Source organism: Chelonia mydas, chromosome 1 (assembly GCF_015237465.2).
Source record: "Chelonia mydas isolate rCheMyd1 chromosome 1, rCheMyd1.pri.v2, whole genome shotgun sequence".
In the NCBI taxonomy this organism is placed as follows: domain Eukaryota; kingdom Metazoa; phylum Chordata; order Testudines; family Cheloniidae; genus Chelonia; species Chelonia mydas.
Window position 1 is genome coordinate 235,404,903 of NC_057849.1, and position 119,081 is coordinate 235,523,983.

At 41.3% G+C, this 119,081-nt stretch overlaps 1 protein-coding gene and 1 long non-coding RNA gene across 13 annotated transcripts; one reads left to right on the plus strand and one right to left on the minus strand.

Annotated features, from left to right (window-relative positions):
• Nucleotides 1-44,933: 44,933 nt before the first annotated feature.
• Nucleotides 44,934-51,043, minus strand: LOC122464413. Of its 2 annotated transcripts, none has more exons than XR_006288409.1 (3): nucleotides 50,915-51,043; nucleotides 46,528-46,621; nucleotides 44,934-45,871 (listed from the first exon to the last, which is right to left on the minus strand). It is a non-coding gene; the product is annotated as an uncharacterized LOC122464413 (long non-coding RNA). The 2 variants fall into 2 exon arrangements; XR_006288403.1 differs by having other exon boundaries at nucleotides 50,929-51,024.
• Nucleotides 50,204-113,812, plus strand: SLC15A5 (solute carrier family 15 member 5). Of its 11 annotated transcripts, none has more exons than XM_043539229.1 (10): nucleotides 50,204-50,355; nucleotides 52,952-53,314; nucleotides 56,220-56,442; nucleotides 68,498-68,667; nucleotides 73,784-74,004; nucleotides 76,910-77,096; nucleotides 91,281-91,469; nucleotides 96,915-97,046; nucleotides 108,674-108,782; nucleotides 113,321-113,812. In XM_043539229.1, exons 2-10 carry the CDS (start codon nucleotides 53,098-53,100, stop codon nucleotides 113,466-113,468), a joined length of 1,596 nt encoding a protein of 531 aa, XP_043395164.1. In that variant the 5' UTR covers nucleotides 50,204-50,355; nucleotides 52,952-53,097; the 3' UTR covers nucleotides 113,469-113,812. The 11 variants fall into 11 exon arrangements, with proteins under 11 accessions (XP_043395164.1, XP_027678786.3, XP_043395140.1 ...); XM_027822985.3 differs by lacking the exon at nucleotides 50,204-50,355 and adding an exon at nucleotides 51,141-51,301; XM_043539205.1 differs by lacking the exon at nucleotides 50,204-50,355 and adding an exon at nucleotides 51,156-51,277.
• Nucleotides 113,813-119,081: the final 5,269 nt, after the last annotated feature.

Here is a 119,081-nt window from a genome sequence, read left to right on the forward strand (position 1 = left end):
CTGTTCTATTGTAGAACATAATTTATAATTATAGGGCCTGCTTGATCAGAACCATACAGCCCTTTGGCACTGGTGACTATAGCCAGCAGGGAATACCCTGGCATAGGGAAATTTCCCAGGAAACATAGAGCTTGCAGAAAGCCACCTCTGCCCCAAACCCTTTGTGCTGAGCAGAACTTGGGTGCAGCAATGAATTAGGACTTGGAACTATTACGTCTTGTCCTCAATGGCCCAACAAACCATGATTAGCATGGTCTGTGTTTTAAAGGAGCTCCTCTAATACCGTGAGTGTGGACCTATGAAGACAGAAAAAAAGGAAGAAGAAACATTGCAGACATACATAATTGGCTGAAGTTGTCCCTGGAGTAACTCTCTTGACTTTACAATCAGTGGATGTTGCTTAGGTAACAAAGAGAGAAACAGTTTAACGTCTGAGCTCTCACCTTCCTTCCTGTAATTCAGAACCTTCTGCTGGCTTGAAGCAGCTCTCTGCTAAAGGGGATGATACTCTCGAGCAGGGGTTCTCAACCTTTTTCTTTCTGAGGCCCCCCAAACATGCTATAAAAACTCCATAGCCCACCTGTGCCACAATAACTGGTTTTCTGCATATAAAAGCCAGAGCTGGCGTTAAGAGGTGGTAAGCAGGGCAATTGCCCAGGGCCCCATGCCACTGGGGGCACTGTGTAGCTAAGTTTCTCAGGGCCGCAGACTTCAGCCTCATGCAGTGGGACTGCCCTGGGCCCCAGCAAGTCTAACGCTGGTCCTGCTTGGCCAACCCCCTGAAAACTGCTCATGGTGTTATACTAATAAAATAAAAACCAGCAGGATCTTATTAAAGGGAAAAAGGCAAAATGCCACATTTATAGTGAATACAGAAAGAATCATAGTAAGCAGTTAGTTATAGCTATAACATTTCATTCGATCTCATATTTATTCACACATTCATTCATACAAACACATACACACAGGTTCTGCAAGGTTGTTATCATAGTTACCAGCCTTAGAGTTGCTCGTGCCAAGCCACTGGCCAGGTGGCCTGGACATGAGGAGGGAGCAGGGCCTTGTCAGATGCTCATCTGATGCTCCTGGAAGTTGGTTTGCAGAATCAGACCCCAAAGTTCTCACTTTTTAGAGCCTATTTATATAGGAATTTCTTCCTATGCCAGTCTATGGGAATTGCTTCATCATGCTGTTGCTGAATCAATCAGCAGATAGCATATTCCTGACGGCTCCGTGCTGCTAGATGTTATCTTGTTCTTTGGTTCTCCCATTCTTGAGGCTGTTGGGTGGATTCCAGTCTGCCCTCTGGGGGTCCTCTGGTTATTTCCACTTGACGCCTTCTTCAGCCGATGGACACTGGATTCTTAGGCTGACACCTCCCTGATCATTCAGTTGTTATCCACACCAAGCATCCATCCACATACATCCTCTATCTCTATTTTAACCACAATTGTTAATACAACAAAAGGGCGGGGAGTCTCTGGGTGCTGTTTCTGTTGTTAGAGTATTGCTTTGAGTCTCTCTCTCTGTGAATTGCTTTGAGAACAGACTCTGTCTTAGAAGGTACTAACACAATTAGCAGCTTGCAAGTTTCACACATAGAGGGAGAGAAACAGTACCAAAAACCAAGAGACCTCTTAATTAGTAATACCCTGGAATTTAAACTATGGGGAATCAAACTCATTTGTGATTTTAATACAGACTTCTTCAATATGATCCAACAATGGACCCCCCACCCCCGCCCAGGGGGCCCTAGACCCCTGGTTGAGAACCACTGCTCTGCAGGATCAGCTCGTGGGGAAGGATTTTCTGCTGTGGTGTAGGATTACTCCTAGTGGTTTTATGGTGCAAGCCTAGACTTTAATAGTCACCTGGGACAATTTTTCAGATACAGCATTGTGTCGTCAAATCGCTTCCAAACAGCTGCAGAAATACTTACCAAAGATGCATTCCCAAATGCTCTCAGATGGAGAATACAGCAAACAAACCAAGACAGCAGGAGCAGCAGCAAGAAAGGGGACTGCAGCTCATGCTATCTTTCTTTTTAGAGGGAGAAGAGACTAGAGCCGTGCAGATTATTTAAGACATATTCTTGGGGCAGGGAATATTTTCTTGGGACCACAGGACCCCAATTCTGACTGAGCAACTGGTACTACTGTAATACAAATAGTTTTCTCCCAAGTCCATACCTAGTTGGAGGATGAGAATACAGAGCAGAGGAAGAAGTCCTCCAGCTGAATGGTTCTTGCTTCTAGGGGTCTGTGTGTATTCTTCCTTATAGATTCCCAAGATCTATGGGGTAGTAGGCCTAACCCCCATCCCCTCTCTCCATCTCTACGCATCTTAATAGGACAACCTGCACCACACAGAATGTGTGCCCTGGGGAACTGATGGTCCTCTCACTGGATTGTCTGCAGGAAAAGACAATCTGGATTGAAATTTTACATTAAACCCAGTGCATGCCAGGACAGTAATTTAGTGACTTGTTACTGATCTCACTCTGTGATGGGGTATCCACCCAACAGGCCAAGGCCTGAAGGGATAAATTTGGCCAATTAACCTATAGGCTACACCTGGAGGAAAGCCAGGAAATGCTAAGGCCTAATTTGCTGATGAAATCCAGCTGGGGGAGTAGCTGGGCTGGGTTTATCAAGACAGGAAGCTGGCAACAGAAAGGAGCTGCAGAGTAGTAGTCTTTAGCCACTCTCTAGGAGCAGGGAGGCGTGTTTAAGGCCACCAAGTTCAGTAGTCAGCATTTACTCCCTGGGACAATGGAGTTTGAGCTGGTACACCCAGAGTGGGGGAAGCAGTCCAGGGAAGGAGCAACAGGGTCTGAGAGAACCAGACCACAGTTGCTAGGTATAGGATCCCTGTACAGGAATTCAGAGTAGTGGGTGTGCTTACCAACCACTGGGAAAGTGGCACCATCAGGACAATGATGAGAAGACTGCCTCAGAGCGTTGGTGTTGAAGGACTTTGATACTCTGGAAGGGGAAGACTATACTAAGAGTGAGAACATGTAGCAGAAGGGGTTGTCAGACCTGAGTGGAGCTAATCCCCTGACATGGACACAAGAAGGCACCCCCTAGTGGTGAGAAGAATGCCCTGCGACATATCCATTTTCTACTGGTATACATTCCAGTAACTTCACTGAAGTTATTATTGATTCATTACAGTGTAAGACAAGCTGGAGCTTTGACATTATGCATCAAAAGTCCCCCATATAAGAGGCTATGTTAGCGTTGGGCAAACCTCAAGAGGCTTAATTAACAAAATATTACTTGGTACCTTATATAGAGAGCTTTTCATTCTGAGTCTCAATCCAAGGGGAGTAGGATTGGGTGTAGTATCCCTTATTGACCTAAGCAGTTAGCCAAAATTCAGGTTGTTCAGTGTTAGTTAGACATCTCAAAAAGCCTGGACTGCACAGTAGCAGGATAACAATCCTCAGGAGAGAACAGCATTTTGAGAAGGTTACAAAGACGCTGACTTTGTTGGAATTGCCAAATTGTTTCAAAACTTTTATTTCACTAGCCAGCTGATGACATAGTTTTTGCAATAGTGCAGCTGTTAAGTCATTTCTGCTATAACTTTTCTTTTCCTATTTAGGGCAGGATTGTCCTGTGGCCTGTGCACTTGAGCAGGATGGTAAGAGGAGCACAGTGACCCCTTCTACTGGTGGGGAGGGAGGGCTATGCACCCAACAGACTCCTCCACAGTGAGAAGAGCATTCTTCACAGGGCTGTAAATTCCTCTGTAATGCAGATGAGCAATGTGCAAGGCCTTGGCTCTGCCCCCAACACACTGGCTAGTGCAGCTGAACCAATGTAGAACTGGGAGCAATCGGCTATTGGAATAGATCATGTACCAGTAGCAGATTAATTTTTGCCCTACAGCAAAGTCACGATTCCCTCCCTGGTCCACTCCTGGTGCAGTATGGCTCCCTGCTGTCCTTCACTCAGGGCAGACTGCAAAGTGACAGAACTCTCCCCTTTTCAGCAGCAGGTTATTGAGCTCTCTGTCAGTCTCCTTAATGGCTAATATATTTTACTGTAAACTCTTGCATGGGGTATATTTGGGGCTGAGAGGCACAATGACCTTTCAGAATCATCCATACACAGATTAGCAAACATGCAGAGTGACTGGAGGAATAGACCCGCTTCTAAGGGTTATAGACAACAATGGCTAGTAGATAGAATAGGTGAGTCAATGAAATGTTCTTAGCTGACTAAAATTCACAGTGCTGCCCACTTGCTCTGGGAGAGGATGTGTCTTTGTCCCTTTTTGTGGAGCACTTTATTTCCCCTGTGCACTCGGCCAGCTGCTCTGACTGGCAAGCAAAGGGGCTAGGGCCAGGGCCAGGGCTCCTTCTACTCCTTGTCCATCTCCAACCCCTCCCATACCAATTGCTTGCAGAGGGGAGTATCAGGTCAGTAGCCTCTACTGGAGTCCCCACAGCTGGAGTTGCACTCTATTGCTTGTCCATGCCCAGATTAAGGGATGGGGTTTTACTGCATAGTGAGCAAAGGCTGTGAATGACTGGCTCATACATAGCTGAACAGGGGGCAAAACTGCTTCTGAATACTGATCTGGCTGTATCTTAAATAGAGCAGCCAGAGAGAGAATTTGAAACACATTCCATCCCATTGCAAGGTGTATTGTATGGGGGGGGGGGAGGGGGAAGCGTCCTGTACCAGCAGCATAATGAGCTGTATCCTCAGCCGCTGGAAATCAGTGTAGCTCCATGGAAGTCAATGGGGTTGCATCCACTTACACCAGCTGAGGATCTGTCCCAAAGTGTTTTAGGAAAAACTGAGCTGAATATACATTGTACTGAGGAGTGTCTGTACACAAAATATTCTACCTTCCAAATATTATTACCAAGAATATATCTTTTGGGGCTCTGGGACTGAAAGAAGGAGAAAAAATAAAAATAAATGTTGCCTATTGACTTCAATGGGATAACACTAATGCCACTGAACAATATTTGGACCAATATATATTGTAATGCACAAACACAACACAATGGAGATGAGGATATCTATGCAGTCTGAACTCAGAATTAAATCCCTGGGTTTTGTGAGGTTTTTTTTAATCCCACCCTTAATATTCCCTCTACAGGGGTTATTTATTTGGGGTGCATTTAATTTTCCATTTTCTGGCCAGGTAAGACAATCTTTGTGTGTGTGCCCTTAACATTGGTGGAAGTGTAATTAAAAACACACAGTGCTTTCAGCAACAAAAAGCAGTTAGGCATATGTGTGCAACTGCATGTGCTAATGCTTTGTCAAAGAATCTCATTTGTTTATTTTGCATCAGATCAGTTTACTGAGAACAATTATCAAACACTTCTTTGGTGTCACTTATGTTAATTCCTTTTACACATTTTCTCCCTGAATCTTTATAGCCTGCTCTGGGCTCAGAGAAGTCGCCTGGCAAATAGATCTTTCTTGACAGAACTTTTCCAAAAGTCTCCTTTATCTGTTTTGATTTTGCATTTGTAGCACTGTGCATTGTTTTGTTTTGTACAGTACTGTTCAGACCTAGTAAGAGACTATGCACAATAATTATTTTGCTCAATTATGCCCAGCACAAAACCCCCATATGTACACTTATAGCGAGAACATGAGCTCATGAGAATCAAATGAAGAAATATTTGATTCGGGAAGAATTATAGTAGGCCAGATTCTCAGCTCATGTAAATAACCTTGCTCCATTGTTCAGTGACACTGATTTACATCAGCTGAGGCGCTAATCCATGGTCTTTTGCCATAAATTCTGCTCAAGGGATGGTGTTGGGGGAGAGGGCACTCTCTCTAAAAATGCAGAGGTTATTTAAATTATTTCCCCTTCTTTTTACACAGAACAAGTATAGGATGGGCAGTAGTACATGTTTTCCCCACCTCACAAATGAGTCTCAGTCCCGATTTGGAGGAACCACTCCAAAGGATGGATTGGTCAGTCTCCCAGCACTGTTCAGTTCTTGGCCTCTCCTCTGATGTGTAACAAACATGTATCAATTTGTGCCAGTTGTGATGGAATGTTTTGGGATAGACTCTTCTCTACTAGGAACTAGACTGAGACCATCCACTCACTTCACAAAAACCAACGAACAGTCACCAGATAATGACTTTTGGTCACTAACAGTGTAGATCAGGTTTGACCTTGTGATGTAGAAGTGAAAGATTTATTTCCAATCCCACAAACCACCTAGTCCTGCTATACAGAATAATCCATATTCTTTAAGATTCTGATCCCAAAGCCCACTGAGTCAATAGAAAGATTGGTTAAGTTAGCACTTGTATAGTAACGAAGCTTAAGCATCTATTTGCCTCTTCCCCAAAAGCTCAGCATCTCAATAGACCAACTAAATTTGAAATCCATTATTCATCCAGTTTCTTCCCATCAACACACAATGTGTAGTCTGGTGTTCAGTGACTTACAAATCAGGTTAAAACTCCCAACTGTTTCAGTTGTGCTACTCTTTTGAAACATATTATATTATTTCACACTAGACCTTGCAGAGATCTATATGTTCAAAGACATTAGAGATGGAAAATCCTATTAGATCATCAAGCCCATTCCACTGCAAGTGCAGTCCCTTGCAGAGGACATAGATAATGATCCTACACTTGATTTGAGCCAAAAGGCATTGGGACAAATCCCACAGCCCTCAATCAGACACTACTTTAACTGAAGCCAATGACTGTTTTGCCTGAGAAAGGACTTCAGGATTTGCCCCTCACTTGTCTGACTAACAAAAGAAGTAAGTTACTTTATCCCTTTGTCGGTGGGGAGTAAACCTGCTCCCCACAAACCTAGCCCTGGTCTGCAGGGGGGGAGGTGTCAATCTAAGTTACGCAACTTCAGCTACGTGAATAACGTAGCTGAAGTCAACATACTTAGATCTACTCACCGTGGTGTCTTCACTGTGGTGAGTTGACTGCTGCCGCTCCCCCGTCGACTCTGCCTGCGCCTCTCGTGGTGCTGGAGTACAGAAGTTGACGGGAGAGCGGTCGGGGATCGATTTATCGCATCTACACTAGATGCGATAAATCGATCCCCGCTGGATCAATCGCTGCCTGCTGATCCGGTGGGTAGTGAAGACATAACCCGAGTGTCTCCTTAAATTATTCTGGTAGGGATCTAGAAGGGATGGACCCATTTACTTCTGGGGGAATTCTGTGCCAAAAATTATACATTCTGGGCACAATATTTTAAAATTCTGCAAATTTTATTTGTCAAAATAACACTAACATAATTAATCCAGTTACAATTATTTTGGTAATTTATTTCAAAACACCTTTCAGCAAGTATGTGTGTAATAATACACACACACACAAATTCCCCCAGGAGTACAGAGTTAAAGAAACCCCTATGACAACACAGTTCCTGTTTCTCTGAGAGAGCATGCAGGGGGCCATACACTCACAACCCCTGCCCCCCAGAGCCCAGCCATGGCCCACCCCCCACTAATACATGTGAACCCCCCCAGAGCCAAGCCAAGGGGCTGCCCCTTGCCTAGATACCCGCACCTCGTCCCCACCCCAGAGCCAACCCACAGCCCGGACACCCCCCTCCCACTCCAGAGTCCAGCCATGCCCCCCCCCCCAGCCCAGACTCCTGCCCCCCTACCCTTCAGACCCCAGGGACCCAGAGCCTGATGCTCAATCCCAGGTTTGCATGGAGTTTCCCGCATGCTGCCATCTCCTTCTCACAGGGCATGCGAGAAACTGAATCTGCTGGGAACCCTCTAGCTCTCTTCCCCCTCCCCTGGGCAGTATCTTCTATTTGGGAGCTGGGCTCTGCCAGGTCTAGTGCTCCCTAGTGGTGGCCAGCAGCTCTGCAGCCCATTTCTGTGGGGGAAAGGAAATTCTGTGCACGCAAAATTAATTTCTGCAAAATTCTGCATTGTGCAGTGGTGCAGAATTCCCTCAGGAGTAACCCATTTTCTTCCCCTTGTTTACCCCCATTCTCTGCCCACTTGCTCATGAGGTGGGAGTATGATGTACTTGGTCACTGCTCTCCCTCCTGCACTTGGAACAACTGTCTGGTCAAGGCGAATGTGACAACTCATTAGGGCACCCATAGACCCCTGCAAATCCCTTCAAAGCAAGGGCACAATCTAGCCCTGTATATTTATATATTCACCATTACTTTGCCTGTTTATTTTTAAAAATCTTTCATGAAGTTACCTCAGTCATTTAATACTGAATTTTCAGTTGCACTGTGTTTGATTTATACTATACCCCCATTGGTTTTCAGGACAGTTCAGAGATGATATCATGCCTGTGTCCCATTCTGTATTCCCTCTATTTCTGCAATGGCACTGCAGATAAATTGGGATTAATGCTACATAAGGGAGGTCAAGGGCACATTACGCTTGCCTGATTTGCCTGTATACAATCCCTGTGCTACTGATCTGCGATGAAATGTCTTATAAAGCACTCTGGACGTTCCATTTGACCATAAACACCAATGAAAGTTTTATTTACTTAGAAATCTTCAGAAGCCTGTAGGAAACTAGAAATTCAGAAATATTTAAGATAGCTAATGCTAAATAGGCAAAGCTTTTTTATATTAATCTGGCAGGGTAAAGGGGCCTTTTAATGACTGTTAGTGTAACTTCAGCTACAAATTAAACCCACCTCAGGGCCCCATCACATTGCCAGAGCAGTGTGAATGGCCCTTAGGATAAATGAGAATTAGGCCCTAAGCCTTTAGCTAAGTAAAATTGAATGCATCAAAGTTCATTAAACTAACCAGAAACCAGGCACTCTTGTCCCCTAATAAGAGTGTCCATGGATGGAGTTAATCAGGAACAACTCCACATGTAGACAAATCCTTTAAGGATGGGCAAACTAAACCTTTCCAACTCACACAAACGCTGAAGTCATTTGTACATTTAAAAGATAAGATCCAAATGTGTCTGAAAAACTAGTTGTCTCCTAAGATCTCCTTGCCTTTCTTTTCAATTTTAAATGAATTCGGAGTTTGTTAAAGGTCCTGGAAGGAGAGTGAATGCCTCTGTTTAGCTACAGAACAGTTACAACGACTACAGCAGCAGTTCAGTTTCATCCACATGGGCCCAAAAAGGTGCCTCGGTCCTGATGCCTCAGTCCACAAAGGATGGGAGGTCAGTTCAATCTGTGTCCATTCAAGCCTTTTGACTAAGACTGATACAATTTGTACTTGTTGTCAATGGTGGAAATGTGTCTAACAGGATCTGAATTCAGGCCATCATGTCACTTCACAAAGACCACGGAACAGCTATCAGATGGTAGCTAGTTTCAGGGCTTGTCTACGTGGAAAAGTTATAGCTGTGTACATAAGGTGTGAATTTAAACTGTTACAGTTCTAGTGATGTAACTCACAATGTTGACATTCTTATTCCAGTAGAGTGCTTTCTTCAGTTTAGCTCATCACTTAGGGAGGGGGCTAAACTAAACTGAGGGGAAAAAAACACTTAGGGCCTGTCTGCATGGGAAACTCATACCAAGTATACCCGTACAGTTACACTGTTAAAATGATATCAGTGTAACTCCCCATATGAACACACTCATTCTAGAGTAAGAGTGGATCTTCTCAGTTTAGCTTAAACCCTTTCTCAAGCAACATGAACTGGCCTTTTTTGGTTTAGTCTATACCAGAATAAGCATGCACATATGGAGGATTATACCAGTATAACTATGTTGCATTGAATTCACACTTTAGCTTATACTGGTATTATTTTACCAGTAGCTAAGCCCATGTATTGAAATAAGAATGTCCATATGCGGAGTTTTACCAGTATAATTACATTGATTTTACTATACAGGTATAATTATACTGGCAAAACTTTCCTGTGTAGACAAAACCTCAGTCAGTAGTGACTAGGATTTTTGAAGCCTGAGCTTTATTATGCTAAGCTATACACTATACACTATTCTTGCAGCATAAAGCAGTCTTCACATGAGAATAAATTACATTTACACCCACTTTAAAGCCTTTTTGCACTGCTAGAGTGGTGTAAAGTGGCCTTTGTTTAAATGAGAATCAGCCTCTTAATCTAAGGATATATCTACACCAGAAACACGACGGTGGCACCACCGTAGTAGACACTTTCTACAGCAATGGAAGGGGATCTTCCATTGCTATAGAAAATCCACCATCTTATTAGCTAGTAGCTAGGTCAACGTTGACCTAGTGGGTCTTCGGGTGGCCTAATTACATCACATAGGGTGTGAAATTTTTCACAGCTCTGAGCAATGTAGTTAAGATGACCTAACTTTGTAGTGTAGACCAGCCCTAGACATAAAACATTTCAATGGACTCTATTTTTTTCTAACATTGTATTTAGTGGGAAAATTCGAAATCCTTTGTTTTCCTTCTGACTCAAAACAAAAAACAAATTTCAATATCATGTAATAGCCTGTGAAATGGAAATTCTGGTTCCTGTACAGGTCTACACCAAAGAGCCTAAGTCACTTTTGAAAATGGGAATTAGGCTCCTCAAGTCACTTGGTTGCTTTTGAAATGTTTACCCCAGGTCCTGAGGTACTTTTGAAAACCCCAGTATAGAAGCATCAACCTCAGTTTGTTATGCTTTTCGGAATTATTCATTTTATTTGTGAGTTTTCATGCAACTGCTTGGAAATCATGAAAATATTCACAGATCCTGGATGTTTCTCAAATCTGAGCACAAATTATTCTGTTCAGAAATTATACCTGAAGTAAGGTAATCTATCAATGAACAACTCACAGGCTGGATATTATTTATCTATTATTCATAAGCCATAGGGTTTAGCTAGGATTTAATAAGCATTGAGCAAGCCCTCTGCAGGGATGAATTTAACTTCATGTAAGTACTTACCAGTAATAAATCATCATCATCATGTTCCTATTATGCCTCTGGCGTTTAGGGCAGTGACGAAGCTCCTCCACTCCTGTCTGTTTCTGGCAAGCCTTTCAGTGGTTCCCCATCTGTACCCCAGGTTTTTCAGCTCTTCGCCATGTTGTTTTCGGGCGGCCTCGTTTTCTCTTGCCTTCAGGTGTCCATCTTATTGCTACTCTGGTGATAGAATCAGTTTCCATCCAAAGCACGTGACCGATCCATCTCCAACGCTTCCTGGCAATGATGGTGCTTAGATCTCTTGGCTGCAATGTGTCAACAGATCTCGGTTTGAGATTGTTCTGGGCCAAAAGATACGGAGGATTTTTCTGAGGCAAGTTGTATGGAATGAAGACCATTAAATCATATAATAAAGATAAATACTTTGATGAAATTAATGATCACTCTGATGTGTGTGAACAAATTGCTATCCAATTTTGGGGCTAAATTCATAATGAAAGTTTTTCATAATGAAGACGTACTGTATATACACACACCTGTGAACACCACCTGGCTTTTTTAATCTTTTATTTATTTATCATGTTGGTTTATATTTTAAATCATATTTATATGCAGTAATTATCTAAAGGTGGCTTATATAACTTATGGATTTAAACCTTTCTACTTTGATAGCATGTAGGTAACCTGGTAATAGATGCTATATCTAATTGTAAGGGGACTGTTGCCCCCTTACTTACATTCAGTGGGGGTGTTTTAGTTGCTAGCTCCCAGTACTAAAATGGGGGAAGGGTCAGTGGGGAATCAGGACTCTGAGACTGCCAGCCCCCAGGAACAATGGGGAGAGATCAATGCTCCAGGTCAGCCTGAATGACAGGGTGGGCAGGCTAATCAGGGAGTCAGGGGGCTAGGGAGGTCCCGTCCTCCGTGTGAGCTGGATTTGCCTGGGTCAGACAGCATGGGGCCGAGCTAAGGAAAAAGTTGGGGCCCAAGCTAAGCTGGGGAGCAGAGCTGTGCCAGATCCAGAGAGAGCAGCCCTGTCCTGGGAGCAGAGCTGCAGCCCCAAAGCCAGAGGCACAGCCCAGAGAGAGCAGACTTGCCCTGGGAGCAGAGCTGCAGCCCCAAAGCCAGAGGCACAGCCCAGAGAGAGCAGACTTGCCCTGGGAGCAGAGCTGCAGCAACCAGAGCCAGAGGGGCCAGAAAAGCAGCTCACGAAGCAGGTCAGTGCTGGGAGCAGAGTCACAGAAGCAGCCTGCAGAGCAGACCTGTCCTGGGAGCAGAGCTGCAGCAACCAGAGCCAGAGGGGCCAAAGAAGCAGCCCAGGGAGCTGGAGGCAGAGCAGCAGCAGCAGCGCTGAGACCGAGTGGTGGAGCTGGGGCTGGAGCAGACCGGAGCTGGGTGCGGTGAGCAGCTGGGGAGAGCGAGGGGGACCCTGGGCAGCAGGCCCAGCACAGGGAGACGCCTCAGCCAAGAGGCTCTGCAGGCCAGGCTTGGATCATAACCCCGGCAGGGCGGGGGCGACACTGGGAAGAAGGGTCCTACCACTTAGAGCCTGAGAGCATGTGGCCACCACCAGAGCAAGTGTCCAACCCACAGCATCCCTGCAGCAAGAAGGCAGCCTGGGACTTACAAGGAACAGACTGTGAACTGCCCTGACATTCCAGAGACACTGCTTGTGATGTTCTCTGCCACAGAGCGGGGTGATGTGTTTCCCTTAACCGTTCCCATTTTTCCTTATTCTTTTTAAAATTAATTGTTGATTAAATAACTTGCATTTGCTTTAACTTGTATGTAATGGGCAGTGGGTCAGAGAAGTGCCCAGTGCAGAGAGAGTACCCCAGAGTGGGGACACCCTAGCCCTGTCCTAGGTGACCACAGCAGGGTTGCGGGTTGAGCCCCCCAGGAATCCTGGGCCCAGCCTTGTTGGGGTTACAAGGACTCTGCCAGACAGGAGAATGGAAGGGGAGTCCTCAAGGGCAGGGAGGCCACTGGGTAAAGGAAGTGGGAGCGAGGACTCAGATCCTTTCAATAGCCCACTTCACCGGGGTAGTGCAGAAGCCAGGAAAGTTCCCCACAATAGCGGGACTATTCCCCCACTTACATAATGACAAAATATCCAATCTAATCAAACATTGCTTAAAATGGGGTGATCAGAGATGGGCTTGAACTACATAACCCCAAAGGTTTTGCAGTCTGAATTCAGGTTCAGATGTGAATTTGATACTGGGATGAAATTGTGACCCCAGTGAAATCAAGGGCAAAACTTCCATTCACTCTCATGAAATCAGGATTTCCCCTCTGCTGTCTAAACTCTATGAGCTTGTTTACACAGGGAGGTTAATGAAAAATAAGTTAGGGTGTGAATTTAAAGACCAATAGCTATTTCACACTGACTCCCCATGAAAGAGTTTTTGGGGCTTGTCTACAGAGATGTTAGGGCACAGAAAGCCAGGGTGTGAATCTAGAGGGCTTGCTGTGCAGGAAAGTCCCATGCGGACACTCCTACAGTGCCCTAAAAATTGCACTGTGTATTTTGACGTCTCATTTCTGTGCTGCACTTTGACCTACTACTGTTTGAACTTTTACTAGGCAGTAACAGGGCCCATATACCGACTTAGTGTGTGGCAAGCTACTGTGCTGTAGATTCACACCTTGGCTTGCCACACCCTAACTCACTGTGTACACAAGTCCTGGGTGTGAAACAAGAGTGTCCAGATGGGGAGCTAGTGTGGAAGAGCTATTCTACAATAGCTATTCTGGGCTACTTCCCTGTGTAGACAACTCTTGAACAGTTTGAACTGAAAACATAGATCTGAACACCTGGGAATGTTCAGATCTGGACATGAATTCTACAGTTTGGGTTCACTTCTCCCTGTTTTGGCAATTCAACACTTCAATTTTCAAATCTGAACTGATGCTCATAATAACGAAAATAAATAAGTTGACAGAACTTTTCTAAACCTTAAAAAAAAAGGTTTGTTTTGAGTTTCAGGAGTCTTATTTTACCTAAGTTACCAGTCTCCTACATTCTTAAGCACTAACAAAACCTCCCCCTTCTATAAAAGGTGTAAAAGTATTAAAGAACCTTGTGCACTAAGTTTAGCATGAGTAATGCTTTCTGAATGGTGATTGTAGCAGCCTATTAATGACAGTAGCTTGAGAATGTTAGCAAAAAATATTTTGACTGGCAAAGTGGAATAATTTAAACCGAAGCAAATTTCCCCAGGGAATCCATTTTTTTCCCAGCACTTCAAATCATGAAAAAAAGATGAAATGCAGCCTGTATTTTATTGTTCTTAATTCTTTGACAACAAGTTATCCCGGTGTATAATAAGACAATGTAGTCATATATTCCAACATAGGAGAACTTTTTTGGTAGAAAATATTCAGAAAATATTTTGCTGTAGCTACATTAGTAAAATTCTATATATAGGTTCAATCAGAAATGTTACCATTTTATTATTAATTATTATTTGTATTGTAGTAGCACTTAGGAGCTCCCATCATGAACCAGGACTCCATTGTGTTCGGTGTTGAACAAAAACCAAAACACAGTCCCCATCCAAAGAACTCCCTTCTCAGCAGCGTTTAGCGATATGCTCAACCAAAAACCCTAGACATAGCCAAATCTACCACCCCACCCCCCTTTCAACCAATCCTCTGGAACTTTATGGACATTTGGAATCCAAGTCCAGTTTTGTGTCTGAATTTTGCGTCTGACTTCTTTTTCTACAAAGCGCCAGACCAAACCCTGGATCCTAATTGTTAGGATATAGATATTCAGGCCTGTCTGTAAAGGCCCATACTCTAAGAATTTAGGTGTATTCTTATCACTTAGATAGTTATAGAGGTATAAAAGAAAGAATCAAAATCACTGTCTGCCAGTGTAAGGTCCTTCTCTTACTGTGACAGTCTGAGACCCTGTTCTTAGGCTAAGGCCTTTGGCTAAGCAACAGAGGCAGCCATAAGCTGGGAAGCGAATGGTCACATCCTCACATTCCAAACTAGTCACATTGAAAGAAGGTGCTATTGGGCTGTTAGGAATACAGTCCTGTCCTGATAATGCCTATCACCTCCAGAGAAAGGGACGTGCCTAGAAGAAGTAAAAAGGAAACTTAGTTTGATAGCATCCTGTCTGGCAAGAACTCACTTATCAATACTGGGATGTGAAATCCTCACTTCTGTATTGTTTTGTCATTATAGTTCCCACTTTGCTACTGTTTGTCTGTATAATCTCTGTCTTGTTCTGTGATTGTTTCTGTCTGCTGTATAATTAATTTTGCTGGGTGTAAACTAATTAAGGTGGTGGGATATAATTGGTTACATAATCATGTTACAATATGTTAGGATTGGTTAGTTAAATTTCAGGAAAATGGCTGGTTAAGGTATAGCTAAGCTGAACTCAAGTTTTACTATATAGTCTGCAGTCAATCAGGAAGTGAGTGTGGGTGTGGGGAGGGGAAATGAGAACAGGGAATGGGGGTGGAGAAATTGGAATCACGTTTAGCTAAAGGGGGAAATGGGAACAGGGACACAGGTAAGCCTCTGTGGTGTCAGAGCTGGGAAAGGGGACATTAAGGAAGGAAACTGGAATCATGCTTGCTGGAAGTTCACCCCAATAAACATCGAACTGTTTGCACCTTTGGACTTTGGGTATTGTTGCTCTCTGTTCATGCGAGAAGGACCAGGGAAGGAAGTGGCTGAAGGAATAAGCCCCCTAACACTAATGTTGTCAAATGTTAGGGTGGCGGGATTCTAACTCCAGGTCCAAATCTGAATTTTGTGATTTGAGCCCTTTAGAAATTTTGCTGGTGCAGCAGCAGCAAGACTCCTGTCGTCCATTCCAGAGGAGGCTGCATTACAGCGAAGGGTTAGTGAACCCTGAACGTTTGATAAAACATGTTGCATCAGCTGGAGAGAAAGGTGCTGTATTATTGCTATTGTTATCATGGGTATCTTGGGAGAAAGGGGTGGGGTAAAATATTCTCCCATGCATCAGCACCATGCCTGGTTTTCAACTTCCATAGCTATTTTGTTTTTAAAGTGTTGGGCAGCTACCAGAAATAGTCTTATCTTACCTCTACAGTCTCCAGCCTCGTGCCAATGGTATCAGCCTCACTTCCCTACCACACTGCATGTAGCACATTCTGTCAGGAGAACCTTTCAAGAGGAAGTGCAGAACAATGCATAGCTTCCCAGAGGTATAGTTGAAGCTATACACTGTCCGTGATCCATGTCAGCAGCTTCCCTTGATGACAATGGGCATCTCAGACACACATTGGGCCCGATTCTCCCCCACTACAATGGGCCGAATCCAAAGCCCATTGAAGTCAATGGGAGTTTTCCACTGACTTCAGTGGGCTTTGGATCATCCCCAATGTAAGTCCCATTGATTTCAATGGAAGTTACACACATGCTCTAGAGGGCTGACCACAGCCAATGAGTGGCCTTTAGCTCTGAACCTTCCCCAGGTTCAAGAGAGTTCACACATGGGATTGCAGCTCAGGTGCATTACAGGCCTTTCTGTAGTATTACATAACCGCAGAGCAATGACAACAGTTACCTACATTAGCTCAGGTAACTTTACCCTACAACAGTCAGAGATACGTTATCAGAATAAACACTAGAGGGACAAAGTTCTAGTTAGTCCACTCATACCAGTCAAAGATCGAGTTCACCGCAGCCTTTCGGTCAAAACAGCAAACTTATGTTCAGCTTTTGCACCTTTGTGTAAGAGCCACTGCTGTAGGTAAGAAAGACTGGTCAGCTGTATGCGTGAATGCCCTGGGCAACTAAAGTTCATTATAACACTGAGGATAAAAAAAAAAAAAAAAGACACTGGATAGCAACCTATTATTTTACAGGAGAACGAATAGCATGAAAGGTATAAAATGTATTAAAAACAAACAAGCTTATTAGAGTCCTTCCAACTAATGTCTCCTAATATTTTTCCCTCTTACCTATCTGATTAAGCATTAGGAACATGAGTAACGGCTATTCTTGTGTAAGATACTGCAAGATCAAGCCTGGATTTTTCAGTGAAAGGTGCTTCATTTCTGGAGCTTTGGTGCTGTATCAATGCTGTAAAAATAGCAAGCTGAAATAGGAACCACATGGATATTATTGTTTGCTATTTTAATTGGCATAACACCCAGAGGCTCCAGTTAAGGATTGTGCTGGGTTCTATACAAACAGAATAAAAGACAATCACTTGCCCCAAACAGCTTGAAATCTAAGACCCTGATCCTCCTAAGATTTACACACTTGCTTACTGTTACACATCGTTTATGTCAATGGGCCTGCTCGCTGTGCATGAAATTAAGCACATGCATAAGTCGTTGCAGGATTTGGGCCTAAGTTAACTGCAAGAGGCAATGAGTGGGTTTAACAAAAAAAGATGAGTGGAGAGGAGGGAACGGGGACAAGGGTCATGGGGACAAGACCGTGCTGATGCATAGGATATACAATGCACAGCCCGCTTTCAGATTGCATTAAAAGGATGGGGGGTTATATGTACATATAGACTTTTTAAAACAGATTTTATTTGTTAGAGACACTTCCAAGGTATCAGACCCTTGGATACAAGACGTTTGACAGACATCTAGCTTTTCAAGGCAGGGGCCGTAGGTAAAATTTTCCAAAGCACCCAAGTGACTTAGGAGCTAAAGTTCACTGGCTTTCAATTTGAAAATGGAATTTAGGCTCCTATGTCACTTAGGGCCTTTTGAAGATGTCACTCCACACCTTCACATATGTTTGTACAGCACCTAGTATAAAGCAATCGCAATCCTGACTGGGACCTCTGAGAATTATTGCAATAAATAATAACGCTAGGCTGATACTTTACCTGTAGTAGAGATGGGCCTGAGCTGAACAGTTAAGATCAGAAGTTCTTGCAAACTCTGGGGGTATTTGGTTATCAGGATTCAGTCAAGACTCATCTTTAATCTATTTTTATCCAATTACAGGGCTACAGGGGCTGAGAGGATTTGCCAGAGGCCCGCTCAGGGGCTCACCCTAACCTGCACCCCTACTCCTACAGCCACTACTGACTGATCTGGCACCCAATGGTGCTGGGGCTGGAGCATAGCAACTCCCCATCTCCACCCTGCCCTTCCTTGGCTCAGTTTAGGGAGCGAAACTGGCTGTGTACCTGCCAGACAAGCAGGGAGAATTCCTTGAAGAGGTCTTATGGCAACAGTGCAGGGGGAATTTTTTCCATAGTATGTAGCTTGAATAATTTATAGAAGGTAAAGAAACATTAAGAGTTGCCAGTTCTTGCAATTGTCATGAATCTCATGATATTTGGTGTTACTGTTAAAGCCCCACCCTGAAAGTCAGGTGATTACGTAAATCTCCTCTTCCATTAAAAATAAAATTTCTAGCCCTTGAGGTTGTGGAGAAAAGCTAGAAGGCACAGGAAGAATCCCAATTTATTTTTTGCTTAAAAATAATCATGATTTATAAGCAATCTCAGGATCCTGGGGCCTGGTCCATGATTTTTTAAAATAATCATTCTTTTCTGAAACAAAATCACTTTGCTTTGGGGGTGGGTAACAGGTTTGTCAAATGTCTGGACTGGTTTTTATTTTATTTGAACTAAATGGACCATCCCTAAGTTCTAGGTTAGTGATTTAAAAGAGTATTAAAAAAACAGCCAGGCCTATGGAGCCAGATCCTGAAAAGTGCTGAATGTCTCCAGGCAGGGCTGACTGCCTTCAATGCACGTTAGCAGTAACATTGGAAGATGAGGATGATAAGCGCCTCAGGGTCAGGCCTGTGGTCCTTGGAGCAATTCATAGCTTTCAACAAGATAAGAGTTCTGTGGCATTTTATTATGTGTTAAATGATGGACAGTCTTCTGGTGAAGGCATTGGACTGGGACTCATGAGCAGAGTTTGAATCTCAGTTCTGCCACACTTTTCCTATGTGACCTTGGGCAAATCACTTAATCTCTCTGTACCTCACAGTAAAATGTGCCCATCTGTAAAATGGAGATAATGATATTTCCTTTCTCCCAGGGTTTTTGTCTCTTGTCTACTTAGACTCTTTGGGGCAGGGCCTTGTAACTGTGTGACTGTACACCACTTAGCACCCTGGGGCCCTGATCTCAGCTGTAGCCTTTCCATGCAGTTGTAATACAAATAATTAACAGGAATAGCCAACAGTCAGTGGTGTTACACCAGGGATGGATTTGGCCCAAGGCCCATATAATTTTAAATATGATCAATTTTTAATTGATTATTTGGAAAGAGACCTTTACCCAGGTTCGCTAACTCAGACTCACACACCAGTTAGCTATATTTAGGGAGGAGGAGGAGGAGGCAGAGTAATTCTTAAAGTGCTGTGTGTGTCTAACAACTGAGTTGACTGACAGTCCTTAAGTGCTGCCTCTTTCAAAACAAAGATGACTCAGAGCCCTCAGGCAGAGAATATGCAAGTAGGAAACGTTCCTGAACTCTCCATATTTGAGAAACAATGAAATTCAATATAATATCAACTAATAAAGTTTCATTTCTTTTATTAAATTCAGGCTAATACAATGGGAGAAGTGTAGTTATAGCTGCAAGAAGTCTACAGTAGTGAAATGCAAAAAGACTATGTGAAACTAGCGTTAAGAGTTTAGCGTAAACTGGAGAAGCAAAGCAGTATTTTCACCTGATTCCATTGTGCTCAAAACACTGCAATGTACTATCAGGGTCCCAGTGATATGGTGTGTTCTGTGTAATCTATGGTTCTCTTTGTAAGAGTGATGGTTGTAGTCCGGTTGTTGTAGCTCAAGTCTAAGACCCCAAGTGTGTCTGGCTTTGCACACGGTATCACTGGGCTTTTTCAACCCGAGTGGCTAGTAAAAATTTGGGATCTGGACTGTTGCAATTGGGGTAGAAATTGATGATGGCGTCTAGCATTTTCTTTGATGCAGTCTTATTCACAAAGAATGTACAAGACCTTGCTTCTCCAAATGCCGGAGGAACCAGAAACAATAGTTTCTTAGATTGCAGCCCCAAGCCTCTTCAGCCAACCCCAGACCCAAAAAAACTCACTCTCTAGTTTTTGCCACAGGCATACATCATGCTCACAGGCTGTTGCTTGGGTTTCTCTCTTGTTTCTGTGTCTGTACCCGAGCTTGTCCTTTTTTATTTTTGCCCCCCCCCGGCATGCACGTGGTCAGAAGACTACAGTGGAACCCTCCGCCACATGGTGCTAGTTTCTGGGTAGGCTTTATTAGGCCTTGTTTTAGGTGTGGACCCTTGACCGTCTCACAGCCTTCTGAAGTGAAGGGTCAGTTTTAATGAGGTTTAACTTTTAACTCATAACAAGGTTTAACCCTACTCATAACAATTTGTTGCTATTTTACCTAGAAGAGAAATGGGCAAGAGCTTGTCTCCTTTTCTTGCCTTGTACACTTTCTGTCCCAAACAACAGTTTAAGACAGGAAGTGACAAATATATTTTCCAAATGACACTGCAGGCAGAAATTAAGTAGGCAGAATCAATCCATTACAAAGTGTACAAGAGAGAGTGGGAATACACCCCAACCCTCTGACTTCTGAGCAAATGTTAGCACAAACACAGCCCAATGGGGCACAGAGGAGCTGGCATCCCAGTTGGAGGGGGGACACTACATTCTGTCCAAGGGTGATGCTGATGCTCTGCTTTACTTGTGCTCCTGGAGACACTGGGCCAGGTTCATTGTCATTCTGTGCCTTGCACAGTCATTTACCTCAGCGCAAAGAGGATATACAATGCTACCACTGTGATAGGAAGATTTTGCATGGAGATATATGGACTACACACATTACAGGGCAACCGTGAATTGGTCCCATTGTGACTGTCTCATACACTGTGTCCAGAAGCTGCCACTGAAGCAAAATCAATGTCATAAGAGCACAGTTCAGCCCAATCCATGGTAACTACCTTAGGCCCTATCCTGAGGTTTTGTTTCAATTAATATTTCTTTAGCTCTTATTTAGGCAGATTCCCACTGAAGTCAAAGGGGCTCTGCCTAAGTGAAGACCGTGGCCAATTCTGCCTACTTACATTCTTACTTCAGTTTCACTGGAAATTATATTAATCACTTCCAGTCCTAGGCTGTTGATTGCTGTTTAGCTTCATTTCAGAGGTGGCTGCATTTAGTGGAGCCTGGAGTATATACGGTAGTTTAACAATTAGTGCAACACTTTGGAATAAAAGGAACTACGTAAATGCAAGGTCATGATCTTTAACTATCTCATGGTTGTCAGAACAGTGGTGATTTCACACCATGGGTGAAATCCTGGCCTCACTGATGTCAATTGCAAAAATCCCACTGACTTCAATGGGGCCAGAATTTCACCCTATGCGTATTACAACACCTAGGAACAATGGGCTCTCCTGAAGACACAGTAGCAGCTTTAGCTCTGAATTTCTTTGGTTTTGTCACTTTACAGCAAACTCAATACTGATTTTGTATTTACCTGGTAGTCTGTTTTTAACATTTAACCCAGTGAGAGGGCTATTGTGGTAGCTGGGAATAGCACCTGCATGCTGCTAAGCATACACCCATCTCTCCTACTGGTAATAACTAACCTTCCTCATGTCCTTTAGCAAAGGAAAAGTATTGGTAGACACTCTTCAGTGTCTTTTTTTCTCTTGGGTCTCACCAGCCTAGGAATCATTGTCTTAAAATTTATCTCTTGCATATTTCCATGTGGATTTAGGGTTCCTGAGAGGTGGCCTGGTGGACCCAAGGATTGGAGATCTCTGTTATCCATGGAACAGGGAATGGCAGCAAAAGCTTCCCAGCCAACCCTCCAGTTTGCTGCTGTTTCTTCAACCTGATCTGAGTGGGCCTCCTCTTGAGGAAGCAGGGCACTTCAATCTACAGGCTCATTGAATCCTCAGCCTCCCAGTAAATGGGTGCATAGGAATTGCCATGCTTGATGAGACTCTAGGTCAGTCTAGTCCAGTACCTGGCAGTGGCCAATACATGTTGCTTCAGAGGAAGTTATAAGATCCCCACTACACAGTAAGCAGAAATGGGACAATTTGCCCCCACAACCTAGATCACATCTAATCTCTAACAGAGATTGGCCTAAGGCCTAAAGCATGAGGTTTACATCCCTTGCAAACATTTTTGTTAGCAATCACTCTGATAACTCTGGATATTCTTGTTAGCCATATAAAAATCCAATCCCTTTTTGAATCTTGCTAAGTTGTTGGCCTCAATGCCTTCTTGTCGCAATGAGCTACACAGTCTAATTCTGTGTTGTTTGAAAAAGTATTTCCTTTCATTGGTTTTGAATTTGCTACCTCTTAAGTTCATTGAATGTCCCTTTTGTTTGGTTAGGAATCAGGGAGAAGAAAATTCTACATTCCACACTATTCAAGACTATCCCTTTTATTTAAGACAGTCTTATTATCCTTATCCAAGACCATTTCTACACCAGATGAAGTGGTTACTAGATCAACTGCCCCCCAATTTTGTTTTGATGTCACCTATTTTTCTCCCTCTTACTAGCTGTAAGATATTACTACATGAGTGCCATCTATGACCTCTGCCTGGCCTCACTCCATCTCTATTGAGACCTCACCCCAAAGTCCAGGAGGTCAATGGAAAGACTCCCGTTGACTCCACTGAGCTTTGAATGAGGCCCTGATGGTCATGTACCATTAAGGGGTCAGGAATAAGCCATGTACCCCATAACAGCTTCCACTCTAGGGAGACTTAGGACGTGCGACTTTTAATTGTCAGTACATACCTGATGTTTGCAGTGTTGTAGCTGTATTGGTCCCAGGTGGACTCTGTGGCAGCTGCCAGCACTCAGCACCTGGTGAAAAAAAAGCCATGCTCAAGTAGCATCCCAGTTTGGGCACACACAAAAATGGAAGCACTAAAGTCAAGTGCAGCTTTTGAAATGTTGGCTTTTACCCACCCCTCTGCGTCTTATTTCCCTGTGTCTAAAATGAAGATAATCCCTACCTCACAGAGACATTGTGAGATTCAATTGATAGATGCTTGTGGAAGGGGTATGTGAGGCTAGGTAATTAGTGGTTGTGCTTGGGACAGAGGATTTGACTGAGGCACTCCCTCCTTTTATACTGTCAAAGTCAGATTCAAGACTCACTGAATCTGTCAGACCACTCTGTTTATTAGCAAAGCGCTTTGCCAATGCACCCAGATATATGTGAGCCTCCTGCAAAAGCTCAAGCTAACTTATTTATACAGATAAGCCAAAGCCAATTTAACATAGGAGACAAAAGGAAGCAGAAACTGACAAATATACATACCTATCTTATTTGCATACTAATGTTTACCAATCTCCTAGCTCAGTAGGAGCTCTAAGTTAATTAGTTTGAGGACCCATTGTCTCACACTCCTTAATGTTTCTCTTCCTGACAACTATATTTCAACAAACTCTTCAAGCAGCGTTTCTTTAATGAATTATAATTTCAATATAATTCATTCTACTTTCACAATACCCAGCATCTTGTGAATAAGTACAATTTTAATATGTTGCTTATATTCAATGTTGTGAACTGACAACTGCTTGTGAAGCATTATCTGCATCTAAATAAAACACCTTTCATCATTTTGTCTCAAAACTGGATCTTTTGTCACAATTAAGCAAAGTAGAGCCCATCACAGGTCACCCATTGATACTGTAAATGACTCCTTCATCATGACACAGTATCTCTGGAAGACCACAGAATTTACTACAGTGTCGATGGAACCACTACAGTCCATGCCCTTGTAAATATGAGGCACTTCCACTGACATGCAATGAGATTCACAAGTCTGGATCCAGCACACGCACCATGGAAGTCAACAGGAAAGCCAAAGTGCATTTTTAACATACTCTCTATATTGATCTTGATGAAGATACAATTATTATGGAACTTAGCTACTGAGTGTGACTTAAGTAAATATTTCAAATAAATTCACTAAAAAAACATAGACTAAGTGTACTCACACACTATAGCCACAGCACCAACTCTTTGATTTATTACTGTTTGTATTATTGTCCTTAACTGGGGCCTCCACATCCTAGTCACTAAACAAATTCTCTTCATCAACAGAATAAGTACAGCAGTGACTGCCCTTCTCTAAGGGGGAGAAGATGGAGTAACTTACCCTCATGGCTCATTGAGGCTTTGCCACTGCCAAAAAGGTGCTAAATTAGGGCTTGATCTGGCACAGCTGAAGTCAATGGGAGACAAGCCATTAACTTCAGTGGGAGTAGAATGAAGCCCTCATTACTCATGGCTGAATTGATGTAGTGGATGTGGACACTTGACCTCCAGAGACCCCCGAGACTCTACAAATTCCTTTCTCCTTTTTTAAGGCACTTAAGGGGGGGAATGAATAACTCTGGTGGGCTGTCAACTGTTGTGCCAACTTTCCTCTTGATGTGATTCATAAAACAGCTAAGATAACCTCGGGGGGGAGAAAGATGCTTTGTAATGGAAATAGCAAGTAATTCTTATTCTAATGAATGCAATGCTGTCATAAGTTTAAAGTTCAAGTCTGAGGTAGAGAGGCTGAAAAAAGCAGACCCCTTAAAATAGGAATATTACAGTGTGTGTGTTCATTGTCTGCACTCTATATAAAACAAGAGAAAGAGACAAAAACTGAATTTTCCCAAGGAGGTTTACAATATTTCTTATTTCTCAGCGAGTAGATATTTCACAAAATGAGAGTTTGCTTCTGCATTCCTTGTGCAACCCTGCGTGGGGTTGGTAGGCATTTTTCCCAGCCCACTTTTTGTGCCCTGAGGTCCTTCAGCATTATAAAACACACTATCACAATTGGTGCTAATTGACCCCTGATTGGCAGTTTCAGCCAAGAGGCCAAAGACTGAAAGGGGTATGGAGATTAAACTACCCTTTACCTCTTTGGACAGTAATACTCAGACTGAAACAAGTGGCCCTTTAATGTATCTCCTGCAGCTCTTTGCAGCACAAAATTAAAACACTATGTGATTTAATTATTAGCCAGTTAGGATGCTTTTACTATGTTATTAACCAATTGTAGCTGATAAAATAATAACACTTGGTCAATCATTTTTCTGGGAGAATTATATCAAAATTTTAAATGAAACAACGACTTCACACTACGGTGGCTCTTTTGGGTAATGTTGATTGCTAATTTCATTCCTGAACGACTGAGGTCTGAGGGCTAGTCTACACTACTGCGCTACATCGACGCAGCTGCATTGGTGCAGCTGCACCGCTGTAGCGCATCTGGTGAAGACACGTAATGCTGCCGGGAGAGCGCTCTCCTGTTGGCATAATTACTCCACCTCAACATGAGGCAGAAGCTTTGTCGGCGGGAGAGCGTCTCCTGCCGACTTAGTGCTGGTGTGGGTAGTGCTTAGGTCGATGTAACTTGCATGGCTCAGGGGGGTGGCTTTTTCACACCCCAAGTGATGTAAGTTACATGGACTTAAGCAGTAGTGTAGAAAAGCCCTGAGTATCACTATCTTAGAGTATGTCTATGCTGTAATTAGACTGTGGCTGGCCTGTGCCAGCTGACTCAAGCTCTCGAGACTCAGACTAAGCAGCTGTTTAATTGTGGTGTAAAGGTTTCGGCTTGGGCTGGGGTCCGAGCTCTGGGAATCTCCCACCTCACAGCATCCCAAGCCCGAACGTCTACACTGCAATTAAACACCAGCCACAAGTTTTAAATTGCAGTGTAGACATACCCCTAGAGAGGAGTCTCTCCTACCTAGAGTTGAGGTGCACTAGCCAGGGCTGCAAGAGAGAGCTTGTATTGTTGCTTCTTGTTCAGTTTAAAAACAAAGGGCTTTTTTGCTAGCCATCCAGCTGCTTTCACTAGCACTTAACTCATTTCAGAAATGCTTTTAATTAATAATAAATAATAATAATAATTTAAAAAAATCTTTTCCAGGAAAAGTTTCAGGCAGGAAGTAGGTTACTAGTAAAGTTTATAAATCAATGGCAGGTTAACCTGCCCCTGAACTTAGATGACACATTTCTCCTGATCATAGCTATGCCAAACTGCATGAATGCAATTTAGGTATTCAGTGAACCATGATATCTGCAGGTTTGCTGAGGCTGATAGCTTTTTACTGTTGGTCTGACTTTTTTTCTGTCCCAAGGCTAAGGGTTGCACTAAATCTTCACCATCAGCTGTCTTAGAAACTATCTAGTGTGTGGAAAATAAACTTAACAGTTTTAAAATAGTTTGTACTAAATACTATACAGTTATTAGTCTGATTTTCTAAGGATGCACCTGATGTCAAAGCACTAGGCTAGTAAAAATGTGAGTATTTTATTGGCCTCCTCTGGATGCCTGGAAGAATCTATGAAATGTTCCAGTGGTCTTTCATGAAATTCATTTATTCAGTGCTGGTCCCCTCCTCCAAAATAAGTCTTAGGAGGGCTGGAGACAGAGTTTTAAAAAGGGAGATTCTAATGATCAGGCCAAATTCTGTTCTGTTATACCAGTGAAGCACCACTGAAGTTTGCCCTGGTGTTGCCAAGAGTAGAGTTTGGTCCACTGTATTCTTTTAAAAACATCCTGGACCAAACTCTACTTTCAGTTATTCTGGTACAAATCCCAAGTAGCTCCATATAATTCAATAAAGTTACTCAAGGTCCCCCCCATCCCCACCCTCCAATTCAACAAGATACCGAAGTATGTGTATTTTAAGCATATGAATCACTGAAGTCAATAGGATTAATCAGGTGATTAAAGTTAAGCACATGTTTAAGTATCATGTTGAATGGTGGCCTTAATACATGTTAAGTCACTAGAGTTTCTGCTTTACTGTTATTAGGTTGTTCAACTTGTGTTTGGGAGTAAAACAGACATTTTTATGGGAGGTCTTTCAGAGCTAGATTTTGTGTCACAGCACTCTGCTTTAGATTAGAGATCTTTACTGGTATTTCACTCAAACCAGTATAAAGATTTTTATATTTATTTCTATAGCATTTTTTGCATATATTGAGAAGGAGGGAACCAACTCTAACCGTTCTAAAAGTTTTTTTTAAAATGAGCATGAATGAATATGAAAAGATGTTGGATAGTATATGTTGATGATCAATACAGAAAATAGATTATAAAATCTTTAGGGCAGGGCCCATCTTTTTGTACAGATTCTATCCCAATGGGGTCCAAGTCTGATTTAGGTTTTTAGAAATAATCACAACACAAATACAATGAAATAATAATGTTCTCTAACACAACCATAATCCCCTCAGCGGAAAAGGCTAAAGAGAAACAGGCATTACCAGCCTCACAAGAGAATGATCACATAATGCAATCCCCATATTTAATCTAAACCTGTGATGGACAAAATTTGGCTCTTAGATGCACATGATGTCTATCATTGACTCAAGTGGGAGTCACATGTGCATATTGCAGGGCAAAATTTAGTCCTGTCTCTATTTCCTTAAGCCTAAATACTAACTGATCTGATGGATAACCAAAATATCCAGATAATGGCCAGATTCCACAAAGAGGTTGGATTTTCAGAAGGCTCCTACATGATCCTGTGAACATAGGAGTATGACCAAAGCCTACTATACTTCACCAATTCCCAATAGATGGTCCCTTGGCAGAGGCTCCTCTAACCAACTCTGGAACCAGACTGGACATAGAACCTGACTCTAGATCAGGGAGAAGCCACCAGCTTCTTTGTGGCCCCCTCCCCTGCTGCACCCAGTGAATGGGTGCAGAGAATACAGCCCAGTGTCCCTTTCAAGAATAGTTTCTTATGAACCATGCTCACTAAAAATTTGGTTTGAAGTCTGCCAGTGTCAAGACTTGTATAGTAGAGCAGGTTGGAAAATGGGGAGGAAGACAACAATTCTGGCAAAGTTTTTTGTTTCCTTTTTGAAGCAGACTTTTGTTTTGCCTAAATAAATAAATAAATAAATAAAATAAATCCACCCATCGCTACACTAAATACTGAACTCTAAACTTGTATGCAGTGTTGTTGTAGCCAATATTAGAGAGACAAGGTAATATCTTTTATTGGACCAACTTCTGTTGGGGTGAGAGACACAAGCTTTCAAGCTACACAGAGCTCTTCTTCAGGTCTGGGAAAGATACTCTGATGGTTACAGTTAAATACTAGATGGAATTTTTGCACAGGTAGTTAGCATACATTCTACGAGACCATTCAGGGAGTGGCCCATTAACACTGCTGCGGTCATAGGGCAAAAAAAGAGGGGTGGAAGGGGATTGGGTTACAGATCGTAATAAGCTATATATCCAGTGTCTCTATTCAGTCCATGATTTTTAGTGGCTAGCAGAGTTATGAATTTAAGCTCCCAGGCTTGTGTTTTGAAAGTGTTGTGCAGGTTTCCTTTGAGGATGAGGACTGAGAGGTCAGATATAGAGTGATCACTTTGTGAAAAGTGCTCACCCACAGGAGATAGGGTGTTTGTCTTTTATCATTTTCCTGTCTGAGTTCTTCTGAGAGCATAGTGATTGTCTGGCTTCGCCCCCATAACAAGGTCTTGGGGCATTTAGTGCACTGGACAAGGTACAGCACATGTTGTGATAGGTGTGTGTAGGAGCTATGGATCTTGAAAGGTGTGTTGTGTTGATCTTTGTAGCAGTAGAGATATGTCTGGAGGTTTTGCATCTGTTGTCCTGACAGGGTCTGGTGCTGTTTTGAGTTGGTGTGCCCTTGTCTGTGGGGCAGCTTGCTTCTGATGATGAGCTTGGAGAGCTTGGGTGGTTCTTTGTAGGCCAGAAGTGGGAGTTCAGGAAAAAATTCTTTCAGGATGGGGGTCTCCATCGAGTTGGGTTTTAGTTGTTTGATGATCCCCTGTATGAGTCCCAGTATGGGGTGGTAGGTGACAACTGGGGTATGCAGTCAGAGGGGTTTTTATTTCTGTATTGAAGCAGGTTGTCTCTAAATTAGATTATAAATTCACTCTAAACTTGGTATAGAAGCACTTAGAACAATGTAGAAAAGCAGCTGCTTTGTGCACTTACCTCACTGTCAGCCCTGTGAAGCTTTGTTGGATCCCTATAGATATAGGGGCTGGCAGAATGAGGTGGTGAGCATGCAGTGCTTTGGCATCAGGTAATGGTTCATTTGTTTGTGGGGTATAACCCTTCAATGGCAGCTGCGCGGAGTGGTAAATAAGGCCTTGACTACACATAGAATTTGTATTGCTTTAAGTAAGTGGTCCAGCCCTCTAGTGTGGATGCAGTTTTATTGGTATAAGAGTTTTTTTACTATTATAGTTATCCATGGATGGGAAGAAGACTAAAACATACTGATATAAGCCACCTTTATCCACTGTGTCCACACTAAGACTTTTACTGGCATTCCTATATCATTTAAAAAAAAATTACACTCTTAACCAAAATGCTTATACCAGTAGAACTTTTATGTGTAGACCTAAATCAAAGATTGTGAGCTTCTTAGGGCAGAAACCATAGCTAGTGTCTAGCACATTATAGGTTCTACTGTAAAATAAATACATAAATCATGAATGATATAGTAAGGCAAAATAGATTCAGGCAGGGAGAACAGATTTTTATGGTAATAGCAGCAGCAGCTGAAAGAAATGAACCATAGCAGAGAAGCATTTCCCCGAGATCTAAGTGCTATTCATCCAGATTAACAGAATTAGGGAGACTTTTCCAATAATGGCATCTGATAACTTCCAATAATGTTCTAGAGCAGCTCCTGGGAATTCAGTGGGAATTGGTGTGATCAGCACCTTTTGAAAGGCATTAAGTACTTTGCAGGCTGGTGCACAGTATTTCCCCCTCTCTCCTGTCCCAGTCTTAAATCACTATTGAAAAAAACTTCTAATCAGAGGTTTGGGATCAGGGCTCTTTATTTATATTTTTGGCTCTATAACTTAGACTATGTGACCTTAGGTCATTTCCATAACTTCCCTGCACCATAGTTTACCCATCTATAAAATGGGGAAATACTACTACTTACTTACTTACTTACCGGTCAGGAATTTTCTAGCCTTAATTAGCAGAGGACTAAAGTTTCAAAAATGACTATAGTGATTTTGGATGTTCAACTTGAGAGATCCTCTGAAAATCAGGCCCCTTTAAGGTATCTCAAGGTGGGCACCCCAAATACAGAGGCACCCAAAATCACTTTGAACTTTAAAAAATTTAGGCGTATATGGTCATAAAGTATTTTTGAGACCCTCCGGTAAGAGTTTCTATATGTAAGGACAAAGCTATAATATTTGAGTAGGGGGAAGTTACCCATCATTTTATATTATTTATCATCACTTTGGTATAAAGAAGTTCTGAAATGGAAATCTCCCTCCCTTCATCCCTCTCACCCAATTCAACATCTAAGATTTACAACCCTAATTAGTTTTGGTTGTTTTATTCCATCTTCTTCATTTTTGGTTGGGAGAGGGAGATGGGGAAAATCTGCCAAACCCACCCAGAGCAACCTGCAAGATCCATAGAAGAAACAAGCCACAGATTGTGAGAAGAGATCAGTTTAGGGAAACTCAATTTGATCACAGTTCCCCTCAGGATATGGCAACCTCGTGAAAGTATGGTACGTGACTGCCAAAGGCAAGTGGTTTTAATTGCAAAATACCATACATCATCGTGTCATCACAAAACTGCCAGAACTTACTTGCACAGCGCACATGAATGATACAGGGCTTAGCTTTCATTATGGATCTCTTGCTTGCTGACCCAGTTTTGACTGGCATCAACTCAGCGCTGCAGTGTAAATTCTTTTTGAATGACTGGACAAAATTCCACTGAAGTGTGTGAATAAACACAAGTTTGTTGGAGGCTGAGTTAAAATCTAACATCTCCCCAGTGGAGCTACATAAACTACTAATTTTTTTTCCTATCAGTTGTCTGCATATTAATAGATCTTGTAACTGAATTAAAAACATCTCTCTTTGGCTTCTTGCCATCTAGTAGCTTATTTCATCCTTTCCTTGGAAGGAGCCAAATAACATCATGGAATATATTAATTATTATTAAAATACAATGTAACATGCAAGCATTAATACATGTTCATTTTGAAATCATGAGCACAAAAGTGAAGAGATTGTAAAAGCTACAGTGGCTTCTACCATGTTTGCTTGGCTGTATCACACCTCCTATATTATGTTATGGAAATACATTCATAACAAACCATAATATCTTAAGGATTAGATTTAGAAAACAGAAAAAATATTACTTGGGGCAATGTGGCTGTGTAACAATACGGGGCAACCTTATTTTGAAATGTCACAACTTTTTAGTGTTTGACCTTCAACCTTGCATTCACATTTTTCTGTTTTTGTTTTGTCTTTTGGCCAGGGGTGAGGTGGTTGAGAAGGGAATTGCATTTTACTCTCCCCCTTTTTTTTAAATGGAAAAGTAGTTAAAATGAAATAGAGAAATAAGAATTTCTTTGGCTTCGAGAGCATACAAGTGAACAGAGCCAGGCAATGGATCTAGTCAATAAAGTCTTTAAAAAGTGCCTCTGAAATTTCTCCCTTTCTGCAGAAATTAGTATTTTAGTGTCCTGAATTCTAAGGGCCCTGGTTGTACTCAATAGTTGACCAAGTTTTCTTCCAAATTAAAAATCAGACAAATGTATGTATGCAATCTTAAAGAAAATAACATGACTTGGGGAGAAGAAATTTCAGGTGTTCAGATGGGCCTGATAAGTTACATCTGTCTCAAATCATGTTTATTATCATTATTTAATATTTATATACCGGTAGTTCTGACAGTCACAAAACAAGATCAGGATCCCATTCTCCAAGGAACTTGAAATGTAAATATGCTTGAAAGTGAACCCCTGTTCACAATACCAACAACAGTTACAGTAGGCAGCAGAAGCTTTCTGATCTACTTCTAAGAAAGTCAATCGTAAAGGTGTGAAAAGGTCTAGAAAAATCTTACATGTTGCTTGGTCAACAAACTGCAGCTGTTACTCCTTTTTTACCTGATTGGGTGCGTCCTTACAAGCACCACCAAAACCGTATTGTTACTGGGTTCACTGGGTCAAATCACAGTAGGCTTTTACATAGGAGCTCAGGGAGCAAGGATGCTTCCGTACAGTCATAAGCGTGATGGTTACCTGCAGTCAAACTCCCTTTACTGTCAAGCAGGGTGCACCATGCAGACAACCCAATGGTGACCTAACAGCTATGAAATGTGAGGAGTAAGTCCTCAAAACGTTTCCTTCTCTCTGTGCTATAACACAGAGTCACTCTCAGTTCAAGATATCTCTGATCCGCCACATTTGTAGAGAATGGGTAGTTTAAAATGTGCTAAAAGAAAACATTCTCTGCTGCTGTCCATGCTGAACCACAGAAGAACAGAACTATCCCACTAGATAGGATGCTCAGGGTGGATTTGTCACATAAGACTTGGGTTTAGAATTTTAATCACAGAAATGGAGGGCTTGAAGTGACCTTGAAGTCATCAGGTCCAGCCGCCTGTGCAGAGGCAGGACCCAATAAACAGACCATTCATGACAGGTGTTTGTCCAACCTGTTCTTAAAAACCTTCAAGTATTCCACAGCTGCCTTTGGAAGCCTGCTCCAGGACTTAACTGCCCTTATAGTTAGAAAGTTTCCTAATATTTAACATAAATCACCTTTGCTGCTGATTAAGCCCATTACTTCTTGTCTTACCCTCAGTGGACATGAACAATTGACCACTATCCTCTTCAGAACAGCCCTTAACATATTTGAAGACTGTTACTAAGTGTCCCCTCAGTCTTCTTTTCTCCAGGTTAAACATACCAAGTTTTTTTTAACCTTTCCTCAAACATCAGGTTTTCTAAACCTTTTATCAGTGCAGCTCTCCTCTGGACTCTCCAATTTATCCATATCTTTGCTAAAGTATGGCACCCAGAACTGGACACCGGATTCCAGTTGAGGTCTCACCAGTGCCAAGTAGAGCAGGACAGTTATCTCCCATGTCTTGCATAGGTCACTCCTGTTAATGCACCCAAGAACTATATTAGCCTTCTCAGGGTTATTTTTGTGAGGGTAGGGAGGTTAAAATGTCTTCTCTCTAGTAGAGCTGGTCCAGTTTGTGATTCCTATGTTTAAGATTGCCTGGCTCTTTCCAAGCACTGTGTCTCTGGGCACTGCAATGAAGAGCATGGAGACTGTCCATCCTGGGCTCTTGTTCCTCCACACAAGCAGCACAGAGAGTAGAGCTGGGAGGACAAAGGTAATTCCATTTTGCAGGGGATTTTGATATTTCAGAATTTTGTTTCATCACAATTTGAAATGAAAACCAAAAATTTTCTATGTACCGGAATGGAGCCCCTGCTCTGAGTCATCGTGGCAGGCTGCCTCAGGGATGTGGACCCTAGAAGCCCCGGGATCCCTGATCCAAAGGTAGCCCTACGGAGGGTTGTCGAGGGTTGTCGAGGAACCAAGCAGGTTTCTGATGCAAACCTGCCTGAGATCCGTCAGATCTTTGTTGAAATCAAACTGTCTCTGTGAAATGGTTCAAAGTTCAACAAACTGACAAAATCTGACCAAAGAATTATTGGAATTTTTTCAACTAGCTGTACTGGAGAAGACGAAAAAATCCTGACAAACATAAAAAGGATGAGGACAATAGGGAAAAGAGGAAGAGATGCTGTGGTGCTGGCTGACCAGGTGCCAACTCATGCAAAGGCCCCTATGTCTCACTCAGCATTGAAAAATTCATAGCTGGAAACCAGTCTGACTCACCTGTGTGTTAGCATTGGTATTATAGATGTTCAGTTATAAGAATGTGTTTAGTGGTTAGGCTTTATGAAATGCTGGTTAGTTGCCGCATGCATTAATCTCACTAATAATATCTGTACTCTGTGTTATAAGGTAATATCTGTTTGTTTTCTAACTCTAAAAATGTTTGCTAAGACTGTAAACCTCCCCGCTCAGGGAAGAAGCATTAGCAAGTGTGAAATACTAGTTTACCACAAGAGATGTCATCTTCTCCCCAAGAAAAAAAGGCCAAATAGACATCAGACTAGCTATTTTGGAATATCAATGGACAAAACAACAACAACATTGTAGATTGCTCTCCTCACACCCATGAAGTGGAGATGTGGACAAACCCTCATCTGATCAAAAAACATAAGAACGGCCATACTGGGTCAGACCAAGGGTCCATCTCACCCAGTATCCTGTCTTCTGACAATCTCCAATGCCAGGTGCCGTAGAGGATATGAACAGAACAGGTAATCATCAAGTGATCCATCCCCTGGCACCCATTCCCAGCTTCTGGCAAACAGAGGCTAGGGACACCATCCCTGTCCATCCTGGCTAATAGCCGCTGATGGACCTATCCTCCATGAACTTTTCTAGTTATTTTTTGAACCCTGTTATAATCTTGGCCTTCACAACATCCTCTGGCAAGGAGTTCCACAGTGCATTTTGTGAGGAAATACTTCCTTTTGTTTAAACCTGCTGCTTATTAATTTCATTTGGTGAACCCTAGTTCTTGTGTTATGAGAAGGAGTAAAAAACTCCCTTCTTTGCTTTCTCCATATCAGTCATGATTTTACAGACCTCTATCATATCCCCCTTTAGTCGTCTCTTTTCCAAGCTGAAAAGTCCCAATCATATTAATCTCTCCTCATATGACAGCCGTTCCATACCCCTAATCGTTTTTGTTGCCCTTTTCTGAACCTTTTCCAATTCTAATATCTTTTTTGAGATGGGGCGATCACATCTGCATGCAGTATTCAAGATGTGGGCATACCATGGATTTATATAGAAAATATCATATTGCTTCTGTCTTATTATCTATCCCTTTCTTAATGATTCCTAACATTCTGTTCGCTTTTTTGACTGCTGCTGCACATTGAGTGGATGTTTTCAGAGAACTATCCACAATGACTCCAAGAGCTTTTTCTTGAGTGGTAACAGCTAATTTAGACCCCATCATTTTATATGTATATTTGGGATTATGTTTTCCAATGTGCATTACTTTACATTTATCAACATTGAATTTCATCTGCCCTTTTGTTGCCCAGTCACCCTGTTTTGTGAGATCCTTTTGGAGCTCTTTGCAGTCTGCCTGGGACTTAACTATCTTTAGTAGTTTTATATCATCTGCAAATTTTGCCACCTCACTGTTTACCCCTTTTTCCAGATCATTTATGAATATGGTGAATAGGACTGGGCCCAGTACAGACTCCTAGCGGACACCACTATTTACCTCTCTCCATTCTGAAAACTGACCATTTATTCCTACCCTTTGTTTCCCGTCTTTTAACAAGTTATCATTCCATGAGAGGACCTTCCCTCTTATCCCATGACAGCTTACTTTGCTTAAGAGCCTTTGGTGAGGGACCTTGTCAAAGGTTTTCTGAAAATCTAAGAACTCTGTATCCACTGGATCCCCCTTGTCCACATACTTGTTGACCCCCTCAAAGAATTCTAGTAGATTGGTGAGGCATGATTTCCCTTTACAAAAACCATGTTGACTCTTCCCCCAACAAATTATGTTCATCAATGTGTCTGACAATTTTGTTTTTTATTATAGTTTCAACCAGTTTGCCCGGCACTGAAGTCAGGCGTACCAGCCTGTAATTTCCAGGATCACCTCTGGAGCCCTTTTTAAAAATTGGCATCACATTACCTATCTTCCAGTCATTTGGTACAGAAGCTGATTTAAATGATAGGTTATAGACCGAGGTTAGTAGTTCTGCAATTTTACATTTGAGTTTCTTCAGAACTCTTGGGTGAATACCGTCTGGTCCTGGTGACTTATTACTGTCTAGTTTATCAATTTGTTCCAAAACCTCATCAATTTGTTCCAAAACCTCAATCTGGGACAGTTCATCAGATTTGTCACCTAAAAAGAATGGCTCAGGTTTGGGAATCTCCCTCAAATCCTCAGCCATGAAGACCGATGCCAAGAATTCATTTAGTTTGGGGGATCTCAAACTGGGGGTCAGGACCCTCAGGGGGTCAGGAGGTTATTACATGGGGGGTCGCAAGCTGTCAGCCTCCACCCAAACCCCGCTTTGCCTCCAGCATTTATAATGATGTTAAATACATAAAAAAGTGTTTTTAATTTGCGGGGGGAGGGGTCATATTCAGAGGCTTGCTGTGTGAAAGGGGTCACCAGTACAAAAGTTTGAGAACCACAGATTTAGTTTCTCTGCAATGGCCTTATTATCCTTGCACGCTCCTTCAGCATCTCAATCATCCAGCAGCCCCACTGGTTGTTTAGCAGGCTTCCTACTTCTGATGTATTTAAAAAAAAATTTCTATTACTTTTTGAGTCTTTGGCTAGCTGTTCTTCAAATTATTTTTGACCTTCCTAATTATATTTTTACACTTCATTAGCCAGAGTTTATGCTCCTTTCTATTTTCCTCACTAGGATTTAACTTCCACTTTTCAAAGGATGCCTTTTTGCCTCTCATTGCTTCTTTTACTTTGTTGTTTAGCCACAGTGGCACTTTTCTGGTTCTCTTACTATGTTTTTTAATTTGGGGTATACATTTAAGTTGAGCCTCTAATATGGTGTCTTTAAAAAGTTTCCATGCCACTCGCATGTACTTTTTGTGCTGTACCTTTTAATTTCTGTTTAACTAGCTTCCTCATTTTTGTATAGTCTCCCTTTCTGAAATTAAATGCTACAGTGTTGGGCTGCTGTGGTGTTTTCCCCGCCACAGGGATGATAAATTTAATTATATTATGGTCACTATTTACCAAGTGGTCCAGCTATATTCACCTCTTGGACCAGATCCTGTGCTCCACTTAGGACTAAATCAAGAATTGTTCTCCTCTTGTGGGTTCCAGGACTACCTGTTCCAAGAAGAAGCCATTTAAGAAACTTTATCTCTGCATCCCGTCCTGAGGTGACATGTACCCAGTCAATATGGGGGTAGTTTAAATCCCCCATTATTATTGAGTTTTTTATTTTAATAACCTTTCTAATCTCCCTGAGCATTTCACAGTCACTATCACCATCCTGGTCACAGGGTCGGTAATATATCCCTACTGCTAAATTCTTTTTATTAGCACATGGACTTACTATCCAAAGAGATTCTATGATACAGTTTGGTTCATTTAAAATTTTTGCTTCATTTGAGTCTACGCTTTCTTTCACATATAGTGCCACTCCCTCACCAGCATGATCTGTTCTCTCCTTCCGATATATTTTGTATCCTTGTATTACTGTGTCCCATTGATTATCCTCCTTCCACCAAGTTTCTGTGATGCCTATTATATCAATATCGTCATTTAATATGAGGCACTCTAGTTCACCCATCTTATTATTTAGACTTCTAGCATTGGTATATAAGCACTTTAAAAACTTGTCACTTTTTAGCTGTCTGCATTACATGATGTAATTGAATGGGACTTTGTTTCATTTGACTGTTCTCATCAGAACCTACCTGTATTTTATCCTCTTCCATCCTTTCCTCCTTACTAGGACATAGAGAATCTCCATTAATAGGTCCTCCCCTAAGGGATGTCTCTGTCTGAACCACATGCTTCTCTACACCTACCGGCTTTCCCCCATCTCTTAGTTTAAAAACTGCTCTATGACCTTTTTAAGGTTAAGTGCCAGCAATCTGGTTCCATTTTGGTTTAGGTGGAGCCCATCCTTCCTGTTTAGGCTCCCCCTTTCCCAAAAGTTTCCCCAGTTCCTAATAAATCTAAACCCCTCCTTCTATAGCATCATCTCATCCATGCATTGAGACCCTGCAGTTCTGTCTGTCTAACTGGCCCTGTGTGTGAAACTGGTAGCATTTCTGAGAATGCTACCGTGGCGGTCCTGGACTTCAATCTCTTACCTAGCAGCCTAAATTTGGCCTCCAAGACCTCTCTCCTATCCTTCCCTATGTCACTGGTACCTACATGTACCACGACCACCAGCTCCTCCCCAGCACTACACACAAATCTATCTAGATGTCTCAAGAGATCTGCAACCTTCACACCAGACAGGCAAGTCACCATGCAGTTCTCCCAGTTGTCGCAAACCCAGCTATCTATGTTTCTAATGATTGACACATCCATTACTAATACCTGCCTCTTCCTAATAACTGGAGTTCCCTCCCCCGGAGAGGTATCCTCAGTGCAAGAGGATACCACAACAGCGTGAGCTCTGGGGGTAGGGGATAAAAAACCCTGTCAAGAAAAAAATGCTATCCCTGTGCTGCTTGGAATTCAGGGAGGGCAATATTTCTAAGCATAAACAAGAGATCCCCCAAGCTGCTTCGATTAGGTTAGCCCTAAAGGACAGGTAGCGCTTGCATATTATAGCAGCTACTGTTACGTTTTGGAACGTAAGACTGTGTCTTATTTGTGTATGTTTACATGCTTTAAGCTGGTAAATAACTCATTCTTCTTAGTTAATAACTCTGTAGTTAGTATTATAAGATTGGCTACAAGTGTTGTCTTCAGTTTGAGATCTGAGGTACAATTGAGTGGGGGTAAGTTACTGGTGCTTTGGGACTGGCTGTAACCTGAATATTGTTGTGATGTTTGATCTAAGGGACCATCTATCACCAAGGCAGGCTTGCCTGCATGGCATGATAGACCCAAGTGCCCGAGGGGACTGTCTGTGACTCCATGGTAAGGCTGCAATAGTGCTTTAGGAGTTCACACTTGTTACTGGGTTGGTGAAATCTAAGTATAGAACATAGAATTTGGGGGTTGTGCCCTGCTTCTTGACAATCAGCCCTGAGGTTGGCACTCAAGGTCATGAGCCACACCAGACAGCCTGACAGATGCAAAGGGGCTGGGAGTGGGGGGGAAGTGATAAGAACCTGGGATGGGGTAGGTGTTAGGTGCAGGAGCTCGGAGGGAGAACAAGAGCAGAAGCAGAGGTGGTAGAAGATGGGGGAAATAGGAACAAAGGGGTGGAGGAAAACATGGGATGGGGGAACATCAGAGCAGAATGGGGAGAGGTAAAAAAAGAGGCAGAAATTGGGGACAGGGTCAGGATCCAAGGAGGGGTAGGATAGGGTCAAGGGTGGCGCTAGAAGGAAGAGAGCAGTAAGGAGCAGGGGCAGCAGTAATTGGCCAGTGAGGGTACAGGCAGGAACTGGCAAAGAGGTAGCAACAGGGAAGGGGACACGGGCAAGAGCTGCAGGGGGACAGGCAACAGGAACAGAAGGGGATGGAGGTGACATACTCGGAGTTGGAACTGATGTCCTAGGAATCTACCCCAAGTGTGAGCCACAGACTTCAAGGTTAGAAGGGACCATTTGGTCTGACCTCCTGTATGACACAGGCCACAGAACTTCCTCAAACTAATTCCTCAAACACATCTTTTAGAAAAACATCCAGTCTGGATTTTAAAATCACCAGCAATGAAGAATCCACCATGACCCTTGGTAAATTGTTCCAATGGTTAAGTCATGGGGGCCTAGGGACAGGGAGAGAGGACTCTATAGCCTGGTAATTAGGGTACTTAACTGAGATGTGGGAGACCCCAGTTCATGTCCTTTACCAATGATTAATTAGTTATACAAAGTGGAGCATCTTCACCTGGAGAGATTGGGCTTTGGGGTATACTGGGGTGGAGCTTTCCCAAGGACTAGGGTAGTTAAGTTCAAGTCCTTTCTACCCATCAGGCGGAAGGGATTGATTCAGGGTCTCCCACATCCCAGGTGAGGGCCCTAACTACTGCGCTAAAAGTTATAAAGGGGACACAACTAACAACATTAGTCCAAACATTTGAGAATAGCTTTGGGTTGACCAAAACTGCATTTTTTGGTAAATATACTACTCACGAAAAAATTTAATTTGTGTCTCCTACACAAACACACACAAACAAACCCATGTTCTTAACACAATGAACATTTCTGTACCCTAGTGTTTCTCTGGCTTCCTCTTCCTTTTTCTCCCATGTTGCCTGCTAAATCACTTCTTTATAGGTTTTAGTTTCTTTCCTCCTTCTTTAACTTCCCCATTGTGTGACTGCACCAAATCACTGTGCTCCCACTCCATTCAGCTGCTCCTGAGTCTCTTCTAGAAAGGCACACCAGGTGTCATCTCTCACCCAGGTAGTGTGCTTACCTCAGTACTGACTTCACTGTTCTGGGGTTTGCACTGACTTTGATAGGATGACATCACAGTGTACAGCTGAAATGCTCTCCTTGCGGTCTTTTCTTTCTCCCAGCGTTAGGCCATACTTTACTCCCCTGCTTTGTAAGGTACTTCCATAATCCCTGCTGTCTTGAACAGGGCAGCAGAAAATGTCCCTGAGTTTTCCCATTTGTCCTCTGTCACCTTCGTTGCACACACAATCATCCCTGAGATTCCACTAGGTTTGTAGTCTCTCCTTTTCTTCTTTCAGATAGTGATCACTCATTCTATAATTGTAGGGCTCAGCTTCATTCCCTGTGCAGGGAATCTCCTAACACGAAGGGGCTTGTAGCGATGTTGCTCCTGTTGATCTTCGTTTATTGTCCTCTAATTCAGCAGCCATCCCTGTATTTGTCATGTCCTGGCTCAGCATCAGTCCCATCACCACCAGGTGCCTGGCACTCACCAGTCTTCTTTGAATCGTAGAATCATAGAATATCAGGGTTGGAAGGGACCTCAGGAGGTCAGCTAGTCCAACCCTCTGCTTAAAGCAGGGCCAATCCCCAACTAAATCATTCCACCATCTCCCTAGGTAACGCATTCCAGTATTTCACCAACATTGTGATAAAAATCCACATTTTGCCAACATTGTGATAAAAATCCACGTTTTGTTTTAAAAAAAATGTTCCTACTGTAATCTGCCAGACACATTTTGATCTCAGAACTGGAACATCACAGGGTTAATTCATGATATTTGCTTCAGATGCTCTTGCTATGGGTAGACAAGTTGGATCTGATTCTTCTTGCATTTACACTGGTGTAAATAATTAAGCAACTCCGTGGGACTACAGGAGATTACACTGGTAACGTTTATGGAAGGAAGAATCAGGTTCATAATGTTTATATTGTTCTGGGTTGGTTAAACCTCTTTGAAACTGAGGGGTGTGTTGGCTTTCATTTAAGATAGTTGTAAGATACCATTAAGCTCCTTTACGGAACCAGATAGCTGAAACAAGAGTAGCCTCCACCCAAAATAAAAGGCACATGCAAGCAGAAGGGTTCTGCTGGCTCTTGTTTTGTGAAGGTTCGTGTGCCTGTGAAAGAGGAAGAGAAATGGCAGAGAAGCTTCCTTGCTGCCTTCTCTCTCAGCACCAAACACAGCCTGAACAAGCACTGGGTCCGTGCTCTGAGAAAAGCCTAGAGAGAGCCTTTTTGGCCGAGTGCTGGCTAAAAGGAGTTTGGAGCTGTGAGCAAAGAAACTCTCTCCTATTTGATTCCTCCTGTGTTATGGTAAACAGGACTTTATGTACATTCTTTGTCAATAAATATAATTGCATCAAAGAAATACCAACCGCATCATCAATTTCTCCTTCTAATGAGGCCAAGCCACAAGACCCCAAACTTTGGGTATCCACTCACTTCAGAACAGGTAACAATATTAAAGACCTAGCATTTTATAGAAGCTGGATTACTACCAAAAAAATCAAACATATGTAGTATTACACAAAAAACTACATGAAAAGAACACCATGTTTGCAAAATCAAACACTCCAAAATTAGGAAATGTTAGAATAAAGGTTTCCTGTGCAACTTTAATTTGTCCCTGTTGTCTGTATGTATTATGATAGTCTATAATTACATGTTCACACGCTATATTTTCCCACAGGACCCCTCCCTCATTCGGTGCACAGGGTGGACAATGCTCACTTAATGAGCACCTATTCAATATTGTTTTCACCTTGTTGTTCAAATGTGGCCCCAGGACTTATTTACTGCACACCTTTCAAACCTTGCTCTGAAAATGGAACTATTAATTTCCTCCTGGGCTTTTCTATGGCACATGCTTGTGTTTCCCGCATACCGCTGAAATGATACTCAAAGCCTGCCATCTATTTTCCATGCTAGGAATGGCTCTCAGTTGGCCAGTTCAGATTTGGGATCTTGGCCAGGTCCATTCCCGAGACAGCAATGAACAGCAAAGCTCAGAGTGTGAATCCAGATGCAGACCTGCTCAGATCCAGGCTTTGGGTCCACCTCTGCTGTGAAAGTGACAAAGGTTTTGCGACTGCACAAACATTTGTATAATTAATTATACAGTGTAAGCATCTTGTACCAGCAGATTTTTATCCTTTACTCTTTCCAGTTGTCTTCTCCTCTCCATTTATTCATACCAGTCCTGCTTCTTATGCCATTATCAATTATGTTTTGACACCGTACTGTATCCTACCTAATCTCTCTGCTATCAGGAGTCCTTTGTCCTCTCTGTTTCAATACTAACTCTTCCTCTGCTAACCAGTCAAAAGAATTTTTTGTTCTTTTACCTGTTGTGGCAGTCTGTAAACAGAAATGTACATTCTTAGAACCAACAGAGAATTGCTAAGTGTATAACCATTTGTAATGCATTTGCATTAAAAGCTTTGAATTGCTATCATATATTATCTATGATTAAGCCATTTAGTTTGATTATATGATTTTGGAACTACATATTCAAGTTTGTGTATGTTTTTGAGAAGTAAATCTGTTTCAAAATGTAGTATTTCTTGAAATGTCTTGATTTTTTCCCAAATACAGTACTGTATAATTTTGAATAAGCAATGGTATTTCTGACATCAATCCCAGCTCCCAGCAATTAAGAGTGGGATTTAAAGTTCACTGATTTTATCCTTCATTTAAGGATATTGCAGATATGGGGAAGATAAATAATCTTGAAATTGTATGCACCTTCTCCAGAAAGATCCAAAAAGGCTTTATAGATTGTATATGTAGGGATTGCTCACCCACATTTCTTGAATAGAACACAACATGTATTTTGCACCAACAATAGTTGGCAATTTGAAAATGGAGAGTGAAGAATATCTTCTTCCAAGTGAATACAGGGGGAAATTTTAGCTCGGTAAAAATGTAATCACCCCGATTGGAATTTGGTCAGGGTAGCAAAGTAATACTACCTAACCTTTCAGAAATTCTGTGGGATCTTTAAATAACCATGAATGGTCAGGGACCTGAAGCATTAGATCAATATCTATCTCAGCACCTTAGTTATTGATGTAACACCAACTGATCTGCTAGCTGTTGAATCTCCATCATCACTTCCTGCAGCACCCTGACTTTTCTTTGGCCATTGTGCATCCAGATACTTGGCCAGACCTTGCTTAGCTTATGAGAGTTAGACCGAGACTGTGTAGCTACAGTGTTTTAAAAAATATGAGCTGAAAAAAACCTTTGAGAAATTCACACACACAAAGGTAATCTATAAACTAACTGGTGGGTGGGGGGAAGGGAGGGAATCCATTGTGTTTTGGTATACAAACTTTGCTCAGTTTTTCCACCTACATTGTTAAGTGGAAATACATTTAGGGTAGTTAGATATAGAACACAGCTATCCACATCATTCCAGTTTAAATTGAATAGGATTAATTTTTTTAAACTCTCAAGAGTAATTATAGAGTGCTGTGCATATCTTGAGCTGTAAACAGAGCACTCCCAACTTTTGTCAGTGTCAATGGATGTTGAGATCACCTGGCATCTAACCTGGAGTACTTAGCACCTGACATGATCAGGGTCTAAAAGGGTCTTTTAAATCATTCTTCAGGGGCCAGATTTTAAAAAGGTGTTTTAGGCGCCTAACATTCTACTTTCACTCTCTTAACTGCTAACTTGACATCTGACCCTTTTTTAGTGATTTCAAATAAGGAGATGATCATTATTCTTATTTTTTTAAGAAGAAGCTGATAGCAATGATGGAACAATGATTAAACTGGCCTAAGCATTTGGAACATGTGACAGGCACTGATCTAACTGGCCTCTGGAATTAAAACAACAACTTGTATTGTGACTTATCATGCTGAGAGACATCCCAAGGTGCTTTATAAAAAGCTTTGCAATGGTTTAATGATGCATTCTTCAGTGCCACACTAACAAGTCAAAGCCAGAAAGAAAACAAGTGTGTCTCGGGTTTTGTTCAGTTTTTAAATAAGTGCAGGGGAATCAGTATCCCTTTCACATCTGCTTAGCAGGCTCCAGAGAGAAGCTACTAAATGGAGCCAGTGACAGCATTTCATTATGTTAGTAGCAAGGCACACAAGCCAATAACACATAAAAATTGCAATTCAGTAGGAGTTAAGTGCGGATGGCAAAAGTTAGGTATCTAAATAGGTGGCCTGATTTTCAGAGGTGCTGAGCAGCAGGCCCAGTCAGAGAGATTTGAGGCCCCCATACATTATGTTCACTGGGGCCCCACCCCTCCCATTTCACTCTATTTACTCAGACAATACAGATGCTCTGAGCCCCCCGTACAATTGCCCCCACTTTCCCTCCCTATTGTCAGTGCTGTGAGCAGCCACAACTGCCCTGGGCATCAGTAAGAATTGCAGGTACTTACTACTTCTGAAAAAAAGTCAGGTCATTCTTATTTTGGTGCCTGGGTATGGATAAAGGGAGGGATTCTCCCCTTCACACTGGTACTAGCATAGAGCAGCTGTAAAAGCCCCTTAGTCAGTTAGGAAGAATTCCTCCAGTGCAGGCCCTGCACAGGCCCTCACATAAGCCCTGGCACAGATGAAATGCCAGGAGTGGAAGGACACATATTTGGGGCACTAGGGGAGTCTCCACAGCCATGCCACTTTAAGAATTCTGGGCTGTACCATGCTGTGGATGAGCCCAACGGTAACCCATAAGAGGCAACTATCAACTAGACCAGTCTCTAGGTGCTCAAATTTATGCGAGGGGCCTCTCTGGAATCCTAGGGCACACAGACGTCTTAAAGCCACCTTGCATGAGACATTTAAAACTAGAGATGGGCCAGACTCCTAACACTTGTGCTTCAGTTTGGGAGTATTTGGATCTAGCATTTTGGTTCAGGCCCAAGTTTACTTTAAGATTGCCTTCACAAGGCCCTGGAGAAAATACTATTGGGAACAATCCTGAATTAGGTTGTGGGGAGCATCCTAAGTAGTCTTTTATTCTCTGATTTCTGTGTATTAAGACAGACCTTCACTTACGTGGTGCTCACTCTTCCTTGAGCTGGATAGGATCCTAGCAGCAGTATTTTGTACCAGCTGAAGTCTGTTAATTGTGTGTGCTGGGAGATCAGCCAAAAGGCCATTACCACAGTCTAAAGGAGATAAAATAGAGGCCTAAACATGGTTCCGTGCATTAGCAATCAAGAACCATTCCTAAGGCAGTAGAGGGATATTTTCACTCTAGCAGAGATATATAATTCATATGTTAAGCTTCAAAGCCTAAGAAGAGAATAAAGATGTGCTGGAGCCTGGAAGTTCCTACTGAGATCCAAACTTTCCCAAAGTTCAAGGGTGATCCATGATTCTGATTCAGGACTATCTCTAGAAGGAACTTCATTAGACAGTTACAAAAAACAAACAAACAAAGAAGATGGAAGCCAGTGTCTTGACTGGACAAGCAACAGCTCTGGTTTGGCTGAATTGAGTTAAAGCTCTAGACATTTAAGCCTTTATTTTGGATAGCCAAGCAAACAGCACAAAGATGTGAGAAATATTAGAACTATTTTAAAATTCACCCTATCATATGAATCATTAGAATAGGAATGAAATTTCAAATCCACATTGATTCATTCAATTACTGACAGTGATGTGCATACACAGATTAAAAGCAGGGATCCAAGCACACAGATCTTTGGGCACCCGACACAATTGATTTTATTGTCTGGGCAAAAGGTCAATGTTAATTATCTCAGTTTAAGTGTTACTGCATATTATAGCCCAATTAAAAAAAAAAAAAAGACAGAAGCTATTGACTAGAACTGTACAAAAAAGAAGGAGCAGGAGGAGGGGAACCACACACACAAATCCATACTATTGCAAGCTATCTGGGTTTGAACTAGAAAAAGATAACGGAAAGGTTGCAGGTTTGAGTAAGATTAGCTCTGCAGTTAGCAGTTTACTTTGTGGGTGTCAAAGTTCAGGGCAACTGTGCCTGTATTTCCCCTCCACAGTTCAGCAAGGGCACCCACTCCAGGCTCCCGGCTCTCAGCTGTTACCTCTCTTGGATAGAGATCCATGCTTCTTTCCCTCCAGACTGGGGTTCTTCCAAGCCACACAGCTGGGATATAAAAGGACCTATTATTTTCTGAGAACAGTAGGAACCATCTCGGATTCACAGATAATATTGTCTCAGTAGTAGACACAGCCTTAGAAGCTATTTCCAATCTCTACCTAAAAATCTATGTCAGAAAAGAATATCCTAAGTGCCATCTACAAACTATAGCGTGACATAAAAAAAGCCATCTTTCTATATGATAGAACTGGTTCTAATCTTCCCATTAGAACAAATGTCATCATAAAGAATATCTGCCAGCAATGTGATTTAAAACTGCACCATGCATCATGAAAAACAATTGCAATACAATTACTCCTGAATTATAAAAACATCAAATAGGTGCAGTAAGACAAGAGCCTGAGAACATATGAAAAACTGTTCGGCATAGATAATTATATATGTTTGAACAAAATCTCAAGAAATAAAACCTCTGCTGCTTGAAGGAACAGTGTAATTATGCCAAAATCATTCTTATTATAGCAATGGTTTTTGGATCAGCAATTTTAAAATCAGCTCCCTGCAGAGGACTTTATAAAGGCAAAGTTAGTTGACTTTTCTCTCTGATAGTTATAAACCATGTACTCAGCAGCAGAACCAGTAGCTATGTTCTCCCCTCCTTTGCTTTCTCTCAATAGTTCCATTTCAGCAAGGTAGAGTACCTGTATAACTGTAAGCAGTGAGTAGTCACATTCACGTCTGTAGGACTGCTCGCACTTAAGATTACACATGTGCTGAAGTACCTGCTGGATTGGCCTGTAAGGATGGCAATAGAAAACATTCAGGTTATTTATAATACTTTGTACTTCCCAGGCTCCTTTCATCTAGGATCTCACAGCATTGTACAAATTTTAGTGAACTTAGCCACATACCACTACGGTGAGGTAGCTAAATATTATCCCAGTTCTGAAGATGGAGAAAGTAAGGCCCAGATGAGGTAAATATGACCTGCCCATGGTCACACAAGACGTTTGCAGAAGAATCATGATAGAAGTCTTGTCTCCTGACTCTTAGTTATTTAGGGCCTGACTTTACAAGGTGACAGGAACCTTCAAATTCCATTGACTCACATGACAGTTAGGAGACACAGGATTGGGTCCTTAGTTTTAGGAGGGAAAAATATAAACTGGGGCATTTTAAAATGATCAAAAATTATTCTGAGGGCAAAGGGATACAGTACTCTTTGGAAAGAAAAGTGTAGAACACAAGGGGAAAGGAAGACAAGTAAATTTATTGCTACCTTATGAAAGTTCACTTCATATATTTTATAGATTTGGGATCTAATATTTGAAGCAATCATAAAAATATTTCAACATTATCCAGACTTCACTCAAAAAGTGGGTGATACGATGTCTAACCCCCATAGGAATGCTACAGATTATTCTCATTTGAGAGTTAATATGAAACTGGTCCTGTCTGCACACTTCACTGTTGGTCTGGAGTGAAGCTCACTTCAGGGATTTGGTTCCATCTGTTGTGGTGTTTCCTTCTAGCAGAATAAGCAAGAATTGCAAGGGCTTCCCCAAAAGTCCCAATTTAATTCTGGCTGGAAAGCGAAAAAATAAACATTTTTGATATATATTCCCCTGCCCCTAACTTAAATCAAGTACCTTTTACTGGTGCTGTACTTCTGAGGGGCAGTCTTTGCTACTGTCTTTGAAAAAATGGGTTATTCATATCCTGCAGTGGGGGCGGGGGGGAGGGGGAGGGAAAATTCAGGCCTTGGGTTCTCCATTTCCTCTAAGAAGTTGAAAGTTTTTCAAGAATACACTTACCAAAGAATGAATAAAACTATGCAAATGTTATTTAGTAGCATAACCACATAACTTCTGAGGGTATTCACAGAGCAGTTCTCTTATAATCAATAGTCTTAATAAACTGGTGATTTCATAGCTGTTATCTTCCAGCTTTCAAAGTGTACTTTTATCACATTTAATAGTTGTTTATAGCTTAGAGAACTTTGAATAGATGTGCTGGTTTTCCCACTTTCACAAATATGCTTTCTCAACTCCTTGATAATTGTATTTCAGGGTTTTAATTGGTCTTTAACACTATTTGCAAAGCATTCTGGTTTTGATATGTGTTTGCTCTTCTGCGACGTATGGTTCGTAGTCCTATGGACATTATTCAACATTATTCATTGCTGCCGACAAGATTGATCAGCAGCATCAGATATACATATTAAATACAAGGAATACCAAAAAAGCACTGTTGTGTATTATGATTTATTCCAATTATTCAAAATCCAGATTCAAGGTTCTGTGCTTATAGACTACAGTGCCTAAATACCATGGGGATGAGCAACACAGAAATCTCATAAATGGATATGTTAAGTGGAAGATTATAATTTTTTTAACCTACATATAGCCTTTCCTCAGAGGCTGTTACAACAATCACACATTTTATTGAATCTTACCTCACTCGCAGGAGGAGTTATCATTCCTGTTTTCCAGATGGAGAAAACTGAGCTTATGAGACCTTGCCTGAGGTCACGCCACAAGCTTGAGTCAAAGCTGGACTCAAACCCAATTCTTCTGTTTCCCAGTCTGTGCTTTAACCACATCGCTATCCTATCATGCCTTTTAATTTATTTTATTTTCAGAGCCACTTTGGAGTCTTCTGAAACAACTACATAAGTAGCAGGTTATCTTCAGACTGTCAAAGACCATTGCTTCCAATAATTATTTTTGTGTCTCAGACAGACTGAAAGTTATTCTACTTTTTCCTTTCCTACCAGGGAATCAACTGCAGAGAGAACAAGAGGAGGATTCACATAAAAATTGGAAGAGTGACCCTTTCTTTGAGGTGTGGAAATAGACACTGTGCACTCCCCTAAAACAAAGTAGTTATGAACAGTGCCTGTCTAGCATCATGATTATTCAGCTATTCTTACTAGAAAACATCTTGTAGGGAACAATGCTTCATTGGCAGGGAGATGAATTAGTCACAGCTACTACCTACATTAAGTTAAACAATTCTCACACACACAAGAAAGATTAAAGTGGTAATTTTCAAAAACAGAAGATTCTAGTCTTTGCCTCCGGTATCACATCTCTGTTTCCTGTCACTGAAGTGGTCACACTTTTAATCACATTGCAGTCTCTGGATCAGTATACACAGGACCAAACCCTTATCCCGCAGAAGTCAACTGGAATTCTGGCATTGACTTCAAAGATGGCTAGTGTTTGAGCCATAGAATATTTCTGCTTTAACCATTTGGTCCAGACTTTTAAAGGTATTTAGGTGTTGCTCTGCTCAGTGTTGCAAAGCCTCACTGACATAGGACTCTATGTCTAAGTCCCATTTTCAAAAATTACTTGGACTCTTCAGCTCCTAAGTCTCAGTGAAAGGCAATAGGATTTAGGTGCCTAAGTGCCTCAAAGGTCTTTAGGTGCTTAATTTCCATTGAAAAAAATCAGTGGAAGTTAGGCACCTAAATACCTTTGAGGATCTGGGCTTACATCACTTTTGAAAATGCCACTGAGGAACCTAAGTTAGCTAGGACTGGCAACAAGAGCAGAGCAACGCTTAAGTACTTTTAAAAATCTGGGCCTGTGTTAAAAAAAAATTACACTTGTACTGCCAAAGAAGTCAGCGAAATGTCCATGAAGTTTTCCCCTCAAGAAACGTGGCAAGAGCTAATTTGACTTTTCCAGCACACGAAGACAAGTTTAGATCATTTGCCCTTTAGCCATAGAACCACACAGGCAACCAGTACTCAACCAAGTCAAAGCAGGTGGTAGGTTAATACTTGTTGGAGTTGAGCCAAAAACAAGTGCCTGGGCTACTTCCTGGCCAGATTTTACTATTTTAAATGGACTCTAGAACCAAGAGATTTCCTTTCTGGTGCTGGCCTATTCATTTGACAGATGGCCTGCCAAAATACAACTTCTACAGACAGTCAGCCCTCTGTTACAGAGACTGTGACCACTAGGAGCTCTGGAAAGAACAAGTGCTTTTATAGCAAACCCCACTGCAAGAACTACTTGTCCCATCTTCACAGAAGATACTTTAAAGGATTTAAGATCCAGATCCACAAAGGTACTCGGGCACCTAAGCCTCAAACTTACACATCACTGTGATCCACAAAACCCCCACTTGTCTGCCATCGAACCCTGAAGGGGCCTTAACTCACTCAGTGCCTAAGTTTGTGCAGTAAAAGTTCCCCCAGTGCCTATGTTTCTGGCTGGGGGCATGCACATTGCTGCCTCCCTCTGGAAGTCCACATGCTCATCTCACATATAAGCCCCAGTTCAATTTACGAACTGTGGGAAAATAGGCACTTCTCTTCCTAAGTCATGTGCAGGGCCTGATCCAGTAGGTGTGCTCAGAGGCCACATAAAACAGCCAAGGCAGAGGAGGGCAAGACTAGGGCTAACCTCCATCCCAGTGGTTAGGGTGCTTACCTAGGATGTGAAAAACCCTCAGTTCAAGTCCCTATTCTGCCTGCTAAGGATACCACCTTGGAACAGGGATCTACTAACTCTCAGGTGAGCGTCCCCCACCCTGGGCTGTAGGGTGAGTCTCAGTGGCCCAATTAATATTGAGTTATTCAGTTCATTAAATTGGAACAACTTCAATAGACTATCCCATAAGCTAGTAGTCCTAGGTCCCTTTGTCAATCTGACTCAAAGCCTTTTGCTGCGGGCCAAGGTGATTTGTCAGAAGCAGGACTCCTCTTTGAGCCCACTTCAGTCCTGAGCTGGTGTTGTTGGTTTCCACTTAAAAATCTCACCTGCTTCAAAACTGGTGTAACCCTAAATATATTATTAAGTCTACCACCACCTTTCCTCAAGCACTTTTCAGTAAGCAATCTGAGTACTATATTAAGGGGTAAACCAGTGAGCAGATTGACTAAAGGGTTTCATCAAGACCATACAGCAGGTCAGCTGCGGAGCTAGGTATAGAACACATGTTCCCTAGGCTCTCATCAGCAAACACACCACCATTATTAGAAGATATATATACTCAGAGTATCAAACATTTCAATCAAATGAGCCAGACCCATTTCTAAAAAAATCACATAAATAGAAACCCACTCTCACACACCTGTTTCAGCCTACCTTGAGGTTTTTATGGGGGTTAACCAACCAAGCAGTCAGTTGTTCTCCCTGCCCCACCCCAAGATAAGGCAAACTAACATCAAATAAGGAATTGTTGTCATCTAACCCAATTAGCAAACCTTCTAGCTCTACCCCTCTTCCCATGATCTCATTTGAGCTCAATCAGCAACACCTGAGAAACAGGTGCCCCTACCCCACCCCAAATCTACACTGGAGTAGGGAATATTCCCTATTAAAATGTGTGTAGGAAGCAGAGTGTATTTTCTATAGTGTTTTCAATCTGGTTTTATGCTACAGTTCTATCTTCCAATACAGTAAAGAAAGGGCACCCTAATGCACCAGCAGCTAGGTAAGAGGTACTCCCCAGAACAGGGTAGGTGTGCACTCTTTGGTCACAGTACTTTCTCCTTCCTTATGGCTTGGTTTGGGGCAAGGTTTGTTAAACTATGAAACAGAAACCAGCTGGGGCTGCAGGTGATCTCTGTAGCTTGTTTTTCTCTAGCCATCAAAAATGAATGAAACTCATCCTAGTCTCTTTTAGAGAAGGTGGCAGACATAGATACTGGTATGATACAAAGTTCTCTCATCCCCTACAGTCCTACCCAGAGCTAAGCAAATTCTGTGATACCTCTAGCCAAGTTCTGGCTTTAGAACCCCTTTTGAATTAAAAACACTGGTTGAGAAAGGGGCTCTACTGATGCTTGGATCTGTGTTTCAGGGCTTCTGGATTTATTTATGGGCCATTACAGAAATAAGTTAGGGCAGTAACCTTTACACCTGATACCAAAGTTCAGTTAATTTTGGATCTGGGATTCTGACTTGGGCCCATGCATGTCATTTATATACTATCTTGCATCTCTATTACTTAATAATAGGTAGGTATAAGAGCTGCTAAAGGGTAGGGAGCATGTGTGCATGTAAGTATCTGTATAGTTAGGTGGAACTAAAAAAGAGTCTCTGTTCCAACAGCTTACAAAGTGAGGACTTGATAGTTCTATTTAGAAACAGTGGGTCTGATTCACCATTGCCTTTCACCATGTGTAGTCATTTACACTTGTGCAAAGTGGATGCAGAACACTATCATTTGGGACAGGTATAAATGGCTATACACAGTAGTGGAGAATTATGTCTAGGAGGTTGGACACATTTTCTGTAAACTTCTTAGTGGATTGCCCAGCAGGGATATTGTAGACTTGTAGAACCTTCCCAATTTCTCTGTAAGTTGACTATATAGTTTCTAATTAATACCCAGGAACCAAAGCCTTTCTGATTTTGATGCCCTATGACATGTTGTAGCTGTGGTACAAGGTCAGGCTAAAGAAGCTGTGCTGGTTTTGGGTGCTTTTTTATTGCTTTTTCTCTTCATTAATACACCAGAATTACTTTCTTGTAAAACCTGCTTATTGTACTTAAATGTACTAGCATTTCTTACTTTTCTAATTAACTTTCTTATCTGAATTTCAACCAAAAATAACAAGAAATGTAATAATGATAAGATATTGTTCACCTAAAAACATGCATTCTTTCTATCTTTATCTCTTTGCTTGCAGTTTCTCACTTATTGCTTAATTAAGATATCATAATATTAGCCCCAAATTATTTTCTTGATCTAGTATTTGAATTCTGCTGAAACAATTTAGCCTCTCTCAGTATTTAAACCTTTATCTGTAACACGCAGATACAATTTGGCATATATTGTATTGGATTCACATAATTTAATGGGTAATATTATTTGTGGGGGGGGAGTCTTGTTCGCAACCAGACAAACTAATTAAATAAACAGATTGGATTCAGCAACTTTGTGCACTCAGAGTTTAAATACTGGTGTCCCCCATGCTCCTTGATCTTGAATGTAACAGCACTAAAGTGATAGGTATCCTGAGGAATTGTGGTAGTAAGGTGTGGAATTCAAAGCAAGGGTCTTACCAGTTTGTTAATTATAGTGGAGGATAACAGAAGTGTACATACAACCTAACCCACTCAATTTAGTCTTGCTCAGAACAGCTAAGTATGCCTGTTACAGACCTTAGAGACTTACAAGAAAAACAACTTCTGAACCACACTGCTGAGAGGGAGAAAAGGAAATTCCCTGAGGAAGGCAAGCATGTTGGAGACTCATCTGGGTTCAAGTCTCAGAAGAAACTTCAGGTGGCCATTTGCCTGCTGTTGATGGAGCTGTGTGAGAGGTTCACTTTCTTTGGCATTGTCTGCAACATGATTCTCTTTTGCACTATCAAACTTGGCTATCCCAACTACCAGGCAGCCATCATAAACATGTGCTTTGTAGGTGCCTCCATGTTAGCACCTGTGTTCATGGGCTGGCTTGCTGAACATCTGGTGGGGAGAATCAAGCTGGTGTATATCTGTATGTTTCTCCACTTTCTAGGTAGGTGCTATGCCATGATTATTTCATCTACAATGTGCTTTTTGTATGCAATTCTGCTCTGATAAGTCAATTTTTTTTAAAGTATCATAGAAACATACTATTCCTCACATATATGCAAATCCAATGATTGTCTCCAACCTGGTGGCCTCATCAAACTTCTCTAATAGCAAAGGACTTAGCTTTTCTTTAATCTGGAGTATATGTGCTAATATACCTTAATGAAGCATTATTTTGAACACCACTACATAACGTTTGTAAAATAAGGTCTAAATTTTCAAAGGTGACTAGGGATTTTGGGTGCTGCAGTCTGATGAGAGCCTAAACTGTGACCCCTTAAAGTGACTTGACTTTTTTTAGAAAGCAGGCGCTCAGCATTTTCTGAAACTGTGCCCCTTTAAGGTATCCGGTTGGGCTCCCGCAGTCACTAGTCACTTCTGGGAAATTCCGTGATCTAACCACTTGTTAATGTCCATAATTTGCAATGCATTTCTCCAGTTGGTGCAAATTTATGGGGTTCTGCTGTATTTAAAAGCTACATGGTTGTTAATAAGACGTACATGTTGCCTTGACAAACTTTGAACTCAGAAGCCAAACTTTGATGCTTCCTTTTAGGGCCTGACTCATATTAGCACTATCTGATTCCTTCCCCCACCAAATGAGCTAAAATCTTTTAGGATAAACTTCTTTAAATATTTCTCTAGGTAACTTACATGTGTGAATTTTACTGACCTATGATCTTCTGTACATTTGAAGTCCCCTCAATACACAGAAATGTAATGTATGGACACCTCCTAATAATCTTCCACATAGTGGCTGGAATGGGGGACAGTCTGAAACTTTAGATCTGCAAAGCTATTAGTATGGGTTGTGAAGGAGATTGGGTGGAATAGGGGGTGGAGCCACTCCCCTTCCTGGACAAACTGAGTTTGCAAGTCTCTGCTCACTGTGTACAGCTGTCATGTGGAATTTAGTAAATGTCACAGCTGACCATTGCTTTCTCAGCCTGAGTTGAGCTGATATAAAAACTGAATTATCTTTCGTCTCTAGGTCAGGGTTGAGATGAAGCAGGGACCTTCAGCCTGCTGCTCAGATCAGGCAGGTACAACTAGACAGTAACAGTCACCACTGATGCTGCAGCCTGTCCTTTAAACTGCACAACTACCAGATTAACTTAATAAAATCACCAACTTTGAAGTAAACAGAACAGGCAGAAGATGAGGGCAGAACAAATTATTGCCGCTCCAGGGCCACATTAACATAGACATTGGAAATTCCCATAACTCTATACTAAAATATATATCAATTGCATAGCCACTTGATGTATCGCGGACACACAAGCTTATTCACATTTACTCATCCCAAGCGCTTTTTTGCATGCAGGCAAATAAGTTGTTACTTAGATAGGCATCAGAATACCATTGGAGTAATTGAGATAATTTCTGAATGGGTCTCTCGAGGCAACATTTCTGTCCTCCTGACCTCGATCCAGAAGTGCGGGTTTGAATTCGGTTGTGCGCAGCAGGTGCCCCGAGGTCATGTTTCAGACATCTTTGCACTGGAAACTCTAGCGCCTCCTTTAGAATGCTGCTGCAGCAGCAAATAATTCTGGATTGAAAGCACCTGCTGTGGATGACTGAAGAGAAATTGTCACAAGAATTTAGAAGAAAAAAATGACAGAGGATCAAGTGGGTCTGTGGAAAGGAGAAAGAAGGGGTCCAAGGCACTGAGTGAACTACCTGAGAAGATGACCTCCTTCATATCCCCTTCCTTACTCCATAAACTTCCTGTTTGGAATCCCCTTGCCCTTTGAGTCTAGATTAAAAAAAATAAATAAATAAGGCATCGAAGTGGGACAAATTGACTCTAATGATAAAACAAGGATAAATCGTTGAACTGTTTACTGAATATATTGCATCTGACCACTTAGCCCTCCACTGACAAGTGTCAGAGGTAGTACAAAGCATTTTCCAGAGAGGAACAAATGTCACTATAGCAAGGGAAAGTTTCTTGTAAATAAATATAAAATATTAGTCAGGGATGATGATTTGGTACTAGACTTGTTAGTATATGTACGATGCATGGGATGTGACTCTTTATCGTGGGAGCTTATTACAAATTTTGCTTCATCCATCATCCTGGGGCTGGGGTTTCAGATTTTGATGTTTAGTATCACAATCCTGGTCTCCTGTTGCCATGCTTGAAGCAGACATGTGTGCAAATATTATGTATATGATGTATTTTTCAATCTCTCTCAAAATGCACTTAGAAGGCTATGTAACTCATCAAATATGGGAGCCTCACTTTGCTTATAGGAACAATGCCGTAGATTGGAGGTGCCAGATCTTGACTGCAGAGTCCTAAAATGTGTTCTGGGGCTAACTTTTTCTGAAGCTGCAAAGGGAAGAGTAAAACTGATACAATAAGTAAAAATAACCAATTAGCATATCTGAGAATACATCATAACATTTGCCAAATTATCTGATATAGTGATAAACTACAGCTTTTGAGTTCAAGCAAGCAATTTCTATTAATCCATCTTGATAGTTAAAAGAGTAGCACAAATTATGGTAATCTTTCTTTATTTGTAAGAGAACTTCTGTGTCACTTAACTGCAGCCCTCTAGCCCCAGGCCAGCCCTGAAAGCAGCGAAGTTCAGGTACTTCTGCCATATGTAGTCAATATTCTTGCCTAATAGTAGTAGTCAGAAAAGTTCTGGACTTGTAGTTGTACCTACATCTCGCTCTAAAGGAATGGATAATTTTCTTTCTCATTGTGCGTGTGGATATTTTTTTACTAATTCAGAGACTATCATTCCAATATAGCTGTTAATCTAGAAAATAAATACTGGATTCAATGCTTCATCATTTTAACCAGTTATATATGTCCATTTTCTTCCCCATTGCAGGTACGGCCCTGCTACCTCTTGTTGCCTTCCCCTTTGAAGATTTTTATATAGACAGACGCTATATCCTTCACCCGCTAGCCAAAAAGGAGCAGAAAATACTCTTCTACTTTGGGCTATTAACAGCCTGCTTTGGATCAGGAGGCATAAGAGCTGTAGTTTGTCCATTGAGTGCATACAACCTTGAGGATTACGAACCAAAGGAACTTCTTTCTTTTTTCAATTGGTGAGTTTCTTAATATTGCAATAGAACAACTGTGTGAGATGATGGAGCTTAATTAAAAACTCAAGTGCATCTCAATTTTTTAAAAACAAATTTATATAGGAAATCTCATTTTTAGCTGTAACAATTAGTTTTCAAACGGACTACCTAAATTTCCTTCCGGGCACATAGATTCATAAATCTTAAGGCCAGAAGGAACCACTCTGATCATCTAGTCTGACTTCCTGCATAACACAAGCCAGGGACATTCACCCAGGGTGAATCAAGGTCAAGTGATTTGCCCAACTTGACACAGAATTATGAGCTAGTTGCTGTGTAGAACCAAGCTATTCTATTTGGGTTCTTACATTATGGTACCGAAAGGCCTGCCAGGGATGTGGTGAAGTTGCTTGCTGGGTCTCAATCCTTTGCTCTAGGTTGAGTAGACTCTGTAGAGATGGCAAAGTTCCTTGAACACATATAAGTACCAGCACTAAAATAAAAAAATCAAAACATCACATTTGGAACTGTCATTTACTTCAAGAGGTGGTAGTCTTCCTCATGTGAGTAGTGGTGATAGAAAGATAGGCCTCATAGATTCTCTTTCCAGCTGTGACTGACAGGTTAGGACATCAGGTAAGTCACTTGACTTCTGTTCTTCAATTTAAAGATCTATATAGTTACCGGGCTGGCTGGAAAATTTCAGACAAAAACATCTTTCACTGGAAAATGGGGCTTCACCAAAATCACAATTTTCTACAGGAAAAGAATTTTCACTGGAAAAATTGACATGTAACACTTTGTCGTCCCAAAGTGAACTGTTTTCTTTTGGCTAAAAAACTGAAATGGAACACTGACATTTACAGATTTTTTTCTGGACACTTTATTCCACAAAGTTGCAACAGTTCAACATTTTTGTTCTGATTTGGGACAAAATTATGATCTACTGGAATTTCCCTTGGGACAGAAATTCCTTTATTAGATACGCACAAATATTTACCTACCTCAGAGGGAGTTTTGTGATACTTAATGTTTGCCAATTATCCAGAAATTCTTGATTGAGAGGTGCTATACATGTGCAAAGCATTGTTGGTACTACCAACAATAAATCAAATGTATCTATTATGAACTGAAACTGAGCAATCTGAAGATTGATAACGCATCACTGATGAATCAATTAATTTATTAGGTCATATTTCTGTTCATATGGGGGTGGCTTTCAGGGCTATTCCCTTCCCCCCAGTTATGTTAATATTGCAGATCTTTGGACTAAATCCAAACTTTAGTGAATAGTGTAGCTTTACTAAAGGTGGAAAAGACTGTCTGGTTCCTTAAAACAGATTCTGCCTCCTTGACCTGCCCAAAGGAGAGAGAGAAAATCCTCCTTTTTTATTCTATTCTGAGTTTTAATCCTTAATTAGCAACATCATTTTGATTAAATAAGACTCTGGAGGATTAAGACTGGAGAGCAATCAGTTGTTCTGAAAGATAGCTCTGGAGAATTTATTGTACTGTGGTTTTAGTCATACAGAGTTGTGTTTAATCAAAGTGACATTTCTCAGTGTTGATTACAAAGGAGACATAACGACAGAATGAATAAAGTATTTCCTTGGGGGAATCCAAACGGGTCAGTTCTTGGGGCTTTGGAAGTATCAGGAAAGGTGTGTGTGATTAGAAACTAATTTCTACAGTTGTCTGGCATCTGAAGCAGGAACCATATGATTTGCAATCTTAAAACTAACAAAATGGGGTTTACTTCTTCACATTTCCTAGTCTCATTACAACCTCATAAGTGTATAATCATATGCTATTTTCTCTTCTTGGTAGATTCGTTATCACGAGAATAAATGTTTAAAATACATATATATATTTAATGAGACAGTTGCACACTGTTGCTTTTTAGCAAAATCTAGATTCTTATCCAACCTGCTTTACTTCAGAAATCAGGCCTAACAGCTTTTAAAAAATCAGACTTCTTGCAAAAGAGTGAATAACTATCATCTTAACCCTAGTGTGTGGTGAGGGCTGCATCACACTTCTAGGGCCTGAATCCAATCTCTGGAACAAACTAGGTGTAAAATCATTGAAATAAATGGAATTTCACCAATGTTAAACTAAAAAGAGGAGAACTGGGCCCTGAGAGTCTGAAGCCTGGGGCAATAAGTTAAGACCGTAGACTGGTACTACTTCTTGATGCATGAGAACTCCCATTGCTATGAATGGGAGCTGAGCAAAAGGGCTGGGGACAGAATATGGTCCTTAAATCCTCACCAACAACTGAGCTAGTAAAACGAAATTGCATCGAGATGTTGGAAAATGTAGATTGTATAGGATCACTTCTATATCTGTCCTTGTCTTCTATTCCTTCTCCATCTTGCTTGGTGTTTCCTTTTTCCTTCTACTAATATTACTTTCCTTTTTTGTCTGCCTCAACTCAATCTCTCAATTATTTTCATCACTCCTATTTTATATTTATCTCTTTGTTCCTTTCTCCCCGTGTTCACTACCTTGAATATTTGTACCCTGCAAGATGTCAGAATGGCTTTCCTTTCTGCAAAGCCTCATTGTCAAATGAAGAGAAGTATGGTAAACAAATGTTTCTGCATAGGTTTGGAAAGGAACCATTATCTGGTACTTGAGTGGATATTAGTCCAAACTCCATTGCCTATAGCTAGCCTAGCTTTTGTATAACATTCTTCATCAGTAGATATCAAAACACTTTAGAAAGGAGGTCAGTATCATTATCTCCATTTTACAGACGGGGTAACTGATGCATGGGGTGGGCCAAGGTCACCCAGCCGATCATGGCAGAGTCAGGAATAGAATGCAGGTCTCCTAAGTCCCAGTTCAGTGCTGTATCCATGAGGCAACACTGGCTCTCCTAATCTAACTTTGTCAGAAATAGTCAGAAAAAGAGCTGGTCGAAAAACAGAATTTCTATTCCACAGAAAATTGAGACTGAAATTTTGTTTCAACCTGTTTCAGGATCAAAAGTCAAACTCAGAATTTTTCAAGAACCAAAACATTCCAAAGCACATCGCTTTGACCCTATAGAATATAATATATACATAAAAGTCAAAACAAAACATTTGGCTAATTTATTGAAAATGTTGGCCTAATTGGTATGGTCCTGTGAAACTTTTTGATTTTTGTCAAAAAATTTCCCATCACTTCTAGACAGAACCTTGGGGCAGAATCTGTGCTACTTCATTTTTTAAAAAGCGGCCACCAACCTCTTTTCTCCAGTAAAACTTTGTATATCTCTGAATGGAAATCAAGCTGTTTACCTGGCAAGTATGAAGGCTGGAGTTGTCACTGCTGGAATGTGAACCTGTGATCTCGGGGAGTATAAGCAAACCTGAGGTTCAGACTCCTGAGCCTACTGGAATATCTTTGTTAAAGGATTAAAGCTTAACACGCCAGGACTGATTTATCTGACCTGAATGTGTACCACCAAAATATCACTGGAAATCCTGTAATACTTGGTGCATGAGAAATGCTAAAGCAACTAGTAAATGGCCAAACTACTTCAAAGTAAGAGGTTGCAAAAGCAAGTATTGGGGTTGCAGAAGCAGAATGGGGTTAACATTTTCTTACTCCACTCAAATGCCAGCATAAAATATCTGGCTATTCCCGGTATAATTATTTGAAGTGAAATACTTAAGATGCTGACATTTAAACTGTAATTATAAAGCTTCTAAGCTAACACCCGGCTGAGATTAATAGGGTAGTTCTCACCAGAAAGAGGTTGTCTTTCTTGATGTCTGTGGACTTTATAGGACAACATGGTAGCTATTCAAATTTGGATGGTGCTCTTCACAATAGACCTACAGCCTTGCTTAAAACTGAAAACACAAACTGTTGGGGCCAGCAGCAAAGTGCCAGTGTAACATTCCAACCAGTTTTTTCCCCTCCCCACCTTCCATCGCCAATCACATGAATCATGTTGCGTCAGACTAGCCCCACCTGCTAGATAGCCCTTTTTACCCAGCATATTGTATGGGAAGAACTACTACTAAAGGAAGCAAATTTAGGTTGTTTGGAAGATGCTAGTGGAGATGTCTCACCTCCCCACTTGGCCTTGAAGTAGTTCTATAGTCATTTCATAATTCTGCCCAAAGGCTTAGCAGGATCTCTTGGGTTATACGTTGATTGTATTGATGGCCATTTTAGTAGTGTTTTGTAGAGCCAGGGGCCTTTGGATTAGGTGGCTGTAGAACCCATGCTTTGCTATAGAATAATACTCTAGCAGGAATGCTTTCTCTTCTATATACATATATATTTCTAGTTTTCAGGGTTGTGACGATAGTACAAATCAATGCAAAGATGTCTTCCTGAATCTGCAGGTAGTCTGAAACAATACTTGAAGAGTTGAATGAATCCATTCTTTTCAGTGATTAACTCTGAAAACTAAATATGATTTAAATGTCAACTGTTTTGGATCAAATGAGAATCAGTAAAATAAGCAGCTAATTATATTAATATTCAGATCTACTTCATTTAAAATCTCCTTTATACAATGTAATAATCATAGCAGTGTAGAACCGGAAGCGACCTCGAGAGGTCATCTAATCCCCTCACTCAAGGAAGGAGTACATAATAATTAGACCATTTCTGACAAGTGTTTGTCTAACCTGTTCTTAAACCCCCCCAATAACGGAGATTCCACAACCTCCCTAGGCAATTTGTTCCAGTGCTTAACTACCCTGACAGTTAGGAAGTTTTTCCTAATATCCAGCCTAAACCTTCCTTCCTGCAATTTAAGCCCATTGCTTCTTGTCATATCCTCAGAGGTTATCAAGAACAATTTTTCATCCTCCACCTTGTAATAACCTTTTATGTACTTGAAAGCTGTTATCATGTCCGTCCCCCCCAGTCTTCTCTTCTCCAGAATAAACAAACTCAATTTTTTCAATTATTTCTTATAGCTATCTTTTCTAGACATTTAATCATTTTTGTTGCTCTCCAATTTGTTCACGTTTCCTGAAATGTTGCTCCAAAAACTGGACACAAACTCCAGCTGAGGCCTTCTCAGTGCAGAGTAGACCGGAAGAATTATTTGTGTCTGGTTTACAACACTCCTGCTAATACATTAAGAATGGTGTTTGCTTTTTTTTGCAACAGCGTTATACCATTGACTCATATTTAGCTTGTAATCCACTGTAACTCCTAGATCCCTTTCTGCACTACTCCTTCTTAGGCAGTCATTTCCCATTTTATATGTGTGCAACCAATTGTTCCTTCCTAAATGGATTACTTTGCATTTGTCCTTGTTGAATTTTATCTTATTACTTCAGACCATTTCTCTAGTTTATTTTGAATTTTAATCCTATCTTTCAAAGCATTTGCAACCCCTCTCAGCTTGGTATCATGCACAAACTTTATAAGTATCCCGGGGTAGCCGTGTTAGTCTGTATCCACAAAAACAACAAGGAGTCCAGTGGCATCTTAAAGGCTAATGGATTTATTTGGGCATTAGCTTTCATGGGTAAAAAACCCACTTCTTCAAACTTTATAAATGTACTCTCTATACCATTATCTAAATCACCAATGAAGATATAGGACAGAACCAGAACCAGGACTGATCCCTGTGGGACCCCATTTGATATGCCCTTGCAGCTTGACTATGAACCACTGATAACTACTCTCAGGGAAGAATTTTCCAACCTGTTATGCACCCACCTTATTGTAGTTCCATCTAGGCTGTAATTTTCTAGTTTGTTTATGAGAAGGTTATACGAGACAATATCAAAAGACTTACTAAAATCTAGATCTACTATATCTACTGCTTCCCCCACATCCACAGGGCTTGTTACCTTGTCAAAGAAAGCTATTAGTTTGATTTGACATGATTTGTTCTTGGCAAATTCATGCTGACAGTTACTTATCACCTTATTATTTTCTAGGTGTTTGAAAATTGATTTATTTGCTCTACCAAAAGGGAAATAAGGACAACCCAGGAAATTATAAACCAGTCAGCTTAACTTCTGTACCCAGCAAGATAATGGAGCAAATAATTAAGCAATCAATTTGCAAATATCTAGAAGATAATACGATAATAAGTAACAGTCAGCATGGATTTGTCAAAAACAAATTGTGTCAAACCAACCTGATAGCTTTCTTTGACAGGGTAACAAGCATTGTGGATGCGGGGGGAGTGGTAGACATGGTATATCTTCACTTTAGTAAGGCTTTTGATACTGTCTCTCATAGCCTTCTCATAAACAAACTAGGGAAATGCAACCTAGATGAAGCTACTATAAGGTGGGTGCAAAACTGGTTGGAAAACCATTTCCCAGAGAGTAGTTATCAATGGTTCATAGTCATGCTGGAAGGCCAGAATGAGTGGGGTCCCGAAGGGATCAGTTCTGGGTCGGTTCTTTTCAAGATCTTCATCAATGATTTAGATAATGGCATAGAGCAGGGGTGGACAAACTGCGGCCTGGGGGGCTGTATCCAGCCCTTCAGAGGTTTTAATCTAGCCCTTGAGCTCCCAATAGGGAGCGGGGTCTGGGGCTTGCCCTGCTCCGCACGTGCCAGGGCTCTGTGCAGCTCCCGGAAGCAGCGGCATGTCCCGCCTCTGGCTCCTATGCATAGGGGCAGCCAGAGGGCTCCCCAAGCTGCCCCTGCCCGAAGTGCTGCCCTCGCAGCTCCCATTGGCCGGGAACCATGAGCATTCATGGCCCACCATACAACTTTCATACCCAGATGTGGCCAGTGGACCCAAAAGTTTGCCCATCCCTGGCAGAGAGTACACTTATAAAGTTTGTGGATGATACCAAGCTGGGAGGGGTTGCAAGTGTTTTGGAGGATAGGATTAAAATTCAAAATAATTTGGACAAACTGGAGAAATGCTCTGAAGTAAATAGGATGAAATTCAAAAAGGACAAATGCAAAGCACTCCATTTAGGAAGGAACAATCAGTTGCACACGTACAAAATGGGAAATGACTGCCTAGGAAGGGCTACTGCAGAAAGGGATCTGGAGGTCATAGTGGACCACAAGCTAACTATGAGTCAACAGTGTAACGCTGTTGCAAAATAAGTGACCACCATTCAGGGATGTATTAGCAGGAGTGTTGTAAGCAAGAAGTAATTCTTTCGCTCTACTCTGCTCTTATTAGGCCTCAACTGGAGTTGTGTCCAGTTCTGGGCGTCCCATTTCAGGAAGGATGTGGACAAATTGGAGAGAGTCCAGAGATGAGTAACAAAAATGATTAAAGGTCTAGAAAACATGACCTCTGAGAGAAGATTGAAAAAACTGGGTTTGTTTAGTCTGGAAAAGAGAAGACTAAGAGGGAACATAACAGTTTTCAAGTATGTAAAAGGTTGTCACAAGAGGGAGGAAATAAAAATTGTTTTTCTTAATCTCTGAAGATAGGACAAGAAGCAATGGGCTTAAACTGCAGCAAACGAGGTTTAGGTTGTACATTAGGAAAAACTTCCTAACTGTCAGGGTGGTTAAGCTCTGGAATAAATTGCCTAAGAAGGTTGTGGAATCTCCATCACTGGAGATTTTTAAGAGCAGGTTAGACAAACACCTGTCAGGAATGGTCTAGATAATTAATCCTGCCACGAGTGCAGGGGACTGGACTAGATGACCTCTCAAGGTCTCTTCCAGTTCTATGATTATCCTACCAAGTCTCTGTGACACCAACTATGTCATAGTTGTGTTTATTCACTAGCATTTTTAGTACTTCCTGTTTTTCCCCATCCTTCTTGCATTAGTACACAGGCATCTAAGATACTGATTTGATTTCCCCTCTATTTTCCCTCTTGTCTCTCCATTGCCCCTGCTATAATAGGCCATGCTCCCGACAGATTCTGACCGTTCTCCCAGGTCTCCATGTTTTTGACTTACCCGTGGGATTTTGTCACCTGCCCCCATCGAACCTAGTTTAAAGCGCTCCTCACTAGGGTTAGCCAGTCTGCATCCAGAGATACTCTTCCCCTTCCTCAATATATGGACCCTTTTTCTGCTCAGCAGACCTTCCCAGAATAACATCCCATGGTCAAAAAAGCTGAAGTCCTCTTGGCAACTCCATCTGCATAGCCAGGCATTCACATCTAGGATGCATCTGTCTCTGCCTGGACCTCTATCTTTAATCAGAAGGATTAAAGAAAACACTACCTGCACCCCCAGCTCCTTCATCCCTGTAGTCACTTCTGATCTGCTCAGGGTCATATCTTGCAGTATCATTAGTGCCCACACAGATGAGTAGCATGGGATAGTAGTCAGAGGTCTGGATGATCCTCGACAATCCCTCAGTAACATCTTGGATACTGGCCCCTGGCAGCATATCTCATGAGATACCATGTCAGGCCAACTGCAGTTCAGAAGGGAGTCACCAAAACCACTACCCTATCTTTCCTTTTGGGAGTAGTAGCTATGATCCTCCCAGCCTTGGGGTACAGAGCTTCTCCTCATCCACCTTTGGAGGTGATTCCTCATCACTCGTTGCCAAGGCAGCATAATCCATGGTTGGTGGGTTGTTCATAGCTAGTTCATGACGCTACCATAGAACTTCCAGTCTGCTACATCAGAGTGCCACAGAATCTGGGGCCTTGTCATAGAAAGAATTTATGTCAACTGTTCAAGGTCTTGCATGGTAACTTTTTGTTTGCTTGTTTCTGTCACTACTATCCTGACCACTTGCCCTACAGCTCCATTATAATCATCCTCAGCAGGGGGAGCTATTCCACCAACACAATAACGATGTTTGAAATGTGAGGGAGCACTAAACAATTATTAGAGTTTTGAGTCTTTCAAACGCAGCCCCAGCCAACCCCAGCAGATGTATGGTCTCCAACACTCAGTTTGCTGCACTGGTGCCTGTAAGACTGCTTAGTTGCTGAATCCAGGATCTCAAGGATCCTGCCTGTCTCTGCCCCAAAGTGGTCTCTCAGATGCTCTGAAGAATGCAGTGGAATGTCAGGAAAGGAGGTGGGGCATCAAAATCAGAAACAAGCCATAGGGTCATGTCTGTCTGTCAAGGTTCTTGTATGTAACCCATCACTGTGACATGAAGATCATGTTGGTCCCTTCTGGTCTATGACATGAGCACCTCTTAGAATTTTGAAATGTGCACGTCAAGATACATTTCTCTCTCTCTCTTCCGTCTAGTCAGCAAAGACTGGATATTTTTTCTTTACTTATTTTGGTGGCAGTACTGTGAGAAAGCTAGATCAAGGAAGTGTGTTTTAAATTTTGATCTCAGGGCACCAAGATTTATGGAGGTCCTAATTTCTTCTGAGAATGAGTTCCAGTTGCTGAAAAAAAGTCCATCTCCTGCACATATGGGTTTCATTCTTTACGCTGCCATTTCCAGTGAAACATAATTGACATTATAGTCATCTAGAGTGAGACAGCCTGGGCTGATCTCATAGGGGGCTCTGGAGACAAGGATTGAAATCTTGAACCTGGCCAGCTTCTGGAGCTGTTTACCCCTATCATGCAATTTTCAACTTAAAAACAAAATTGCCAAAGGAGGGCCAAAGCATCTGTATGCAAAACGCTTCCATAACTTGTAATATCTTTTTTCCAAAGTGGATAAGACCAAACCCAAGACAACTGCTTTACATTTAAATAAAAAATCCCTCTAGTGGTATCGCAGCTCATGACAGAAATGGTTTAAAAGACACGGTACTAGCTAAAAAGAATTAAAGTTGAAATTCTCAGGGACTTTTTCAGATGGCTTTGGAGGATGGTTTAAGCCTGGAAGTCCCTGTTTCCCAGCATACATAGTATTCCTTGTACTCCTGACAGCTGCCAAATGCTTCTCAGCAGCACTGAGTTCATCCAAATTGGATTTGTCATTATTCTTTCTTTGGCCCCGCTGCCTGTATTCTACTAGGCTTGCTGCTCTCCTTCCAGCTGCTGCTCTAAGCCACTGCCAGATTCTCTTCTTCCCTAACAAGGCAAGAGAGAGTATTTTGTTTTGAGCGGAACAAACTTGGATATTGTCACTCCTCCACATCTTCAACATTAGCAAGGCTTTTCTTCTTGGTTCTAGCTAGCTAGGTCAATGACAGAGTGGTCAGAAGCACGACGGTAATGAACCCAACACTGTAACTTACAGTGATGCCACTGCAGTTTTTTCTGGGCAATTACAACAGACTAGCAAGGAGCCTTTTAAAGGGAAGAAGCCGAGGCAATGCAGATGGACCTGTGGTGTTTAATAGCAACTGCCCCCTCCCCCCCCCCCCAAGGTTCATAGCCAAAACGTTGAGCTGATCTTTAATACATGTTCTCTTATGTAGAAGCCAGTGATACTAGACAGATCTGCAGCTCCAGCTGAGCTGATAGTATGCCCTGCCCACTCACTTGTGCTTAAGATAAAAAGTTGTAGAGCCAATAAGGGTGAGGTGAGCAAGAATAGCTAAGGTCATCTCTCCTGCTTGTTTATTTTAAGTGAATTCAAGACTAATGACTCATGCTAGATTGACAGCGCAAAAGACTCAAGTTCTTTGCTCATTATCCGCAGGACAGGTAGAACCCAAGGCAATACCAATACGAGCTCCTCCAGGCTTCCTCAGTGTGTCTCCATCTCAATACACAGAGTCCATATTTGTGTGTGGGGAGGGGGTGTGTGAAATCAGTTATCTCTATTTTTTTTTCTTTTAACAGTTTCTGAATTTTATTTTTAGTAAAAATTTAGATCCGAGATGGAAGTGTGGACTGGAACTTGGCACGAACCATGCCACTGTTTCCATGGGCACGCGTTACTTTCCCCCAGATCACTCGTGTTCTGTTGGGCTTCCCACCAGAAGTCACGGTGTTGTTTTTAGCTTTGTATACATAGGCACATCTCTTGCCCAAGTAGAATTCAGTCTCATCACGGGCATAAACTCCATCAGTTTTCAGAAGGGCAGTGTGCTCCCTCTGGTTTCGGAGGCCACGCTTATAGCCAGCAAAAATGGCTTTGGACCACAGTCTCCCAGACATGGTGTCGTCCTGAAGTCCTGCTCCCAGCAGGCCCCTTGCGCCTCCCACCCAAGTGCTCAGTCAGTCCTTGCTCTCAGTGCTGTGGCTCTCAGCAAGGGTGACAACTGTGGTTTTAATACTAAAACTGCTTACAAAAGAAATCTAAGCAATGTGCTCTGTAGATTGTTGAGCTCTTGCTATTTTAAAGAATATAAGCATTAGCTTTTTAAACCCTTTCAGAAGTTTGAGACCCATTTTAACGGGGCCTGATTTTTATCATTTTCATGCTGAGCATCCACTCTCTGAAAATAATAAGGTGTCTCAAGTTTGATGCAGAGATTACTGGGTGAGATTTGTTTGTCCTGTGTTATGCAGGAAGTCAGATCAGATCAGTGGGGGGCAACCTGCGGCCCATGAAGCCCATCAGGGTAAGCTGATTGCGAGCTGCGAGACATTTTCGGATGTTGACCGTCTGCAGGCACATCCCTGTGTCCCACCACTTCCCACAGCTCCCATTGGCCAGGAAAAGAGAACTGCAGCCACTGGGAGCTGCGGGGGACCATGCCTGTGGACCGCCAATGTCTGCAAAATGTCTCACGGCCGGCCATATGCAGCCCACAGGCCACAGGTTGCCCACCACTGTGCTAGAGTCAGAAAGGAAACACTTTCTCCTTGTGTATAGAATTATACATCTGGCATAGGGCATTATGGTTTTTTTCATCTTCCTATGAAATTGTGTTGCCAACCCTACACATTCACAAACCTTAGTCAGGCATCCATAAACCAAGAGATTGACTTAAAAATCATGAGTTTAAAAAAATGGGGTACTTTTTGTCTTCTTGCTTTTGAGCCTTTAGGCTTCAGTAGTTTTTCTACAACCATGAGGGCTAGAAACTTGGTCTCTTTTTTTATAAGTGAATGCTGAGACTCTCCCATAATCAAGTGAAAGTTCATGTTGTAGACTGTCAGGCTATGAAGGATCCTGGGGCATACCACATGGGTGTAAGTATACCCCACTCACTGTTGGCAAAGTAAGTAAACCTTTTAACTTTAGAATGCTTAAAACTGTACTTTTTTGCAACATAATTGCATTCTTAATTACTTGCATCTCTTCACTGGTATCCCTCTTAGAATAACTTTTGTCTTTTTACCATAGGTTTTATTGGCTGATTAACTTAAATTCAGCAGTTGTCTTTGTTAGCATTTCTTATATCCAGCAATCTGTGGCCAAGAACCTCGGTTTTCTTATCCCATTTGTGTCTGTGCTTATGGCCCTGATCACAATTCACATGGTGCGCAGTGAAATGATTTACCAGCCCAAAAAAGGTAAGATGTAAATATCTGTCTCTTAGAAATGTTTTAAAGGTGACTTAAAAAAATTGTTCTTTCCCCAAAGCTACATCTGTTCTGTTTGCACTCATTTTGGACTTAATCCTGCTGAGTGCCTCCTGTGAAGGGCTGAGCATCTTCTACTGCCATTAACTTCAGTACTTTGCAGAATCAGGTCCACACACAACCAGTTAAAGTGGGCCTTACCGGGAGGTGGCTGCATCATGGGAGATCTGATGCTGATTTTCTATTTTAAAGCTATCATTACTGCAATGTAAGCTACTACGATAGAATCTCAGAGCTCCAAACACTGTGGGAATGGAGGTTGTTTGTAACTCTGAAATGTTCGTAACTCTGAAGAAAACGGTATGATTCTTTCAAAAGTTTACAACTGAACATTGACTTAACACAGCTTTGAAACTTTACGATGCAGAAGAAAAATTCTGCTTTTAACCATCTTAATTTAAATGAAACAAGCACAGAAACAGCTTCCTTACCTTGTCAATTTTTTTTAACTTTCCCTTTATTTTTCTAGTAGTTTACGGTTTTTGGTTTTTTGTCTCTGCTGCACTTTTTTGTGCACTTCTGGTTCCAAATAAGGTGTGTCGTTGACTGATCAGTTCGTAACTCTGGTGTTCATAACTCTGAAGGTCTACTGTATCCGTAAAACTAAATATTAGAAATGTTGAACTGTGTCTAACGTGCAGTGTTTAGATAGGTGGAGTTTTAGCTTTGAGTACTTTACAACAGATGTACTTGTACACATAGGTTTTTACTGCATCTCCCAGCTTGTTGCAACATTTTAACATATAGCAACTCTTTAAAGTATTTTGATTCTGCTTTATAACTTGTAAAATGCAATTTGTATGCAGTAGGAGGAGGGGGACCCTACCAAAAGAGAGAATAAAAGCTAAAAGTTAAAATAAACCCTGATTGTTTAATCAGTGGAAAAATATAGTTAACAGAAACACATGTTAGATGGATGTTGGCAGTTTTGTTGTAGCCATGTTGGTCCCAGGATAAGAGAGAGAGTGGGTGAGGTAATATCTTTTATTGGACCAACTTCTGTTAGTGGAAGGGACAAGCTTTCTAGTTTTACGGAGCTGAGAAAGACCTTGGTGAAGCTCAAAACTTTGTCCCATCCCTCAACGGAAGTTGGTCCAATAAAAGCTATTACCTCACTCACCTTGTGTCTCTTACTTTTGAATGATGGCTATTGTTTCTGGAATTTTCAGACACATTAATTACTCACATATATGAAGCATCTTTGAGTTCCAAGGTGAGATTAAGATTCAACCCCATGATGCTGTGATCAGGTGGCTTCTCCTACCAACTTCAAATACAATTTACCTAAGCTGAAACAAGATAAAGCTTACTGCTTCCCTGGGCTTTGTGCTGTTTCCTTTTGAGTTCCATTTGTGAATAAAACTAGTCTTCTCCACAAATCTGGCTACTGCCAGGGCTGCTCAGCCCCCATGCTGAAGTCCTCTGAGAAACATTCCCTGTGCCCTAAATTCAAGGTGGGATAATGTCACCTGAAACGAGTCAGCAAATCACACACCTCTTCTGAGTCTCTACTACTTTGCGCTGTGGATAGCATTTTACTCCCATTTTGCACAAGTATAAGCCCTATCAAATCACATTGGTAGTGTTGCACATAATGTGTACAGGTGCAAAGAAGAGAGGATGGGATTTTCAGAGGAGCCTCAGGAAGTTAGGGACCCAAATCCCATTGATTTTTTTTCCATGGACTCTTTTTAAAATTCCTGCAAGAAACTGAAGACAGTGGAGATTCTGGCTTATCGCACGTTGACACCAAGGACATATCTGAATGAAAGCCGTGGATCTGAATGTACTTAGCATTAGGAAATTTGTATCTGAACTTTGCAGCTTGAGCCAGCCTGTCTGTTATGGAAAAATTATAGCACCAAGGTCACTGGCAAGGTTTACTCAGTTCCTTATGATCACAGCAAAGAAAGCAAGCGATACCAAGAACTTTTTCGTAACAAAAGTGGCCTTACAAAAATGTTAATTGCCCTACAAAGTCAGCACAAGCAGCACAAGTTTGAATATCATTGATCAATGTTTTTCTGAACAAATGCTGTTTGGTTTAATTAATATTTTGCAAGTCTCAACAGAACTGATCATTTTTGAGTAATATTCTGATGGCTTTGAATCCTTATTTTGGCTCCTTCCAATAAAATGATTACATTCGAAATTCTTTAGAGCCATAATTCAAATCCAGAGGTGACCTCAAAAAAATGATTTTTATATATGCTCCCTTTTATTTTAAGGTAACTTTTCCAATGTGGACCATGCATTCCATTATGTTTAGGGGTCAGGCACTGACTTCATTTGCATTACTTCCCACTGCTATAATTTTAAGAACTGGCAGGTGACCAAAGATGGGAAAAAATGTGTGTCTACCGTCTAGAGTACAATGTAGGCTTTTTATTATAATTAAGTAGCATAGATATTCATGATTAGATCAAGGTCAGAGTAGCAGAACATCAGAGCCAAAGGCTGTAAGTATAAAGAAGGGGAAAGATTGCTTTATAAAAGTTTTTATTTTAGTGTCTAAACAGATTAATATTTCCAAGGAAACGTTAAAAATCTCAACATGTATAAACATGAAATGGATAGCGTGGATATACGCTGAGGTACACGGTTATGTCTGTAGAACAGATATATCTGTTGCAACGATAGTGCTGCACATCATACGATTTCTGTACCGTCTCCCTTTGCCCTTCTTACCCCATACTTTCCTGAATTACTGCTTCAATTAATGTCGAAATTCGAACAGTGTATTTCTCTGAAATTACACTCCTCCTTAAAAAGGAGGGGTGAATCCTAGGCACTACTAATATCAGTGGCAAAGCTTTTATTGACATCACTGAGGTCAGAATTTCATGCAACTTGTTCATTTAAACAAAACTGCAACTACAGATAAACAAGCTTCATACACAGGTTGAGTTCCCGATTTGTCTGTCTTGTTTACCGGGGGGAACCAAAACCTGTCTGGAACTCTACACGTTGTTCAGAAATATCTAGTAGCTAACTAGTACATTGCAAGTAAATATATCATTGCATTCTTACTCTTGTGCAGAACAAAATATTTTCTAGATTTTCATAGGCGGTTGATTCTCAGATTGTATTATGAGAGGAGGGAAATTGGTCTAATAAGAAATGCATTGACATGTCAGGGCTTGACAATAACCCGCCATCCATGTTAAATCTTCCTTCCAATGTGAGTAATGGAACATAAGTCTGATTTCTTTAATGTTTGTGGTTTCCAAGGAATAAAAATGATCTTGGGTGTAATCTGCAATAAATTGGATATGCTGCAGCACAAACATTTCTTAAGGTGTAACATTTTTCTTTATTCATCCTGCCCACCTATTTAATAAGTGGGTAAAGCTGTCTAAGACCTTAATCTCCCAAAAGGATGGATTTCAAGAGGAATCTAGAGTTCCTGACTTCTCACAGGACTAGGCTGTAACTGCACCTGCTGTAAATGAGTGCATTCTTTGTAATGACACAATGTCAACTGGGGGGGCAAAAAGTTAGAGATCAGCCCGGGTGTGTTAACATCAAATAGCTAGCTACAGCCCCGAACCACAAGGGCTGGTACAAACTATGCCCTTACACTAGTTCTCTAATGTCCACTTTCACTTCTAAAAACCCTCTTCATACTGACTAGAGAATCCAGAATCTATACCCTCTTCCTTTTTTTCTGATCAGTTTATCTTAATTTGAACACTACTATAAAGATTGCTTTTTCTTCTTGGTTATGTTTTTGGACCTCAAAACTTTTTTTAAAAAAAGTACATAAGCCAGAAGATTTGATATTTGCTAACTTGGATCCATATTCTATATTTTCCTCTCTGTTAGGGAGATCTTATTTATCAATGCCAGCAGTCCAGCTGTGGATACTAAGCAGCCAGAGAGTGGATTTAATCTTGATTAGCCAATAGCCATTGCTTTCTTAGTTCTTTCCTGACATTAAGTGAATAAATACAGTGTTTGTGATAGGTGCCAACTCAGGAGATGAACTCCACCATCAATAAAAGAAATAGTCTCCAGGCAGCAGCAGTGCAAATTTACCTCACACCTCCCTGTCAGTATGTCTCAACCCTGGGATGACCTTTGTGGGATAAAGGCATTTAAGATCGATAAATATATCTAATCTATCTATTTTCTCTAATCATCTATCTATCATACTCATATTATCCCTCCTTTACTGTAGTATCCAAGTGATTCAAACACCCCTGTGAGGTAGAGAAGTACTATTACCCCGTTTGACAGTTTGGGAACTGAGGGACAGAGAGTAAGTGACTTGCCTGAGGTCTCACAGGCAGAGTAGGAATGTGACCCTAAGACTCCCAAGCCCTAAGCTAGGTCCGAATGACTGAACCATCCTTCCTGTCTAAGTTTCTGTACTTGTACCATTGCTGGTTTCTCTGAGACTGACAACAAGAATGGTAGTTGCAGTTGAGGTTTTTGTTGTTTTGCTAGGAACTAGATTGAGAACCCCAAATTTATTTCAGACAGCCTATCACATGGTCATCAGAAGGTAATATTTCTAATAATGACTAACCTGACCATGAAACATGACCATGACAAGTTCTCTATCCCATTAGCATTCCCCCGGGCCTTACCTCAATTCACCAGTGCCTCCCTCTTTCATTGACAGTATTGTTGGCTGGCATACAATAGCTCACTACTGGCTTGCATGGAAAACGACCCAGATCAAATCAATAAAAAACACACTCAAAGGAAAATATTAATACAGTATCTGCTCAGCCATAACAATAAATCATTCCAAAGTGTTAACAGGTATAATAATATCATTCTTCCTATTGAGACAAAGGCCATAACCTGCGTACCTTCAGTAGGGCAGTTTAGGATGGATGCTGCCACCAAACTTGGCCCTATATGTTTAAGTTGTCTTGTAAAGATGAATGCATTGGAACAAATCTGGTCTGCTCTACCCTTTGGAAATGACCAAGGTAAATCATATCAAGTTGTATTTTGCTACGAAAGTGACTTGGCTTGTCTTCAGTTTGGCAGCAAGTAAAACGTACTGATGCATGATGTCTCTGATCATTCACAGGTAGTTCCCAGCTGACCACCTTTGGGGTAGTTGCTAATGCACTGAAAATGTGCTGTGTGAGATACCGCCACCTTAGTGGAGATGTGACAAGCTGGTTAGATCATGCCAAAGAAAGCTATGGTGGCTGGTACAGTGAGACTCATGTGGAAAGCACGAAGTTGCTTGTCAGGCTCTTTCCACTCTTTGCCTTTCAAATTCTATATAGAATGTGCATCATGCAGGTGAGTAAAAAGCTTTTAATCCTAAATTCCCATGATTATTAAAATCTGATGAAATATATTTAATACAATTGTATATCTAGTTTCTTGGTATGGTCCTCAACAGCTGTTTTACCAGTACAGTAGTCTGGATTTACTAAAACTTACCAGGCTATGGTCCCATTGACTCTCATAAACTAAGGGTGATTGGCTCGATCAGCACTTCGGAGAGAGCCTCAGGTGATGCAGGAAGACCAGTACGTGCTACTTTTTTCTTTGCATCATTATTGTTCTAGTGCCCAGTGCTAGGGTGCTCTGCTGCTGGAGTTGCTGTGTTTCAGGTGAGGACCTACACACTTGTGGTTATTAAAGACAGAATACCCGTGCGCATTAGAAATACCATTATCTCCAATTTTCTCAACAAATGGTAACTCATTTGATTTTTCCACCACAGACTTTCTCTGTAGTCCTAATGGTATGCTCTTTATACTGCGCTGGAGGGGATGTGTTTCTGGTATGGCCCACCCCAGAGGTGGGTGTATTTCAGTGGTGGATAATGTGATACTTTCACGGCCTGTGTATGGGTTTCTCTGCTTCTAGGGAAGAGGTGCTGAATAAATGTGAAAGTGTCATGCAGATCTACTTAGGTAGACATGATTTTTTGACTGGATGTTCCAGGTTAAGCAGAAGTTTTCAAGGTAGTTTACCCTGTGGCAACCTGCTGAGCCGTATGTTACTGAGCAGGCTTTGAGTTTCACTTCCACTGATTGGTGCTAAAATTAGTGCATAGTGCCAGGCTGCTGGAGGAAAAAAAATCTTAAAATACCATATCTTAATTATACTGCTATTATTGACAGTCATTCCTGAGACAGCCTTTTCCTAAAAATAAAAAAGTTGATGTTGACACTTGACATTACTAGCCACTACAAGGTGACGATGAGCCTCTGTTGACACTGATTATAGTCAGAATATTCAGGCATGTATTTGAAAAGGGAGTCAAAAATTTTGAAGGGGATTTTTGTACTTGAGGCAGAGGAAGCAAGGATTTCAAGGCTTGCGCCTTTTCTTTGATTAGGCGATAGATTAATATTGCTTCTGTAAAGATGAATAGCACAGTCTCTATATTATGAACAGATTTGAGTGCCCATGATTCCTGCTGGTAATGTTATTCCTATTAATAACATCGATTTTCATGAGCAATTGGTAACAGAAACCAGAGGTCTATAAGTTGTGCGGCAGCCCTTCGGAGTTCAGCCACCATTTCTTTGTTCACCTTAAGTTTTTGCATAGTTTGTATCCTCCTGTGGAGGTGAGCAGTGGAAAATCTTTTTTTTTTTTTAAAGATTTAACGTTCTGAATAACCCTAAAAGTACTGAACAAACTGGAATCATTTTGTCCACCAATGACTTGCAGACACCCCAAAGGTGAAAACATGGCAACTGTTTTAGGAATGCCTAACAACACTGAGCAACAATGTAGGACAGCAATTGAATGCTAGCTCTAACTGAAGCAGCAAGAGTCTTAAGTAATTGGAAAGTAATTACCAGAGCTGGAATCTCCCCAGGAAACTAAGATTAACATGATGATCTTATGGGAAGCACCATGGGGTCCTCTGTGTAAGTGCTCCAGACCTCAGTTGTATGTCTCCTCTGAAAGAATTATGGAAAACAAAGCTAATGTAAATAACATTAGTTTCATACATTTGTCAAATCAGAGATTCTTGCTCAAATGCATTTAGTTGAATTGATTTACATTGGGTTTATCAGCAGATAACTGGGTTTACTGAAGATTCATCTTCTTCTGGAGAATTAGCAGGATTAAAAGGCATAGACTTGTGGTAAAGATACAGGGGTAGGCGTCAAGAGATCTGGGTTCTATACCCAACTGTTCTGTGTGACCTGGGTAAGTCCCCTATCTCTCTCTCCCTATCAGTCTGTATAATGATACTTCCCTTCTGCATGTAGGGATTGTGAGGCTTAATTCATCATTGTTTGTAAAGTCTGAGGCTAGAAAAGAAAGAGACTTGTTTCTTAAATTTGGTGGGAACTGCTCTGATACCATGATGATGAGTGACTTTGTAAAAATCTAGATAGACCTTCATTGTAAGATACAAAAGAAATACAAACTGTCCCCTGTTGCTGTGGGATACACCTATCGCGTCCTATAAACCTACTTTGATTTCACTGGCCTTAGGGGAATGGCACTAGTGGCCCTCTCTCCCTCCAATTATCAGTTTCTCTCTTCATTTACTGAACTAGAAATACAGAGAAATGCTGTTTTATTCTGTTATACTTATCCATCAAGTTTTAGTCTGGTTCTAAAGAGCATGGCCAAGAATTCATCCTGTACATCATACTGATGCATCTGTTAGATACAACTTGCTAACATGGATATCTAAAAAATTACTGCTGTTTTTATAATGATCTATTCCTGCTTGTGTTTTTCTGTAAAATAATTTCATATCTCATGTTCCTATGAGAGGTTTGTGGCTGATCAATTCTATTAAAAAATTGTTTTGCTTCAGTATAAGGAACAATTAAAGCTTCTTTCACAGAGTTACTGCTACGAGTTCAATCAATCGCTTTAACGAGGCATAGACAAAGAAGCTGATATGCAATGGTCATATTTGCTGATCCTGTTATCCTGAGGGGCAATTGAAACAGAGGTAAAAATTTTGCTCTCAGCAGAGGATCGCAATGACGGCATCACAACAGCAGGCAGATAATTGATTAATTTTGTTATGGTTGGGCCTTCCCTTTGAGAGTCTAGTAACAGGTCTGCAAATATTTGGTTTATTGTCATTTCAACTTGGAGAAGAGAAGATGGAAAAAGATCCATCTGGAAGAGGTTTTCAAATATATTAGAATTTTGTCCCTGCAAAAAAGCCTAAAAGTAGTATACTAATAAACAGGGTTTTTCCCCAATGCAGATTCCTTCAGGATATTATCTCCAGACCATGAATTCCAACTTGAATTTGAATGGATTTCTCTTGCCAATTGCAGCAATGAATGTGATAAGCATCGTACCCTTATTAATTCTTGCTCCTGTTTTGGAATGCATCAACACTCATCTATTGAGTTCCGAGAGCAGCAGACGCTCTCCAACAGTTTACATTAGTGAGTATGAATACATATGTATATGGTCTTCATCTGCATTTCATTCCTGATTGAAATAGTAAACTAGCTGATGGATAAGAAGGGTGCACTTGCTGGATGACGTGATCAGTGTATTTGGAATTATGAACACAGAGATGGAAAGCCAGCTGTTTTGGGGTTGTCCCCAAGGTGGATACCGCTTGAAGTGATTGGCTGTAACTGAGCCAAGAAAACATGCTGGTAATTAAGAAAACATCTCCACCTCCATTTAGAGACAGGTTGGGGAAAATCATTTTGCCTTGAGCCACTAAAAACCGACAAAGTTTTGAGACAAAGCACTCTAGAGGGACAGTCCTGAGCCCCTGGGTGAGAATTTGCTAACCACCTAAAAGGTTTCTGCTAGTTCCGGTTTGATTTCTATATTGCCTGGTTTTCCGAGTATGAAAAGTTGTCTTGTCTTACCCTCTGTAAATATAACCATGAAACATTTACAAATTTGTAATGGTTGTGGCGGCTCAGTGCTAGAATACAACAAAGTCCTCGGGTGCCAGTCGTGTACTTGGGGTACACAACTCAGAGGCAAGCAACGTAGGTGCTTCAGCCGCTAGCCTTGTAGGCAATAGCCCTGGTGGGGACCAATAACCACTCAGACAAATGCCTAAGTGAAAGGTATTTTATTGGGGCTGATAGGAAAGGAAAAGCTTGCAGATGGTCTAGGTACAGAGGCTATAACAGTTACAGTTCAAAGTGAGCAAAAGCAGTTCTTGTTTGGGTCGCTGGGGCAGTCCAATTGAGAGTCAGAGCTCGTCAGGCCTAGTATCTTGGCTACCTTCTCCAGTCTAAATCTGGATCAAAATATGAATTTCCCAGTAGGCTCTATTTCTGTAAGAGGTCAAGCAATAACCATGATTCTAAATCTCTCCCTAAATGTTGGGGCATTTCACATCTAGAGACAAATTTTGCAATTTTGGGACTCATCCCTTGTCAGTTCATATCTGAGAAGAACAGTGTTCACCCATTATTTAAATCTGTCTTCAGTCAGAAGGATTTCCAGACAAAGCGAACTCTATTCCTGTTTGGTTTATCATCCACTCTGCAATATAAACTTTTCAGACAAAACTGTTCATAAACCAGTATTTCCTCTTCTGTATTAATGCAGAGCCCTGTGGCATGGAACACAGTCAGTGCTGAAACGCAGAAGTATTAATCTGACTAAAGTTAGACCAATTAAGGCTGTTATTAAGTCTTACACAAACTAGAAGCGTATAACCCAGCAGGTCGCAATTAACCCTGGTTTTCAAAAAACATCTACATTAAACCACAAAAAGTACATTCAGATAATAATGGTTTCCTTAAAACCATGGAAATTCCAAATGTGTGCTAGGGTACTATCCTATTGTGCTTTCCTGCTGCAGAATACACGAGGTAGCTTATTCTTAATGGTTCCATTTTTAAAAATAGCCTCCCATTTTGTGCCCACAAATAACTTGAGGTGCAATTAACTGTGGGTGCAAGCGATGTCTGTTAGATATCTAACTCATGATTGCACCTGCAAATCTGCTAGAGCTGTAAGTGCCAGCATTTTGTGCCAGAAGTTAATTAGGTTCACAATTATTTGCAGGAGCAAAATTGAAAGTGTAAATAGGCTTTTGGTTTTAAGCCAGGTCCTAATGCATTCAAATGCAAATTTCATAACAGAAAAGAAACCCAATAACAGCGATATTAAAGAAACTTTTTAAAAAAAATTGACAAAGTTACAATAAAACATTAACCTAGTACATTATATATTACTTATTCATGATCAGGTTAATATCAAAAAACCTGGCTAAAGACTAAAAATCTTTAAAGATGTAACTGCATAAATAATATAAACTGTGCATTATTAATCCGACAGTAACATTACCTTTGGAACTATTGTGGTTTGTCATGTAAATCCTTTTATATGCAGAATGTTTAAAAATTCTATTTACCCAACAGACTATATTAGATCTTCCAAAAACATTATTTTCTTTTTATAAATTAGGGATGATTGAACTGATATGAAAAATTAGTGGCCCTAAATCTTAGCCCCAAACTTATTCTGAACCTGAACCTCTCTCTGAGACGTGTATGTATGCAGTCAATTTCTTTAAGATTATTTCTCATATATGTGGAATTCTTATATTTCTTGATTCAATAAAGTGACAAGGATTCAAAAAAGAATTGGCCATATATGTGGATAATAACATCCAGATGTACAATAAGGATTTTTAAAAATAAAGTGATATTAATCCTTCTGCTGCAGGATATAAAGGGGAGTTAGGAATAAACTTTCTCTATTCCATAATTGCTTACTGTAGGATTTCATGCATCTTCCTCTGAAGCAACTGGAATTGGCTGATGTTGCAGATAAGACTGGATTAGATGGACTACATAGTAATTCTTAGATTAGGTTGATATTTAATGCATTACAGACTCAACTAGAGGTAGGAAATGTTCTCTCTTTGCCAGGTAATAACATACTTTAGGGCTCTTAGAGATTTTTGTTAGAGGATTCTTTAATTTTGCAGGCAAAAGTTTTCCCACCGGAAAATAGGTAAGGCAGAATCAAGATATTAGTGCAATTTGTTTACAGGATGTGCACAAGTTCTTTTCCTTTGAACAAAGATCACAAACTGCACTCAGGTGTCTTTCTCTTGGAAAAACCTCAGCTAAAGCCCTGCTCTTCTGTCCCTAAGGGCGTGGCTACACAGGGATCACACATTGCATTAATTTAAGTTTATTCACCTTCAAGTGCCTTGTGTCCACACACAGCGTTTTTTTTAAAGTGAATTATTCAGCATTTTAGTTCACAGTAATTAATCCCCTTTGGAACAGGAGTAACTCCACTTCAGAGTGCGTTTGTTCGCATCATGGTTCATGCTACACATTCATCAATTCTAAGGCCAGAAGGGACCACAGTGATCATCTAGTCTGACCTCCTACATAACACAGGCTGTAGGACTTCCCTGAATGAATTTCTCTTTGAACTAGAACAGATCTTTTAGGGAAAAAACCTACTAATTTTGATTTTAAAATTGCCAGTCATGAACAATCCCCCACAACCCTTGGTAAGTTGTCCCAATACCTAGTTACCCTCACTGTTCCAGTCTGAATTTGTCTAACTTCATACTTCCAACATTTGCCTGCTAGACTGAAGAGCTCTTTATCAAATATTTGTTCCCCATGTATGTACTTAGACTGTGATCAAATCACATTCTCTTTGTTAAGCTAAATAAATTGAGCTCCTTGAGTCTGTCACTATAAGGCATGTTTTCTAATCCTTTGATCATTCTTATGGCTCTTCTCTGAACCATCTCCAATTTTTCAACCTCCTTCTTGTATTGTGGACACCAGAACTGGACAGCAGTCACACCTGTGCCAAATACAGAGGTAATATTACCTCCCTGCTACTACTTAATATTTCCCTGTTTATGCATCTAAGACTACCACTACATCCAATTCCTAACTACTCCATTTCTGGCAGTACTCCAACTGCTATCCCACACCTGGATTGGCCTCTCTCTGTACCATCCACTGCTTCGGGGTCATCTTGGCCAGATGTCCTCTCTCCCTTTAAATGATGGCATGCAGTCAGAAGTGTCCTGTTCCAATACCAGGTAGTGGTAAGGTCACAAACCCATTAAAGCACCCATGCTTCCCTACAGACCGCTGCAGAGCTCCTGGACTTGATTGACCTTTTCGGAGAGCTAGTCCCATTCGACGAAGTTACCGGAATGCAAACCTCTTCAGGACACAGTCAGACCAAATGAAGACCAGCGTGCTCCCAGGGCTGGTTTCAGTGCCAAGTCAAAGCAAAGCAGCTCCAGCAGAGGTACCCGAAAGCAAGAAACAAGAGTGGGGCCTCCAGTAATGCTCCCACTACCCGTCCATACTACAATGACCTGTCTGGCATTTTTACAAGCAATGCTACCAGCACACCCAAGAATGATATGGCAGATAGTTTTCCACAAAGTGTCAAAGACCATATGGAAAGGGCCCTCGACCCCATGTGTAGGAGGAGGTCTGATCAGGAGGAGATTTTTTCTGGGCACCCAAGAACAGTACGACACAGAAGATTCAGAGATTATACAAGAACTCCATGTGGCTAGCCATACTGAAACTGCTGTTGAAGAGAGAGCTCTACCAGCAGCCAACCTGAAAATGCAGTGGATGAGAGTTGTACCACTAATTATTGTGTGCTGTATTACAGCACAACAATACAGAGGAATTCAAACAACTTTTTTTCTGGGTACCAGCTATCCACTGCCATGTCAGGTAACACCAGTAGCCTTTCTCTTTCTGCTGGATTTTTAACCCCTTCAAGCTGCAGCTTGCTCAAATGGCATTTGTGCCACAGATTTAAAGAGAGAGAGTTTTATTTCCTTGGAGTATTAAATCCCACAACCATCAGCAACACTTGCTGCTTCATTTTCCCCCTTCCTGAGATGCTCTCCTTTCCTCCCCCATCATCCACAGCAGCATCCCTTGTGCTTGGCTCACACTGTCATTAGTGCCCTCAGCTTTTAGCGAACTTGAAATTTTGAGGTAAATGCATGGGGAGTTTTAAGGCATTCGTGGTTATCAGAACTCCTTGGAATTAGAGCAGTTATTGCTGGATTCTATTTATTTTGCAGTATACTTTATGCTGACTGGTGAGTGTCATAAAAGAGAATTTAAGTCAAAGCCAAAGCCCTATTTTGGCATGCACATTGCAAGGCAAAGTAGTTCTCTCAAGACTGCTTATATAACTAGTGTTTCCCTTCTACTCTTGCACCAGCTGGGAGGGACATCTTCCTGGTCAAGAGCAGCACTGCATGTCTTCTGGGTTTGCCCATTGCCTTTCTGAACAAGTCTCTTCTATGTCTCCTGGGGACCTGCCTGAGGGTAACATCCACCAACAGGAGGACAGCCAGCAGAGGTGCACTTGTAATTAACAATCCAGCCCTTGCTGACCCCTTCACCCATCCAGCATTTTTAAAGGGGTCCTATAAAGAGGGAAGTAATTTGGAAAATGTCTTACCATCTCAAAATGAACCAGAGTGGGAAGAGAATTCCACATTGCAAAATTGCAAGGAAAAACAACATTTTATCATTGTCAGCCTGGAGACTAGGAATGCTACAGTATGTACTTGTGCTTTTTCTGACTTCCCTTAGCACCTGTAATACGCTGCTCCATGCGTACAGGGGACTTATCACCTGCTGAGAGGCTGACAAACCTCTGAGGGGAGGGGGGAAAGGACACAAGGATATGCTCAAGAAATGAGGGACTGCAAAGGGGGAAGTGTGGAGAAAAGGTTTCCTGGAGCAATCATAAAGGCTCAAAATGGAGTAGTTGACCCTAGAAAAGGACACAATGCAGAGGCAAACAGCTGTGATGGAGCACCTTTTGTTGCAAAGGTCAAGACCACAAGGTCCTGACCCCCACGCTTCAGAACCAAGCTCCAGCCTGAGCCACAACTTCAAAGCGCTGTCTACACAGCTGTTTTTAGAGCACAAGCCCTGCAAACCCAAGTCAGTTGACCCAGGCTGGGAAGCTCACTTCTGTGAGCTATGTAGACCCTCAAGGATCCGAGAGGAAAACTGAGGATTATGGTCAGAGATGTTCACAAGCTTATGCAGTGGCTAGGGCTGCTTTTTCTGTTTGTGCAGTGCTGCTCTGTATATGCTTCTGGGCACCCCACAGTGGTGATTGTTCCTGAAGGAGGACTGCCCCATCCCTTAAGATGAGGCATCAGCTGAAACTGTGGTGGTTTTATTTGGCTTACATAGGACCCAAACTCATGTATTGTTCAGGTCTTGCTTTGTTTCTCTGAATGTCTGACTCTGTTTAGTTCCCCAATACCAAGCATTTTGTGAATTCATGAGATCTTATAATGGCTTCAAACTCACCACCAGGTGAAGTAGGAATTTTCCCAGGAGTGTCACCATACCCAGGAATCAACAAACTTCACTGACACTTTGAGGCTCCTTTACTTAGGTAAAGCACTTTCTCTGGATCTGATCTGATCCCTGCCCATCAATGATGTGGCCTAGAAATGAGATTCTGTCTTTTTACAATTTGCACTTGTCATTAAGTGTTAGTCCTGCTTTCTCCAGTTTTTCCAGGACTGCAAACAGATGTTGGTCATGTAGGGTCGATCAGTAAATAACAAGATAAGGATCCATTTGGCAGAAAGCCCCTTCCAGGAGTTTACATTGTCCTCTGGAAGTGTTCAGGAGCAGATGGTATTCCAAATGGTAGCCTATTGAAACAAAACTTTCCAAAAGGTATCATGAAGATCATTAGCATTGCAGATTCTGCAGCAAGTGGTATCTGCCAAAACCCAGATGGAGTATCCAATTTTAAGACATCTGTTTCAGTAAGTTATCCAAGACTGTGTTCAACATATAGGAGTACATGTTGCTCTCTGCAGATATTCTTATTGATCTTGGTAAGGTTTACACAGATCCCACACTTTGTCATTTGGCTTTGGGACCACTACCATGCCAGCACACCATTCAGGTGGAGTGTCTATTCTGGAAATTACACCCATCTGATCTATGCAGCTGAACTCTTCTTTCACCCTGGGCAGTAATGGGAGGGGGTCTACTAGATGTCGACAGAGCAAATGGTATAAGTTTAATGTGGTTTCTCCCTCCATTTCCCCCAGTTCTTGGAATAATTTTGGGAACCTCTTCCTGATCTATGATTGGTAGGTGGCTAGTAGCACAGTGCATAGGCCATCTACAATGTAGACCTCTTCGGATATAGTCTTCTTTCTTTCTGAGTTTCAGTGGTCAAAAATTTTCCTTTCACATTTAATGGGGACTGTCCTAGGACTTTCAGTATCTTTTTGTTAGTTCTTGACATGTTCATGGCTTCATCCTACTGAAAAACGATTCTGGAATCACTGTTACATCAACTCCTGTCTATTTTGGAGTTTGCTTTATATTTTCCCAAGGCAATTCCTGATGATCAATGGTGGTTCTTTTTGGTTATCTCCTATGGCTGCAAAGTAGGAGTGTCTTCTGAGTCATGTTCTTGAAAGACAGGTGTAACCCTATGTTTAGACTGGCAGACTGCTGCATAATGTCCCTTTTTAAAAGACCTTCCTGCATGTGGTGTTCTTGCTGGTCAAAGCTGTTTGCTGTGAGGTGGTTTGCCAAACCATGGGCATTCTTTCATGCTCTTGCTGTATTCCTTTTCTTTACTCCATGTTAGCAATCGCTCTCTCTGGGTCCCTTTGTACTTGTACTGGTCTGGGTAAGTTTGGTTTCTGGGCATCCTGAGATATTTTCCTCCCAATGTCTGTGGTATCTACAGTGGATTCTTCCTCAAAGTTACTCCTGAGAAGAATCTCTTGCTTCTTTATGTATTGACTTTGCAGGACTATGTTCTTGACTTTTTCTAGTATGAGGTTAGGATCATTTTGAAGTGTTTCTGATAGTTGGCTGTCCCTCAGCCCTTGAGTAAACCTGTCTCTGATAAATTCTTCACTCATCTCCCCATAGCCACAGCGTTGGATTAAGTTGTGCAGGGCTGTTTATGAAATCATTCACTGACTCCCCCTTCTCTTGCTTGTATAAGTGAAATGGTGCCTGCTCAAAAAAATTACATTATGGTGTGGCAAGAAATACTTCTCCAATTTTTCAACTGTATTGAACTATTTCAACTGAGCTGCTGTGAGGCTCCTGGGAAAGATAATATTCTCTTCTACAGATCCCATTGTATACAGCAGGGTATTAACTTGTTTCTCCTCTGATTGCTGATGTAAACTGGAATTCTGACCGAACGTCTGGAATCTGCTTATCCAGAGTGGCCATCCTTCAGGGTGATGAAAATCAAATTCTGCTGGGGGTGGGATTTTAAAAAATGCTGAGTAAAATGTAGCCACTTCTATTACTTTACCAGACTATCGTGTGTTTCCACCCCCACCCCCTTTATTCTTGCCTCTGTGGATTGAGGTGATGTGGCCCTTTAAGGGAGCAAACTGTTGTTGCTGTGTCCCTAGCTTTAGCTTCATGTTCTGACCCTCACTAACTGTTGCAGCCTGGACTCACTGTAACAGGTTTCTCTATGTTTTGTGTTTTCGGGCTTCTTTGCCTTTTCTCCTAGCTCTGTGCAGTTTTTTGGCTGTTCTGGCTTGTCTGGAGGGCATGTTTCTCTGTTTCCCTTTCCCCCGCTTTTCGTAGGGGTGTTCTGTGATCTTATGGATGTTTATTTAATCCCACTCTGACACGAGGTAGAGATTAGAGACTCACCCGTAGTTGGAGTGAATGCAAAAGAAGACTGACTTTATTTCCTACACAGTCTTACCTCCTTGTTCTATGCCCCCTAGTGGTCACACTGAAGGTTGGCTACTAATACCACCCCACCAACCTCCTGGAGATGGAGAAGAACACTTTCAAACACATCATCACTTACAGAAGATTGTGAGCACTCCATAGTTCGGCGATGTTATAGTTCCGTGGGTCTTAAATTTGTACTGTGTTCATGTTTAATTGTTGTTATTCAATTAATATAATTTGTTACCTATGTTATTTGTTACCTCAATAGATTTTTTTGGTAAAACTGACTAAAAATTTTCATTGAGGAACAGCTCCCCATGTAAATTCCTCATAAAACTCAATACACAAACATATTTTAGTAGTCTTCTTGGTAACAATGCATTTATTACCCGCAACTGACCCCTGGCCTCATAGTAGGAGCACAACGTTTCCCTGACCAGTTGGGTCATTTTTCAGAAGCACCCTCTCCAGCTGTCCATGAAAGAGCAGTATGCTAAGCCACACTCCTAGATTCATAGATATTTAGGTCAGAAGGGACCATTATGATCATCTAGTCTGACCTCCTGCACAACAGGCCACACAATTTCACCCACCACTCCTGCAAAAAACCTCTCACCTATGTCTGTGCTATTGAAGTCCTCAAATCGTGGTTTAAAGACTTCAAGGAGCAGAGAATGCTCCAGCAAGTGACCCGTGCCCCATGCTACAGAGGAAGGCAAGAAACCTCCAGGGCCTCTTCCAATCTGCCCTGGAGGAAAATTCCTTCCCGACCCCAAATATGGCGATCAGCTAAACCCTGAGCATATGGGCAAGGTTCATCAGCCAGATACTACAGAAAATTCTTTCCTGGGTAACTCAGATCCCACCCCATCTAATAACACATTGGGCCTATTTACCATGAATATTTAATTACCAAAACCATGTTGTCCCATCATACCATCTCCTCCATAAACTTATCGAGTTTAATCTTAAAGCCAGAGAGATCTTTTGCCCCCACTGCTTCCCTTGGAAGGCTGTTCCAAAACTTCACTCCTCTGATGATTAGAAACCTTCGTCTAATTTCTAGTCTAAATTTCCTGGTGGCCAGTTTATCTCCATGGCTTTCACTGCACTGTAGCAGTGTCTATGCAGGTTGTTTCTGCTTAGCAAGCTTGTGTGCACTAACCTACCATGTAGCCAGTCCTTGAGTGATGTATGAAGGAGGTCTCAGCCTGCCACTATGAAAACACCTTTGGAATTTCTAAGTAATTATAGATGACAATTTCCTAACTCAGGAAGTGTTGCATCCAGCACAGAGGGAATTTTATATTAGACTTTGTCTTGATAAATAAAGAGGAATTGATCACAGAACTAAATATTAGTGGTAGCTTAGGGTACTAGTGATCATGACTTTATTCTGCTTGCACATAAATTTAATCAAGTCCAAACAATTAATAAATATACTTGGTGCTTTAAAAGGTCAAATTTCATAAATCTAAAACCAACTATGAGTTAAATCAATTGGGAGAAATAATTTAAACAGAAAAATGTAAATGATAATTGAGGATTGCTTAAGAACATTTTACTAGATGTCCAAAAAGCCACAATCAAGCAAAAAGGCCATACTTTTAAAAAATGGCTTAAAGGGAAAGCAGTTATAATAAGAACAACATATAACAAATGGAAGAAACACTGATAGTAATGACTATAAACCAGAAGTTAGGAATTATAGAAAATTGCCAAGGGAAGCAAAAGGACACAAGGCAAACTCTCTGGCCAGCAGAGTAAGGACATCATTTTATTTTTAAGTATATTAGGAATAAGAGAAATCCTAACCATGGTACAGGTCCATTTCTAGATGAAAAAGGTAGAATTGTCAATAATAATGCAGAAAAGCAGAAGTGTTCAATAAATATTTGTTTTATATTTGGGGAAAAGCCAGATGGTTTATTACTTTCCATTCCATCAGTAACTAAGGAGGATGTAAAACAGCTGCTGCTAATGCTAAACATTTTTATATCAGCAGATCAAGATAACTTGCTTCCAGGAATTTTAAAAGAGCTGGCTGAGGAGCTCTCTGAACTATTAGCGATAATTTTCTATAACTTTTGGAACACTATAAAAGTTCCAGAGGATTGAAAGAAAGCTAATGTTCTAATAATTAAAAAGGGTAAATGGAATGACCCAGACAACAGTAGGCCTGTCAGCATGGCATTGAACCCAGGCAAATTAATGGAATAGTTGATACAGGAGTTCATTAATAAATAATTAAAGGAAGGTAACATTAATGCTAGTCAAGATGGGTTTATGGAAAACAGATCCTGTCAAACTAACTTGATATATTTTTTTAAAATATGATTACAAGTTTGGTTGATAAAGGTTATGGTGTTGTACTTAGGCTTTGTAAGACATTTGACTTGAACTGCATGATATTTTGATTCAGAAATTAGAATGATGGCACACAGCAAATGGATTAAAAACTGGCTAATTCAAAGGTCAAAATATAATCATAAATGCAAAATCATCAGGAACTAGATGTGTTTGTATTGGTGTCCCTCAGGGATTGGTTCTTGGCACTATGCTATTTAATATTTTTATCAATGACCTAGAAGGAAACAAAAAGTCATCGCTGAACATTTGCAGATGACAGAAAGACTGGGGGAGTGGTAAATAGTGAAGAGGATGGGTTACTGATATAGAGCTGTATCAATCACTTGGTAATTTGAGTGCAAGCAAATACTATGTGTTTTAATACTAACAAATGTAATATTGTACATCTAAGAACAAAGAACATTACCCATACTTACTGGATGGGAACTGTATCCTGGAAAGCAGTAACTTTAAAAAGGACTTGGGGTCATGGTGGACAATCAGCTGAACATTAGCTCTCTGTGCTACACTGTAGCCAAAAAGATTAATGAGTTCTGTGGATGTATAAACAGGGGAATATGGCGTAGGAGTAAGGTGGTTATATTCTCTCTTTATTGGGCACTGGAATATAGTGCCCATTTTTGGTGTCAACAATTCAAGAAGTACTTTGAAAAATTGGAGAGGGTTCAGACAAAAATCATAAGAATGACTGAAGGGTTCAAGACAACCTGCTGTCATAAGTATTAAATCCAAGTTTTGGATAAGTATCCAAAACCTCTTCTTTGTGGGGCGGGGGGGGAGAGTTAGATATGGGAATGAGGTCCAGTGGCTAGAAGAGATGAGTGGAAGCTGGGTCTCTCTTGGTTTCTCTGTTCCTGGCTCTATCAGATTTGTGATCCTGGGCAAGTCTCTTAACTTTATTCTTCCTGGAATATCTAACATAGTAGGGTATTCAGGTATTAAATAAGTATTTATGAAGTGGTTTGAGACCTAGGGTGAAAAACACTATATATAAAATACCAAGTAGTAATATTTGTCTGTCTGAATCCTCTGTGGCTTGCCCAACACTAACATAGCTTTTTATTTGGGGAACTTTTGACATAATAGATTGCAAGAAGCTCCTTGAGGGCTTTATACCTATCCTTGACATGATGCATCTGCTATAAAATGCTCTCCTGTCATTGATTTTCAAGCAATAATTCATCCAGGTTCCTAATAAACACTAAAGGGGCCTTAATCAATGATAAAATCTTCCCAGAATGCAGTTTTTGTTTGTAAAAATGTGTATTATGAGTTCTAGAAATGCAGGAAAATTTCAGACTGGTGGCAGGGGTTAGAAAGGAGTTTTGCTGGGGGAAAGGAGACCACACAAGGACTTGACTTTTTGGGTCATGTGGATACCAAAACCTTCAATGTTCTATCTCTTTTGTCTCAACTTCGGTATAATCTTGACTTTGGTATAATTTAAACAGTCTCAGAAACAATCACCCTTTGAATATTGTACTGCAGATGGTGAACAATTTTGGGACAGAGAACAGCATGAAGCTTCATATACCAAGGCAAAACTTAGCACACAGCTCAGGTATTTCGGCCTGAACTGTCAAAAGTGACCTCTAATTCTAAGCCGATAAAAATTTTTTGCAGCCAGCTCCGGTATTTTAGGGCTTGATTCTCAGGGATATTGAAATTTCACAATTCTAGATGAAGTGAGTTGGAGTTGCAGGTGCCCAGGACCTGTGAAATGCAGGTGTCCCAAATTGGGCACCTAAAATTAGAGGTCACTTCTGAAAATTTGGGCCTCAATATAGATTTGTGGAGTTACAACAGTTTCTTTCTGTCTACACAATAGATACCCAATAGTATAAATGGGTGGCATAAGTAGTGTTGCTAATACCATCCCTCACACTTATGTTGTAGTCCATAGCATTTCAAATACCACCAGGTCAGGAGGATAGTGTTTTATAGCTACTTTGCACTCATCTTGCACTGGTGGGGAAGGTGAGTAGAGAAGCAGACCCCACTTTTAATCACTAGTACGACAGCATTTAACAGTGGTTCATGAGTTATCCAGTGATACTATTGGATGCTCAGAGGCAACTGTAGTCATGTGATCTCTTGTGATCAAGATCTTTGAGATATGAGTGGAAACTAGAGAGCTGTGAACTTTCAAATCCATATTATAGCTTTTATGCCATTTCCTCTCTGTTAAGAACCGAACTTAAGGGGATTGCCTGGATCTGGGTTCAGATGAAAACTTCTGCTTCACTATAACAAAAATAAATACAGTTATTTAAGAATGAGATTACTTTTCTTTTCCAGTACTGCAGCCTCACCTTATCTTAAAATGTTAAACAATATAGCAAAAAGTGTATCTCTAATAAATGTATTTTCAAAAGATTAGGTCAGTAGAATTCACCCAGATCAAGCCAAGCTCCATTAATATGTATTTGGACAGTGTGAAAAGGCTGAACTAGTTAAAGGCCCCCCCAGCCCCCCCAAAAAGTTATGTCCTGTAATGTTAAATAAGATATTTTAACTCTTAACTCATAAGTATGAATACAATTTTGTTGGGGTAAAACTAAGCAAAATTCATGGAACTGTTATGGGGGAAAAGGTACAAAATCAGAGTATGGTCATGGTGGGGCTCAAGCTGAAGCTGGAGCCTGGCCACCCAGGGCTGACAGCCAGAGCTCAGCTGCCTGGGGCTAAAACTGAAGCTGAAGAAGTCACAGAGATCTGTTAAAGTCACAGAACCTGTGTGACCAAATAATATCCTCCTTCATAAGCTACTAAATAGATTTTCTGCACCCATGTGGAGCCCTACTGAAGTTGAGGGGGCTCCATGAGGATGCCAGGGGTCTGACAGTGTATATTGCAGTTCAGAATCAGGGTAAAAGGGGGTTAAAACCACCTTTACAAATTAAATTAAATGCAACCTTAACTATGGAGCCGCTAATTATACCTGTCTAATAAGAGCTTCAAAAAGCTCTGAGTGGTCCTAAGTGGGTCTTGTGCTCTTCCACGTCTGGTGAATGGGCTGACAAGACACAGGTCATATGGGTACATCCCTTGATCAGACCATTACCCTTTTACTGGCAGTGTAAAGTGCATCCATGCTCTTTGTAGCCTTCTCACCTTACTCCCACCCTCTTCTCCTCCTGCCTTATGCCTTCACTCATGTGACCCCTTATACCTTCAAAAGTCTCCTTTTCCTCCTCCACTTACCACCTTCTCTCTCCTTTAAAATGCTTCTTTAAAAAATGCTTCTCTTTTCTCACAGTTGGGGACCCCCAAAGCTGAACTCCCTGTGCTCAGCTGTCGCCCTTTGCCATATCTTGTTTAGACTGTAAGCTCCTGTGGGCAGAGAACACTTCTTATCTATGTTCTGAAGTGCTGTGCAAATGTGTTATGCTGTATGCATGGATAATTAAGAACCCACTGAACTACATTTTGTTACCATGTTTTTTAAAAGAATACATTACAATCATATGTCACTTGAATATACTGGAATCCTATAACTTCATTCTTATCAAAAAGCCTCTCTCCCTATTTGCTCCATTTACCCAGTTGTAGGTCATCTCTCTGCGGCTCTGTCTGTGATGGTCGCTGGCTTTTCTGAAATACACAGGAAACGCTTCCCTCAGGTGGAACAGACTCTGTCAGGCAAGGTGCTTCCAGTTTCCTCCATGCCTTGTTTTCATCTGGCTCCTCAGTACATTTTACTTGGAGTGGCTGAAGCTTTGGTAACTCCCACCTGTAAGTACATTTTATCAACTAACAGGGAATTACATTAATTTCACAAGAATTAAAATGACTGTCATCTGATTTTTCACCCCTGGCTCTCTTCCACGGGCTTTCTGAATAGGCTTATTCATCACCTGCACTGAAGGAGCTTAATTTCTGTTCTTTGCTGTACTGCACAGTGAACAATAATGTTCTCTGAGATTAGGAGGATTTTAGAATTTGTCAGTCCTGGTCAAACCATTGGACCATTAAATCTTGTAATCCACCCATGAGCAGTGGAGCCAATAACTACAGTAGGCAAACTCCATCCTTTCCCACTTGTATGTTGACTTTCTACCCTCTGCAAGTTGTTAATTTATAGCGAGAAGCATGAGATTTGATTACCCTTATTTTAGCTTGCATAACTACAAATGTTGTTAGCCTTCAAAAAGTATTCAGAGCTCTTTTAAAACAGTTGTTTTACACTTACAGTAGTTGACTAAATGACCTTCTCAAGTGGTGAATTCCACAGAAAGAATAATATATTGTGTATATTTCTCTTCTTGTTGTTGTTGTTCTAAAACAATTTCAGAAGTGTTCAGATTTTACATAGGGGTAGGATATAGTTTGAATATTTTGAGCATTTGAATTTTCATTCTTATACTCTTAGATTTCTCGGAACTGAGGGTCATGGTCTCACCCAAAGGATAATTTTCCCTGGATTTAATGCTTAGCACATACATAATGCCTCTTCATCCCTATATCTCAAGCACTTCACTGAGGCAGGTGTATGTGGTTTCTAAGTTACAGGCTAAGGGTAACAGAAAATTGTGACCTTCATTATTTAGCTTAAAAAAGAAAGCGTTAAGAGGTGACTTGATCATGGTCTATAAGTATCTACATGAGGAGAAGATTTTTGATAGTAGAGGGCTCTTTAATCTAGCAGACAAAGGCATAACAAGGTCCAATGGCTAGAAGATTAAACTAAACTAGATAAATTCTAACTAGAAATAAGGCACAAGTTCCTAAAAATAAAGGTAATTAACCATTGGAGCAACTTACCTAGGGATGTAGTGGGTTCTCCAATACTCAGTCTTTAAATCAAGAGTGGATGGCTTTCTATAAAATATGCTCTAGCTCAACTAGGAGTGATGGATTTGATGCAGGAACTGCCTGGTAGCATTTTATGGCTTGTGGTATTTGGGAGGTCAAATTCTGAAAAGATAGGAAATGCTGGAATTAAGATTGCTGGTGCATCCTGTTCTTAGGGTTGCCAAGGCTCTTGAAAGCTTGATTTTGCAACTGTCATATTATTTATAGCTGTTCTTTTACAGTGTAATTTCCTAAGCTTTTTAAAAAAGCAACCTGAATAAACAAATTCCATCGTGTGGAACAACACACACACATGCACGACACACCCTGCCATGGGTCATCAGCTGGGTTAAGGATCTTTAGATCCACTGCACAGACATATGCCACTTAAGCTAATGGAATAACTGATAGTGTTAAGCTGTTATCCACTTCTTCCATCAGTTTTCTAAGAGATTCTTCTACTTCTCTGGATATGTCTAAGCCAAGCATGAATAAAGTGCGGCCCATGGAGTTCTGCTGTTTGCCACTCTCACCGCACAACTGCAGAGTGCAGACAAAACTGGTGAATTCCTCAGGCAATTTCTGTTCTGTTAAAGTTACAAACATATTATTATGGTTGCATTAAACTTAAGATACAGTTGAAAATTTTAAATTTATCCCTGTGGTTCCAAGCATTTTGCCCACCCCTACAACTAAACAGAGGAACTTTGCTCGTATGTGACCTGGATGTAGGCTGCTAGTTGAAGCAGCTACCCTCCTGTTACCAGGCCAATGCAAATCCTGAACCTGTTCAGGAGGAACTAAATTTCTGCAACAAATCCATGGCTGCCTATGGCTTTATTCCTCAAAAACTCTTAATGCTGTTCCTTTAAAAAAAATCTACAGAGAGTTGAAAGATAGGACTCCTATAATAATTTCTTCTAGGAGCACACAGTATCTCCAAGGGGTTCTGTGGGGTGGTTTCAAGCCCAAAAGGTATACCTGTTCTTTATTAAGGAGTATTTAGTTCTTGTTACAGTACTTTCATCTTTTAAAATGTGCTAAATTTAAAACATGTTTCAAATATGTTGATTGGTAGTTATGGCTAAAGACACACACAGGCTGGGAGCAAAAAGTCAACAAAAGAGAGAGCAAGGATACAATAGAGCTAAATGAACAACCTGAACTAGTTCACACTAGCTATGTTAATCTGCCAATAGAGAATTTATATACTGTGATTGTTTTGTCAAACAAAGGGTTACCACATCTGCTATGTCTGATGCATTGCAAAAATATCTGCATTTCTAGTCCAAGTGTCTCAAAGTACTTTGCGAATGCTGAGTCTCATAACAAACAGCCTCTTAGTTAAGGAATATATAGGGGATCACTTCGCCCACCACTGAAACGCAATAGTCTCTCTAGGGTAGAATGCAGCAGCTGTTTAATAGCTCACAGAAACACTGTGGGAGAAGTGAAGAATACAGAGTGCAATTGAAACATCAGGAGTAATTTAGGTAAGCAGAATGCAATTACCAGAGCTGAATTTGACCAGGACGTGTGCTTTACACCCCTAGTCTTGCAAAAAGAAAGCTCCATCTGCACTTAATGATTACAAGTGGTCTGGATATTGGTTTTACAACTTCTTAGGCTTTGTCTTCCCTGCTAAAATAAGTGTATTTTTTTTATCTTGGGGTAACTAACGTGTGCGAGCTATCCTGAGGTTAAAAAACACACAGTGAAGACCAGGAACTTCAATTTTACCATGAGGTAAACTCACCAATGTCAACCCCTGGAGTGGGTATAGGGACATTTATCTCATGGTTTATCTCATGATACAATTAAACAATCCAATAGCCCTTCCATTAGTTACCCCTCATTTAAAAAAACCACACCTTTTTTTTCAGCAGTGAAGACAAGGCCATAGACTGTACTGTCATACACACAGCACACCATATGGTCACCTTCCCCTTCCCCACAAATTCTGGTTGCACTCCTGAGTGAGCTAAAAGCACCACTTACTGAAATCTGGTTCAAAACCTAAATTCTTAATAAGATTTCCAAATCCTTCATTTGGACTTGAAAATCAAGGATGGGGACAGTGATTGTATTGTGTCAGTTATACTCCGTGATGATTCAAGCATCCAAATGTGGAATTGGGATCTCCTATCGACAGTCTTCGCATTGTGAATTCTTTCCATGAACGTTGCTGCAATATCCGCTAAGGAGGGGGAAAGGGAGAGGAGATGGAGGATTGGAGTTGATGGGAGTAGATGTAGCAGGAGCTCCAAAAGTGAGATTATGAAGACTAGAGACTTTGGCAACGGCTGAAGTTGATACCAAAGAGAACAAACAACTGTGCAGAAAACTGGGCAGGAAACATTTGTGAATCATAGCAGAAATTCTACTGAGGGAGAAGTCCATAGTTAATAATTGGCAAATAGTCTTGATGGGTCACTTTTCATGATGAAGGAAGCAGTTCTGCTCATTATCAACTGTTTTTTCTCTGATATGCTTAAAAATTGAAACCCAGGAGGAGGCAAGTCCCTTGTTCAATTTGGCTTGTTCACATAGAGACTCCTTCTGTACCTCCCTAATAATCTAGTTTAATAACTTATTTGTAATTAGGCTAAAGGCGACCAACTAGTTTGCTTCACTCTTTTTTAAGTAATTGCTAGTTTTGTACTAAATGTGCAACTAGCTAAATATCACTGTGAAGGAGTGAATACGTGGCAAATGACGAGTTACCAGTGGGAATTTACTGCTTGTTTAAGGTGCGGCATTGACAACCACAGAGGCTGAGTTCTCTATTTGTTCCGCAGAAGAGGTATAGCACAGAGAGGTGAATCAAGCCTACTCCATGAGAGAGGAGGCTCCTCCTTAGAGATACAAGATTGTTTCAATACTGGGTTTGGGGTCTCTCCAAGGCTGCTCACAAGGTTCCCTGCCAACAGCGGTCTCCAGGCTGGTCTCTCTTCGTATAAGCAAAGAGTCTTTGGATAGTAAGGAGTGTAGGTCACTGCCATCCAGGACTGCATTTACATAGGTGACCTAAAGATTAAAGGCTCTATTCCACATTCTAGTTTTGATCTCTAGAGCCACGTAGTTTGCTTTAATAGCATAGCACAAAAATATTGTTCTACTTAAATGAAAAAAAAATGGTCTTTTATTGATTACTTTGATTTGAATTTTTATTTTCTACTGACTCTCCTGGCCACTGAGCAAAGCCATTGCAAAGGAACAGGGTGATGATTAAATTCCCCTGCACCATTTCTGAAATGCTTGAACATTACTGTAGCATTAGGCTGTACACTAAATTTTTTTTGGGAAAGGTGCAAAAATCCCCTACTGATGCATCTCCACCCATCAGGTGGGGAGCATGAATGTAGCAAAGCTGCTGAAGCCACTAGCATTGTTAACATGTCATTAAATGCTGCTCAAAACAAATCTAAATGACACCATCTAAAAACACTGGTAACCATGGCAGCCTTGTCTCCACTAGCACCCCCAACTGTTGGAAGCACTAGTGCAATTGCTGTTAGTAACGGTGGAAAACTTTTGTGTAGATAAAGCAATGTAGTGCATTAAGAAACACCTCTAATCTCTCTAAAGCCTCCCCAAGCTACCACGTGTAGCGTCTGCTGTTTTTGTTTTGTTAGTAAGATCCCTCAACTAGAGATGGTCAGACTTTTTGTTACGACATGGGCTGGAAGTTGGGATGGAGAGGCAAGATTTCTCAAAACTGACTAGTCACTTTGTGGAGGAGAGGTCCTTATGTCTTTTGGTACCTGGCATCAGATACCTTAAATTGGGAGTATGAATTTCAGAGGTACTGATCTTCCATGCTCTGAAAATCCAAGCCTCTTCAAGGTTTCTCAAGTTGGGCCCCCAAAATCACTAGTCACTCTTGAAAATCTGGGTTCTATTCCTAGCTCCGCCACTTATAGTGACTTGCCTGGGGTCACATACAGCATCTCACAACCTGCTTCCTCTTGTATAAAATGGAGAAACGAGAACTTTCCCAGTTGAGGAAGTTTGAGGCTAAATTAAGGAATTGTAAAATGCACTGTGATCATTGGATGGAAAGGAATACACACATGCAAAGTAGCAGTATTACTAGATGACTGATTTGGGATGGTCAACTGTATGATCATTTTAAGCAGGCTTAACTTAATCTATTGAAGTGTCACATTCTATCAGTTGTGGTTGCCCTTCCATAATGAGCCGGTTTCACTGTATATTTAAAAAGTAGTGGAATATAAGCTTCATGGTGTTTTCTGTTGCAGTAGGCTCTGCGCTCTTTTCTTTTTTAAATTTATTGGATTTCTAATAATTGTATCATTCACCTCACCATCCCTGAAAGGTTATTTCCTTGTGTAACTTGTAACTATCTTCTGCTTCCTTGCAAAGGTTCCTTACTAACATTCAGGCTTGTGCCGGGCAGAATTCGAGGGATCGCCATGCACTTTTTGACCATCTTCAATGGAGCTGCTTGTTTTATGGGAGCCTTTATTGTTCAGACAACATACGTAGGCTCTCAAGGTAAGAATGTGCTCATGCTGTATGTTTTGAGAGATGAGTTTTCTAATCCTATTGGCTATTGATTTGGAGAAGCATGTAACAGCATAAGAGTGGCTGCCAAAGTTTATTGATTTACTTTCACAATTAAGATAGAATTAAGATACACTTGCAGCTATATTCATCAAATTTTAATGAGTCCTCTTACTTTTGATAGGTGGTGTAATTAGAGAATGGCATCTGTGAGGAGCCCCATGCTTTCTATTCTGAAATCATGGGCAATAAATTAGCTATCAAGCACCCTTCATCCTCCAGCACCCTCAGCACATGTCTATCCCCAGCCACATTTACTTGGGGATCATCTGAGCCACCAGAATGTGTGTTCAGTGCTTTACAAAAGGTAGACTAGTAGAATATATTGTAGGTACATTGTACCAGGGTCCTGAGTGTAAGGACAAGAAAAATGGGTGGAGATTTGCAAAACTGACAGGGAGATTTAGAGAGACAGCTCCTGTTGAAATAACAAGAAATGTGTGGCTAACTCCCTCCAGGGCCATATTTTGCCACCCTATCTCCCACAGGGTAGTATCTTATTCTGCAAATAGTCATTGACCTTAATGGGAGCATCAATGGCATAAGGTACTACTTGGTGTGAGTAAAGGTGGCACAGTCTGATGCTTAGTCAGCTATGAAAAGCTCAACCTCGAACTTCATGCAGCCAGCAAAATAAGGGTGAAGTTGAACCTCAGCCCAGAGCTGAAACCAAGCTCTAACTGAACCTTTCTTTTGAAGTTAAAATATTTCCTTGTTCTTTCATTTTTCACACATGCCCAGGTGCTGCCAGAACCCAAAAATAAGAAAATGTTGTGACAAGATATTTTCACAGTATTTCTGTCCCACTTAGAAAAGAGCTAGCGTTCCCAGAAAACTCATTCTCATGGCATTTCTAAGCCAATTCCGTTCATTCAACCAACTGACAGCATTTATTATAAATCTGACCTGGTTACTCTTCTGAATTGGTCATGGTAGGAATCTGGCACACAGTTCTTAAAAATACCATTTTTGTTGATGAACCTTTGTTAGATGCAGTTAGGATGTTGGAGTTCTCTATTTTATAATTACCTTTAAAACGCCAGGAAGTACTTAGAGCAAAGGGATAGGGCCTCCTTTGTTTATATGCCCAAAATAGGTACCATATTTTGGTACCAGTTTTGCTGATTGCTTGACATCCATAAATTTGATCATTACCACATTTCAAGAAGCACCCTTTTAACATGCTACTGTTGCTGGCTGTAGTACAAACAGCTGCCAATTTTCAGAGCGACTCGGGTTGAACCTATGTCTCCAAGAGACATTATCCTGGGGAACAGTGCAGTTAAAAAGTTTATGAAGCATTGAAAAAGTATGTGTCAGAAAATATTAATCCATGCTTCCAAGATCTGGATGTACAAGTAGTTGGTATCTTAATCTGTTTCACTTCTGTAATGAAGTTTCTCTTATATTTGCTTAAGTTAACACTTCAACTAGATAGAATTTTATTTCAAGCCATGAGTTCCATCTAGAAATGAAAATGGATATTAAAATGCCGAGCTCAACAAGTCACCTACAAGTCTTCAAGCAGAAGGGCCAACAGGCCTAATAGTTGAGGTTACAGCTGGTCAAAAATTTTCCAATAAAGCACATTTCCTTTTAAAATGTTGATTTCATTAAATCAGCATTTTCCCAGAATGTATCAACTTTGTCAAAATTTTCAGTGATAAAATTATAAAAATGATTTTTTCTGAAAAAGTTGAAATATTTTGTTTTGTTGAGGAAAAATGTTTTATTTCAACTATCATGTTGATGTTTGTTATAATTAAATATAACAATGTATATGATGTTATAAAAGTCAAAATGTTTAGACTCATATCATGTCACAACATGATGTCATTTTATATTTTTGTTATACCAATTATAATAGGAAATTACTGATTTAAAAAAATATAAAATCAAACAAAAGTCAAAACTGAAACAATTCTTTTGGCAGGGGAACAAAACACTTTGATCCAAAAGAACTTTTTTTTTTTAGCAATTTTTGATTCGCAAGCAATTTTGCAGTATCAACTTTTTGTTCCAATTCAGAACAAAAATATTTAAAATTGTCAGAATTTCCCATGGAAAGGAAATTCTGAGTTTCAACCAGCTGTCGCTGAGATTTTCAAAGGCAACTGGCTGATTTAGCCATTCACCTCTTACATTTTTATGGGAGTTGTGTGGCTAAATCCCATAGTCATCTTTGCAAAATCTCAACCCACATCTTTATCTGCATTACTGCCTTCCTGTGAGTGAACACAGAACTGAAGACAGCTACTGAAAGCGACTTTCCACTGAGGAGGATTATTTCTGAGGTGGTTCAGTGGTTGTCCGAACTCATAAGGTTTGGGGTTTGGCCTGGGTAAGCCCCTCCAAAGACTGATTCTTATTCACACCTTGTGAGTCTGCAAACCTATAATGAGAATCAAGTGGAATATTATTCTTAAATGGTGTCCTACTGTTCTTCCAGTGAGAACACTTATATTACTCTTTTTCATTTTCATGTGATTGATATATTTTTAGGGCCTTAGAAGTTCCATTCTAAAAATGGGTGGAGATTCCTCTGAGGTTCTTTTGCCTCGACCCTCACCAGAACCAGTTCACCTATTCCTAGCAACCATTCCTGGAATGATACTGTGATTTGGGAATATGACTGTACAATTTATGAATTCTGTGTGAGATTATGAACCTTATGTGTCTGTGTCAGGCTGCAAACCATTTTGAATGTGCAGCTTTTTGCTTTCTGCGTGGTCTCTTTACCTCTGTTGGATTGAAATTCCAAAGGATGGTGGCAAAAGAATAACAGAAGAGGGTAGCTGACTCTTAAGTACCCTATCGTTGGAGCTCATTTCACTGTAGACAAGACTAGTCTCGGTCAAGAAAAACTAGTTAAGCAGTGAGAAGGTTGCAATGAAGTCACCTGGCAAGAGTCTGTGCTCATGTGGGGAGGCTGGCAAGGGTATCACCTGACACAGTGGGACTGGAGATTTAAAAAGGACACAAGCTGTACTGCTCAGGGGTCCTTTTTCTCCTGTCCATGAAGAAGAAGCAACCCAGCATGTAACACCTCATGAGGTAGGGACACACTACCTGCTGGAACCCAGTTAATTCCCCACAGACTCACAAGGGGATGGTGAGCTTGACAGTAAGGGACATTGAGGTTTAATATGTTTGTGTTATTTGTTCTGTACTCTCCTGTGCTGTACATGATTAAGTGCAAAAGAGCATAAAGGTGTTAGACTATGTGAAGTGTGTGGGTTGACTGTTTGACAACTACTGCATGACAAGTAATGAAGCAGAAGCTTCACACCTTTAGGGTGAAGTTTTGGTAAAGGACTGTGTTTAAGTACTGGGGAGTCTCAAGGGTCAGTGGTGTGCCCAGAGGGGACAGGTGGATGGACAGGTGTTCCAACTCTCAGAAGGGGGTGCCAGCTAGAAGGTCTGAGAGTTTGCCTAGGGGACCCCGAATTTGGGGTAGTGGGTGGACTCTGTTCAGGCTGCAGGGGCTTAACATTCCTCAGGGGATCCAGAGACTTGGATTGCCCCTCACAACAGCCCTCATGGGTGGCCACTCACTAGCATCTCTGACAGACACACAACCTTTAAATATAATGTAAATATTTCTGTATCTCTATTGTATAACCTCTTAAATGGGAGACTTTATGAATATTGTAATACTTGCTACTTACTTCTGCCAACTTTTGATTCTGAACCATGAATTAAGCTAGGCTTGTTTGTAAAAATTCAGACCTTCTGAGCTGAGTTTAAATTATAATGAAACCAGCAGAGGTTTTCTTGCCTCATTTCCAAAGGGATGTAAGAATTCACTGCTGCTCCATCTATGTTTTGGTGCCCTTTCTGGAAATAGTGTCAGACATGATGCCCTTTTCCAAATTATTCCATTATTTTTGCATGATTAAACTGCCTGTATTAGGGTGTTACTCTCATGTCATTCGTGACTACCTTTCTTGGTGCTTGTGTTGTGTTGCTACAAGTGGTATGAGTAAAGTAGTTCTTGTTGCCTTAGAAACCTCCAGAGCTGCTTATTGTTGACGGTTGACCTCTGACCTGATCATGGAGGGTCTATGGTTCTGGGGTAAAATATCATATATCTGCTAAGCATGCTTACAGAAATAATAATGGAAGTTATTGAAGCTGTAACAGGAAGTAGGTGAATATAAATAATTGTGTTAGTATGCTTTTGTTATCGTTAGTGGCCTGTTTTATTGGTATGAGGCTGAGCATGAGAGTCTTGGCTCTAATCAGGCAAAGGCAGGGGTTTTCTGTTAAAATTATATAGGCCTGAGGACATACCCAGGTAACCACTTTTATGCCTTCTCTTGCTGTGCAGGTAAACAGGTGACTGAAAATTACACAAATTAGAGGGGACTTGGGGGCCTTCTGCAATATGTTAACTAGGCAGTTTGACCCCAGTGATGTACAGGAATTAAGAAATGATTGACACAATATATTAATATTAAAGAGTAGAAGATTAATTAATGAAGTCCGCAATGCCACATATGGATAGGTATTAATCTTGTTATGGTCATGGAAGATGATCAAACATGGTTGTGGATTCAAACAGTTACATAAAGAAGGGGTATAAAAGATCCAGTCTAGTTCCCTAATTTCAGGGTTTGTTGGGTCCCTGAGACTTTGTAAACTGAATCAGGACCAACTCTCCACTTACTTTTCCTTCCATCTTTGTTTTTAATAGTCTTGTGATGAGGTGTAGTAGACTCGGGGGACGCCTGCTGGAGTCCTCATGGTCTGACCACACCCCACCCCAGGAAAGAGCAGTAGGGATAAGTCCTCCAAGCTGCCAAGGAGCTGCTGGTCAAAGTAGATTCAGTTGCTGGCAGGAACTAGGGGAGCAAGGAAGGTGCTCCTGGCTGGCTGAAGGGACACAAGCAGGACTTCAGCCTTGGAGTGAAGGTGCTGGGGCTTCAGGCAAGTGGAAGGCACTATGCGAGTGGAAGGCACAATGAGCAGCGCAGAGCTGAAAGAGAATAGGGGCACACATATCCGATAGAGGGCATTCACGGGAGGTGAGTGGACCCCGTCACTGGTCTCCATGATGTAAGATTGAAGGTATGAACAATGCAGGGAACCACTTTACTGTACTTAGTCTCCTCAAAGGCAACACTTCTGAGAATGACACTAAGGGCCAGTACCAATTAGCCAATACTGACATCAGCTACACCCCAATCCCTCAGAAAGTTAAGTTCCATGATAAAGAGTGCTAAAAAATAATCAAAAAGAACAGGAGGACTTGTGGCACCTTAGAGACTAACAAATTTATTTGAGCATAAGCTTTTGTGAGCTACAGCCCACTTCATCGGATGCACTTCATCCGATGAAGTGAGCTGTAGCTCACGAAAGCTTATACTCAAATAACTTTGTTAGTCTCTAAGGTGCCACAAGTCCTCCTGTTCTTTTTGCTGATACAGACTAACACGGCTGCTACTCTGAAAAAAATAATCAATATCTGAACAACTCATGGTGCAGGAGGAAGGCAAACCAACTTCAATCAGTTGCTTTTAAGCCAGCTGAACCTGGATTAGGTTCTGAAGTCCAGACCTCCTCCTGTGACAGTGAAGCAGGATGACACATGAATTGTGCTGTTGTGGAGCTAAATGCAACAAGGTGTGTTGTGCATTGTCCCATGATTCAGGTTTACTGGAACAAGAGCTTAAACTATTTTGCGTTCTCCCACCCCTAGTTCAGTGGTACCCATGCTCTTGCGGAAGCTGTTCAGAACATACTGAATTAGTCAGTGAAAGGATAAAATTTGTGAATTACACCGCTGAGCATGAAAGGTGTTGATTAAACTACTTAAACCTTTTTTGGATCGTGCTCCATATCGCTAGCTTAGGGTACTTTTTATTGGCACAGTTGATCAGCTATCAGTCACACAGAGTCTAGGCTGCATTAATCACATTTTAACTCCTCTAAGGAGGATGGTGTGAATATGATAAAATAAGACTTCTTGAAATCTGATGAGTGCAAACAGATGACGGGTGACAGTGATATTTTCAGTACAAGCTGGGAAACTGATCTCTTTCGCATCTTTTACCTCTCCTGACGTTTTAATGGAAGAGATGCAAAACTAAACCTGTCCTCCTTTGCTAATCATTTCAGAATAAATGTATCTAAAAGTAGTAATGCAAGTATGTAAAGGGGGGGTGGGTCAGAGGGGAGGAAAATAGTCCAGATTGCCTCTTTCTGTTAAGATCTCTGGTACCAATATTCTTAATTTACCTGTGTGATTAGCACCAAAATATGATACTGCCAAAAGACGTTTTACCGTCCAGATGGCAGTGTCCACTGATACCTGTTTAACCAATAAGGATTAGAGACAGCATGGACTTAGACTTGGCAGTGATAAGCATTAACTATATCCCATCACTTGATTGAGGGATATATGAGGCTCTTGAAAGATTTGAATTTAAGTGGGGTTTTGTTTTTTTTTTTTACTCCAAGTCTCAGTAGTGGGTTACAGGTAAGTATCTAGGATTTATTCAGGATAGACTGGTCGGTGGAATGTATTCACTGTGTTCTATCTGTACCCTTTAACTATGAGTTTATGGCATTATCTATATGGCAGTAAACAAACTACACTACCCATCCAGCCTGGTGCTCTACTGTGCCTTCAAGGTACAGCCCTGCAAGGGAGGTGGTGTAGCTAGAGCTCCAGGCACAGCCCTGAAGATGCAGCATCCATTTTTCTCTGTATCCAGGTGGACCTGCTAACTTGTTTGGACAAATGGTGATTTTACAGCCTTGCCTTTCCCTTCCGGCTTTGGAGAGGCTAGTGCCTGCAACAGCACTAGCCTCATGCATATGCTTTGTGCTCCATCCAAACCTGGCATAATGTGGTCCTTGCATTCCCCATATTAGGCCAGGCTTTGCATGGAGCAAAACCCAACCCACTACCTCTTTCTTTGTATACATGTGCAAGTCAGACACCATCTATCTTAGGCTAGGTCTACATTGCAGCTGGGAGCAAGCCTCCCAGCCTAGGTAGACAGAGATTTGCTAACAGGGCTCAAGAAAGAGTGGTAAAAATAGACATGTGGACATAGTGGCTCAGGCTCTGGCTCTGAAACCCGCCCAAGCTCCAGCCTGAGCCAGAATGTCCATATCGCCATTTTTAGCATGCTAGCTTGAGCCCCACTAAGGCTGTGAGGCATTTTATATTGCCACCCATCACTGTAGTATATGAGAATCTTCTATGTAAAATTGATTGCAATGGCTCTAATTAGGTTAAGTAGCTCTTCCAGTCAGTCATGGAACACACACAATTCATTGACACCCAAAAGGAAAAGAATCTCAATCTATCCATGCTTAGAAGTAGCTGATAACATTTAACAGCATGAATCAACAATGAGAATTTTCATGTTGGAATAAACTTGGAAATAGGGGAACTCTTGTGCAAGTCTAATTCCCAGTGAGCCAGTATCCACATGACAAACCATCCCCACAACTGGGACTTTTGTTGGCAATCTCAGTAGAAAAGCCAAGGACTTGACCCGGGGTGTAGAGATACTGCCAGTTAAAAGCATAGACACTACAAGTCAGTGTCTGAGACACGAGCTCCTGGAGTTCTGTGATTACAATAGAGTCTCAGCTTCCATTTAAAACAATGAACAATCAAAACAGACCAAGTAAGGTTATGTGTCTCATTGTGTAGAAGAAAAACTTGAAAACATGAACAGACTTTAATCCATGCAGGGAGGCTTTGAGTCTTCAGACATCCCGAAGCAATAGCTCCTAGCAGAGTGAGCTCCCCCATGTGTCTCAATGGAATTTTAACTTCAAGCCCTACGGCTTTGTGGAGGCCACCCCAGTAGATGACGCTGTGTGAGTGCAGGATAGAGCTGGGCAGATTTCACACCCCCACCCCCGCCAAGGAAAATTTCAACTTTTTGTTTAAAAGAAAATCAAAGTCAAAACTTTCTGTGGAATTTTTTTTTTAAACACAAGGCCAATGTTCAGTTGAAAACCAGTTTTGACTGAAAATTTTGGACCATTCCTTGTGCAGCAGGCCTGGGCCTCCCACACAAATACATGTTGGGTACTAGGTATGTGTTTAGAAGACTCCCAGTACTGCTGCCACCCCTGCCTCTCTGGAGGAGGCTCTTTGCTACTACTGGGGAAAGAATGGCCCCTGCTGCCAGAACTAGTTGTGGGGGAGAGGGATAAGGAAGCCCCAGTGCTGCCTCCCACTTTGAGTGCAGCGGGGGGCATGACCCAGGGACAGGGCTGTGGGAAGTGGAGCCTTGTCACGGTGTGCCTATTGTCTTACCTCTGCCCTGAAGACAGAACAACTTTCTCACCCCAAAACTAGCCCTTCTGATTCAGAGAAGGGAGAGCTTGCATTTTTGCTTTCCTTGTCAATTTTCTATTACGCTATTGTCTAAAGACCCCACTTCAGATCTGGGCCCCACTGGGTTAGGCGCTGTTCAAACACAAGGCAGAGAAAGAGCATGAGGGAAAATAAACCCAGAGAGAAGTGACTTGTTGAAGGTTACGCAGGAGGTCAGTGGCACAGCATGAAATAGAATCCAGGTCTCCTGATTCCTAGTCCACTGTCCTATCCACTAGATCATGCTGCTTATCACTATACTTGTTCTGCAGATGAAAAGAGGGCTTCCATTTCCAACATTATTAATTTGGAGTCCTTCGCCAGCATTGAAAACTCAGTCTCAGGGACTCTGTTTTCTTGGAAGCCACAAACTCTACAGAGCACAGGCGTGGAACTAAATTCATTTTTCTTATAATTCAGTAGTATTTTAATGACATATTTTCTATTTGGATTCCCTTGTAAACCCAGTTCCATTACGAAGCTCCTGCTGCTCACGTAGTTAGACCAATAGATGTAAATAATCCAACAGACAGTGTGAACTCTGCTTTGAAAAGCTGTAGTACAGAACCCCATGCTTGCTTTTCCTTTCATCAGATATACTCACTCTCCCTCCTTTTTCTATCGGCCACTGGGGGATGTAAAATGAAAAACTGCCTGATTGTGAATTATGACAGTAAAAGTTTATATGATACTAAAATGAAGTTATGGTACCTGAGAGCTCAGTCAACTGACAATGTTAAATGATACATTTTAAAACTAGTTCTGAGATAATACCACAAAGGGAACCACATACGCAGAGGTGAGGTAGTGCTGTTCTCTGACAGGCGGAGAGGCATCACTGTGCAGAACAAAGTTTGGAGGAGGAGGAGGGAAAACTATTGTACTGATTACAGTTGATCCTTATTAATCCATAGAGATCTAAAGGGGACTGCTTAGGGGACCAAGAGATGTTTACAACTTTGAGGTACGGATGAAAGTGTATGAGGATAAAAGAGGAAAGCAGAGATCCTTTTTTCAGTCCGTTGACTGGTCACTCTCTCAAACTGAAATCGTTTCCTTCTCCTCCTCATTCTAATTAGGTTAAGTAGCTCTTGCAAACTGAGCTAAGAATGCCATCAGACAGCTTACGTCAATTAAGGCTATTAGTTTCCAATGGCACAACTGCAAAAGGAAAAGCTATGTTTTTCTTATTCCCCTTTTAGCAAAACCTTCTGGGGAAAAGCTGCTTTCTAATGCTAGAGGACTTCACACTGGAAACGGGGGAGTGAAGAAAGCTGTTGTTTTTCTTGGTGATAAGCAGGCTGAGTTCCCAGTTAGAATAAGGGCTTGATACTGCCTTGTAGAGTTTTGCTCTGATATTTTAGCTCCTCTGTCACTCTGTGGTTTCAGTTTGGTTTTGTGTGTTAACTATATTTGATCATCCTTCAAGAACTGAACTTCTGGAAAGCCAGGCTAACTAATGACTGGCTTCCTTCTGTGAAACCCAATCTCTACAGTTACCAAGAGCAAATCTGCTCCTGCAATTGTGATGTGCACAGCATATCTGACCGGCAGGGGGGAATTTTTAAAGTATTGCAGTTACTGTCCAAAACACCTCAAGAATTTGGGGTATGTGCATATGTGCCATTGACCCCTACTTGCTGGAATTTGAAGTGCTGAAATGTGTCATAGGCTCTATACTAGCAAAAGGCCAAGTGGTAAGAGTCTGTGCTTTTAGAGCATTTACAAATAGCTGTGGTGTGCAGCATAAAGAGGACCAGAAAGTCCTAGCTGTTGCAGATCCATGGCCAGTATGTTAAGCAACAAAAAGGCAAAGCTTCCTGGTTTTTCAGTGACTGGTGGATGGTGCTGCTGGAAGGCCTGAAGCACTTTGACTTTACCTTCAGATATACATTAGCACATTTCCCATTCACAGCAAATTTTGAAAAATGTGGTTTTGTTCCAAATGGTAGGGGGTGCAGAGAGAAAGAGACTGGGACTTGCTGGACAAGAAGACTGGATCTGGGTGCTGTGTTGGGGGGACTGCAAATGGCTGGGTGAACAGACTGGGACTGGGAGCCAGTAGGTGGGCGGGAGACTGAGATTGCATGAGGAGCTACAGGGAAACTTGGACTGGCTGGGCAAGGAGATGGGGACTAGGAACCCGTGTGGAGGGAAAAGAAGGGAGGAAGGAGTGGAGGTGCATCTGACAAGGAATTGGTCTTGGGGGGAGAACTGGGACTTGCTGGACAATGAGCCTGAGATAATGAGCAGCGGGTGGGGATGAAACACACTGAGATTGAATGAAGAGTTCAGGGAGAGAGACTGGGACTGGGAGCCAGTTAGGACAGGAATGTGAGCAAGGGGGAGTGGCTTGGTGCCAGGGTGAGGGAAGAGACAGATTGGATGAGGAGCTGGAAGTGGGGGGTGTGGTTCTGAGACTGGCTGGACAAGGAGACTGGAGTGGAGTTAGGAGGAAACTGGGGTGAGACTAGGATTTGCTAGGCAAGGAAAGTGGGACTGGGATGAGACATCTGAGGAGTGGAAAGTGGAAGAAACTAATAATGTCTCAAGAGTAGGGTTTAATAGGGTGCCATAAATAAGGCCTGGGGGCACCTATTGCTCAATGAGGAAAAAACAAAATGTTGAATAACTTCTCACAAAGTGAACACCATTCATTCTGTGCACTCAGTGAGTGTCCTGTGGAAAAAATAGTATGTGAGCATGTAATTAAAGACTGCATCATAAGGCATATGCACAAGAGTTTTAATTAAGTTTGTATGGGCAACCTTAATTCTGCATTTCCCAACTTTAGAATACTTGAGTTTGCAACTTTAATAATGTTCTCTTAATGTATATTTGTGTGTGTGTAATACAAGCATATAGAAGATGATCCGAGAGGAAGGATAGGTCAATGTTCAGGGTGCTAACTAGAGACCCAGGTTCAATTCCTTGATCCACCATAGATTCCTTTTTGACTTTGGATATGTAATTTAGTTTCCTATGCCTAAATTACCCATCCGTAAAAGGGTATAATAGATGTGTTAAAGACAGCGAGGTGCTCAGATACTGAGGTAATGGGGCTATATAAATATCTATGATAGAATTCAAAGCACTCATCACTGTAGGATCTGGGTGCTCTTACACAAGCTTATATTTCAATAACTTATATGTGACCTACCTCTTAGCCAGCTGAATAAACTAACACTGCTTCAAATATTTGCTTCACTAGGCAATTGGTTCCCAAACTTCCTAAATGAGGGTAACCTGGAGAGATTCTACTTCTTCTTGGCTTCATTAATGGTGGTGAACACCTTGGGGTTCTGGACCATTTCACATAGGTAAGTACCAGAAAATGAGAATCTGACACTTCACTAGTGTGTGTAGGATTTATTATTAAAATTACAAGTAAACCTTATAACAAAACAGTGCTGACTGAGCAGCCTAGAGGTAATTCATTGGATTACCATGCAGAGGGTCAGAGTTCAGGATTTTCTCTCTCCCCCTTGGAGAGAAGGGGCTTGAAAGTACTTTGACTGGGATAAGATTAAAAACAAAATATACATCCTTTGTCCCAGCTGTTAAAGGGACCTTAAAAATCTAAAATTCTGTGAAGAATGCAAACACTAAAGATGGAAGGGAACTGTTTCAGGGAATGTAAGTATAATGGGATGGAATGGAGCAAAGGAATGCATAGGGAATGTTTCCTGCTTCTCAGCTATATACTAATGTTAGCTAGACTTCCTGGTGGAGATGGTGAAATGACCCAAGTCACTCAAATGCAGAAATCAATTCTATATTGCCAGTAGGCCATAGATTGTATAATCTGGGGGTTCCCAAACTCTGGCCAATAGGACCACCAATAATGTCTGCAAAGCTGTCTGGGGACATGGTGCTGTCTCTACCTCCTTGTTTCCAGCTGCTGAACCACGTTAAAATCCAAAAATACACTAAATACATAACTAATATTTTCCCTGTAATCAAGTTGCCAGAGGGATGCTATTCAGTCACCGACACAAGGACAAGCAGCCCACACCATTGCAAATGGGAAGGGAGGGGTCCAACCGATAAACTCTCTATCAAAATGTGATTCACACTATGAAAAACATGGAGAACCCTTGAGATAAGCTAATTGAACTTTGCTAATTCTAATTTCTATGATTCATAGAAGCATAGAATATCAGGGTTGGAAGGGGCCTCAGGAGGTCATCTAGTGCAACCCCCTGCTCAGAGCAGGGCCAATCCCCAACTAAATCATGATTCTTCTGCTGGAAGGCTGGTAGCTTGATGTGGGCACTAAATATTCTTGAAGTCAAGTATTGGGGGTAGCCGTGTTAGTCTGTATCCCCAAAAACAACAAGGAGTCCGGTGGCACCTTTAAAGACTAACAGATTTATTTGGGCATAAGCTTTCATAGGTAAAAAACCACTTCTTCAGATGTATGAAGTGAAAATTACAGATGCAGGCATTATATAATGACACATAAAGAGAAGGGAGTTACCTCACAAGTGGAGAACCAGTGTTGACAGGGCCAATTCGATCAGGGTGGATGTAGTCCACTCCCAATAATAGATGAGGAGGTGTCAATTCCAGGAGAGGCAAAGCTGCTTTTGTAGTGAGCCAGCCACTCCCAGTCCCTATTCAAGACCAAATTAATGATGTTAAATTTGCAATGAATTTTAGTTCTGCTGTTTCTCTTTGAAGTCTGTTTCTGAAATTTTTTTGTTCAAGTATAGCCACTTTTAAATCTGTTATAGAATGTCCAGGAAGATTGAAGTGTTCTCCTACCGGCTTTTGTATGTTACCATTCCTGATGTCTGATTTGTGTCCATTTTTATTCTTTTATGCAGGGACTGTCCGGTTTGGCCAATGTACATGGCAGAGGTCATTGCTGGCACATGATGACATATATAACATTAGTAGATGTGCAGGTGAATGAGCCTTTGATGGTGTGGCTGATGTGGTTGGGTCCTCTGATGGTGCCGCTAGAGTAGATATGGGGACAGAGTAGGCAACGATGTTTGCTACAGGGATTGGTTCCTCGGTTAGTGTTTCTGTGGTGTGGTGTGTAGTTACTGGTGAGTATTTGCTTCAGTTCGGGGGGCTGTCTGTAAGCAAGGATTGGCCTGCCTCCCAAGGTCTGTGAGAGAGAGGGATCAATTTCCAGTATAGGTTGTAGATCATTGATAATGTGCTGGAGAGGTTTTAGCTGGGGGCTGTACGCGATGGCCAGTGGTGTTCTGTTATTTTCCTTCTTGGGCCTATCCTGTAGTAGGTGATTCCTGGGTACCCGTCTTTCTCTGTCAGTCTGTTTCCTCACTTCACCAGGTGGGTATTGTAGTTTTACGAATGCTTGATAAAGATCTTGTAGGTGTTTGTCTCTGTCTGAGGGATTGGAGCAAATTCAGTTGTATCTTAGGGCTTGGCTGTAAACAATGGATCGTGTGATGTGTCCTGGATGGAAGCTGGAGGCATGTAGGTAAGTATAGCGGTCAGTAGGTTTCCGGTATAGGGTGGTGTTTATGTGACCATCACTTATTAGCACTGTAGTGTCCAGGAAGTGGATCTCTTGTGTGGACTGGTCCAGGCTGAGGTTGATGGTGGGGTGGAAATTGTTGAAATCCAGGTGGAATTCTTCAAGGGCCTCCTTTCCATGGGTCCATATGATGAAGATGTCATCAATGTAGCACAAGTAGAGGAGAGGTGCTAGGGGAGGAGAGCTGAGGAAGCGTTGTTCTAAGTCAGCCATAAAAATGTTGGCATACCGTGGGGCCATGCGGGTACCCATAGCAGTGCCACTGACTTGAAGGTATAAGTTGTCCCCAAATCTGAAATGGTTGTGGGTGAGGACAAAGTCACAAAGCTCAGCCACCAGGTGTGCCATGGCCTCGTCAGGGATACTGTTCTTGACCGCTTGTAGTCCATCCTCATGTGGAATACTGGTGTAAAGAGCTTCTACATCCATAGTGGCTAGGATGGTGTTTTCAGGAAGATCACCAATGCATTGTAGTTTCCTCAGGAAGTCAGTGGTGTCTCGAAGATAGCTGGGAGTGCTGGTAGCATAGGGTCTGAGGAGAGAGTCCAAATAGCCAGATAATCCTGCTGTAAGAGTGCCGATGCCTGAGAGGATGGGGCATCCAGGGTTTCCAGGTTTATGGATCTTGGGTAGCAGATAGAATACCCCTGTTTGGGGCTCTGGGGGTGTGTCCATGTAGATTTGTTCCTGTGCTGTAGCAGGAAGTTTCTTGAGTAGCTTGTGTTGTTTCTTTTGGCACTCCTCAGTGGGATCAGAGGATATTGGCCTGTAGAAAGTGGTGTTGGAGAGTTGCCTGGCAGCCTCCTGTTCATAATCTGACCTGTTCATTATGACTGCAGCATCTCCTTTGTCAGCCCCTTTGATTATAATGTCAGAGTTGTTTCTGAGGCTGTGGGTGGCGTTGCGTTCTGGACGGCTGAGGTTATGGGGCAAGTGATGCTGTTTGTTCACAATTTCAGCCTGTGCACATCTGCGGAAGCACTCTGTGTAGAAGTCCAGTCTGTCATTTCGACCATCAGGAGAAGTCCACACACAATTATTCTTTTTGTAGTGTTGGTAGGAGGGTTCCTGTGGGTCAGTGCACTGTTCAGTGGTGTGTTGAAAATATTCCTTGAGTGGGAGACGATGAGAGTAGACTTCCAGATCACCACAGAACTGTATCATGTTCATGGGGGTGGTGGGGCAGAAACAGTGTCCGCAAAATAGGACAGATTCTTCCGCTGAGCTAAGTATGTGGTTGGATAGATTAACAATATTGTTAGGTGAGTTGAGGGTACCACTGCTGCAGCCCCCTATGGCATGTAGGAGTTTAGAAAGTTTACTGTCCTTTTTAAAAGTGGCTATACTTGAACAAAAAAACTTCAGAAACAGACTTCAAAGAGAAACAGCAGAACTAAAATTCATTGCAAATTTAACACCATTAATTTGGTCTTGAATAGGGACTGGGAGTGGCTGGCTCATTACAAAAGCAGCTTTGCCTCTCCTGGAATTGACACCTCTACATCTATTATTGGGAGTGTACTACATCCACCTTGATCGAATTGGCCCTATCAGCACTGGTTCTCCTCTTGTGAGGTAACTCCCATCTCTTCGTGTGTCATTATATAATACCTGCATCTGTAATTTTCACTCCATGCATCTGAAGAAGTGGTTTTTTACCCACGAAAGCCTATGCCCAAATAAATCTGTTAGTCTTTAAGGTGCCACTGGACTCCTTGTTGTTCTTGAAGTGAATACCTCTGAGGGAAATGTACTTCTAGTAACAGGGCCTGATTAAAAATCTGACTTGTTTTATTACAGATTTCCCTAACTTGGCAACACCAAGGACCACGCAGGCATCTTGCCAACCACATAAATGCCATGTCTAATCCAAATCTGAATTTATACCAGGAGGCAGCAATGTCTAGTTGTTAATCTAGAGGGTTAGCTCTGGACTATATTTTTGACTCCAATTCTTTCAATGGACAGATCGATTTCTTCTCTGTGTATCTCAGTTTCCCCCATATAAAGTGGAATATCATTATCCATAAGTTCAGTAAAGTGCTTTGAGGCCCATTGCTGAAAAATACAAGTATGAATTATTCATAAAGTACTGTATTTTCCTAATTTTTAATTTATTTCATGCCTGTTCCTTTAAATTATCACGACTATAGACTACTACCTAGTTTTTCTACAGCACTTTTCATCAGTAGATCTCAAAGTGCTATTATCCGCATTTTACAGATGGGGAGAACTGAGGCACGGGGAGGGAAGCGACTAGCCCAAGGTCACACAGCAAAACCCCAGAAGAGCAAATCCTTAAAAGGAGAGTCATATTGCTTTGTTTGTTTTTTTCATTTGCAGATACAGCAATCTGAATCAAGAATATGACCAAGGGTTCAGAGGAAGCATCCTTGACAAGAAACTTCTGCAGCATGAAAAGTATCCCAAGTTTTATGACAGTGTCCTAGAATATTCTTCCACTTTGTCTCCTATGGAGACAGCCCTATAAAATTTTACCCTTAACTGACAGACCTGGCATCAGAGTACAGTCTACAGGCTTTGTTGCAGTCAGTCATTGGGCATATTTTAATGAAACTGCCTATGTATTTATGAATGGCCTTAGCAATAATACCAATGTGTTGTTATATTTTTTTTACCAAGTACCACAAACAATTGCAAGCTTAGGGTCTGTCCCTGTAGCTGCTCCAGCAGCATAATTCCAGCTGCTGTCAATGAGAGCTCCACAAGCAAAATGGCTACAGAGCAGAGCCTTTTAAATGGTGAGGGGAAATGTATAAGGTGTTAACGTGTATTTAATTATGGCTTAAACTTAATAAAGTCGCTTAGAAATTTGTTTAGCAAATCATTGCATCACACATTTACATATAAACAATTTTAAAATATATTGTTTGGAGACAGAGTTGCCTAGTAGACAGAACAGTGGCCTGGAACTCAGGAGATTTGCGTTCTATTCCTGGTCATCTGCTGGACGACCTGGGGCCATCGTTTCACCTCTCTGGACCTTGATTTCCCCCTCTGTAAAATGGGGATAATACTGACCTCTTTTGTAAAGCACTTTAAGAGCTACTAATGAAAAGCACTCTGTGTGAGAGTTAGGTGGTACTATTATAATTATTTAAATAACCCCAGTTATGTTGCTCATCAAATGCATTTACAGAAATCACTTCACTCATCACCTCTGGAATACAGCAGCTCTTTAACAACTTCACCTGGCAAAAATACAATGGAGTTTTTAAATGTAAAAATCCTATATCCAAAACATACCCAACAGATAGGGAAATAACTCCCTATTTTGGCATTTGACATGTTGGCACAACTCCAGTGTCAACGTGTCAAATTCCAAAATAGGGAGTTATTTCCCTTGTCAGCAGTGTCATGGGATTTTAATGACTACAAGTAGGTGAGGTCCTTTTAAAGTCTCACTGGGAACATGGAACAGTTAGCTTCACAGTTCTCTTCCCTTAAACAGTGTGCTGGGGGATTTGCTGTACAGGGTACATCTACACGCAAAAAACAAAACAAAAACCACAGCAGTGAGTCCGAGAGGCCCCGGTCAACTAATTCAGGCCTGTGGTAAGGGATAAAAATAGCCATGTAGTCATTCAGGCTTGGGATGGAGTCTGAAATCCCATGAGGGGGGAGGACTTGGAGCCCAGGCTTCAGCCCACTCCTGAAAATCTACACTGCTATGTTTTGCTGCGTGGCGCAAACCTGAGTCAGTTGAACCGAGCTCTGAGACTCACTGTTGCAGTATTTTTTGCTGTGTAGATGTATGTACCCATAGTGGTTTGGAGGGAAGAGAACTGCTGTCTATAAAAGTGACAGGTTCTTTTGCAATAGGGCTTCCATCCAAGTACTGACTAGATCTGTCACTGTTAAGCTTGTGGGATCTGATTAAATCCCTCAGAAAATCTACAGTGTTGTCAACTCTCAAGACTTATTATGTATTATTTCTATTGCAGTAGAGCCTAGGAGTCACAGCAGGACCCCACTGTGCTCGGGGAAAAGAACAAAAAGACAGTCCCTGCCCCAAAGAGCTTATTGCAGTGTCACCATATTTGGTGTGTGACCCGGTGTGCCTGGGGCAGCCCTCAGTGAAAATGCCAAGGTCAGGGTAGGCTGCAAAAGGGAGAGCAGATAGCCACCAGTTTTGGGAGTAACACTGAAGTATGATGGGATAAAATGATTTTGGCAATTAATTGATCTTTAAATATTCATGGTAAATAGGCCCAATGGCCTGTGATGGGATGTTAGATGGGGTGGGATCTGAGTTACTACAGAAAATTCTTTCCTGGGTATCTGGCTGGTGAATCTTGCCCATATGCTCAGGGTTTAGCTGATCGCCATATTTGGGGTCAGGAAGGAATTTTCCTCCAGGGCAGATTGGAAGAGGCCCTGGAGGTTTTTCGCCTTCCTCTGTAGCATGGGGCATGGGTAACTTTCTGGAGGATTCTCTGCACCTTGAAGTCTTTAAACCACGATTTGAGGACTTCAATAGCTCAGACATAGGTGAGAGGTTTTTCGCAGGAGTGGATGTGTGAGATTCTGTGGCCTGCGTGGTGCAGGAGGTCGGACTAGATGATCATAATGGTCCCTTGTGACCTTAACATCTATGAATCTATGAAACTCACCAACCTGCCACAGACTGTACTTCTGATTTCCCACACTAATTACAAGAAGTTAAAAAAAAAAATCACACAGCCCCCTTATTGCATTCCAGTTCTCTGGGTCCCAATCAGTACCTAGACCCAGTACAGTGAGAAGTTATTTTAAAACTCTGCTCATATTTGCAAAATGTTCTTCTGAACCCCAAAGAGCCAGTCATATTGCCAGGTCAATATTAGGTTGGATCTTACCCAAAATACCATTCTGCCAGCCAATCATTTAGTGTCTAAAACTAAAGGTTTATTGTGAAGAAAAAAGAATAAGAAGAGAGCTGTTAAATAGTCAAGCAATCAGATACATACAGAGACTACAAAGTCCGTATATCAGGTTCTTAGCAGTACTGGTAAGTTAGCTGGCTTGAAAGTCCCTCTGCAACATATCCACAACTTGACTGGGTCATTCAGTCCTTTGTTCAGAGCTTCAGGTTGTAGAAAAGTCATTCCAGAGGTCAGAAGCAGAAATGCAGAAAAAATGGAGAAGATGCAGCTGCCTTTTACATTCTTTTGCCATGTGACTGGTACTTCCTGTGTCCCAAACACAAGCTTTCACAGCACATGGCAATCTGGCACAGAAATGCCTTAGAGTTCTGTCCATAGACGTGCCCCTACATATCTTGCTGATTCGTAAGGTGTAGTCCCTGGTCTTTCAATGGGTTTATTGTACAGTTGATGGGCCATCGAACAGGCTAGGTAGTGCTGATGCCGATCTATCTGGAGTGTTATCCAGAAACGCAGCACACGTTTGTAAATATAGATATTCCCTACATATCTATTACCCACAATACAAAGGTGATACAAACAAACAAGATTATTGCATTTAGTGAATTAGAACTTCTCCACTGATACCTTACATGGTATATCTGGTAAGATTCACTGCACTTTTACAATGTTGGTTTCAACAATATCATAAAGTATCTCCCATATTCCATACAGCATCACATGGTGTTTTTACAAAGGTGCCAGCTGCTGGAATTGTTATCTGAGATTTTCAGAGAATTTCATTCTTTAAAAAGTAAGTTTCTAGTCTTCAGGGTTGCAGAGAGAAGCTTGAAAAATTAAAACATGCAGCAGAGACCCCAAAATGTATTTTTTTAATCTCATGGCATTTACATAAATCTCATGATGTTTGTGGCCTGACTCATAATTTTTAAAGGTTGAGGTTGGTATCAGCATAATATGGATGGTAGGGAAATAGAAAAATGAATATAGATTGCAAAGTATAGTCTTTGTACATCTCAAGGGAAAATGAATCCTGAAAGTCTCTGGTGTTTGACACCACATTTCTCTGTGGAAAATGAAACCATTGCCTTGGAAAACAACTTTCAAAAACACAAGACTTCCTTTAATTCAATGCAATTTATTTCCTGTGTACTACAGTTTTTGAGTCACTCAAAGAAATAAAGATGGATGAAATTTTTCAGCTGAATAGTTTATTCTTCGGAAAATGCAGTTTTAGATCAACCAAAACTATTTGCCAGCCTGGGTCAAATTCAGCTAATAGTTTTGGTGAAAAAAAAATACTTTTTTGGACAATCTTTCTGACTTTTCCTTTTGATACATTTCATTAGATTTATTTTTAAAGGTTAAAAACACTCAGCAACTAAATTAAATGGGTAATTTTGAGATAAGTGAAATATTTAATTTGACCCAAAATTAATTTTTTCCAATTTTTTAAATCTGCTCAGCTCTACCTAGAAAGATGTAACATGCAAATACTTTTATTGACTGATTACTGTACTAAATGGACTCTTCTGATGATGTAATGGAAGAAAAATAAATTAACCTGGCCTTATATTTAGAATGGAGTGACTAACTGATCTTCTTGGTTTGGCCTGCAAACTGAAAAATCAGGGGAAATATTTGGTTTGGTTCCAAAAATATTCAGCATTTGTCAGCAATTGGAAAAATCTATTTTGTGCCAGCAAACTGTGTGCGTCCCTCCCTTTATAATCCTTAGTCCAATGGCTAGGGCACTTGCCTGGGATGTGAGAGAGCTGGGTTTGAATTCCAGCTCTGGAGTGGGCACTTGACCTCATATCCCTCTTGAGCCCTCGCCCTTTCCTCCCTTCCCCCCGACGCACCCCCAACCACCAGCCTGCAGTCTATGCTGGAGTGGGTTGCTCTGAGTCTCTCCTGTTGAAGCTGTTCTGTTTTGTATAAATACTTAAATATTCATTGGATGAGGCAGAGAGAAAATTTGAATCCACTTCTCCTACCTCGTAACTAAGTGCCTTAATCATCAGCTACAGAGCCATTCTCTCTCTGTTGACCTGTGAATATTTAGATATTTGTACAAAGTGTAACAGTTTAATAGATGAGCTTGAGTTCTATTCAGAGTAGCCTATAGCTTAGTGGTTGGGGCACTGGATGCAGGAGAGATCTGAGTTCAAGTCCCTGTGCCAGAACAGTCATTAAACCTTGGATCTCCCAGATTCTATGTAAGTGCCCTAACTCCTGAGCTGAAGATTATAAAGTCACACACACCAACAACTGTGCATGCGTTGTTACTCCTGAAAAAAATTTTCCCAGTCAAAACTATTGGGTCAAATTTGCAGATAGTTTCAGGTCAACCAAAACTGCATTTTTCAGTGAACAAACTATTTGTCCTAAAACGTTCACCTAGCTCTACTTGTAAAGTGATAACCTACCGTTGCCAACTGTGTCCACATATCTATTCAGGGGACACCATCACAGGGCCTAATCACATCAGCCACACTATCAGAGGCTCGTTCACCTGCACATCCACCAATGTGATATATGCCATCATGTGCCAGCAATGCCCCTCTGCCATGTACATTGGCCAAACTGGACAGTCTCTACGTAAAAGAATAAATGGACACAAATCAGACGTCAAGAATTATAACATTCAAAAACCAGTTGGAGAACACTTCAATCTCTTTGGTCACTCGATTACAGACCTAAAAGTGGCAATTCTTCAAAAAAAAAACTTCAAAAACAGACTCCAAAGAGAGACTGCTGAATTGGAATTAATTTGCAAACTGGATACAATTAATTTAGGCTTGAATAGAGACTGGGAGTGGATGGGTCATTACACAAAGTAAAACTATTTCCCCATGTTTATTCCCCCACCCCCACCCCCCACTGTTCCTCAGACGTTCTTGTCAACTGTTGGAAATGGCCCACCTTGATTATCACTACAAAAGGGTTTTTTTCCCCTGCTCTCCTGCTGGTAATAGCTCACCTTAAGTGGTCACTCTGGTTACAGTATGTATGGTAACACCCATTGTTTCATGTTCTCTATGTATATAAATCTCCCCACTGTATTTTCCACTGAATGCATCCGATGAAGTGAGCTGTAGCTCACGAAAGCTTATGCTCAAATAAATTTGTTAGTCTCTAAGGTGCCACAAGTCCTCCTTTTCTTTTTGTTTCCCACTATTGACTGATCCCAGCAACTATTCAGCTTTCTATTACCA

Excerpts from the sequence above, each read along its gene's own strand:
- SLC15A5 (XM_027822985.3), top strand. The coding sequence starts at position 51,262 with ATGCACCAGCAGCTAGGTAAGAGGTACTCCCCAGAACAGG. Across the intron at positions 68,668-73,783 it reads GATTTACCAGCCCAAAAAAG|GTAGTTCCCAGCTGACCACC; the intron begins GTAAGATGTAAA and ends GATCATTCACAG. Across the intron at positions 97,047-108,673 it reads AACATACGTAGGCTCTCAAG|GCAATTGGTTCCCAAACTTC; the intron begins GTAAGAATGTGC and ends TTGCTTCACTAG.